Raw genomic sequence first — 144179 nt, 5'->3', positions numbered from 1 at the left:
CTGAGCTCAAAGTGCAAAAAGTAGTTTGCATTCAATTAACTCAGCAATGGAGAAAGTCAAGAGTGTTTAGTTGGGATCACAACCAAGGAAAATGGCTAAACCCTTGCCTCCATGTAACACAATTCAACCATTCTCCCATGTCTCCCCAGAAATTGCCATTTGCTGTTGTATAAAATTTCATACAACTTAAACATGCTAATATCCAACATCTCTGAAAGTTGCCATATAAAAATATTCACACTGAACTGTTCTCCCTCCCTTTTTTTGAAAAACAGTTGTTTGTTAATTGCATGAATATTATTATTTGGGCTTTTGGACTGCCTCCTCTTATGAGCTGGTGTGCGTGTCGTCATCTCTATCTCTCTTATGTGTGGGTGTGCGTATACAAGCTCACCTCCACTTTCAGGATATGTTTGCCTTTGTGCAAGAAGAGCTTGCAATCCTTTGCATGATTCATGGCTTCTAGCATCCCAAGCCCACAGATACTGAGGCCTGGATTTCCGAGGCTCTGTGATATGCTTCTCCTTGCAGATATGCAAATAATGCGGCAGCTTTGTCATACGCTGGTTAAATGCTTAGGATGTGACTAGAAGGCTTGTGGGTGGGGATAAAAGTTTTTCAGATATATGGTATATGTGTGTGTGTGTGTTTGTTTATTTTATATGGACAGAATGTGAAAAGATGTTTGGGAGTGAGTATCAAGGTTTATCAAATACATATGTATCTGTGCTTGTATGTTCTGCCACATGCAGAGGCTGAAAAGGTTACATGGGGGACTACACTAGCCACTTTGGCTTTGATAGCTGGTGGATTTTGGGAGTTATGATCCCAAAATTTTGGGATTTATGATCCCCACCAAATTTTACAATCTCTCTCTCATTCAGTCTCTCTCATAGAATCAGAGTTGGAAAGGACCCCAAGTGTCGTTCTGTACAACCCCTTGCAATGTAGAAAAACACAATTCAGCCACTCCCGACAGATGGTCATGCAGCCCCTGTTTAAAAACTGGACTCCAAGGAAGCATATTGCATTTAGCATAAGGACATTCATCCTCATGGTGAGGTGAAATGCCTTTTCCTGCAGTTTGAATCCATTGCTCCATGTCCTAGTCTCCAGAGCAGCAGAAAACAAGTTTGCCTCCTCTTCAATGTGACATCATTTCTTCTCTCTCTCTCTCTCTCTCTCTCTCTCTCCTTCTATATCTATATTCATAGAAATAAGCAGTTCATTTATCTTGCACTATGTTCATTTACCATCATAGCAAACATGATGCTCAGGATCACAAGGAAGTCATAGAAAGTTACTTCATTTGGAGCACTGTGTTTCTAGGGTTTGGTCATCTTTTGATCTCCCAGCATCCTTCCTAATGGGCTATGCTGGACATGAGGCTGGTGGGAAGAGTGACCCGACAACATATGGAAGGCTACAAGATTGCCTACACTGGCTGTAACAATAATAAAAGTGAATAACTTGGGTTAAGAGCTGGGAGTGGGCAGATTTAGGCTGACTTACATCTCTGTGTACAACACAGAGATGTAAGACAGCCCCACGTTGCATGATAGCTAAGAATGCACGGACAGCACTTGTGTAGGTGGGTAAGTTTAGGGTGTAGATGTCTACGTAGGTGTGTGTTTGCACTTCGGGACTTGTGAAGGCAAAAGATTTGGCTCTGAGTACACGGCAGAGATATGTGTGTAGGTCTGAGCATCTATGGGAGGGGGCTTTTTAGGGTGTGTGCGTCTGTTTGTTTAGAAGTGGCAGGAGTATCAATGTGTATGTGAAATAGTAGGCATTGTGTTTGGAACCAAAACACATTGCATGAATCCAACGTTGGATTACAGCTCCCAGGATCCCCCAACTAGTATAGCCAGGGAGCATGCAACACTTGGGAATTTGGCAGTTTGAAACATCCAAAATGTTTGGAAATGGGATGCAATATTATTTTCTTCTTGACTAGTTTTTGCAAAACAAAGCCTGGATGACAGATCCCAAAACCAATCTGTCCTGTCTTCTCTTTTTCACTTGGAACTTCTATGTGAATCCATAATTGGTCCCAAAAAATGAAATTATAATGTGATACATTTTTTAAAGGATTCAAATGGAGGGAATTGGCTGGAGACTCCCTGCTTGGTTGCTACTGCTATATATTTCTATTTTGCATATTTCTGTCTATGTCCATTCATCCTCAGTGAGGTTGTATATATTTGTAAAGCATGTTAAATGGATTTTGTCAGCATAACTTGTTTCCAACTTTTGGGAAATCCAGTGCAGATCTGGATCAAGTGGTTGATCACTTAGATTGGCAAGGATTTCCAACTCCCACTTTAACCAAAGGAGCAAGAAACTGATGGCTCAGCCACCCTAAATGTTACTGCTGAAATGAAGAAAGTGTGCAGCAATCCAGGATGTGGATTTTGGGGCACAGAAAAGCTGATGAGCTGCATTCACTTGAGTTAACAAACTCCTTGGCTCAAAATGCTGAAATTCTAAGGGTGATGGACTAAAAGGCAACTGTCGGTCCCCATTATACATGGAGTCAGTGGGGATTTGACAAGTCAATTGTTGCTTGACTTCCATTCATTCAATGTGTCTGCGAAAAATTGCTGAGCCTTTTTCTCTTCTCTAGTTGGGAGGACTAGCAAGGATATTTTGCCAGTTGAGCAAGAAGGACAAGTTGCCCCATACCTTCATTCCAGAAGCCGAAATCCCATCAATTCAGCCTTATTTCCTATGCCTGAGGGTGGGCAGGCAGTTTATAGGAGGTTAGACTGTCCTTGCTGATGCACTGCCACTGGGTTCTACTATTAAAACAACAGCAACAACTCAGATCCTGCAAGGTACATTCTCTCCCTAATCTAGTGCATCTATCCCTTCCAGGGTTTTCATTTCTGCCAATGTCAGAGAGACCTATTGGAAACAGGCAGTCAAGTTCCTATGTGCTTTGCATAGCCATTGTCCAATGCATATGGAAGCCTGATTTTTGTCTTCTTCTTCTTCTTCTTCTTCTTCTTCTTATTATTATTATTATTATTATTATTATTTCAATCTGTCAGCTGCAAAAAGCCAACCTATTAGGATCTGCATGCATTATTTGCCGATACATCACACAGTCCTAGACACTTGGGAAGTGTCCAGCGTGTGATCCAATACAACAGCCAGCAGAGTGATCTTGTTAGCTTTGTGCTAATCTTGTTGTGTTTCAAATAATAATAACGATAATGCACTTTGTTTATATTCTGCTCTATCTCCTCAAGGAGACTCAGAGCAGATTACAATATACACATATATAGGCAAATATATATTCAATGCCTTTTAAACAGTGAACAACAATGACATACAATACACAAACAAAGGCAAAGTTTTCCCTTTCCATCTCCGGCATCTGGAGGCAATACTCAACTCTGGACGTGGGAAAGTGCTCTCATTCCATTTTCCATGCCGAGGATCCTGTTGTCCGTAGTTGCCTCCGATCGTGTTGCTGGCATGGCTGCACAGGTGCCTATTACCTTCCCACTGAGGCGGTACCTATTGATCTACTCACATTGCATGTTTTCGAACTGCTAGGTTGGCAGAAGCTAGGGTTAACAGCGGGAGCTCACCCCGACCTAGGGCTTCAAACTGCCAATATTCCTATCAGCATTTTTTTCCCTGCAGATGGCAGTTTAACTCGGGTATACAACAATTCCTTTAAAAATGGGGGAGAGGCATGTTTTGCCCTTGTTTTCTTTGCCCACATTTCTCTGTGTTAATGCACAGCAATTGAGGCTCTGTTTGGAAAGGAAAAGCTATGGGGCATCTTCTTGTGGCATTTGGAGACAAAAAAAATGGATAGATCAGAGTTACTTTAGCTTTAGCACCTTAAACTTTCATTGAATTAGAATTAAACTCCACCTGTTATCCAGCCCAGCAAGATATGACAATGAGTTCTTTCTCAATCCCATTATTTCAGTGGTGTTCTATGACTTTGGGCTGTGGTAGCACAGCGGGTTAAACTGCTAGCTGCAGAGAAACTTGCTGATCAAAAGGTTGGCAGTTTAAAGCCACAGGTCATGGTGAGCTCCTGCTGTTAGCTCTCGCTTCTGCCAACCTAGCAGTTCAAAAACATGCAATGTGAGTAGATCAATACTCTTACCTTGGTGGAAAGTTAAAAGGTGCCCATGCAGCCATGTTGCCACTACGACCAGGAAGGTCTATGGACAACAGGCTCTTCGGTATGGAAAATGGAACAAGAGCACCTCCTCATGACCATAGTTGAGCATCGCCTCCAGAAGCCAGATATAGAAAGGGAAACATTTGCCTTTGTCTGTGTAGAGAATGTCATTGTTGTTCACTGTATAAAAGGCATTGAATGTGTGCCTATATATGTGTATACTGTAATCCGCTCTGAGTCCACTTGGGGAGACATGCTTGAAACATTCAAGCCAAGCCCCAGAGCATGTGTAGAGTACAATTCTCTAACTCGGTTCTCTATAAACCTGAGATTAGAGAGTTTGCATTAACAATATTAAATCTAGGGAAGGATTTGGACCTTGGAAAGCCCTCTATGAATAAACACCCACTGAATGCCATATTATTTGACATGGGCTCTGACTTTTTAAAAAGTTTCTCTTTCTTTTTGGAAGAGGGTAGACTTGGCCACCTTCCAGAAAAAGTCCTCTCAAGGTAGATTTTTCAATAAATTCATATAATACATATACTTTAAAAAGACGTAGAGTTTAGAGACGGCATTGTTTGGGCTTCAATGTTATTTTAGATAACAGTCCCTGGAATATCCCAGCCAGCATGGCCATGGGAGTTGTAGTCCATCCCCCTCCCCCCGCCCTGAGATTACTTGATCTGAAGCCCAGATGCCTTCAGTGTATATCTTATCCCTTTTATATACATTAGCTAATCACCTAACAATGCATATGCCATTAAATTCACTGCTTTCCTAGATAACTAATTTGAAGTTTCCTTAAACAAACACACGCCAATAAAGAACGTTTCCCAATCTTTTTTCTTATTATTTCCACTAAATTGCTCTTAAGAGCCATTTACACAGCTTTCTCTTATATCACTGTCATGTCTAGCTGTATTAATATGAGCAAACCAGAGCTTGGGAAAAATACATTTTTAAATACAACTCCCTGAATTATCCAGCCAGCATAGCCACTAGAGGATTCAGGGAATTATAACCACCACCACACCCAAATTTTAGGAAATCCATGTGATTTACTACTATGTCCCTTCCTTTGACCCCATCTTATATTTAAAAGAAATCTCCAAAGAGGAATGTGGGTAGAAAAACTCAGTAAAATTCCCAATCTATGGCTGGTGATGTTTCAGAATAAAGTCTCCTAAACATATTGGGCAGTATCTTTATTTAGTGCCTCTTTGTTGACTTTGGTCTGCTAATACATCTGACAACATTCAGGCTAAATGTGAGACATATTGCATGGGCCAACATTACTCATATGATACCCTCATGTCTATGGGTTCTGTAATTATAGTAAAATAATATATTTAGATGTACGGTGCAACAGTTCTACCTGCAGGACATTTGTGGAACTACAATGCAATCTCCAAATAATAAAGTTGTTCTGAGGAATTTTAGCCCTTCAAATATTGAGAACTGACTCCCAAAATTGCCTACCATTGGCAATTGGTTGCAGGTTCAAATCCGGGGAGAGCATGGATGAGCACCTTCTGTCAGCTCCAGCTCCCCATACGGGGACATGGGAGAAGTCTCCCACAAGGATGGTAAAGCATCAAAACATCCAGTTGTCCCCTGAGCAACGTCCTTTCAGATGGCCAATTCTCTCACATCAGAAGCAACTTGCAGTTTTTCAAGTCACTCCTCACATGGGAAAAAAAATCATATCGCATTTGTTGGTCCCCCCCCCCCCCCATTCAAGTAGTATCCAGGGCAAAATGTGCTGCAGGACGTCTTGCAAAAGCAATGTTTTTGCAGTTTAATAAACTTTTGCCATGTTTTTGTGATAGAACCAATTAGCAAATGACATTTATAACCCATGAACAAAAATAGTGTTTCATAGTGTTATTAAAACATTATAAGAGAAACTATAATTAAATTATAAATAAAATTTGAAGCAATTTAAACACAACTCATTTAGAAGAATAATAGTGATGGCTACAGACAGCACATTATTTATTTACATCATTTATTTACATCACTTTTATCCCAGTCATATCAGCCTGAAGGCAACTCAGGGCGGCGTACAAATCGGCACAATTATATGTCATATAAAAATACGTACATCGGTTAAAAGCAAATAATAATAATAATAATAATCATCATCATCATCATCATCACACTACAATACATTTAAAAACCATAAAATCAATAACAATAAAAATTATAAAAACTATGTCTTCTTCAAATTATCAACCGTTCTAAATGTTTTTTCTTTAAATTTCTTAAAGCAAACCTTGATTTTGCCATTTTATATAAGAGACACCATTTTACTATGCCATTGTATATAATGGGACTTGAGCATTCACAAATATTGGCATCCATGGCAGGTCCTGGAACCAAACTCCAGCAGATACCAAGGACCTGCTGCATTAAAAAAAAGAAAGTTGGTTCCTTTTCCCAGGGTGATATCAATCAATATATCAACCAGAGACAGAAGTTTCTTGTTGTGTTTTCAGTTGAGAACCTCCTTCACCACGAAACTACCCTGGTGTTTGTCTCTTGAACACCTTTGTCTAATGATCTCCAATCTTCTTGTTCAATGTGCTCCCTCATTGCTGATCCTAATCCTAGATCTTTTTGGGATCTGCACATATTATGTGCACTGCACATATATGTTGTTGTTGTTGTTCATTCGTTCAGTCGTCTCCGACTCTTCGTGACCTCATGGACCAGCCCACGCCAGAGCTCCCTGTCGGCCGTTACCACCCCCAGCTCCTTCAAGGTCAGTCCAGTCACTTCAAGGATGCCATCCATCCATCTTGCCCTTGGTCGGCCCCTCTTCCTTTTTCCTTCCACTTTCCCCAGCATAATGGTCTTCTCTAGGCTTTCCTGTCTCCTCATGATGTGGCCAAAGTACTTCAACTTTGTCTCTAGTATCTTTCCCTCCAGTGAGCAGTCGGGCTTTATTTCCTGGAGGATGGACTGGTTGGATCTTCTCGCAGTCCAAGGCACTCTCAGAACTTTCCTCCAACACCACAGCTCAAAAGCATCGATCTTCCTTCGCTCAGCCTTCCCTAAGGTCCAGCTCTCACATCCGTAGGTTACTACAGGGAATACCATGGCTTTGACTAGGCGGATCTTTGTTGCCAGTCTGATGTCTCTACTCTTTACTATTTTATCGAGACTGGACATTGCTCTCCTCCCAAGGAGTAAGCGTCTTCTGATTTCCTGGCCACAGTCTGCATCTGCAGTAATCTTTGCACCTAGAAATACAAAGTTTGTCACGGCCTCCACGGTTTCTCCCTCTATTTTCCAGTTGTCAATCATTCCTGTTGCCATAATATTGGTTTTTTTAATGTTTAGCTGCAACCCGGCTTTTGCGCTTTCTTCTTTCACCTTGATTAGAAGGCTCCTCAGTTCCTCCTCGCTTTCGGCCATCAGAGTGGTGTCATCTGCATATCTGAGGTTGTTAATGTTTCTTCCAGCAATTTTCACCCCAGCTTTGCATTCATCCAGCTCCGCACATCGCACGATGTGTTCTGCATACAAGTTAAAAAGGTTGGGTGAGAGGATGCAGCCTTGCCGGACGCCTTTCCCAATCTTGAACCAGTCTGTTGTTCCGTGGTCAGTTCTTACTGTTGCTACTTGGTCCTTGTACAGATTCCTCAGGAGAGAGACAAGGTGGCTTGGTATGCCCATCCCACTAAGAACTTGCCACAATTTATTATGATCCACACAGTCAAAGGCTTTAGAATAGTCAATGAAGCAGAAGTAGATGTTTTTCTGAAACTCCCTGCCTTTCTCCATTATCCAGCGGATATTGGCAATCTGGTCTCTCGTTCCTCTGCCTTTTCTAAACCCAGCTTGAACATCTGGCAGCTCTCGCTCCATGTATTGCTGGAGTCTTCCTTGCAGGATCTTGAGCATTACCTTACTGGCATGAGAAATAAGGGCCACTGTACGGAAGTTTGAGCACTCTTTCGCATTTCCCTTTTTTGGTATGGGGATATAAGTTGATTTTTTCCAGTCTGATGGCCATTCTTGTGTTTTCCATATTTGCTGGCAAATGGCATGCATCACCTTGACAGCATCATCTTTTAAGATTTTAAACAGTTCAGCTGGGATCCTGTCGTCTCCTGCTGCCTTGTTGTTAGCAATGCTTCTTAAGGCCCATTCAACCTCACTCCTCAGGATGTCTGGTTCTAATTCATTCACCACACCGTCAAAACTATCCTCGATATTATTATCCTTCCTATACAGATCTTCTGTATAGTCTCGCCACCTTCTCTTGATCTCTTCAGCTTCTGTTAGGTCCCTGCCATCTTTGTTTCTTATCATACCAATTTTTGCCTGAAATTTACCTCCAATGTTTCTAATTTTCTGGAAGAGGTCTCTTGTCTTTCCTATTCTGTTGTCTTCTTCCACTTCCATGCATTGCTTATTTAAAAATAGTTCCTTATCTCTTCTGGCTAACCTCTGGAATTGCGCATTTAACTGGGCATATCTCCCCTTATCACAGTTTCCTTTTGCTTTCCTCCTTTCTTGGGCTACTTCCAGTGTCTCAGCAGACAACCATTTTGCCTTCTTGGTTTTCTTTTTCTTTGGAACGTACTTTGTTGCCGCCTCCTGAACAATGTCGCGGACTTATATACCCAGGCACATATATACCCTGGGCTTTGTTGCTTCTCTTTCCTATTTAAGCTTTTCTTTGGTGGAACAGCAGTGCCATCTACTGGATATTGTAACCAAGCTAGATCATAGATGGCTCCTCTTTAGACCAGTAACACTGTGTCAGGTTATAGTCAGGTTAACAAATGTATAAACTAATGAAGGTTGGGCTTCGAAAGGCAGTGTGATTGTTATTTTAAGGTTGGCATAAAATGTTAATACATTTTGATATTATGTTTAATTGTTTTAGTATCATAGATTACAGTATGTAACACATTTTTGTTCCTGGATTATAAATGTCATTTCCTAATTGGTTCTATCATAAAATATGGAAAAAGTATATTAAACTTCACTATATTTTGCTATAGATTTTCAATATTTATTTTGTTTTGTTTGTTCCTTACAGTTCAAAGAGATAACCAGGTATATCAGTCTAACAACTGAGAAACCTTATTTGCCTTGCATAAATACTAGTGGATATTTACCACTAAGGAGAAGATTCGCTCGGATGAGTATTTAACTCTTCTCAGGAAGCAAACTGGGTGTACAGTTGTAAAGTATTTAAAAACACGAACAAGGTTTAAAAACTTGGCATTATACTAAATGTCATTTGACAAGTAGCTGGCCACTTGGAGTGCCTCTGGTGTTGCTATAAGAATGTCCTCCATTATGCATGTGGCAGGGCTCAGGTTTCATTTCAGTAGGTGGTCTGTAGTTTGCTCTTCTCCACACTCGCATGTCGCGGACTCCATTTTGTGGCCCCATTTCTTAAGGTTGGCTCTGCATCTCGTGGTGCCAGAGCGCAGTCTGTTCAGCGCCTTCCAAGTCACCCAGTCTTCTCTGTGGCCAAGGCATAGACATCCTGTGATAATGCTTTAATTGTTTTTAATTTTCCTCAGGTTTTGTATTGTTGCATTGTGTGTTGAGGCCTTGGCCTTTGTAAGCCGCATCGAGTCCTTCGGGAGATGCTAGTGGGGTACAAAAAAAGTTTAATAATAATAATAATAATAATAATGCGGTGTGTCTCATTACGAGCCACATCCAGTGTTTCAATGTGGTGAAATGTGTTCCACACTGGGCATACAAACCCAGCAGCGGAGTAGCAAAGTGCAAGGGCAGATGTCTTCACTGTGTCTGTGTCACTGTGTCTGGGGGACATGAGAGAAGCCTCCCCACAGGATTGCAACACATCCGGGCATCCCCTGGGCAACATCTTCATAGACGGCTGATTCTCTCACACCAGAAGTGACTTGCAGCATGCAACCAAACAAATTTTTCAATGACTATCTCATAGAGTCTCAACCAAATCAACATAGTTGGTGGCAGCCACAAAAACAGTTTCTGGAGTATTACAACTACTTTCAAAGTAAGTACTGCACAATTAAACAGGAAACAACACTTTCAAACCAGGAACAGATTTTTTTTCAAACGTTGTTACATAGCATAATAAGTATGATTTGCTGGTAATGATCCAACCAGAAGGAAACATCTGTAAAGCTCATTGGTCTCAGTAACAGACCTTTCAGTATAAGCTTAATTCCACCCAGTTAAATTAATGGGATTTGAAAGACTCTGACTGGGCCTTGCAGAGTGTTGTAATGTATGCACTACCTCTGGGAAATGTTTTTGCTTGGGTGATGAATGTGTTGGTCTTCAGATCTTACCAGTCATAGCCACGAAAAGTCAATAGCCAGGCAGAAAGTAACCCACAATTGAAAGGTTCCAAACTTCTATCCTTGGCATCTGTTTTTCCATCATCTTCATGTAGCATCATAGATTATTACAAGGGTTCAATGAAAAGTAATGCCTCCACCTTCGTAACTCCTCAACAGATGGCAGTACTGGTATGTGTCAGGTAGTGGCTTGTTCAGTAGACTCTCCTCTACAGTTCCATATTGAATGGTTGTGTTGCTAAAGTGCAAAATATGGAACCCTGCGCAGACGGTCGGTCAATGCAACTTAAGCAACGTGCAGTCATTGAATTCTTGACAGCAGAAGGTGTCACCCCAAAGGAGATTCATCAGAGAATGCAAGCTGTTTATGGTGATAGTGTTGATGTGAGTACTGGGCGTCGCTGGGCGAGTAAGTTTAACGATGTTGAGGTGAGACCTTCTGCTGTCAAGAATTCAATGACTGCACGTTGCTTAAGTCGCATTGACCGATCGTCTGCGCAGGGTACCATACTTTGCACTTTAACAACACAACTGTCAATGCTAAGGCTTCCCGCCAAAATGGAACTGTAGAGGAGAGTCTACTGAACAAGCCAGTTCCTGCCGCATACCAGTACTACCATCTGTTGAGGAGTTACGAAGGTGGTGGCATTACTTTTTATTCAACCCTCATATTAATCTCCCAGTGTTTGCCATTCTGCAACACTTTAGGAAATGAAAGTGGCAGTTCATCATTCTGGGGTATTCTGGGAAATATAACTGCTACCTCATCAATCTGGGGTGTTCTGGGAAATGATAAGTTGCAGCTCATCCATATGAATAATTCTGAGAAATGTAAAGTCTAGCTCACTCCTGTCATTGATTGGAGAATGACTGTCAGCAATTGCTAATGGATGAGCTTCCCTGGGAAGAATGAGGGTCTCACCCAAAGGGAACTTCCACCTCTGTGAAGTGGGGAAAGCAGACAAAAACAGGACAGAAGGATGACAACAACAGTGATGTGATGATTATTATTACATTTATACCCCACTTTTCTCTCTTAAATGATGTTATTTTATTTTTAAACTAAAATTATCCAGTCTATATATTCACTGGATCTGCTGGTTGGGGGATTCTAGGAGATGAAGAACAACACTAATAACCTTCAAGGTTTGCTGATCCAGTGCTATGCAGAAGTTTCCTTTTGATCCTCCAAGAAGGTCAAGAGGGCTAAAGCAAGAAAAGGAAGGCACAAACGTCCCATTGTGTGAAATGTCTTGCATGAATTCCCCCTGTATATTTATTTATTTAATCAATAAGTTACTTCATCTTCCATTTAGGATACAAACCACTATTTCTATTGGAATACATTCTGGTTTTTATTTTTCTATATTTTATACTGCTTTGCACAAGCCTATGTAGGAAAGTAACTAATGAAAACTGTAACTTAAGTTACATCTGCACTGTGGGAATTACTGCAGTTTGACACCACTTTAATGTCAATGGCTCAAGTTTATAGACCCCTTGGAGTTGTAGTTTTACAAGGTCTTTAGCCTTCTTTGCAAGTGTGCCAGTGCTTCATCAAACTAAAAAGGTTTCCCTTGACATTAAATCTAGTTGTGTCGGACTCCGGGGGGTGGTGCTCATCTCTATTTCTAAGCTGAAGAGCTGGAGTTGTCCGTAGACACCTCGTAGGTCATGTGGCCAGCATGACTGCATGAAGCGCCATTACCTTTCAGCTGAAGAGGTACCTACTGATCTATTCACATTTGCATGTTTTCAAACTGCTAGGTTGGCAGAAGCTGGGGCTAACAGCAGGAACTCACCCCATTCCCCGGATTCGAACTGCCACCCTTTTGGTCAGTAAGTTCAGAAGCTCAGGGGTGGGCTTTGATTGTTTGAGGAAGTTTCCATTCCTCAGTAGTCTACAGTGGTCCAGACCATACTGCTCAAAAAGGTAATCTTCAAATCCTGTAAACATAATCTTGTTTTCTTCTTCATAAAAGCCAAAAAAATCCTATCTGTTGCCCAATGGCTTCGTGTATGCATTTCTGCCATTTCTAAAACTTTTAAAATCAAAATTTTCTTTGTTGGTAAACAAATAGATTCTCAGCTTATGGCGTACAACAGCCTTGCTGCTGATATAATATAATGCATCACATGAAAGTTGAACTTATCAACAGTGAATTGCTCATTTGATAACCTCAGTAAAAATAACTCAGGTGTTGACATTTATATCAGAAACAGAAAATGAAGAGGAAGACCTCTTCTAGGTCTAAAATGGTCCAGAGAGTACCAATGCATGAAAGAAGAGTCCCAGTGCTTCCTTAGGGTGTTGGGGAGGAATTGTTTAAATAAGTATGTGTGTGGTGTGTGTGTATCTATATCCTGGTGTGGTTTGGGAGATGATGGACAATGGATGATGGAATGTGCAGTACCTTCACTCACATCCAGAGACAATTGCAAGCCACACCAATGACTGATCAAGGCCACACTTGGCACACAGAGCCTCCGTGACTGACTCTACATCCTAGTGTGGTTTGGCAGAGGATGGGCCATGGATGAAGGGACTTGCAGTACCTACACTCACTTACAGTACCTTCACTCATCCACTCTAAATCCTGATGCTTTTTAGAAGACTTGGGACCATGGATGATGGGAATTGCAGTGTCTTCACTCACTTCTTCAGATCGTTATGACCCACACCAATGACTGGTCAAGATCGAACTTGGCATACAGAGCCCCCATGACCCACTCTACATTCTGGTGTGGTTTGTGGGACAATAGACTATGGATGATGGGACGTGCAGTACCTTCACTCACTTCCTGAGACCACTGCAACCCACACCAATAACTGATCAAGACCAAACTTGGCACACAGAGCCCCCATGACCCACCCTACAGAGGAGGGTGGACCATGGATGATGGGACTTGCATATGGGAGTTGTAGTTCACCCATACCCAGTGAACCCAGATGACATTGGATCTAGACTATAACTGCAGCATAGACAAACAATGCCTATCTAAAATAACCTGGGCACCGCCGGATCCCCAAGCTAGTTGTGTGTGTGTATACATACATATATACATATATACATGTGTGTGCGTGTTTTAGTTCTTAATTATACTTATATCCCAATTTTCCATTGCTTCCCCCCCCCCCCCCCATAGCAACCATAGGAGGTAGGTCAGGCCAACTATGCAACTGTATTGTTCAATATCCTTTTCCCAAGCATCCATACCATGTGTACCTTTTCTTTTTTCAAATTATTCACCCTTTTGAAATGGAAATATCAGGTGGAGGTAAGTGTCAATTTAAGGGAATATATTTTGATTTAGTCAAGTGTCATTGGGAATTTCCTCCAAAATTTTGGTTAACATCTTCTAGTGGCCACTAGGTGGCAGTGTAACCTACAAAATGTCACAGAGCGAGGCCATCATTCTAACCTGCCTCCAAGGAACTGCTCCCACATAACTGTTGGCTTGTCTTCACAAACAAACAAAAATAGAAAACCATACTCTCTAGCAGATGCTTTGATCCTGATACATGACATCCATGAGTGCATTTACACTCATGGATGAATGCAGTTTGACACCACTTTAACTGCTATGGTTCAATGCTTTGGAATTTGGAGGGTTATAGTTTGGGAAGATACTAGCGTTCCTCAGCAAAGAAGGCTAAAGGACATTATAAAACTACAACGTTTATTATTCTATAGCATTGAACCATCGCAGTTAAAGGGGTGTCAAACTGCATTCACTCTACAGTGTAGATGCACCCCGTTATTATCCTTTTGCAATGGGTTCTTAAGGGCTTTAACTCATTTCAGAAAACCTTTCCTTTGATCTCAGAATTGTACAGAAAATCCTTTCTGATGGTATCACTTTGCTGTGTCATTTTAGGCCAAACTGAATGGTAGGAGATGAGCAATCCTGCTAGGAATTTAAATGGAATTTAAGGGGGGGGGGGGATGAAGAAGTTGACAAAGGCTTTTATGGTCAGAATCACTGGGTTGTTGTGAGTTTTCCGGGCTCCTGACATTTTGCCCACACCTATGGCAGGCATCATCATAGGTTGTGAGGAAGTCCTCTGAGGATGCCTGCCATAGATGTGGGCAAAACTTCAGGAGAGAATGCTTCTGGAACATAACCATACAGCCCAGAAAGCTAACAACATCCCAAAATGAAGAAGGTTGTATGTATGTGTATAACTGTGTATCAGTATTAGTGCATCTTCATTTAAAATATATTTATTCCCATGTACAATGGGAGGGAAAAACAAAAAAAAGTGGAGCATTCTCATAATGGAAAATCATGTGCTGAAAATCTTGCAAGCTAAGCAGGGTAAGCCCTGATTAGTACTTGTATGGGAGACTACCAATAAATACTGTACAAGGTTTTGTAGGTTATATTTCAGAGGAAGGAACCAGCAAAGTACCTCTATTTATTGCCTTCAAATAACACATGGGGTTCATGAAGTTTCCATAATTTGACATGCAACTTGAAGGCACACAGACACAGACATATAGAAATAATAAGAGATAGAGTTGTTTGTATTTGGCCCTGCCCACTTGGCTCATTTTTTGTTATTTATGCTATATTTTGTGTTTATTTTGTATTATTATCTTTTGATATATTTGATTGTATTTTATTTGATGTATTATTGTATGAGTGTATGTTTACATTCTTTTTTCCTTGTTGTAATTGTTGGGCTTCGCCTCATGTTAGCCGCCCTGAGTCCCCTTGGGGAGATGGTGGCGGGGTATAAATAAAGTTATTGTTATTATTATTATTATTATTATTATTATTTTACAGACACAAAAACACAGTATGCCACAACATACGAGATCTATATGCTGAACTTTATATCACAAAAAGATCTATATGCTGAACTTCATATCACAAAAATCACAACACTTACCAAGCGTCTAGGACTGTGTGATTTTTTTTGAATGATGTGTGCAGATCCAAGTAAGGTGGCCTTTTGCAGTTGACAGATCATGATTTTGTCAATGTTTATTGTTTCCAAATGCCGGCTGAGGTCTTTCGGATCACCACTGGGACCACCTCTACTGGTTTATGCCAGAGCCTTTGCAGTTCGATTTTGAGGTCCTGATAACGGCTGAGTTTTTCCTGTTGTTGTCAATGTGACTGTCACCTGGTATGGCCATGAGTCCCTTTGGGGAGATAGAGCAGAATATAAATATTATTATTATTATTATTATTATTATTATTCCAAACTTTTTCTTTTCCACAATCATGATGTCTGGCATATTGTGTTCCAAAACTTTGTTAGTCTGGATTCAAAAGTCCCACAGTATTTTTGCGTGTTCATTTTCTACTACCTTTGCAGGTTTATGATCCCACCAGTTCTTTACTACTGGCAGGTGGTACTTGTGACATAAGGTTCCAATGAATCCTATTATTATTATTATTATTATTATTATTATTATTATTATTATTATTGACCCAAAAGCACAGTATGTCACAGCAAATGAGATCTATATGCTGGATTTCATATCACAAAATCACAAGTTGAACACTTCCCAAGCATCTAGGACTGTGTGATGTATTTTCGAATGATCCAAGTAAGGTGGCCTTTTGCAGTTGACAGATTGTGATTTTGTTGATGTTTATTGTTTCCAAATGCTGGCTGAGATCTTTGGGCACGGCACCCAGTGTGCCGATGACCACTGGGACCACTTCTACTGGTTTATGCCAGAGCCTTTGCAATTCAATTTTGAGGTCTTGATAGCGGCTGAGTTTTTCCTGTTGTTTTTCTTCAATGTGACTGTCACCTGGTATGGCGACATCAATAATCCAGCCTTTTTTCTTTTCCACAATCGTGATGTCTGGCGTGTTGTGTTCCAAAACTGTGTCAGTCTGGATTCGAAAGTCCCACAGTATTATTATTATTATTATTATTATTATTATTATTATTATTTCCTTATCAGCCTTGAGAAACTCTCCCACAAAGGTTTCCAAGATGAACCAAATCATTCCTTGAAGGAATCTAATTCACTTTCTTCTTCCATCCAGAATAATTTTGGACATGCTGGATTTATAAACAAAACACTGAGGGGTTTTGGGAGCCTTAACATGGCAACTGACTTCACCAATGTAATCTGCTGAGCTGCCAACAGCTTAAACTGGAAGCTGTGCTGAGTAAAATAGCAACAGTAAACAGGTGCTGTTCTTGATTTGTTGCTCTTTCCAAGTGTTAAATGGATGTTTTATTGCAAACAGTAGCAGCTGTCTATTGCAGGGAATCTTGCTTCACTCCAGAAGAGGTCTGGATACTATCAGAAAAATAATTTCTGGCCCGAAAGCTGGCTATACTCTTCCTTAAAAGATGGTGAGTGAGTGGCTATGGTAGGTCCAAGGAAAAGAAACAGAAGCAAATAGGTAAAACTGGAGGAAATACAGCACCATAGGAGAGTCCAGCTATTGCATCTTAGCCAAGGTACCATTGTGGTGTAGTGGTTTGAGTATTGCATTAAGGCTAAGCAAGCTGGGTTGATTCCCAATTCAGCCAAAGAAACCTACTAGATGACCTTGGACAGATCACACTGTTTCAACCATAGAGGAAGGCAGTGGCAAACCTCCTCTGAGCAGTGGGTTGTTGCAAACTTTTTTGGGCTGTATGGCCATGTTCCAGAAGCATTCTCTCCTGACGTTTCGCCTGCATCTATGGCAGGCATCCTCAGAGAATGTGAGGTCTGTTGGAAACTAGGAAAATTGTGTTTTTATATCTGTGGAATGTCCAGGGGGGAGAAAGAACTCTTGTCTGTTGGAGGTAGATGTGAATGTTTCCATTTGCCATCTTGATTAGCATTTAATGGCCTAGCAGTTTCAAAGTGTGGCTTCTTACTGCCTGGGGGAACCTTTGTTGAGGATTCCCCAGTTGTAGTTTGAAGCTGTCCCTGATTGTTTCTTGTCTGGAGTTCCCCTGTTGTTCTTTATTTACTGTTATGATTTTAGAACTTTTTAATACTGGTAGCCAGATTTTGTTCATTTTCATGGTTTCTTCCTTTCTGTTGAAATTGTCCACATACTTGTGAATTTCAATGACTTCTCTATTTAGCCTCACATGGTTGTTCTTAGAGTGGTCCAGCATTTCTGTGTTCTCAAATAATATGCTGTGTCCAGGTTGGTTCATCAGGTGTTCTGAATAAATTTTGGCAAGAAGGACGTAAATAAGGAATGACTTGAAGGCATGAAACAACAACAAAAATGACATTCCAGACCCCTCTTTATCATAACTGCTGGATTGGACTCTACTTAGGCCCCTTCCACACAGCTGTACAAAATCCAAATTGGACTGGATTATCTGACAGTATGGACTCAGAAAACCCAGTTCAAAGCAAATATTGTGGATTATCTGCCTTGATATTCTGGGATATATGGCAGCGTGGAAGGGCCCATAGTCATGATTGTATTAATAGACCTATTGCTTCCAACTTACATTTCCAAATGAAACGTGCTTACCACCAAAGCTATCACTTCTGCTTTTTGTCATCAGCTCACATTCTTTTGACCTGGACTGAAATATCTACCTTCCTATATTTGCTCCCGCTTTTAACAGTCATGGTTTCAGCCTATCGAATCCCAGAAACTGTAGTTTCATGATGGGTTTGGAATTCTCTGCCAGAGACCTCTAACACCTCACCAAACTACAAATCCCTAGATTTTGTTTGATGAAGTTATGACAGTTAAAAGACTGCCAGAATACTGTAGTATAATTGAAGTTCTTCTCTTTACCTCCAACAGCAGTAGTAGTGAGAACTCACTCCTACATCCAGAAGTGACATTTCTTCAGTTTTGGAGAACTATGGATTCTAAAGGCTTCCTTGCTGTCTCTTAAGAGAAAGAAGTGAAACTGACAAGAGAAAGTAATGAAACTATTTGGTGGTTGCTGCTGCCAGACAGGATGTCAAACAAAGCTGCATCTGTTGAACTGTCCAGGACAAACCTGAGCTGGATCAGATGTCATAGAATCATAGAGTTGGAAGAGACATCATGGGCTATCTAGTCCAACTCCTTGCCAAGAAGGAGGAAAATTGCATTCAAAGCACCCCCGACAGATGGCCATCCAGCCTCTGTTTAAAAGCCTCCAAAGAAGGAGCCTCCACCACACTAAAGGGTGGAGAGTTCCACTGCTGAGCACTTCTCACCATTAGGAAGTTCTTCCTCATGTTCAGTGGAATCTCCTTTCCTGTAGTTTGAAGTCATTGTTCTGCGTCCTAGTCTCCAGGGCAGCAGAAAACAAGCTTGCTCCCTCATCCCTATGACTTCCCTCACATATTTATACATGGTGATTATGTCTCCTCTCAGCCTTCTCTTCTGGAAATTAAACATGTCCAACTCTTTGAGCCACACCTCATAGGGTGTGTTCTCCAGTCGCCCTCCTCTGGACACATTTCAGCTTGTCAACATCTCCCTTCAATTGTGGTGCGCAGAATTGGACACAGTATTCCAGATGTGGTGTAAACACAACTGGAATACTTATCTAGAGAACTTATCTTGTTCATAGCTTGAGAACTGCCTGTATATCTATTGGCCACAATAACTAAGTAACATTTCCATGTGAGACAAATAGGGGGAGGGATTGCCTTCATGCTACACTGATGGATTTCTCAAAGGAACCCTGCAGTGAGACCCAGATGTCTCCTTAGAGCTCTCTAATATCGGAGAACCACACACTGAGCCCTGGGATCCCTGTAGAATTTCTTAAGGAAAAGGCTTTACTTGCTGTCGTCACCCACTTCCAAATGATTCTGAAAGGTGGGTGGTAATGGCCTCCCTCCCAACCACTCCAACATCATCCAGCCGCATCCCTGGTGCCAGGGAGTATCATGTAGGAGGGATAGATCTTCATGCCAGGTGAGGAGGGGAGTCCTGCTTTTGCATCTAGCTGTCACGTTCTTGGAATTCCAGCTGTATGAGGGAGGGAGGTCTGGCTTGAGGGAAATGTTAGCTTTGTAAAAGAGGTGTGTTTCTAAAGTCGCTTTTGATAGCCTATGTTGGCACGTAATGTTTAACTAGAGCTGATGGCAAGCAGGAACGTTGGCTGTTGGCTGTCAAGGATGCCTCACACACCCCTTTTTCCTTTTGATTACAAGCAATACAGCAGTCTTCCACTAACAAAAGCTGCATGCTGGGGGTTCCCATGTCAGAGGAGCAGTGAATCCATTTTGGATTTTAGTCTGAAGGTCAAAAATGCTATCCAAGGTACTGAACTTGTTTGGGTAATAAGTGCATAGTACAGTGAATTTGTTGCTCTGTTGCATGAATAATAATAAAATAATAATAATAAAACTTTATTTATATACTGCTATATCTTCCAATGGGGACTCAAAGCAGTTTCCACGCATGCAATGACACAGTAGAAAAATACAGAGGATTCAAAACAAAAACACTAAATTATTAACACAAAAACCAAGATCAAACACTACGAGGGTTGAATGAAAAGTAATGCCTCCACCTTCGTTACTTGGGTTTGGATGAGAATAAATCAAATCAAACGCAGAAATAAATCAAACACAGAAATAATCCTTAGAATGTGCTCTTTAACTACCACTATTCACTTTCCACATAATCACCAGGCAATCGGATACATTTCTGCCCAAAGTAAACTAATTTTCTGAAGCTGTCACAGAAGAAGTTGACACTCTGTTTCCACAACCAGCATCTCACAGTTTTCTCATCCTGGGTATCCATCGTGCTGACAGCGGGAGCTCATGCTGCTCCCCGGATTCAAACCTGCAACCTTTGGTCAGCAAGTTCAACAGCTGAATGGTTTAACACACTGCGCCACCAAGGGCTCAACATGTGTGCATACCCTCTCATTTCACGGGCACCAGGGTGTAGTCAAGATGACAGAAGTTATTAATGTGGAAGTATATACTTCCCCCGGTGGTGCAGAGAGTTAAACTGCTGAGCTGCTGAACTTGCTGACCAAAAGGTCAGCTGGTCAAATCTAGGGAACAGGATGAGCTCCTACTGTTAGCCCCAGCTTCCGCCAACCTAGCAGTTCGAAAACATGCAAATGTGAGTAGATCAATAGGTACCACTTCTACAGGAAGGTAACGGCGCTCCATACAGTCATGCCAGCCACATGATCTTGGAGGCATCTACAGACAACACTGGCTCTTTGACTTAGAAATGGAGATGAGCACCAACCCCCAGAGTCGGACACAACTAGACCTCATGTCAAGAGGAAATCTTGACATTTTTATATACTTCAAAGGAAAGGCCACAGCAGTTTGACTTTGCCTAAATCTTCTGGAAAGGGCAAGATGCTGCTCCTTCCTCCCTTTCCCCTTCACAGTTTATTGGGCTCACACTGCATTCAGTTTGCAGCTGTAGAAAAAAAAGCAAAGGTCAAAGAAGAAAGATAAAAGTGGGACAGAGAAACAGGGATGTTTTAAAAGCAGCTGAAATAATGGGATGACAGAGGGTTAATTAGAATGTCCCAGGCAAATTGGAACAGTAAGAGGGCATACTTGAGCTACAAAACATGTGTATTTTCCACCCTAAAAAGACTCAGAATTTACTGCATTTATTTGATTCTAAAACATACCTCTCCCCCATACAAACATCACTAAAAACAGGGTGCATCTTAAAATCGTGGGTGATATATATATATATATATATATATATATATATAGAAAGAGAGATCTTTCTGTTACCTGTACTGATATTTGTGTTTGTCTTTCAAGCATTTAAATATTATTGTATTGTTATAAGTGTCTCAATTTAACTTACTACATAGAGAGCATTCAAGTCTTAGCAAGCCTTGTTGTTTGGTTTGTATTGTGATATGGCCTAAGGGCTAATCCAGGGGTCCCCAAACTAAGGCCCGGGGGCTGGATATGGCCCTCCAAGGTCATTTACCCAGCCCTCGCTCAGGGTCAACCTAAGTCTGAAGCAACTTGAAATCACACAACATGAACAACAACAACAACAACAACAACAACAATCCTATCTCATCAGCCAAAAGCAGGCCCACGCTTCCCATTGAAATACTAATAAGTTTATATTTGTTAAAATTGTTCTTCATTTTAATTATTTTATTGTTTTAAAGTGGGGTTTTTTTGCACTACAAATAAGATATGTGCAGTGTGCATAGGAATTCATTCATTCATTTATTTTTCAAATTATAATCCAGCCTTCCAACAGTTTGAGGGACAGTGACCTGGCGCTCTGTTTAAAAAGTTTGAGGACCCTTGGGCTAATCAATAAAATTGTTGTTGTTGTTGTTGTTGTTGTTCATTCATTCAGTTGTTTCCGACTCTCTGTGACTTCATGGACGAGTCCACGCCAGAGCTCCCTGTCGGTCGTCACCACCTCCAGCTCCTTCAAGGTCAATCCAGTCAAGGATGCCATCCATCCATCTTGCCCTTGGTCGGCTCCCCTTCCTTTTTCCTTCCTTTTCCCCCAGCATCATTGTCTTCTCTAAGCTTTCCTTTCTTCTCATAATGTGGCCAAAGTACTTCATCTTGGCCTCTACTATCCCTTCCCTCCAATGAGCAGTCAGGCTTTATATTCTGAAGTATGGACTGGTTGGATCTTCTCGCTGTCCAAGGCACTCTCAAAACTTTCCTCCAGCACCACAGGTCAAAAGCATCTATCTTCCTTCACTCAGCCTTCCCTATGGTCCAGCTCTCATATCCATAGGTGACTACAGGGAATACCATTGCTATTATTATTATTATTATTATTATTATTATTATTATTATTATTATTAAAATATTTGCTGCCTTGAGCCCCCATGTGGAAAAAGGTGGGGTATAAATAAAGTAAATAAACAAGTAAATAAATATTAAAATAGAAGAAATACAATATATTTTTATCCTGAATTTCCTCAAGGAAGCTTTCTGCACAAAAACTGGGGAACTTGGATTAGTCATTCACTCCTGAAGGGTATGTTGAAGTGTTAAAGTGTATTAGTGTACAGCTATTTGGGGCCGCTTACACAACCTCCTCCACCTTGCTTGTTCATAGATGTTCTGACTTGCCCACTTCCCCTGTTTTGCTCATGAGCAAAATTCTCCAAATATTATTGCATTCCTTTGTTCTTCCTTCCCAATAGTGTGTCTGTCCTCCGGGCATACTTTCTTCAGGATGAGGCTTGCCCATATACTTCCTTTGTCCTAGTTATGTCTCCCCAGAGAGGGAGGCAACTCTTTTATTTGGGGAGGAAGCTCAACAGGGCATGGGATTATGGTGTGTGTATTTGGTAAGAGGTGGGTTAGAAAAGAAGGGGGTGCATTGGTGATGAGTCATATTGGTTGTTCTGATCTTGCACCTTAAGCGAGGTGTGAGGAGCAGAATTTTTTCCCTCTCTGAAAACAAAAAGAGACCAATAAATCTTTTGACGTCTTCTGAACCAGGACTGAGCCCTGGGACTTGTGGAGTCAAGGAGATGGAATGTGTCACACTGAATGATGAAAAGAATTCCTTGAGTATGGTGCAAAGTGCTTTTCTCTTACCACTGAACAGCTGTAAACAGTTTGTACATGACTGTAGGGAGCAAGCGGCAAGCCTTGCAGATCATCTCAAGACCGAGCTAGTTCCACTCTAGAAAGTAGCTTCTGCCTTTAACAAAGCACAGAAAATAAACTTTTTAAAAACTTTTTTGGCTGTGTGATTTTGGGAGATATAGTAAAACAAGTACATTTCAAAGGTTTGGCTTTATTTTTAATAAGCTGCATGCAAGAGTGTGCATGCACCACTGGCAGGAATATATCTTCCACATCATCTCACAGATTCCTTTAAGGATATCCTTGCTCAATGGCATAGAATGTGTACAATTATATCATCATAGAATCAGAGCGTTGGAAGAGACCTCATGGGCCATCCAGTCCAACCCTCTGCCAAGAAGCAGGAAAATCTCATTCAAAGCACCCCCAACAGATGGCCACCCAGCCTCTGTTTAAAAGCCTCCAAAGAAGGAGCCTCCACCACACTCCGAGGCAGAGAGTTCCACTACTGAAGAGCAGTTCTTCCTAATGTTAAGTGGAATCTCCTTTCCTGTAGTTTGAAGCCATTTATAATTTTCATTTTTAAATAATTTTATTAATGAGATTTTTATGCACTGTTGATTATACTTATGTCATTGTATTTATACTTATGCATTGTTGTCTTCATATGGCACTTGGATTGCTTCTGAAAGCTGCCCCGAGTCCCTTTGGGGAGATGGTGGTGGGGTACAAATAAAATTATTATTGTTATTGTTATTGTTATTGCTATTGTTATTATTAATTGTTCCACATCCTAGTTTCCAGGCAGCAGAAAACATGCCTGCTCTCTCCTCTCTATGACTTCCTCTAACATATTTATACATGGCTATCATGTCTCCTCTCAGCCTTCTCTTCTGTAGGCTTGTTCTCCAGACCCTTGATCATTTTAGTCACCCTTCTCTGGACACATTCCAGCTTGTCAACATCTCCTTTAAATTGTGGTGCTCAGAATTGGACAATTATAAAACTGAAAAACACCTAGTTTAGTCCAAACCTCTACCACTACAGAAAATCAGTTCCTGCAGCATCCCTATCCCATGGTCATTTAACTTCTGCTAGAAAAAAATCCAACATTTCCATTTTTGAGAAAGCTAGATTAGATACAACAGGGAATGTATGTGGGGGCATGTGCCTTCAAGTCACCTGATGACTTATGGTCATACCGTTTTCTTAGGCAAAGCATACTTCTCAGTCATTTTCCCAGTTCCTTCAGCTGAAATATAGCCTAAGATATGACAGTGTCTTATCAGAAGAAATATAAATTTTCTAAAGACAGCAGATTCCATCTGATCTTGAAAGCTAAGTAGGGTCAGACCTAGGAAGGACTTGTGTGGGAGACCACCAACAAAGGTCAGGTGCTGTAGGCTATATTTCAGAGGAAAGAGTTATCAAAAATAATCTCTGAACATTCCTTGTTCAAGAAAGGTTTATGGAGTCACTAGAAGTCAATAGGCAATATGCACACATACACTCTCATTCAAGTACTAAAGAGGCCTGATTCTGCTTAGCTTCCAAGAACAGGTGGGATCTCATGCTTTTACGTTATTTAGGCCCCGTCACAGAGCTTGTTATCCTTTTATTAACACTTTTAAACCCCTGAAAGACAGTTTTCCAAAGCTGTAATTGAGAGCAGAGCTAGGGTGCAAAAGCATGCCTCCATTGCAGTGGTTCTTAACCTGTGGGTTCCCCAGATGTTTTGAGCTATAACTCCCAGAAATTCTTACAGTTGGTAAACTGGTTGGGATTTCTGGGAGGTGTAGGTGAAAACACCTGGGGACCCACAGGTTGAGAAGTACTGCTCCATTGGATCCTCCCTGGTTTAGTCAAAATTGGCAGTTTCCCCACATATTCTGGAAGACTAGCTAATCCTATGGAGCAGTGGAAGGCCTCCTAAAGTTTGGCACTAGATCTTGGCTCCAGAAACTTGCTGAAGGCAGACAAGTGTGCCTGAGTGCACATCTGCATGTTCTATCACTGGCCCTCTCATGCCTCTGATTTGCCTACTCATTCTTTTATTCCGTTGATTTCCTACTTGCAGAGAAAAACACACTTTGTGAAGGTATTGTAACTTCCAAAACCAAGGGATGCTCAAATCCTTTTATATATAATGGCATCGTAAAATCATTTACAGAATGAATTGGAGGGTTCAAACTGGGGATGGTGGAATCCATTGATGCAGAACATGTAAATACAGAAGGCTGATGGTCCCCATTGGCTTTCCACTTTGTATATAAACTGGCTCAGTCCAGCTATTTGAAACTGTGAAACATTCTGGTAGGTTCCTTTTGCACAGTGAGAGACACTTAAGCCTTACAGATTAAATAAATATTCCAGACTGATAAAGCTTAGAAGTGTGGGAGGCATTTGGGTGAGAAACATTTCTGGTTTAACTACAATCTGGAAAAGTTTAGCTGTTGCAAACAGAGCTTGGGTTCCCCATCATTCCTTGGAAATAGTAGAATTGTAGACTTCTAAACATTAGCAGCCAAGCATGCAGAATTTGGATATATATCTATGCATTTTGCCAGATGCATGGCAATGGTCATAACATGCCTCTTTGGTGGCAGGCTCTCTCTATGAGGACTAGCCTGGTTAGATAGCCAGAGGTTCATCCCAGAAAGCTACCCTAAAGCTGATGATTTGGGCTTTATCTACACTGGCTCCAAATCTCACATCATGGGAATTGTAGTCTTACAAGAGCTTCTTTGCCAAATAGCGGCAATGCAACACCAAAGTACAATTCCATAGCATTGAGCCATGAGTAGTATCAGACTGCAATAATTCTACAGTGTAGTAGATGAACCTTAAGGTAATCAGTATACAAGCTTGTTCCATAGCTTATGGAGGAATCCCTGTGTTTCTAAACTTGTACATGAATTACTGTAAGTCCTATCTCTCTGTGAATTCAACAGCATGTATCCTTCTATGGCTCTCAAGAGCTCTTATCTGGATGAGCATCCTTTGTATTCCTTTCTTACTTCCCCTGACTAATAAAGCTGCTTTTCTGAAATTCCTTTCCATCACATTTAGTCATTTTCAAAACTTAGGTCATCTTTTCCCATTGCCAGCTTGTCCCATGCTCTCCTTTCATCTGGGGAAGCTGCATAAACAACATCCAGATATATGGGTTCCATAAATATCCTGTAAATATACAGATGGGAGAGGATAAGAAACAGTCGCAGGAGCTGCTATGTTTCTACGCCAAAGGGATAACAAGACAGAAAGGATGTTTTTTTCCATCCTAAACAGTTCGGAATGACAATTAGTAAATGTCCAGTGATCGTTTATCACTGGGCACAGCTGCTTATGATTTATTGAGACCCGGAGGTAGGAATCACTTACGCACATACCCAACAGAAGCAAGCAAACCCCAGACCTGAAATCCATATGACTCTACCTATTCCTTTTCCAAACCAACATGGCAATTTTACATGTGGCCTGAACATACCAAGTAAAGAGAATGATTATGTATAACTAGCTTCTTGCTAACTATACTGGCTAATGTGTTTATGGTAGATACAAAGACAGATGCAGGCCAAGTAAGTCCTAATCAAGCTCATAGCCAAGGGGGCAGTTTAGGGGTTCAAACCACCGCCCAAATTTTTCCGATCAAAAAAATAAACCTGGTTTACTCATGAATTTTAACTAGTTAACCAAATCCCCATGTCAAGTATATGGGAAGCAAAAATTAGAGTCTTTCCAGAACTGCAAGCACTGTCTCAACCAAATTTTGATTATTCACACTATCATTACTGTGACGGCACGGGTGGCGCCACCTATGTATAGAACTGTTAGTTGCAAGATTTAAACTGTTGTATCATGCTTAATCCTGCCCCTTTTACCCTGTTTATGTATAGTTGTATGGATTGGTTACTTATAGCTGTCAATCAGTACTGTTTGGCTCCACCTCTTCCTGTAGGAGGGGAGTACTTCCTTTCTTTTTCATTCTGCCATCAGAGTTCCTACCATATGGACGTGAGTAAGAGACTTGACGCTAAAGAACCCTGATTTAAATAACCTCTTAGCACCAATTCTGAGGTTTTTTACCATTGGGACTCATGCTTTATGTCCAGATCGTTCTGGACAACATTGAGGAGACCCAAGCACCTTCAAACCGGTTTTTTTGGCATCAAAGGAAGATCCCGAGTCTTCAAAACATAGGCCATCTGAACTGGGGTTGTGGTTTGCTCTGGCATTCACAGCCATTGAGGAAAGAGGAAATTTGGTGAGGCTTCTCAACTTCAAACCCTTTAGACCCAGGACTAATTAAGACTGTAACATATATTTTCCTTCACCCCTCTAAAGTTTCCAGCTCATTGCTTTAAGAAATAACTCTTTGTGATCAATAAAACTTATTTTGAGTTATTTACAGCGTTTTGGGTTTTTGGGAGTTCCAGTTTCCTATAGGAGGGCAAGAAGCAATCCCTTGGGGGAAAGATGCCATATCCATCCCTCCTTCTTTAAGAAAAATAGCCCCCAAGCGCGACGGCACAATTACCTACCTTTCTACCAATTTACATTGCAAAAACAGCAATAGCTAACATAGTAGAAGCACCATAGTGGAAGCTGCCAAAATGTGGTAGCTGGCAGGCAAACCTAAGACACAGGATGGGACAGGACAGGGATTTGACCTGGATTGCAGGTGGAAACTGAGGAAACTATGGAAAGTGAGGTTTCTACCACTGGTTCATCTAATCCAAGCCTTTCCAAAGAAACTATGGAACAGGAGCAAAGAAAAGAAGCTCTGTCATTCTTAGACCCTGGACTTCATATGAACAAGACAGTTTCTGATTATCAGTTGAAAGTTCAATTACTGCAAAATCCATGGACTCCATTGCCAAGATAGGATATGTATTTCCTGTGGAGAAGAAGAGACATCTAAGATTTCAACCCAAATGGTTCAATGGATTCCCTTGGTTAGACTACTCATTTCATGTACAAGTTGCACTCTGCAAGTACTGTGTGGTGTTTGGAGGAGAAGTTGGGGGCAAAGGTGGTAATCAGTAGCTTGGTGCATTGGTTGCTAAACAATTTGTGCAATGGGAAAATGTAACAGAAGTCTTCAATAGACACCAAAAAAAAAAGTACCACCAGGACAACTTGTGCTTGGCTGAAACCTCTTGCTAATTCACAGTGGAAAACATCTTGATGTAACACATCATCACAATAAAGGAAATAAGAAGAAAACAGAAGAAAACAAAAAGAAACTTTTGCCAGTTGTGGAAAGTTTTATCCTGTGTGGCCAAAAAGAACTGACTTAAAGAGAGAGCAATGATTCAGGACATATTACCTGTGAAAAAGCTTTGCACAATGATGGTAATTGTTGAGATCGCCTACCAGATCATGAGACACTGACCTGAAAAGTCATCGGGGGGGGGGGGGGAGTTTCAACCCCTCCCAATTTTTTTTCCTGGCTACGGGACTGCTCCTAGCCATACACTCAACCAACTTCCCTTGCTCTGGGCAATAATTGAGAAATTATTTGTGTTGTCACTTATTCTTAGGTCAAGCCTGCTTTAAGTTGGAAATCTTGGTGAGGTGAAGTAGGGAGATGGTAGGGATGTAGCTCTCCACTAACTCTGGCAAATGTGAAAAGGTATGTGTAAACTACACTTTTTTGCAACCTATTCACAATCTGAAACTTATTCTGTGCAAAATTCACACAACATTATGTTGCATAGAAAACTCCATTATCTGCAGTGAAATATTGCTTCCTGCTCAGAAAACACTGGCTTTTTTTGGTACAAAACAAACAATTTTGCACAGAATAAGTCCTGAACTGTAAAACTATCTTCTAGCTAGTATTCTTCTCACCAAGCTTTGTCAACAGATGAATTACATGTGATCAAAAGCATTTTGAATATATTGAAATATTTTTCCATCTTAAGCTGAACTGCTTTTTTTCCAAAAAATTATGTAAAACACTGTTTCCCAAATGAGTGTCTTATAGGTGTGATAGACTATACAACTTGAATCAACACATCCGGAATAGGCACTGGTCATATGATCTGGGAGTGATGGCATAGGGGTCATAATGATTTCCAAACTGATTCCCCAAGCATTTTAGGCTTCAACTTCCAGGATTCCTGGACATTGGTTATTATGACTGAGGCTTTGAAGAGCTGAAGCCCAAAATACCTGGAGACTGAGCTTTGAAAATCATTGGTGTAGAAGAAACTCTCTTCATGACTGTTCTCAGAGTCATTGCCATGTGTCTAGAAACAATAGGGTGAGATTGGTGCCAAAACAAACAAACCCAACCCAGTCTGCATTTCCTGCTTTCCCTTCCTTTTGTTTTCACTACTTGATCCTTTTGTTGGGCTTTTAATCCCCATCTCCAGCCCCCAATGATCACCAACACATCACAGCAGAAGTAGGAAGAAGGATAAGCCAGGAAGCCTGAAAGGTTGCCACTGGCACTTTGATAGAAAACCACAGAGCTGCCTCCAGTTCCTAAGAAATAAGAGTGAGGCTTAAAGTCAATAGCAAAGTCTGCCAGGATATAGCCCGGAGTTGCTGTAATTTCCCTGATCATGGGACTTGTGTCTTAAAAAAACATGGCAGGTAAATAGTCAAGCTACCCAACAAATATGTTGGGAGATCCAGTTACAGTTCTCCCACAAATGTATTCTTTGATCAAAAAGTATATACATCAGTCCTTCATATTCACTCTGGTTTAGAGGCAGAAGACTTAGCAGAACACCCCTCTCAGAATCTCTAGGTCCTTCAGTGCAATTCTATGGTCAACTTGAATTGGAAGTTGATCACAGAATCACACTGGAGGATCTAGAGCAATGATTCTTAACCTGTGGGCCACAGACCACCAGTGGGCCATGAGGAAGAAAATCTAGTCCACGGGCCTCACTCCTCTTTTAAATTATTTTATTTATTTTATTTCCACTCCTTTTGCGCTGCCTTCTACTCCTTCCCTGTCGCTGACCATGGCATATGTTCTGTATCAGAAACTAGAGCTGATGTCGTCTATCCAATGCAATTTGCTGAATCAGCACCCCAAATCGAATCAAAAGTTGACCGAAAACTGATTTGTAGCCCTTTTGGTATTAATATTGGAGAGTGGTCCTAGTGAAAGTAGTCCCTGGTCAAAGTGGTCCCTGGTCAAAGTGGTCCCTGGTCAAAGTGGTCCCTGGTCAAAGTAGTCCCTGGTCAAAGTGGTCCCTGGTTAAGTGGTCCCTGGTCAAAGTGGTCCCTGGTCAAAGTGGTCCCTGGTCAAAGTGGTCCCTGGTCAAAGTGGTCCCTGGTCAAAGTGGTCCCTGGTCAAGTGGTCCCTGGTCAAAATGGTCCCTGGTCAAAGTGGTCCCTGGTCAAAGTGGTCCCTGGACAAAATGGTCCCTGGTCAAGTGGTCCCTGGTCAAAATGGTCCCTGGTCAAAGTGGTCCCTGGTCAAGTGGTCCCTGGACAAAATGGTCCCTGGTCAAGTGGTCCCTGGTCAAAATGGTCCCTGGTCAAAGTGGTCCCTGGACAAAGTGGTCCCTGGTCACAATAATCCCTGGTCAAAAAAAAAAAGGTTGGGAACCACTGATCTAGAGATTCCTAGAAAAACTACATCATTCAAATATACAAATAATCAAACCAGCAAAAGTTAACCTTGTAAATATGGAGTGTCAGCTGTATTTGACTTGCAAACTTTAACAATTTGCAGATATTGTCCACTTCAGCGGACAGCAGCTGTTTAGGATCTACCAACTCTATCCATGATAATGGAGACTAGACCAGGACCATCTGCATACTGTCTCATACTGTTGCTTCCACTCTTGTCCTTTAGGCCACATCTGAGCTGCTTTAAATATCTGTCTAAAGGTGTCTCATATCCCTGGCTATTTCTCCTAACTCTTTGCAGATTATCTAGAGTTCAACGGGTCAGGCACTGCTTGTTTTACTGCTGCCTGTTCCCTTTTAGGTATTTGTGGCCCTCCAGAAATTGCAGTTCTCATTAGCCCAAGTCAGTGTCCCCAATGATAAAGAATGATTGGAGTTCTAAAAGCTAGAGAACTATATATTGCCCTTTACTCGTGCAAGTTATCTCCCAAACTAATGAAAAAAGAAAATCTCTGTGTGTGTGTAGGAGTAACTTTGAAATGGAAAAAAGACAACCAAGGAAAGGGTTATGGTCCCCTCTCCCTCCTAGAGGGAGATACAGCCTGCTGAAGGCCACTTAGGTTCCAATAAAGGCTGATCAAACAAACAAAACACAACAAAACACACAAAAGAATCACAGAACTTTTAACATGTGGTTTCAGCCTAAGGGCTTACACGATGACAGCTGGGAACTGACAGTATTTACTTTTTTAAATTGCTCTAAAAGACAGTACTGGCTGTAATGTGTGCAATACAGTAATCATTTCCATTCGTTTAAAATGCTAATTCGAGAAAATCTGAAGGAGCGAGACTGTTTAGTATGCATCTTCCCCAGCCTCTTCTTGCTTGATACTGAATCATCCATAATGAAAGCTAAGACCAAAACAACAACACCTGGATGAACATTTTAATATCTGCACTGCATTTATCATTATATGATAACTAACACAAAAAATCTAGAAAAATAATTGAAATGATAAAGTTGTTAAGAGGTTTGAAACTGAAGCTTTGAATAAGAAAGCCCTTGCCTCTGCTGTTTTGCTTCTGTCATGACCTGGTTTGGTGACTTCAGAGGAAATGACTTCCCTTTATTCCCACCATGGCACCTGCATCTTGGGATAACAGTTAAGACCTAGGAATGGAAAATTATTCATTTTGTACTCAGGCTGAAAATTTTATCAGGTTGAAAATTGGGTTCTTGACAATCGGGAAATCTAGTAAGAATCTTGCACAGTTTTCTCTCAATATTGAATGTCCTCAAGTGTTGCCACTTTAATCCCTCTCTGTAGCTGGAACCTTGTTCCCACGCCTGATGGGCTGATAAGTTTATATGGAGATCGGTATAAGCTAGAGGACAGTAGCCACATGTGGTATAATTAAAACTGTATTCATGAGTTGACATTTAGGATCTTTTAAAAGCTCAGTTTGGATCTTTCTGCAGCCATTAAGAATAATAACTTTGACTGCTATTTTATATTTATTGTGTCACTGAGGGTACAGTTACAATGTATTTAAAACACAAAGTTAAAAACTTGGCATTATGATACATATCCTTTGATCAGTAGCTGGCCACTTGGAATGCCTCTGGTGTCACTGTGAGAAGGTCCTGCATTGTGCATATGGAAGGGCTCAGGTTGCATTGTAGTAGGTGGTCTGTGGTTTGCTTTTCTCCACACTTGCATGTCATGGACTCCACTTTGTGGTCCCATTTCTTAAGGTTGGCTCTGCATCTTGTGGTGCCTGAGCACAGTCTGTTCAGCACTTTCCAAGTCGCCCAGTCTTCTGTGTGTCCAGGAGGGAGTCTCTCATTCAGTATCAACCAGGGATTAAGGTTCCGAGTTTTAGCATACCACTTTTGGACTCTCGCTTGCTGAGATATTCCTGCAACTATCTCTGTAGATCTTAGAAAGCTATTTCTTTATTTAAGCTGTTGGAATGCTGGTTGATATCTGAAAAGGGGATAGGCCAGAGAAGTCACTTCCTTGGTCCTTTCGTTGTTGGTTGCTACTTCCCGGTGGATGTCAGGTGGTGCAATACCGGCTAAACAGTATAATTTCTCCAGTGGTGTGGTGCATACGCATCCTGTGATAATGTGGCATGTCTCATTAAGAGCCACATTCACTGTTTTCTTTTAAATATTCTTTATTGGTTTTTCATATTACACAATGAATTAAAAGAGAAATATTGACAGGGGTGAGGGGAAAACGGAGATAGGAAGTGAGGAGAATCAGGGTAGGGGGAGAGGTATGAGGGGTCATAGAGGGGAGGGGTATCGATAGGGGTATAGGAAAGCAGGGTAGTAGTTTAAAATGAGAGAAATGCAAGTTTAAAAGAAAAAGAAGAAAAAGAGTTTTTTCTCTTCCATGTTGACTTCCAAGATTCTTCGAGGTCGGTCTTTTCCTTTTCTTTCATTCTTTCCATACTTTTCGTCTTATCATGTTTCCCCTTAAGGGGACTCTTCTTTGGCTAGTTTAGTTTTCTCTATTTTGTTCTTAACATGTATTTAGAGAAAAAAGTTTGTTTATTTGTTTATTTTTGATATTGCTTATGTTTATTCAGTTCTCTTTCTTGACCCTCCTTTCTTTATTTCTTTACTTATTTATTTTCGTATTTTATTGTTTTAGAAATTCTTCAAGTATTGACCAATCAGTTCCTGTCTCCGCTATTCCTTTGTTCCTTTGTAACAGATAGCTTAATCTGTCCATATTCCTCACGTCGAACAATTTTTTTCTCCACTCCTCTATTTTGGGTGTTTCATTTTTTCTCCAAAGTTTGGCGTAGCAAATTCGCGCCGCTGTTGTTGCAAGAAATATCAATTTGTCCTTATTTTTTTTCCATATTTCCCTTTGTGATTCCCAACAGAAAAACTTCCGGTTTCAGGGGGATTTGAATCTTCAAAATTTTTTGTAGTATGGCATGAATTTCCTTCCAATATCCCTTCACTTTTTTACATTGTCACCACATGTGGTAGAATGTTCCATCTACTACACTGCATTTCCAACATTTTGGGTTCGAAATTTTATAGCATTTGTTTAATTTATATGGTGTCATATATCATCTAAAGAATAGTTTTGCCCAATTCTCCTGCATATCATATGCTTTTAAGTACTTTATTTTTTTCTTCCAAATTTTTCCCATTCCTCAAATCCTATTGTTCTGCCTATGTTTTTGGCCCATTTCACCATGCATTCTTTCACTCCCTCCTCCTCCGTACTCCATCTCAATAGTTCTTTATATATTTTGGAAATTTTCTTCTTTTCTGTATCCCAAATTTTATCCCATGTGTTCTCTTTTGCCTCGAATGCTACTTTTTTGTCCTTTCCAAAATATTCTTGTATCTGCCTATATTGTGTCATATTTGTGTACGTTGATTTTATTTCCATTAGGGGTTTCAAGTATATTTCTTTATTTTCCTCTTTTGTTAGTTCTTTGTAGTTTGGCCATTTAAACCAACCTAGTTCATTTCTTTGGCAGGACTCTATTGGTGATACCCACTTTGGTGTTTTGTTGTATATTCTTTTCTTATATTTGTTCCATGTTTTTATGATTGACGCTCTAAGGAAGTGGTTACCATTTTTTTTCTATTTTTGTTTTCTCGTACCAGATGTACACGTGCCAGCCTCTTCATAGGTCGAAACTTTCCAAATTTAATAATTTTTCCTTTTTCAGCTTTATCCAATCTATGGCCCATGTTAAAGCGCATGCTTCCGCGTATATTCCTAAATCCGGTAGAGCTAGCCCGCCTCTTTCTTTTTCATCTGTTAAGTTTTTGAAATTTATCCTGGGTTTTTTTTTTGAGCCAAATAATTTTTTTGATACCTTTGTTCCATTCTGCTATTCCTTTTTGGTTCCTAATTATTGGGAGGTTTTGGAATAAAAATAACATTCTCGGCAAAACATTCATTTTTATACATGATATTCTTCCCAAGAGCGATATCTTTAAGTGTTTCCAATTTTCTAAATCCTTTTTTATTTCTTTCCAGGTTTTCATATAATTATTTTCTAATAGTTGTGAGTTTTTTGGTGTGATAGTAATTCCTAAATACTTTATCTTAGATACTATTTTTATTTTCCATAGTTCTTTAATCTGTTCTATTTTTTTCTTGGTTATATTTTTGGTTATTGCTTCTGTCTTTTCTAAATTTAAGTTGAACCCTGCTACTTTTCCAAATTCATTAATCGTCTCCATCCATTTACTCAGATTTTTATTTGGTTCCTCAATAATACAGATGATGTCCGCAAATGCGTGGCATTTATATGAATGTCCATTTATCCTTGCCCCTTTCAATCCTTGCCCACATTCACTGTTTTAAGGTGGTGAGATGTATTCCAGAGTGGACATGCATATTCAGCAGCAGAGTACCAAAGCGCCTGTGTCTGGTTGTGATCCCCAGGTTGTGCTAGTTAGCTTTTGTATGATATTATTTCTAGCACCCACTTTTTGCTCGATATTCAAGCAGTGCTTCTTATGAGTCAGAGCATGGTCAAGAGCAGTGGTTCTCAACCTGCGGTCCCCAGATGTTTTTGGCCTACAACTCCCAGAAGTCCCAGCCAGTTTACCAGCTGTTAGGATTTCTGGGAGTTGAAGGCCAAAAACATCTGGGGACCTCAGGTTGAGAACCACTGGTCCAGAGTGACTCTCAAGTATTTTGGTGTGGCATTCCTTCCCTTTGACTGCTAAGAGCTGACCTGAGCACACATGGTACAGGGATCCTGCTGATGATAAGCAATCAATATGTTGACTGTAGGTGTCCATGGAATCCCATGTTCAACACCATTAAACCTTTAGTAGAAGGAAAATATTCATGTATTAAAGGCCTGGAGTGATGGGAGAGGTATTCTGCACATGTTCCATGGCCCTCTTATTGCAACACCTGCACTTTTCAATTTGGGATCACTATTTTTCTGACCCTCATTCTATGGGATTTGTACTATGAGAGAGTGCTGAGTTGAAGGAGTATGAGTGACGGGTCTCTGCTGATGATAAGCCCAGGCACGTCCTGTCCTGGGCAAGGCTTGGGCTACATCAGTGAAAGAAGGGAAGTGACTCATTCTGGTTCCAGGGCTGCGCGTTCTGGACATGCAATCGACTTTCCTTTTCAGGAGGAAATTTATTCACTGCCCGACATGAGAAGCAAGGTGGGGCACCAGCAGCAAAGTTGCAGGGGAGGGCCAGAGCAGGGAAGAGGAATGAGGTGGGGGGATCAGAGCGGATATTAAAAGAGATTGTTTGCCTTGGCTCATCCCAGCATGCCTGCCATGACAAGCATGCTGGGCTTTATGGAGCTCAGCAAGTAGTCTCCTTATGAACCTTGGCAAGAATCCAAAGGCCAAGGCTAGGAGACTCACTCTTTTTAAGCTCCTTGTTTTTACAGTTCAGGTATGGTTTCTTCCAACCCATCCACCCAAGACCGTTGCTTTTTTGAAAAAGGAAGGTGGGGGTGGAAATCACCTGTGATTATGGCCAGGGCACAGACAGCCAAAGTGCAATTATATAATTGCATAGTGATTATTATCTGCACTTCAAACTCAGGCATAGACAAGCAAGTCAACAAAAAAGCAAGCCTATTTTTGAACTGTACCACTTAATACTGCACAGTCTCTGCTCTCAGAAGTTGCCCTTTTATACCTTGGCTATACACAGCTTCTGGGGAGTATTCTGAATCTTTGTCCCCTATTCATGAATATTCTGCACATTGTATATCAAGACGCAATTGTCTAACTAGTTAGCTTCCATGGCAACAAATTGCAGGCCTATTAAGATTCTTTTATCAAGTGTAAATATTACCTCTTGGCAACCCACAGGGATAGGCCACCTCAAAAGAAATTTTACAGGGAATCCATTGAAAAAATATTTACAGCCTTAAATTAGCTCTCTACCTAGTTTGAAAGAGAAATGGTGGCCATCAGTAAAAGTGAAATCAAAGCTGAAGTTTCCTGGAGGAAACAAGGGATTGCCATCTGCAAAACAAAACAAAACAAAACAAAACAAAACAAAACAAAACAAGGTTCTGTTGTGTTTACCAGTGGTGTTGAAGAAAGACATTGGGTGAAGAGCATTTTTTTGCTCTCTGCCTTCAAGTGTTTCCTGAATTACAGTGACCCTAAGACCAGTGGTCAGCAAGAACTAAAATATGGTCTGCAGTCTCACCGTTACAACACAGTTGCAATAAGAGCAACTGGTCTTGTGAAACCCTCTTATAGTGCAGAGGCTTATTAAATATGGTTTTCTGTGGGCGAGAAGATGGTGACTACTGGATGGCATATGTTCTGTATCAGAAACTAGAGCTGAGGTGGTCTATCCAATGCAATTTTCAGAATCAGCATCCCAAATAGCAAAACTGAATCTAAAGTTCACCAAAACTGATTCGTAACCTTTTTAATACTAATGTTGGAGAGTGGTCCCAGGTCCAAGTGGTCCCTGGTGAAGTGGTCCAGGGTCAAATAATCCCTGGTCAGTAAAAGGTTGGGAACCACTGCCCTAAGGCAAACTGAGTGTGGGGTAATCATAGAATCATAGAATCAAAGAGTTGGAAGAGACCTCATGGGCCATCCAGTCCAACTCCCTGCCAAGAAGCAGGAATATTGCATTTAAATCACCCCTGACAGATGGCCATCCAGCCTCTGTTTAAAAGCTTCCAAAGAAGGAGCCTGATGGTCTGAGCATCGTAGTACAACCAGCTCTCTTGGCCACAAAAAGGACCCAAAGCTCGCCTTGGTCACAAAAACCCACCAGCTTTTGTATTTATCTCTAAACTGATCCTGGATGGAGGGACTCTTTCCTTAAATTTGACCTCTCCACCTGTACTTTGTTCTCTTTCATTTTACCTTCTGACTCCTTTTGAAAGAATGTCCAATGCCAGGAAAAGTTAGGACTAACCACCTAACCGTTACACACCCACAGAGCCAGGCAAATATTTAGAGAGCTAATCAGAGATAACGAAATTGCTTGGAGTCTCAAGGGCTCCCTATGGTTCTGCTTGGAAATGCTTGACCTCTTCTAGTTTAGGTTGGGTTGAGTTGTGCTATATTTGTTTCGAGAACATTCTTAAGAAACTATTATTGCTTCCTGTTGTCCAGAGCAATGGGGTGGGGTAGGGGTTAGGGTTTGACATAAGGGTCGATCTCTTACAAGAGAAAGGATGGGTTTTGAGAAATTAAGACAAACTCAAGGGTGTTCAAGATATTTTGTCAACTCCACCTACTTAAAGGAAGGTGTATAGTACCCAATGCTATCATGGAAATATTTGAGGTGTAAATCTGAAAGTCTGAACATCAATTTGGTCAAAATCATGCCATTGCTGTGCATTTTAAAGCAAACAATTAGAGAAATCCAAAGTGTGTGTTTAGGAGACAACTGAATAAAGTCTTACTATAGTATTTGGTTTGGCTTTGATTGGGACTTATTGCTCAAGTTCATTCTTTTCTTGCTTGTTTCGTATATATTCTTCTTCAATAATTTTTGCCACAGCAACCCAATTTTTGCCAATTTGATGACATTCTGTGATCCCTTGGCTATACATATCCCGGGCTTCATCTGAGAAATTTGGAAGATACGTACTTTGGGGCAGGTTTGTGCATTTCAGCTGAACCTTGATCCGTTTCTGCTGGCAGGATACTGATAGACCCAGCTGGATAGTCGCAGCCAGAAAATACAGCCAGATCCAGTCTATTGGCAACAATGGTGGGCTCTCCAGGCTCCCCTTCCTGTCATTTTAGGCAATGGCATCATTTGTCCTTATTATCTTCATTAAAACCTGGATAAAAAGCATCAGAGTTAAGATACCACTCTTTCTGCTATCCTTTCCCCTTCAATCTGCAGAGGACACATGGGTTTAAAGAAAGGGCTTAATGCGATCCTTTCCCTTTGGTCTGTATTTGGCCTGTTGAGGAGATCTGGATTTAATGCTTCATCAAAGCTGTTTCTACTCCGCAAGAGACAGGCGCTGGCCACTTGCTCTCTCCCGCACAGGCCACAGCTTTCCAAGGCATTTTAAATAGGCTTCCCACTTCTCAGGAAAGGAAGAGTGTCAACTATTCTATTCTACCCTGGGCTTCCTTTCTACCCTGGGCTTCCTTTAAAAAGCTCTCTCATAAAATCGTAGAGTTGGAAAAAACCTCATGGGCCATCCAGTCCAACTCCCTGCCAAGAAGCAGGAAAATCACATTCAATGCACCCCCGACACATTTTATTTATTTACAGTATTTATATTCCGCTCTTCTCACCCCGCAGGGGACTCAGAGTGGATTACAATGAACACATATATGGCAAACATTCAATGCCAATTTTGACATACAGTGTATACAGACATACACAGCGGCTATTTAACTTTTTTTTCCTGGCTGCCAGGGGAGCTGTCGCTTTCATCGTCCATCTGCGATACTGATGAAGTACTTCCGCATTCCCCACATGCTTTTTTCTGGAGTGCTTTGCTGGAGTCTTTTTTATGGCCTCATAAATTAGTTAATTTAGCCCCCCCACACAAGGTGGTACCTAATTTTCCTACTTGACACATGCAACTGTCTTTCGGGTTGCAAAGGTCGACAACAGGCTACACAATTGGTTGGAAGCCCACTCCAACCCGGGCTGACTTCGAACTCATGACCTTTTGGTCAGAGTGATCTTAATGCAGCTGACACTCAGCCAGCTGTGCCCATCCAGCCTTTGTTTAAAAACCTCCAAAGAAGGAGCGTCCACCATACTTCAGGGCAGAGAGTTCCACTGTTGAACAGCTCTCACAGTCAGGAAGTTCTTCCCAATGTTCAGATGGAATCTTCTTTCTTGTAGTTTGAAGCCATTGTTCCACGTCCTAGTCTCCAGGACAGCAGAAAATAAGCTTACTCCCTCCTCTATTTTCTCTTGATTTACATTGCAGGCCCTGCCTGGAGTGGTCCCTGCCTTTCCCTTCCTTTCTGCTTTGGATTTAATGATTTCTTAAAACTGTTTCTACTTTTTACTCTAGAGGAAGTAGTTTTCTGAGAATGAGGTTTTTCTTTTTGTTTGCTGAGATCACTATTATTAATTATTATTATTATCTTTTAATAATAATTATTATTTTCTGAAGGAAAGGAGGGGATGAGAAAAAAAAGCTAAAAGGGGGACTATCCAAGCCCCCAAACGTGCACATGCATCCCACCCACCTGTCCCGCATGTTCCCGAATCCCAGTCAGTTCCTCTAAATAAAAAGAATCAAGAAAAAAAGGAAAATCAAAAAGATTCAAGAGAGAGGCCAAACCAGAAGCTAAGCCAAAAAATACACTGAAGCCAGGATGCAACTGTGATGCCAAATAGGGAAGGAGGAGCCGTGATTGACTTCAACTTGTTCCCCCTTACGGATGGGAAAACTGGGCACTTGCAGTTACGGCCATCTGGCCAAGCCAAACAAGTAGGATTGGTCAAAGGGAACCAACCACTCCAAATCCGTGCACAAGTCTACTTTGGGGTTCATGCAGACATGCTAATCCCTCTTTCTTGTTTCTTGGTATCTCTAGATTCAGCTACAGTCCTTTTCAGACTTAATCACCCTTAGGCCCATTCTACACTGCTCTATATCCCAGGATCTGATCTGAGATTATCTGCTTTAAACTGGTGTATATGAGTCTCCACTGCCAGATAATCTGGGATCAGATTCTGGGATGTAAAGGGAGTCTGGAAGGGGACTTTGTTTGCTACAACAAGGAATGATTGCATTAGATTTGTCCAGTTTTGCTGTTTCTTAATGAATGTAATTGCCTTCTTCTGTGGGTTTTTTCTTTCGTTCTGTGGCTTTTAATGTTACATGATTATTTTTTAAATGTATTTCCCCCCTTGAGCACTTCCTCTTGCAAACCACACTAAGTGCATATTAGTAGAAGAATGAGGGAATTCACATGAAAACAGTAATACAAAAATCCTGTGCATACCATTTTAAGATTATCCACAGCCTTCCAGTCACAACCTCACTGTTTCTTTTCACATTCAACTTTTGAACCTTAAAATAATTTTTAGTTAGTCTCAATCTAGTTTTTACCCTGCTTTAGATTCTGAAAAATAAAGATTTCAGGATAGCTTGTTGATGGAAACCCACCAAAGGCTGCAGCAAAACGGAGATATTTTGTTAGCTCTGGGATTTGGCAGAAATGGTGAGGTTTATGAATTTACTTAAATGACCAAATAGCCTGAACAGGGTTAATCAGTGCAGAAAGATGTTAAAGTTACGGGAAGATGGTTCAAAGGAATCCAGGAAGTTTAAAGTGATTAAAGGAGCAGTTATAACCAAAGACCCTCGAAAAAGAGGAAATGAAGTCCTCCAAGAGATAAGACGGAAGGCCCTTCTACAGCCCTATACTCCCAGAATATCAAGGCAGAAAATCCCACATTACCTGCTTTGAACTGGGTTATCTGAGGCCACACTCAGATAATTTGGGATTTTCTGCCATGATATTCTGGGATATAGAGCTGTGTAGAAGGGATCTCAGGCGGCTGAGCTCATCTGAAATGACCATGCCAAATTGGGCCACCAAGACTCCTTTGTAGTTGAGCCCTCTCAAGAACTGTAATTTAGGAATGTACTAAATTATTGAGAAAGAGAAATGGAGACAACTATTATAGGTGAACCCAGCCAGGAATAACTATCTACATGCATTCTATCACATACAGTTTCACCTCTGCAGATTTAATTGTCCAAAGATTTTAACTAATATATTCTAATGATCTCCAGGTCTTCCAGCAAAACTCTAGATGTTGCCCATAAATTTGCACTAGAAGAGCAAGAAATTCCTCATAAGGTGATATCTCGGGTTATTATTATTTCGTGTCAGGAGCGAATTGAGAAACTTCTGGTGTGAGAGAATTGGCCGTTTGCAAGGATGTTGCCCAGGGGATGCCCAGATGTTTGTTTTTGATTGTTTTTTTAACCATCCTTGTGGGAGGATTCTCTCATGTCCCCACATGGGGAGCTGGAGCTGACAGAGGGAGCTCATCCATGCTCTCCCTGGATTGGACCCTTTGACCTGTTGGTCATCAGTCCAGCTGGAGGCTCTATCTCTCAGGTAAAACAAATAGTGCTTTTTATTCATAGTTCTTCCACTTTTATGGAGGTCCTGCACACCTAGTGGCTATGGTTTTGTAATGAGAATGGTACATTTCTAAAAAGAGCTATTTTCAGAGATGCTAGAGCAGGCATGGGCAAACTTCGGCCCTCCAGTAGGCTGTTAGGAATTGTGGGAGTTGAAGTCCAAAACACCTGGAGGGCTGAAGTTTGCCCATGCCTGTCTAGAGCCATTTCCTGATAGAGCCACATGCGCCATATGGATAAAAGATGTTCAGAAACATGCTAGAGGTATTTCTTTTCCACATGCACCATATCATCAATAGCAGTGAAAAAAATCCTTCTATATATTGCATATCCAAGATAGAGGACAGAGGCAGCTCAAGCCATTACGCAAAGTAAGCATTTGCAGTATAGTTGATCTTGGGGGGAAATAGACCTTGACATATGCGAGTTGTAGTTACTGGGATGTATAGTTCACCTACAATCAAAGAGCATTCTGAACTCAACCAATGATAGAATTGAACCAAATATGTCACACAGAACTCCCATGACGAACAGAAAATATATATCAGTGATTTGTTGGGGGGGGGGGGCAAAATATTGTTTGCTTACCGTTGGAAATTACCTAGGGCCACCTCTGATAGAGGATTACATGTTTCCATGGAAAAGAAAGAAAGATAACACGGGTGTATATAAAAATTTGCATGCTGTAGTCATCCAAACATGAAGGAAGCTGTTTAAAGTAATTGTTATCAGCAAGTCATTTGTAACTTATGATAAACTATCATGGGGTTTCCTTGGAAAAATTTCTTTAGAGAGGATAGATATGACTTTGCTTCACTTTGGGCCCTTCCACACAGCCCTATATCCCAGAATATCAAGGCAGAAAATCCCACAATATCTTCTTTGAACTGGGTTATCAGAGTCCACACTCAGATAATGTGGATTTCTGGGATATAGGATAGTCTGACATAGAGGGCTGTGTGGAAGGGCCCTGGGATAAACAGAAAACCTGGGATCAGATCCTGGGATATAGGACCTGTCTGGGGGCCTTTCCACACAGCTCTATATCCCAGAATATCAAGGCAGAAAATCCCACAATATCTGCTCTTAACTGGGTCAGATAATGTGGGATTTTCTGCATTGATATTCTGGGATACAGACTGTGTGGAAGGGCCCTCAGATAACCCAGTTCAAAGCAGATATTGTGGGGTTTTCTGCCTTAATATTCTGGGATATAGGGCTGTGTGGAAGGGCCCTACAAGGGCCCCCAGTGTCTTACACTTAAGAATCAATGCCGTTTGGTTCAATTTTAACAGCCAAGTCTCCATGCTATGGGATCATGGGAATTATAGTCTTACAAAGTCTTTAGTCTTCTTTGCCAAAGAGCCCTGGTGCTTCACCAAACTGTAAATCCCAAGATTCCAGAGCATTGAGTTATAGCAGTTAAAATGATGTCAAACTACATTCATTCTATTGTGTAGATGTACTCATAGTCATTCATTTTGAAGACAACTTCTCAAGTTCTGGGATGATAAGAGCAGTATCAATTCTGTGAATCCCCTAGCCAGTATGGTAAGTAGCTATTGTGGCTGGGGACTGTAGGTGATGTAGTAAAATAGTTCGTTTCCAAGGAGCAGCATGTCTGTCTATCTATCTATCTATCTATCTATCTATCTATCTATCATCTCAACTGAGTACAAAGTCATCCCACTCACATAGCTCTACTACGTATATCAAAGAGAAGTGTGGCTGAAAGTATCTTTGGCAAATGCCAATACATACCACCACACCCTGCCTGCTAATGCCAGGAATATCCTTTGGAACCCATTTGCAGGTACCTGGATGTGCTTTGCTTGGGGCTTCCTCGACACTAAAAGCAATTAATGCTTAATACGATCTTGATGTAGCGTTTTTTACGGAACTCACTTCTTTGCTTTCCTTTATTTTATTATTCATGAAGACTCTTTCAGAAGGTGTCAGCCACGCCTGAGCTGTGCACTACAAAATTTCAAAGCAGATGTACTTTCTGTCTGTTAAGAGGTTATATAGTGTCATCTGAATTAATGGGATGCTGACTCAGAACTTACTGGGTGTTGAAGTTTGGGTGTATCTGTTGTGCATTGACGTACTCATTTACCTTCTCAAAACATGTAACTGATGACTATGTTCTTGTTACATGGAGGAGCCACAGAATGATCGCAAATTTGTTAGGGCACTCAATTTTTTGGAGGATGGTCTAGAGAGCACTGCGATTCATTGTGTCGAATGCCTTTGCAAGGTCAATGAATGCCATGTATAGAGGTTGATTTTGTTCCCTGGATTTTTCTTGGAGCTGTCATGAAGTGAAGATCCATGATGACATGATGGCAACAGTCTTGGACAGCAATGGCTCCCAAAGTGACCCATTTAAGGTGGAATCAGGTGTCAAACAGGGATGTGTTATTGCCCCAATCTTATTTTCTATCTTCATCGCTATGATACTTCATCTTGTTGATGGGAAGCTTCGCACCGGAGTGGAAATCATCTATCAGACAGATGGCAAGCTATTTAATCTCAGCAGACTGAAAGGGTACAACATCTGTTATAGAACTCCAATATGCTGATGACAATGTCATCTGTGTGCATTCAGAAGAAGACCTACAAGCCATTCTAAACACCTTCGCAGAAGCATAGACACTGAGAACTGGGAAGCCCTGGCACTTGAGCGCTCTAGCTGGAGGTCGGCTGTGTCCCACAGTGCTATAGAATTTGAAGAGGCACGAATGGCGGGTGAAAGAGAGAAATGTGCGAAAAGGAAGGCGCTTCAAGCCAACCCCGACCGGGACCGCCTTCCACCTGGAAACCAATGCCCTCACTGTGGGAAAACATGCAGATCAAGAAAAGGGCTCCACAGTCACCTACGTAACCACTGCCAGTACGCTGATCTTGGAAGACAATCCCACTCAGACGAGAAAGGATCGCATAAGTAAGTATGAAGACTACCTATTTTTTGGTCTCTTCAGGGCATGATTTAAAAACAATATATTTTATGGGAGAGTAAATGTGAAATAATTGAAATAACACTTGTGAAGATCAGCTATATATTTTGTGCATTGGCATAATCTTTGTTCCTAACAGTCCAAAGAGATATCTAGATATAATAATAATAATAATAATAATAATAATAATAATAATAATAATCTTTATTTATATTCTGCCCTATCTCTACAGATAGCAGAGCGCAGCATTTTTCCTAATGAAGCAGAGAATGTTTGAGGACCGGGACATCTGTAGGGATACCAAGGTGCTTGTTTATAAAGCTATTGTCCTCCCAACCCTGCTATATGCCTGTGAAACGTGGACTGTCTACAGACATCACATGCAACTCCTGGAACGATTCCATCAGCGTTGCCTCCGGAAAATCCTGCAAATCTCTTGGGAAGACAGGTGGACAAATGTCAGCGTGCTGGAAGAAGCAAAGACCACCAGCACTGAAGCGATGGTCCTCTGCCATCAACTCCGCTGGACTAGCCACATTGTCCGAATGCCCAACCACCGTCTCCCAAAGCAGTTTCTCTACTCCGAACTCAAGAATGGAAAACGTTCTTGACAGGAACGGAACAGAAAATGTTCTTGTTGGTGGACAGGAAAAGAGATTTAAAGATGGGCTCAAAGCCAACCTTACGAATTCTGGCATAGACACTGAGAACTGGGAAGCATGGCCCTTGAACGCTCCAGCTGGAGGTCAGCTGTGACCGGCAGTGCTACAGAATTTGAAGAGACATGAATGGAGGGTGAAAGAGAGAAACGTGCCAAGAGGAAGGCGCGTCAAGCCAACCCTGACCGGGACCGCCTTCCACCTGGGTACCAATGCCCTCACTGCGGAAGAAGATGCAGATCAAGAATAGGGCTCCACAGTCACCTACAGACTCACAAGAATTCTGATCCTGGAAGAATATCCTACTCGGCCAACGAGGGATCGCCTAAGTAGGTAAGTAAGTAAGTAAGTAAGTAAGTAAGAATCTCTACAGAGGGAATCAGGGCAGATTTCAAACATAAAAGGCAAACATTCAGTGCCTGAACATATCAACAATACATCTATAGTAACGAAATTTGGCAACCCAACATATAAAATCAGTCTAACAACTAAGAAACCTAATTTGCCTTTCATGAATACTAGTGGATATTTACCACTAAGGAGAAGATTCACTTAAACGAGTATTTAACTCTTCTCAGGAAAATCATACTTTACAAAAGGGTTACAATTATTCCGAATAGTGTGAATGTCAATTAATCTTCAAAAGAGTCACGTTTCAAAAAGGCTATGGGTATTCTGTTTTTCCAAAGGTTATGATCTCTAAAACCTCATGCCTTTCCAAAAAAATTAACCTTCTATTTTGTGCTGTCCCATTCACATTTCAAGGAATGCCAGGTGTTCTAAACTGGATGCAGAGCCCAAGAAAGCTAGTACTTCAGATCTCACCTCCAAAAATCTCCAAGCCTTCACTGTAAAGAGTCTAGAAGTTGCATTCTTTAACTTTCTCCATCCTTAATTGGAATTCAAGGCTTTGTATTTCACTCCCTTCCAACTCCTCTTTGCTCTACTTAGAATCCTGAAATTATCAAGCAGACAATGTCGATAGGCAGCCATTAATGCATTCCATTCTTCATAAGAAGAGCTTGTAACATTACACAAGTCAATTTCCTGGGAACATTTTGTGGTTAAGAACATGAAAAAATGCAGACATTTACCCCTTTCTGGCAAGAAGTCAGGTTTTGGCCACCCAAATGTGTCCTGTCTATGTCCTGTCACAGACCCTGAAGCTGAAACAAATTGGTTCCCCGATATTCTGTTCTGTGAATTTTTAATGTTGGCTATTCTCCAAATATTTTCTCGTTGCTCAAATATTTGCTATCTGTGTTTGACCAGGCCATAGTGATATATGTTAAATGCCTTGCACATTCTCCGAGTTTGGAAAAAGCCATGTGTTGGGCCAACAAGTTCCAGAATCCATCCAATAAGTGTATGGTCAGTGATCCTGTTGTTTGTGGCATCCTGGAACTTGCATACTTTCCAACATTTCACAGATGAAAATCAAGATAGTTACTTTGATAATACAAAAACAGCAGTATTATCAAGGCAGCAAAAGTTATTAATGAAGAAGAAGTGAAAAGCTAGGACAGATTACAGCAGTTTGCTTTTGTCAAGTCTTCAGGGAAGGGCAACATTTTGCATCCTTCTTTGTTCTGCCCACTGCTGCGTTGATAGCGTGCAAGTTACTTTTGCACTTTCAACTCATTTTTCAATAATCAAAATAAGGTGAGGATAAAAGAGGAGCAAGAAACTAGGAGATTTTTTTAAAGTACACTAGAGTCTTGCTTATCCAATCTTCACTCATCCAGCATTCTGTATTATCCAACACAGTCTGCCTCCTGCCCGGATCCACAGTTGTTTCAACAAATTACGATGTTTTGGTGCTAAATTCGTAAATACAGTAATTACTAACATAATGGTACCATGTACTGAACTGCTTTTTCTGTCGATTTGTTGTAAAACATGGTGTTTTGGTGCTTAATTTGTAAAATCATAACACAATTTGACATGGCTTTTCCTTAATCCCTCCTTATTATCCAACATTTTTTGCTTATCCAACGTTCTGCCGGCCCATTTATGTTGGATAAACGAGACTCTACTGTAACTGAAAAAGAAGATTAGTGGGGATTGTTGATGTAAAGGTGTTACAGGCTGGATATTCCTTATTCAAAACAATGGAACCAGAAGTGTTTTGGATTTTGGAGATTTTTCAGTTTTTGGAATATCTGTATTTGCATCAATACACACACACATAATGAGATGTTTTGGAGAGGTAATTCACTTACTTGCTTACTTAGGTGATCCCTCGTTGGATGAGTAGGATAGTCTTCTAGGATCAGTATTCTTGTGGATCCGTAGGTGGCTGTGGAATTCTATTCTTGACCTGCATCTTCTTCCACAGTGAGGGCATTGGTAACAAGGTGGAAGGCGCTCTCGGTTGGGGTTGGCTTGACGCGCCTTCCTCTTGGCACGTTTCTCTCTTTCAGTCACCATTCGTGCCTCTTCAAATTCTGCAGCACTGCTGGTCACAGCTGACCTCCAGCTGGAGCGCTCAAGGGCCAGGGCTTCCCAGTTCTCAGTGTCTATGCCAGAGTTTTTAAGGTTGGCTTTGAGCCCATCTTTAAATCTCTTTTCCTGTCCACCAACATTCCATTTTCCGTTCTTGAGTTCGGAGTAGAGCAACTGCTTTGGGAGACAGTGGTCGGGCATCCAGACAATGTGACCAGTCCAGCGGAGTTGATGGCGGAGGGCCATCGCTTCAATGCTGGTGGTCTTTGCTTCTTCCAGCACGCTGACATTTATCCGCTTGTCTTCCCAAGAGATTTGCAGGATTTTCCGGAGGCAGAGCTGATGGAATCGTTCCAGGAGTTGCATGTGACGTCTGTAGACAGTCCACGTTTCGCAGGCATACAAAAGCGGGGACAATAGCTTTATAAATAAGCACCTTGGTATTCCTACGGATGTCCCGGTCCTCAAACACTCTCTGCTTCATTCGGAAAAATGCTGCACTTGCAGAACTCAGACGGTGTTGTATTTTGGTGTCGATGTTGAGTTTGGTGGAGAGATGGCTGCCAAGGAAGTGGAAATGGTCAACATTTTCTAATGTTACACCATTAAGCTGTATCTCTGGCATTGGTACCTAAGTTTAAACACAAGACTCATTTACATTTTATTTATATCTTATTCACATAGCCTGAAGGATACTTTGGACACTATTTCAAATCACTGGGCACATGAAACAAAGTTTGTGTGCACTGAGGCATCAAGGAAGCATCAGAAACAAAGGTGTCACCCATGTGAACAACTGTGGATTTTGTAATATTATGGATTCTGGAATTCTGAATAAAGCATGCTCAATCAGTATGTGTCAAGCCTGCATATCTTCAGGACCTGCTTGGCCACAAAGTTCATTGGGTGAATTTCAAGGCAGTTTGGAGGAAGAATTGTGTGTCTAAATGAACACCCAGTCTTGGCTTTTGAACACTGAATGGAAGCAAATGGACACATTCAATTGACTCAATGAACCAAGAACACAGATTCAGATCAGAAGCGACACTCCCTAAAGTTAGTGTACAATGGCTACAATCCAACATCCTCCTGATGTAGTATAAATCCAGCATTGCACTATAGTCCCATGCTCTAGTTCATGAGCTACAACTTTCACTATCCTATTTCTTTGTTCCTATTTACAATTAGCCATGTTTTACGACAGTTCTCACCATAGGTTATTGGGCGCTGTTTTAAGCTTGAATTATTGTTTTATATGCTATTGGTTTTGTCCTTTATTTTATTGTGTGTTTATTTTTATGTGTTGCTTTAGGTACATTGTGCCATATGTAAGCCGCCCCGAGTCCCTTCAGAGAGATGGAGGCGGGGTAAAAAAATAAAGTTGCTATTAGTTTTGTTATAAATCTTCACATGCAAAGGATATGTTAAGCCAGCACTATGCAGGCACCATGTAGAATCGCAACATTGTGCAGCACAGGTCAGTGATGGGTTGCCATTGTGAAATATGCAAATGCACCATGTTCTATGTGTAACTGCACTGTACATTTGCAGTCATAATGTTGCAGTATGTGCAATTCTGTGTCTGCCACAATAAACAAAATATATCTGTTGTGCTATGGTGCATCATTTGCACAGGTTACATATGTGTACTTCACAAATAGCCAACCAATGTTGGTAAATACTGTATATTTGCATGCTATATTTACACCTTCTTTATCACTTTCTTTTTATCACATTTTCTTCACCAGACACATTCTTCAAATAATTGAAACCTATTTTATCGATATCTAAGGCCTCTTCCACACAGCTAAATAAAATCCCACATTTTCTGCTTTGAATTGGAATATATGGCAGTATGGATTCAGATAACCCAGTTCAAAGCAGATATTGTGAGATTTTCTCCCTTGATATTCAAGGGGCCCTAAATCCACACAGCCCTATATCCCAGAATATCAAGGAAGAAAATCCCACACTATCTGCTTTGAACTGGGTTATCTGAGTTCACACTCAGATAATGTGGGATTTTCTGCCTTGATATTCTGGGATATAGGGCCCCTAAAGAGAGGAAAAGATTTTATATACAAGTTTGGAGATGTGACCTCTTTGGGGTATGCATTTGTTCAAGTAAAAACAAGCATAAACAATAGTTTAGAGTGATATGAGAAGTATTTAGTGATGTGGCTGTATAAAATCCACACTGACCTGGATTATATGGCAGTGTAGACTCTGATAATCCAGTTCAAAGCAGATATTGGACCTTTCAAGACAGGCCCTATATCCCAGGATCTGATCCCTAGTTTTCTGCATTAAACTGGATTATATGAGTCCCCACTGCCAGATAATCTGGAATAAAGAGAAAACCAGGGCTTGTCTGGAAGGGCTCTGGATCAGTTCCTAGGATTAAGGGGCAGTGTGGAAAGGCCCATTGTGAATTATCTGTCTGGGTTATATGGCTGTGTGGAAGGGCCCTATGTGTATGTATGTATTCTTTTCTTTGTATTTTTATGGCAAAATTCAATTAAACATATGGAAAAGATATAAAGGCAAAACATGGACTCCCTCATTTTAAACCAGATCAGTTATGAAAAGAAACTTGGTGCTTCTAGCTCCTTCTACACTGCCAGATAATCCAGATTATCAAAGCAGGTAATCCACAGTGGGCCCTTCCACACAGCTCTATATCTCAGGATATCAGGGCAGAAAAATCCCACATGACTCAGTGCCCTTCCACACAGCCCTATATCCCAGAATAATACCAAGGCAAGAAAATCCCAGATTATCTGGGTGTGGACACAAATCAAAGCAGATATTGAAGGATTTTTTTTTTTTTTGCCTTGATATTCTGGGATATAGGGCTGTGTGGAAGGGCCCTCGGATAACCCAGTTCAAAGCAGATATTGTGGGATTTTCTGCCTTAATATTCTGGGATATAGGGCTATGTGGAAAGGGCTCAGTATCTGCTATGAAGCGGATTATATGAGTCAGTCTACACTGCCACATAATCCAGTTCAAAGCAGATAATCTGAAGTTTATATGGCAGCGCAGAAGAGGCCTTTGAGTATGTGCAGAGTATATTCCCTCGTGTCCCTGAGCATGTGCAGTGTGCATTCCTTCATGTCCCTGAAATGTATATGGCAGTGTAGAAGGGGCCTTTGAGCATGTGCAGAGTGCATTCCCTCGTGTCCTGCAGCATGTGTAGAGTGCATTCTCTCCTGTCCCGGAGCATGTGCAGAATGCATTCCCTTGTGTCCTTCAGCATGTGTAGAGTGCATTCCCTCGTGTCCCTAAGCATGTGCAGAGTGTATTCCCTCATATCTCTGAGCATGTACAGTGTATTCCCTCGTGTCCCTGAGCATGTGCAGAGTGCATTCCCTCATGTCCCTGAGCATGTGCAGAGTGCATCCTCTCGTGTCCCTGAGCATGCGCAGAGTGCATTCTCTCCTGTCCCTGAAATGTATATGGTAGTGTGGATGGGGCTTTGAGCATGTGCAGAGTGCATCCCCTCATGTCCCTGAGCATGTGCAGAGTGGATTCCCTCGTGTCCCTGAAATGTATATGGTAGTGTGGATGGGGCTTTGAGCATGTGCAGAGTGCATTCCCTCGTGTCTCTGAGCATGTGCAGAGTGCATTTCCTCCTGTCCCTAAAATGTATATGGCAGTGGGGATGGGGTTTTGAGCATGTGCAGAATGTATTCCCTCGTGTTCCTGAAATGTATATGGCAGTGTGGATGGGGCTTTGAGCATGTGCAGAGTGCATTCCCTTATGTCCCTGAGCATGTGCAGAGTGCATTCCCTTATGTCCCTGAGCATGTGCAGAGTGCATTCCCTTATGTCCCTGAGCATGTGCAGAGTGCATTCCCTTATGTCCCTGAGAATGTGCAGAGTGCATTCCCTTATGTCCCTGAGCATGTGCAGAGAGCATTCCCACTCAGCAAGGGCACCGAAGCGTCTCCAGCACACCTGGGCTGTGATGAGGGATGGCTCTGGGCAGGGCTTGGGAGAGGAAGGCATTCCGAGGCCAACCAATTGTGGGCCTCTCGGTGGGGAATGGAAGTAGAACCGGTTCCTCTCTCCCTTGAGTCCCGGCTGTTGGGGTTTGTGTTTGCTCTCCGGGCAGGTGTCCAACCTGGCGGGGCCCCTTTAAGAAGCGACTGTTTCTCTTTTCCCCCGGAAGAAAAGTGGAGCCAGTGGCCAGGAGCGCCCGCTTCCATTCTGCGTTCAAAGGTGGAAAAGGAGGAGGAGGAGGTAACCCAGCGCGCCTCCCCTTTAAGGTCTCCATCGGGAGCGGAGGTTGGGGGATAGATAGGCTGGGAATCGGGGCATCCCTTGAAGCTACAGAGCGGGGAAAAGGCGCAAGGAAGGCAAAGCCCAGCCACTGCAAGCAAGGACCATCTCTCTCTATCTCCCTGAAGCAAGGATCCAACCTTCCCGAAGGCAGCAGACATGGCTCTCCCTGGCTGCCCGCCTTGCCGAACAAAAAGTCCTCTTTGTGGGCAGGAAATCCTGTTTTTTCTGGCGTCCACCTGGTGGGTCTCTCTCCTCTGCCTTCCCTGCGCTGCTTTCAACCTGGACACCAAATTCGTGGTCCTCAAGAAGGGCCAAACCCCGGAGAGCTTCTTCGGAATCTCGGTGGCTCTGCACCATCAGACCAAGCCGGAGAAGTACCTGTGAGTAGTACTGTTGTGAGCATCAGTGCATGCATTATACAACTGCTTGGAATCCTAGTTCTGGGTTGGTGTGAGTAAAGAGTGGCACTTTGGTTCATAGAGCCTGAATAACATCCAATATTCGTTTTGAACTGGGTTATATGGCAGTGTGGACTCAGATAACCCAGTTCAAAGCAGATACAGTGGGATTTTCTGCCTTAATATTCTGGGATATATGTCTGTCTGGAAGGGCTCTCTGTTTCAGTCTTTCTTCCTTTCTGAACCTGTAACTGATTCCCCAGAATTCAGGTATAACTTAGAGTGCATCTACACTGTAGAATTAATGCAGTTTGACACCGCTTTAACTGCCAGGACTCAATGCTATAGGATCCTGGGAGTTGTAGTTTGGGGACTAATTTAGGGGCCCTTCCGCCCAGCCCTATATCCCAGAATATCAAGGCAGAAAATCCCACAATATCTGTTTTGAACTGGATTATCTGAGTCTACACTCAGATAATGTGGGATTTTCTGACTTGATATTCCGGGATATAGGGCTGTGTGAAAGGGCCCCCTGAATATCAAGGCAGAAAATCCCACAATACCTGATTTGAACTGGATTATCTGATGCCCCTTCCACACAGCAAAATAAAATCCTACATTATCCACTTTGAACTGGGATATATGGCAGTGTGGACTCGGATAACCCTGTTCAAAGCAAATATTGTGGGATTTTCCACCTTGATATTCTGGGCTATAGGACTGAGTGGAAGGGCCCTGAGTACATACTCAGATAATGTGGGATTGTCTGTCTTGATATTCTGGGCTATAGGACTGAGTGGAAGGGTCCTGAGTCCACACTCTGATAATGTGGGATTGTTTCTTGATATTCTGGGCTATAGAACTGAGTGGAAGTGCCTTGAGTCCACACTCAGATAATGTGGGATTGTCTGTCTTGATATTCTGGGCTATAGAACTGAGTGGAAAGGTCCTGAGTCCACACTCAGATAATGTGGGATTGTCTATCTTGATATTCTGGGCTATAGGACTGAGTGGAAAGGTCCTGAGTCCACACTCAGATAATGTGGGATTGTCCGTCTTGATATTATGGGTTATAGGACTGAGTGGAAGGGTCCTGAGTCCACACTCAGATAATGTGGGATTGTCTGTCTTGATATTCTGGGCTATAGGACTGAGTGGAAGGGCCCTGAGTCCATACTCAGATAATGTGGGATTGTACATCTTGATATTCTGGGCTATAGGACTGAGTGGAAGAGCCCTGAGTCCACACTCAGATGTGGGATTGTCTGTCTTGATATTCTGGGCTATAGGACTGAGTGGAAGTGCCTTGAGTCCACACTCAGATAATGTGGGATTGTCTATCTTGATATTCTGGGCTATAGAACTGAGTGGAAAGGTCCTGAGTCCACACTCAGATAATGTGGGATTGTCTGTCTTGATATTCTGGGCTATAGGACTGAGTGGAAGTGCCTTGAGTCCACACTCAGATAATGTGGGATTGTCTGTCTTGATATTATGGGTTATAGGACTGAGTGGAAGAGTCCTGAGTCCACACTCAGATAATGTGGGATTGTCCGTCTTGATATTATGGGTTATAGACTGAGTGGAGGGCTCCTGAGTCCATACTCAGATAATGTGGGATTGTCTGTCTTGATATTCTGGGCTATAGGGCTGAGTGGAAGGGCCCACAGAACTCTAATTTACTGAAGGTGTATCAACACTGTGGAATGAATGGAGTTTGACACCACTGTTAACTGCCATGGCTCAATGCTGTGGCATTTAGGGAGTTGTGTTAATTGGCAGAGAAGGCTAAAGGCCTTGTAAAACTACAACTCCCATCATTCCATAGCGTCAAGCCATGGCAGTTAAAATGAAGCCAAGTTGCATTAATTCTACAGTGTAGATCAAGCAAATTGGTTCATCAAGTGTTTTGGACTTCAACTCCCATCATTCCTAACAGCCTCAGGCCCCTTCCTTTTCCCCCTCAGCCGCTTAAGCGGCTGAGGGGGAAAAGGAAAGGGCCTGAGGCTGTTAGGAATGATGGGAGTTGAAGTCCAAAAAACCAGGAGGGCCAAAGTTTGCCCATGCCCATCATTGAGAGTTGTGCAGTGGCCTTTACTCTTTTGAGTTACTAACCTTTACCTGTTGGTCAACCCCATTGAATTTGATGAAGTTGGATTTGATAATAAATATATATAGAATTGTTCTGTAAGCCCTTCTCTCCATGATCTGTGCGTGTGCGTGTGTTTAAAAATAAAGCCCTGAAGGCACAAGACAAAAAAGCAAGGCAAAGCCCTTAGTTCTTCGTTCATTTTCAAAATTCAGCCTGACAGGTCCTAGTCTGCTTTCAATTAAATGGCATGCTCTTGGTTTCTTTTTTTGGAAGCGGATCACAAGTTTGCATCTTAGTTTCTTACAGTTTAATGAGCAGCCTTTTTTCTCCCTTTAAGTGCATGCACGCAAAGTTTCTGATTTTCAAATTTGCAGCTGTCTGCGTCTGTTTACATTGCTTAATTTCAAATGTAGTAAAGATGTATTTCTATGTGATGGGGGTGAGATTGTGAAACCTGTCATAAACTGCTGGATTACGACTCCCAGAATGCCTCACCATTGGCTGTGCTGGGACCTACAATCCAACAGCATGTGGAGGACTCTATAACTTGCATGCATTGTGATTGGGCTTAATTGTGGAAATGGTTGTCCATCTATAAAGTACTTACTGTAGTGGGTTGCTGTAAGTTTTCCGAGCAGTATGTCCATATTCCAGAAGCATTCTCTCCTGATGTTTCACCCACATCTATGGCAGGCATCCTCAGAGGTTTTGAGGTCTGTTGGAAACTAGGTTTATATATCTGTGGAAGGCCCAGGGTAGGAGAAAGAACTCTTGTCTGTTTGAGGCAGGTGTGAATGTTGAATTGAATAGCCTTTCAGCTTCAAAGCCTAGCTTCTTCCTGCCTTGGGGAATCCTTTGTTGGGAGGCGATTAAAAAGTACTTAGTTGGTCATTTCTTCCACACATGTATGTAGCCCTGAGTCTTCCCTTTTTCTTTTCTAAAGAAGTTTAAATTACTAATAGTTACATTTATATTGTACCTTTCCTTCAGTGGCATATGCTGCTCTTTTCCTCCCTTCTTTATCGTCACAACAACCTTGCAAAGAGAGGTCAGTGACCTTTATGGCCAGTTATGAAGGAGTAATGCTGGTAGGATTTTCTGTGTTGGGTGTGAAAATCACCTGGCCAGCTCTTGGTAGAATTCACCTTGACATAGTTTGAGCGGAGTTGGAGTTTTTTCTGAATGTGTTTTTTGTGTCATTGGAGAAAAGACCAGAACTTGGAAGAGTTTCCTTATGTGTTCTACACTTCCCAGAAGTCAGTTGGTTATGCTAGTTGCCCTCTTGGTAGTCCTAGCCATTGATTTTATTGAGCCTTGTCTGATGGAGTTATAGTTGCAATTGCTTTTAGTTTTTTATTGTGTTCTAATATCATTTTTGTGTTTTATGATGTTTGTATAATTTTCTTCTTGGCATGTTTTTGGAATGTTATATGTTGGAAACTGATTCCCTTCGGGGAGATAGGGCGGTATACTTATACTTATTATTATTATTATTATTATTATTGGAGATTTAAGGAGTTGTAAAGGTTGCAGGTTCGATTCCGGGGAGCGGCGTGAGCTTCCACTGTCAGACCTAGCTTCTGCCAAACTAGCAGTTTGAAAACATGCAAATGTGAGTAAATCAATAGGTACCGCTCCGGCGGGAAGGTAACAGCGCTCCATGCAGTCATGCTGGCCACATGACCTTGGACGTGTCTACGGACAACGCTGGCTCTTCGGCCTAGAAATGGAGATGAGCACCACACCCCAGAGTCAGACATGACTAGACTTAATGTCAGGGGACAACCTTTACCTTAGTTGGTCAGGGATGTTGATGATCTGGATTTGAATCCTTATTCAGCAGTGAAAACCCACTTGGTGACCTTGGGCAAGTCACACTCTCTCAGCTTCAAAGGAAGCCAATGGCAGCCCCCTGAACAAATCTTGTCAAGAAAACCCTTTAGTAGCTTGAAGACGGACATCAACAAAATAAAAAAAATAAACTTTTTCCTAAGCAAAAGTAACTTTTTATAAAGTTGCCGCAGTCACCATGGTTTTCATTATCCCAAAAATGCTTCTGGAACAATGACAGTATTGGTTACTGAGTCCAGTAACAGTGAAGGGTGCTGGTTCCAATCCTATAGTTCTGGTACCAGGGTTCTGTAGTTTTTGTACCAAGCCTGCAGTGTAGCCTTTAAAATGATATCAATGCAAGTGAGACTTTGGGTACACATCCAGACTCTTCAAAAGAGGGCAAGAACAAGGGCAAGCATTTTAAGCAAACCTGTCATCGCAAAACCAAACAACGAGTTTTGTTATTTTGTAAACTTCTTTTCATTCACACAGTAATTTCTAGCTTGCTTATTAGTATATTGACGTCATTATTGCAGCTCCATTCCACTTTCTGTAAAGTTCTGGTGCAAATAGCTGATGTCCAGAGTGGTCAACTGGGGAAATGCCTTGGTGTGCTTTATCTTCCCAGCTCTGTGGTTTGCAAGGAAGCCCTAAAGATATATTGGGCCCTCATAAAAACATGAAAGATAGTTGCCTCTATGTCCCTTACTTGTTTTCAGTCCTTGGTGCTCAATATAAATCAAATTGATGCAATAGTGCTGGGTTTGTGGGCCAGTGTCTGTCTCTAAGATCTGTGGACCCATTCAAACTACTAAAAAGCAGATCGCTCCCCTAGAAGTTTAGTTCTGGATTTGAAAAAAAAAAGATATATTTACTGTTAATTAAGGCAGGGAAGTCCTACGACCTATTGAAAAGTCGAATGACTACTCATGGAAATTTCAGAGAGGCAATGTCCCCTTATGTGGGTGGAAGAAGAGTGGTCCAGGTAGACAAAGTGAGTCAATGGCCACTCAATATATCTGTGGCATGGGCTGTTCAAAATAGCTCCTCTCTCTGGGTTTGCTACTCTGATTCTTCTACTTTCCAGATGTGTTAGAGACATCATTTCCATCTAGTATACTGAAGATGCAAGCGTTAAACATAAATAGTTATTGTCCTTTTCAATACTGTCATAATTGCTGTCTTTCTTGATAGAAATCTCCATGGACAGCAGCAGGAGACCTGTATTGGTTTCTTGGGGGTGATTATGTGCCAGTCCGAATGAATTATTCCTGTAATTTCAGAATGCCACCATTAAAGGTCAATGGCTGCAACATACGTGGAAAAATAGTTTAGCATAGCATTTATTAATGGACCTTTGCCATATTTCAGGAAGCTTTTGGTGTGCAGTTTTCTTGTAGGGACTCTCTTAGGCCAATGTCCTTAGGCTGGCTGTGTGTCCTATTTTACAGATAATAGGTTTCTCTTTGAAGGGTTATAGGAAATCAATCGATTAGAAAGGTGTTCCAATCTACAGTTGAATTAAAAGTTAAATAACTGTGAGAATGGAGAGCCACTGATATTTTTCATGAACATTTAGATCACTGGTTCTCAACCTTCCTAATGCTGCAACCCCTTAATACTGTTCCTTATGCTGTGGTGACCCCAACCATAAAATTATTTTCATTGCTACTTCATAACTGTGATTTTGCTACTGTTATAAATCGTAATGTAAATATCTGATATGCAGGATGTATTTTCATTCACTGAACCAAATTTGGCACAAATATTTGATACCCAAATTTGAATATTGGTGGGGTGGGGGAGAGGTTGATTTATTTTGTCATTTGGGAGTTCAAGTTCCTGGGATTTATAGTTAACCTACAATCAAAGAGCATTCTGAACTCGACCAACAATGGAATTGTACCAAACTTGGCACGCAGAGCTCCCATGACCAACAGAAAATACTGGAAGTGTTTGGTGAGCATTGACCTTGAGTTTGGGAGTTGTAGTTCACCTACATCCATACATACTCAAACAATGATGGATCTGGACCAAACTTGGCATGAATATTCAATATGCCCAATTGTGAATACTGGTGAAGTTTGGGGAAAATAGACCTTGACATTTGGGAGTTGTAGTTGCTGGGATTTATAGTTCACATAAAATCAAAGAGCATTCTGAACTCCACCAATGATAGAATTGGGCCAAACTTCCCACACAGAACCCCCATGACAAACAGAAAATACTGTGTTTTCTGATGGTCTTTGGCAACCCCCCAGCCCAGGTTGAGAAACGCTGGTTTAGATCCTGGACTGCAGGCTGAACAGCCTTTCCTTAACAGTCATTATGTTGAGATTTCTTGTATTTCTGGGTTTGTTCACACTGCACAATTTCAGCACTATGATTTCATTTTAGCTGTATTGTATGAAATCCTGGAGTAACTCTAGTGCCTCACCAAACTAAAAATCTCAAACTTCCATAGGATTTTGCCATGGTAGTTAAAAGTGTAATCATAGCACTAAAATTGTGTCTTGTGGATGGGATTATATTAGGAAGAGGGAAATTTATTCAGTGTGTGTCTCTGGGCCCTTCCAGACAAGCTTTATATCCCAGGATCTGATGGCAAGTTTTCTGTTTATCCCAGATTATCTGGCAGTGGGGACTCGTATAATCCAGCAGAAAATCTGAGATCAGATCCTGGGATATAGGGCCTGTCTGGAAGGGCCCTCCTTTGGGAGAGATAAAGTGGGGAATAATAATAATAATAATAATAATAATAATAATAATAATAATATTGTAATGACAGTCATGGGAGCCCCTGGTGGTGCAGTGGGTTGAACCGGTGAACTGCTGAACTTGCTGATCAGATGATCGCAGGTTTGAATCTGGGGAGCAGCATGAGCTCCCACTATTAGCCCCAGCTTCTGCCAACCCAGCAGTTCGAAAACATGCAAATGTGAGTAGATCAATAGGTACCGTTCCGGCAGGAAGGTAATTGCGCTCCATTCAGTTATGCTGGCCACATGACCTTGGAGGTGTCTATGGACAATGCTGGCTCTTCGGCTTAGAAATGGAAATGAACACCAAATCCCAAAGTCAAACATGACTGGACTTAATGTCAGGGGAAAACCTTTACCTAAAATGACAGTCATGGCCTATCATTTATCCACCAACCATCCAGATTTGGCAGGGACAGTCCTGCTTAATCTTCTCTTGCCACTTCTTAGCTACTTTTAAAATGTCCCAGTTTCATTCTCCTCCTCCCACTTCCCCCTTTAGTCCTCAATATGCTTCCATTGCTGCAAATGGACTTCACAGGTAGGAGGAGGAAAGATCGGTCAGAGTCTTGTCTTGCCCAGGAAGTTCACACAAAAGCAAACTGCGGCAGCCTCTCCTCGTTTGTGTGTGCTTCCTCATTAATACCTTTCGCAACTGCATTCTGGTGTTGCTAAGCTACAGATATCCCTGTTTTGGTTTGTGAAATGTTGTGATACCTCCGAACAGAGCTACCTCGCCATGTTGCTTTGTGATTTTTAAGCTTGCCTGTTGCCTGCTGTTCTGGAGAACTGCAGTTGGGATTGCCATATTTGGAGTTGCAGAAAAAAACATACCTCCAGGGCATATTAATCCTGCCTGCATTGTCTTCTTTCTTGTGGCCTTCCTCAGAGCATGAAGCAAGCCGTCTTTGCTTTATCCCTCCAGGGTTTGTTCTAACAAGCACATGCCTAGTCTTGCAGAGGCTTCCCTGGAGTGTGGCGCATGTCTTCTATGACTCCTGCTGCTTCTCTGTGTGCCATGAAGAATCATATGGGTGATATATGGTGGGACTTAGCTGGTAGCTTAGAACTACTGGGGAACAGTTGCAAAGCAAATGGACCACCCAGTCTTTCCAGACTTAACCCTCTTCTTGCCAACTTCCTAAAGTTTCTGCCTGGTTCCCATTGTGGGCAATGTGCGTGCCAGCTGGGTCTGTGCTCAGTGTGGATGGCCAGCTCTAAGACCGCTGCTTTCCCCCAGTTAAGGTTTAAATCTTCCAGTTGTATTTACATTGTGACAATGTCATCTCTCCATTTGCTGATGAGGCTACTTTTCATTACAGCTACTTGTGGGTTATGTGGCATATTGTTGCTGTTAGGCGATCCCTCATTGCTCGAGGATGATTGTCTTCCAGATGTGGTGTCTTGGTGGTGGGTCTGTAGGTGGCTGTGGAGCCCTATTATTGATCCAAATCTTCTCCCGCTGTGAGGACATCGGTTTCTAGGTGGAAGGCGGTCCTGGTCAGAGTTAGCTTGCCGCACCTTCCTCTTGACACATTTCTCTCTTTCACCCTCCATTCATGTCTCTTTGAATTCTGCAGCACTGCTGGTCATAGCTGACCTCCAGTTAGAGCGCTCAAAGGCCGGGGCTTTCGAGTTCTCAGTGTCTATGCCACAGTTTTTAAGGTTGACTTTAAGCCCATCTTTAAGTCTCTTTTCCTGTCCACCAACAATCTGTTTCCCATTCTTAAGTTCGGAGTAGAGTAGCTGCTTTGGGAAATGGTGATCGGGCATTCGGACAACGTGACCAATCCAGCGGAGTTGATGGCGGAGGAGCATTGTTTCAATGCTGGTGGTCTTTGCTTCTTCCAGCACACTGACGTTTGTCTTCCCAAGAGATTTGCAGGATTTTTCAGAAGCAGCACTGATGGAATTGTTCCAGGAGTGGTGTGATGTCTGTAGACAGTCCACGTTTTGCAGGCGTATAGCATGGTTGGGAGGACAATAGCTTTATAAACAAGCACCTTGGCATCCCTGTGGATGTCCCAGTCCTCAAACACATATTGTGGCATATTGTGAGGAGTCGCACATTGCTACCTTTCCTACTATATGATTATTTCTTGAACATATGTGATAGAATGGATGCTTCTAGCTTAATTTCACACCTATAGGAGCAAAACAAAAGGACCGCAAATGATGGGAGTTATAGGCTGAGAACAACTGGATGGCCAGAGCTGCCCTGACATAGGCTTTGATTTACTATATCACCTGCACTTAGTAAAAATGAGGGCCCCTTCCATGCAGCTGTATAAGGTCCACATTGAACTGGATTATATGGCAGTATGGATTCAGATAATCCAGTTCAAAGCAGATATTATGAATTATCTGCTTTGATATTCCAGGCTGTGTGGAAGTGCCTTACACCTGTTCTCCAAAAGTATGGAAAGAATCTGGGACAAACTCAGAGGCTGATCTTGGAAAAGTTTTTGGACTATAGCTCCCTGTACTCCCTATCCAGATGCTGGTTGGAGAATTCTGGGAGCTGTAGTCCAAAAAACATTTTTAGATGAGGTCCTTGAGTGGCAGGCTTTTTCAGTTTCAATGGTTTATTTTTAAACACATCCATCATTTGGATGTTTTAATCCGGCATGACCCCCAAAGAGTGCTATTTATGCTGGCTTTGGCTTTTACTTTTAGGCCTGATTGGGATTTGTTAATAGGAACACTCAGAGATACACTGAAAGCTCATCCTCAGGGTTTGAGGTATGACTTTTCTCATGAACCTGTGAACATTCTTGCAGTGCTTTGCTGGATTGGCGAAAATCCTTCTGTGCTTTACAAAAGACCTTTTCAATTCACTGGTTTTTTTCCTCTCGATTAACTAACTCTGGGTTTCTTTGCCCAAGCCTCTGTTCCTATGGAGACGTGTATTATGTTGTTTAAGAGGCAATCTTTCTCTCCAACCTCCTTCTTTTTTTTTACTTAACCTTGGTATAAATCAAGGTTAACTACGCTCAAGTTAAGTGCACTAAAGGGATCATCTTCTAGACTGTGTTCCAGCTGACGGGATGTCTGTCTGTGTGCCTTGTGTGTTTAACTGGGGCAGCTCGATTGGCTCCTCCGCCTTTAATAGCTCCCTGGGGCCTTCCTCTACATTTAAGAGCTCTCAGCCAGGTGGAAATTTAGTAAGCAAGGCTCTCGATCTATCCCTTTCTCTTTTGGTGTGGAGATCAAACTGATAGTGACAAGCCTGACTTTGAGAAAGACACAGCAGCCCTGCCAAGAACAAAAATGGCAACCCTGAATTGATTTGGCAGCCAGCATGGGGATTTCTTCCGAATATGCCTCATCCAAATGAATTCTGTAGTAGTTTAATTGTGCAAAGTGCTTTGGTTCATCTTCGTTTAGTGACTATGCTCTGATTTTGCTGATATTGCAGAGGTTGTATTGATGAAGGCTTTCATGGCCAGAATCACTGGGCTGTTGTGAGTTTTCCAGGCCATATGGCCATGTTCCAGGAGCATTCTCTCCTGTCGTTTCGCCTGCATCTATGGCAGGCATCCTCAGAGATTGTGAGATCTGTTGGAAACTAGGTAAGTGAGGTTTATATATCTGTGGAATGTCCAGGGTGGGAGAAAGAACTCTTGTCTGTTTAAGGTAAGTGTGAATGTAGCAATTGGCCACCTTGATTAACAACAAAAGGAAGTTCAACAGGGACAAATGCAAGATACGAGCGGCAGCCAGATTACTCACCGGAGCGTCATACAGGGAGCACCCCCCCCCCCCGCTGTGTCAGTTCCACTGGCTGCCGGTTCAGTTCCGAGCACAATTCAAGGTGCTGGTTTTGACCTACAAAACCCTGTACAGTTCCAGTCCAGTGTATCTGTCCGAACATATCTCCCTCTACGTCCCACCCCGGAGTCTGAGATCATCTGGGGAGGCCCTGCTCTTGACCCCACCGCTATCACAAGTGAGGTTGGTGGGGACGAGGAGCAGGGCCTTCTCGGTGGTGGCCCCTCACCTGTGGAACTCACTCCCGGGAGAAATTAGGGCATCAACATCCCTCCTCTCCTTCAGGAGGAAAGTAAAGACATGGTTGTGGGACCAGGCCTTTGGGCAATCTGACAACTAGATAAGGACAATTAAACGACTAGGACTGACAGGACTGACAATGTGGAATTGGAAATTGGACTATGAGATAGCGAACGCTGACCGTCTATGAGGAGTAATTAGGTTTGTATCATTTTATTGGTTTTATTGGTTTTAGGGCTGTAATGCAGGAATTGTTGTTTAACTGTTTCAACTGTTTAATTGATGTTATTTTGTTTTACTACTGTTATGCGATGTTGGCATCGAATTGTGCCTTTGTAAGCCACCCTGAGCCCCCTTCGGGGTGAGAAGGGTGGGGTAGAAGAAACCAAAATAAATAAATAAATAAATAAGATACTCCACTTAGGCAGAAAAAACAAAATGCAAAGATACACATTGGGGGACGCCTGGCTTGAGAGCAGTATGTGTGAAAAAGATCTTGGAGTCCTTGTGGACAACAAATTAAACATGAGCCAACAATGTGATGTGGCGGCAAAAAAAGCCAATGGGATTTTGGCCTGCATCAATAGGAGCATAGTGTCTAGATCTAGGGAAGTCATGCTAGCCCTCTATTCTGCTTTGGTTAGACCACACCTGGAATATTGTGTCCAATTCTGGGCACCACAATTCAAGAGAGATATTAACAAGCTGGAATGTGTCCAAAGGAGGGCGACTAAAATGATCAAGGATCTGGAGAACAAGCCCTATGAAGAGTGGCTTAAGGAGCTGAGCATGTTTAGCCTCAAGAAGAGAAGATTGAGAGGCGATATGATAGCCATGTATAAATATGTGAGAGGAAGCCACAGGGAGGAGGGAGCAAGCTTGTTTTCTGCTTCCCTGGAGACCAGGACGCGGAACAATGGCTTCAAACTACAAGAGAGGAGATTCCATCTGAACATGAGGAAGAATTTCCTGACTGTGAGAGCCATTCAGCAGTGGAACTCTCTGCCCCGGCGTGTGGTGGAGGCTCCTTCTTAGGAAGCTTTAAAACAGAGGCTGGATGGCCATCTGTCAGGGGTGATTTGAATGCAATATTCCTGCTTCTTGGCAGGGGGTTGGACTGGATGGCCCATGAGGTCTCTTCCAACTCTTTGATTCTATGATTCTATGATTAGCATTGAATGGCCTAGCAGTTTTCAAGGTCTGGCTTCATACTACCTGGGGGAATCCTTTCTTGGGAGGTAATTTCCTCATTTCCTCACAACCTCTGAGGATGCCTGCCATAGATTCATTCCTCCAGGCAGGAAGCAGCCAGGCTTTGAAACTGCAGTGCCATTAAATGCTCATCAAGGTAGCCAAAGTAGACAAGAGTCACCCTGGATATTCCACAGGTATATAAACCTCACTTGCCTAGTTTCCCACAGACCTCACAACCTCTGAGGATGTCTTGCCATAGATGTGGATGAAATGTCAGGAGAGAATGCTTCTGGAACATGGACATACAGTCCAGAAAACACACAACAACCCATTGCAGAGATTTTTGTGTATGCTGGAGATAGGGGGAGAGGACATGGAAAGATGCTTTATGCTGAATCAAACCACTGGTTAGGGTTCCATGGGTGTATCTACACTGCAGAATTGGCACCATTTTAACTGCCATGGCTTAAATCTATGAAATCATTTTATTTATTTATTTATTTGCTTTACTTGTATACTGCAGTTTCTCAGCCCAACAGGCGACTCAACGTGGTTTACAACAAGGATAAAAAACAATCAACGATATACAATTTAAAACCATAAAAGCATAATATACAATATTGAACAACCATAGACAACACAATACATCTCATAACTGGAATCGTGATCCAATCCGTCGTCCAAATTTCCATGGAGGTTGTAGTTTTATAAGTTCTTTAGCCTTTTCTGCCAAGTTGTGTTAGTGAGCCATGGCAGTGAAAGTAGAGTCAAGCTGCGTACATTTTGCAATATCAATGCACTCCATCACCAGCACTCACTCCTGACATCACAGGGGATTATCTATAGGTCTCAATTTTTGACCTTAAATTTCAAAAACAATCCTGATCTCGTAACCCTATGGGTACTCCATCTTGCTCCATATTGTCTTGCTTCATATCATGCCCCAACTTTTCTAATCATGACTGATGGCTGAGGATGATAGGAGATGTATTGTAAACAGCAGATTGATGGATCCGGGTGGGAGGCAGACTACGCTGGAAAATACGGAATGTTGGATGAGTGAAGGTTGGATAAGCGAAACTCTACGGTAGCTGTATTTGCAGATATGTACATAATGACATGAGAGCCCTTGGCGGTGCAACAGGTTAAACCGCTGAGCTGCTGAACTTACTGACCAAAGGGTCAGAGGTTCGAATCCGTGGAGCCGGGTGAGCTCCCACTGTTAGCCCCAGCTTCTGCCAACCTAGCAGTTTGAAAACATGCAAATGTGAGTAGATCAATAGGTGCCATTTTGGCAGGAAGGTAACAGCCCTCCATAGTCACGCTGGCCACATGATCTTGGAGGTGTCTACATACAATGCCGGCTCTTTGGAGATGAGCACCATCCCCCAGTCGGACACAACTAGACTTAATGTCAGGGTAAAACTGGATATGCCTCCACATATCCAGTTTAGAGCAGAAAATGTGCAATCAGGTCTTAGGATATAGGGCCTGTCTGGAAGGGCCCTGGGTGTACTGTTCTTGGAAGCTAAGCAGGGTCAGTCGTAGCTAGTACTTGGATGTGAGACTGCCAATGAGTATCAGGTGCTGTAGGCACTCTTTTAGAGGAAGAGTCTGGCAAAACCATATCCAAGTATTACTTGACTAGGAAAGCCCTATGAAGTTCATAAGGCTAAAATAAATTGAAAGGCAACTTGATGGTGTATAGACACATATAGGAGAGAGATTCTAGGATTAAGTTTAGGCTCCAGCTAAATTTTCACGTTGTCCCTTTCTTGGCACAAATTATGATGAATGCCAACACCTGGAAAGCAGGGAAATCTCACCCTTCCTGACATGCTGCTTACCATTCACAGCATCTCCCAGTCTTTAAGCATGCACAAACACTCACGCAAATGGAGCGTATTGCACTGCAGCTGCCTCCTTCCTTCTTTCCCCCTTTGCCTACCAGGAGGCTGCTCTTCAGGAAAAAAAGATCATCCCAAAAACCTCATCAAGAGAGCTTTGCAAATGAATCCCTGGAATGTCTCCACAGAGGCTTTTCAAGCTGTGCAGCTGCTGCCATCAGAAATCCACTCCAGGGCACAAGATATCCTTGTTAAATGGGTAAGAGAGACAGACAGAGAGGGACCCTCCAGCTGTCTCAGAAATGTAAGCGTCTGTTCTTTTTCTCTTGCCTTCCCCGTATGTAGTCTACCCAGTGGTTTTGGCATCATGATGATGGTACAGCTTTTCTTTTCAATTCAAAGCAGAAATCCAGACGTGCAACCAGAGTATCTGTGCTTTAAAAATCAGGCAGGCAATGGGGCAGGTGATTTAAAAAAGAGACACTAGGAAAAACTAAAACATGGGAAGTTACTTGAATAAACTACATTTCCCAGAATCCCTCTGATGGAATGAACTATACAACTCTTCTAACATGGCCATACCAGTAATTTTTCCAAGCTTTCTGTATTTTTAAGTTGAATATTAAGGATATAAATTTATTCATTACAAAGGACTCTAGGAATCATAGGCCAGGATCTTGTTGATGCATGATACCAATGGTTGTAGTTTATCCAGGGTTATAAATTGGTGGTAAGCAGAGGCAAACAAAGACAATGTCCATCTGTACTTCCTTTCATTCACACCTTCAGCCTATTGTATCATTCCATCACTGTCTGCACTGATGATGCTGATGTTGTGCACCAAAACAAATTCCATCCCTATTGTCTATGTGGATACTCTAATGCAGTGGTTCTCGACCTTCCTAATGCTGTGACTCCTTAATACAGTTCTTCATGTTGTGGTGACCCCCAACTATCCAATTATTATCGTTGCTACTTCATTACTGTGATTTTGCTACTGTTATGAATCATAATGTAAATATCTGATATGCAGGATGCATTTTAATTCACTGGAGCAAATTTGGCACAAATACCCAATACGCCCAAATTTGAATACTGCTGGGGTTGGAAGGGGATTGATTTTGTCATTTGGGAGTTGTAGTTGCTGGGATTTATAGTTCACCTATTATTAAAGAGCATTCCGAATGCCACCAACAAATGATATTGAACCAACTAGGCACACAGAATTCCCATGACCAACAGAGAATACTGGAAGGGTTTGGTGGGCACTGACCTTGAGTTTGGGAGTTGTAGTTCACCTATATCCAGTGATTACTGTGGACTCAAACAATGATGGATCTAGACCAAACTTGGTACGAACACTCAATATGCTCAAATGTGAACACTGATGGAGTTTGGGGAAAACAGACCTTGACATTTGGGAGTTGTAGTTGCTGGGATTTATAGATCACCTACAATCAAAGAGCAATCTGAACACTACTAACGACAGAATTGGGCCAAACTTCTCACACAGAAACCCCACGACCAACAGAAAATATTGTGTTTTCGGATGGTCTTTAGTGACCCCTTTGACACCCCCTCACAATCTCCCCAGGGGTCTCGCCCCCCAGGTTGAGAAAAGCTGCTCTAATGGTAATGGAGAGGTACATTACAGACACTTGGGGACACAACTCATGTTTATTCAGTTTACTCATGCTCCAGGAGCCCCTGGTAATGCACCAATGTGTTAAACCCTTGTGCCAGCAGGACTGCTGATCTAAAGGTCAGCGGTTTGAATCTGGGGAGCAGGGTGAGCTCCAGCTTCCCATGCAAGGACTTGAGAGAAGTCTCCCACAGGATTCCTCCCCTGGGCAACATTCTTGCAGACAGCCAATTCTCTGACACCAGAAGTGACTTGCAGTTTCTCAAGTCGCTTCTGACACACACAAAAATCTCATGTCCCAACTAAAAGAACCACAGGACATGGGCAATTCATGTCAGACTTCCAAAAACTACACTGTAGCAGGTAGTAGGATTGTCAGTTCAGAATTACCATAAGTCTTGAAGTTTCCGTGTCACAGAATAAAATCTGGGAATGGTTCCTGATGAGATCATTAGGCACTATGCACTCAGTACCAACCACAGTTGCTCACTGCTTGTCATTCAAATACACATGGAGAGAAAATATGTTCCTGTTTGGAAATAAAAAAATCTAGAAATCTTCGCTGAAAGAATTGTTCTCTAATAAAAGTGAAATGAGAGGATTATATTATTTTCCCACTTGCTTAGGGGTGATTGGATAAGTGATATTTAATCTAACCAAACTAAAAAGTAAGTCCTGGTGCTACAGTGGTGAGAAGGAAAGGAGATCACCAATATAATATAATATGACCCCTGTCTATGACCACTGAAAACTAAAGACTCAGGGCTAGGCTCCAGTAATCTTATTGGCAAGTTGTGGTTGCCATCCACATCTCATGGTCAAGCCATTCTAGACCTCCAGAAAACACAATTCACTGGCACACCTTGATTTAGTCTCTCATCAAACTAATGTCTTATTAGCATTTGAAAGTGGGTGGATCCTTGTGAACCCAATGTAATTTATATTGGTATCCATATACCAAGATTCCCCACAGTTCCAAATCTGGAGCTCCTGTCACTCACCTCACCTTCTTGCCCCTCCAGATCCCTAACTGGATCTAGTACTAGTACCTAAAAATGATCCCTAGGTGCGATTTTCAATGAATTCACTGTGGTAATTGTGACCAGACTCTTTCTCAAAACTTAACAGGAACAGCCAGACCCAGTTGTAAAAAAGAACAAGTAGACGTTTATTCATACACAATTAGATGACACATTAACTCCTGAACTATTCAATCATTCACAGATTCCTAAATCCATATTCAGGTCTTCCCCAACTGTCTGCCCTATCTCTGTTGCTGTGTCGCCTTCACTGTGTGTCATCTGTCCTCTTATCTTTCAGAATTCTCTCCATTGCTAGACCATATTTCCTCTTTATGATAAAAAAGCCTCAATTTTGTACATATTAAGCATCCCTTATCCTGAAATAAAAAATACTCCAAAATCCACAAACTCTGTTTCATGAACATAATGATTTAAATGTTGTATGTTGTATGTTTTTACTTCCAGGCTAGGTCTATGAGATATATGTTAAACCTAAATGAATTTCATGTTTAGATTTGGGCCCCATCTTGCACATATGTCATTTTAGAGCAGAAAATATCCAGGGAAAACCCTGGTTTGTAGCAAATTAACTAGATATTCTGCGCCTTCTTGGAAGGTGCAGGATAAACCCACTACTTCTGGTGTCTGGACTACATATTGTGCATTAGATTATGTGAATTCTTGTCCCTGAAAGCCAATAAACAAAATAAATAAATCATAATACCTAATAAAAGGTAAAGGTTTCCTTTTCCCTGACATTAAGTCTAGTCATGTCTGACTCTGGAAGGTGGTGCTCATCTCAGTTTCTTAGCTGAAGAGCTGGCGTTGTCCGTAGACACCTCCAAGGTCATGTGACCAGCATGACTACATGCTATTTGTATTTCCAAGCATTTCTATTCTTAATGTATGTGTTCTGCCAGCAGCAGTGGTCTCTAGGAGACAACATGGACTTGGGACTTCTTGAAAGATGCCCTCTATAGTCTTGAGATAACAACCAAGGATAAAGTTCAAAAGGCAACCCAGTCTGTTTGAGACTTGTAACCCTGGGTCTGCCCTTTCCTGCCTTCCACAAGTGCTCTTTGACCTTTGAAAAGAGATTAAGTTGCGGAAGCCATGCACATTTTTTAAAAAGTGGCTTTTCAAAAGCAGCCTGGAAATCTTCTCCATTCTTCCCAACTGCTGTGTGACACACACAAGTGTGTTCATTAGGTTTGGGGGCAGGGGGTTCATCTTGTGAAATACTCCGCCTTTAATCCCAGCTTCTATCTGGAGTAGATTTCAGGTTGCCCTTTTGCACAGATTCCAGAAGATTTCCACTTCTGTGTGCAACGGGACAGTGAAAGGTTCTAGTCCTTGTCGCTCAGACTTGAGTCCTAAAAATAAGATACGCTGGGTATTAGCCCCACATATTTCTTCTGCATCCTCCCCTTCAAGACACAACTATCCCTTTGCAGGATATCTGAACATTACCAAACCCAGAACATCATCTCTGTCAACTGACTGGATGAATGAGCCACAAATTCTAGCACAATACTGCCTTCTAGTCTGTGCCTACCTGGGCAGTTGGCACGATATCGGCATTGCAATGACATGATGGGCAGTATTGTTTCACTGTGGCTGTAGCCTGCAATTTGTCTGCTCTGAACAATAACATCTATTTTGCTTTGTTCTACAATAGACATTTTTAAAAGCTCACATTCTTCTATTTCAGCTCAGATTAAATGTTTACCTAATCCTGCTCTTTCTTTGGAGGTGGCTCAAGAAATCTTGCTAGTGTATTATTTACTTATTTCCTATATTTATACTTTCTCAACCCCGAGGGGGGACTCAGGGCGGCCTCACAACAAGCACCATACAGTACCATCACCATCAGAAAACATTTCAATAAATACATTAAAACGTTAAAACAGTTAATTAAAATAATTGATTAGACACACCAGTTAAAAATCAATCCAAGTCTGGGTCAATTCATTGTCCTAGGTTGCCTGAGTCCTCTTTCCACTTGCTGCCAGTCACTAGTTGAACGCCTGGTCTCATAACCACATCTTAAGCTTCCTTCTGAAAGACAGGAGGGAGGTGGCCAGTCTGATGTCCCTGAGGAGGGAGTTCCACAGATGGGGGGCCACTGCTGAGAAGGCCCTGTCCCTCGTCCCCACCAATCGCGTTTGCGATGGTGGTGGGATCGAGAGCAGGGCCTCTCCAGATTATCTTAAACTTCATGATGGTTCATAAAAGGTGATACGTTCAGACAGGTAATCTAGGCCAGAACCATTTAGAGCTTTAAAGTTGAGGCAAAGTACAAAACAGTACTTTAACTCCATCCCTAATAGCAATGCCAACTGGGTTGGCAGCTGTATTTTCATAATTGCCAACTGGATAATGGAGATTCTGGGAGCTATTAGTCCAGAAAAAGTGACATTTCAAAGCTCTGTGCAGGAGTCCTACCTCGAAGCAGAAGGTCAGAATTGATCCCCAAAACCCATGTTCGCTCAACTTGTGGAAACAGTGCTAATCAAAATGGTGGTCTATTGACAAGTGCTAGTCTATGAGGCATCAGTCGTTGTTCCTTGGAGGGTTTCCTGAAAATAAAACAAAAGCTGTAGCCAATGAGAACAAATACAGTACCCATCTCTTATACATTGGCAGAAAACAATTGATATTTGTCCATATCAGATAAGTCAAGGAGTATTGGTTTCCAATATGTTGCACGTTGCAGGTGCTTAAAGAGAGGGAGAAGAGTATCATTTCTAAAAAGATGAATCTTAAATGTGTTTCTGGATTTCTTAATGTGTTTCTGAGAATATGATCCACTGTAGCTTCAAAGTCTAGACTGTTAACTGGAACATGAAGGTTTAATGACACAGGAATGGGACACAGTGGCGTCTGGCTTGATTAGGAACTCCTTGTACATTTGTGGCTCGTATCGCAGCCCCAATTGTGCTTTCTAAAAAGAACGTAACCTACCCAGCTCTATCAAGAAGCCATTTGAGCTGCCCCTTCTGAAATTTACAGAGTGTTTCAGCATGAAAGGGTTTTCTTTTTCTTTTTGCATCTTAGGTTTCTTGGATAGAGACCCAGATCAAAGAAAGAAGAAGCTCTTGAAAAAGCTAGGGAAATAGCTACATCCAATAGGAACAGAAATGGCTATACTTTCATGGGAAAAGCTGGAATGCCTTTTTTTCTATAGCTGCTGGGAATTTTTAGAAAGCAACCATCAAAAAGGACGCATCCCCCACCCCTCCTTTCTTAAGCAGGAGAGATGCAATTAAGCATTTGGAATTGCAAGGATGCTAAAAGATGGAGTTTTCTGGCCATGAAGTTTCTGTTCCCACAAACAAGATATATGAACCCTGCTGTGGAAAAAAAAGGTTTAAATTAACAGGTCCTTATCCATAACTCTTTTTCATTTTTACATGGTCTCTTACTGCTTTTTGGGAATGGACAAAGTGGAACAGTGGGGCCACATGGGTACTTCTCTCACCCTAAATTGCCTTTTTTTCTATGCCCACCATATGGAGAAGAGGAAAGATTTCATCTTCTGTAAGCTTTTAAAGGTTAAGGTTTCCCCTGACATTAAGTCTAGTTGCATCCGACTCTGGGGAGTGGTGCTCATCTCAATTTCTACTCCAAAGAACCAGAATTGTCTATAGACACCTCCAAGATCATGCGGCCGGCATGACTGTATGGAGCGCCGTTACCTTCCCGCAGAAGTCGTACCAATTGATCTATTCACATTTGCATGTTTTCAAACTGCTAGGTTGGCAGAAGCTGGGCCTAGCAGTGGGAGCTCACCCCACTCCCCGGATTCGAACTGCCAACTTTTTGACAGCAAGTTCAGCAGCTCAGTGGTTTAACCCGCTGCACCAGGAGTGGCAAAATACAACAAAATTCACAAGAGTGCTGATACCCTTTTTGGACCAATTCCGAAGCATAAAATACACCTTGCAAGCTTTGAATTAGCCCCTTCATCAGGCAAAAACATTAAAAATCATAAAAAAATGGCAGTTTACATTTTTAATAGAATATGCTACCCAGACACTTTCCAAAATTAGAATTAAACTTCTGGTCGTTTTCACCATTGGGAAGAGAATTGGTTCCTGGGACCACAGCAGTTGGCTCTGAAATTGGCTCTGAAATTATCTTGTTAAATAAGTCCATAAAGGTTGTTAACAGTGGTATAGTGGTATATGTTTCAAGTTCAGGCCTTTCCAGATTCTAAAATCAGAGGAAAAGTTACATTGAAGCATCAGAAAGCAAAGGTGTGACTATCTCAGCCACCCATATGGACAATTTTGGATTTGAAATGCAGCTGTCCCTCCACATTGTGGTTCTTGCAGATTTGATTATTCATGGATTTAATTAAATATGTTCTCATTAGGAATCTCGAGGTTCTCCAATCTGACCCCAGGGTCAATTTCCTTCAGTCATTCATATGAACGTAGAGATTCCTACAGAGATCACCTGTCTAGGGATCTCTAGATTCAATGTAATTCTTTGTCGTGCTGAAAGACCTAGACATGTTTCTAATGTAGAAATGTTTTCCTAGGTTAAAAGAATTGTAATGCCTTTTTTCATCCCCCCCCCCCCCCCCACACACACACACACTTTCATAAGGATCCATTGCTCCAACCTCTCCCTAGCGAATGCAAAGGGTTGACTGTATTTCAGATTTCAAATTCTGGATAAGGAATGTTCATCCCCTTTAGACTGTTTTGGAGCTATCCAAGGTGCTGGAATCTATCCGTATTTAAAATTTGGACTGCCTGACTGACATGGGATAGGAGCCACCACTTTCCTAAGAGTCCAGCACTGGTGTTCTGCATGTCTTCTTTTATCTCTGTCATGTTATTAATTACTGATTGTGCTTTGCATTGCCTCTGGATCTCCTTCTCCAGTTGGCTTAATGGCGCTCTTGGATTTTTTGTTTGTTTGTTTTGCAGAGGAATCAAGCAGAGTTAAGAATTGTGTCTCTATCTTACATACAGCAGTAATGAAAACAGAGGAGGTTTATATGTTTATACATATGGTAGTGTCTTCCACTTCTCTTATTTGTAATCTCAGTCCTGCCTCTGAATGGTTTATTGACATATTGTGTCTGTTTCATGTCAGTTTTAGACTAGTCCTTTCCTGAAATAAACAGATATTGTCTGGTTGTGCAAAAGGGACATTGCCCAGGTCATAAATCTTGTGGATTTCTTTTAAGGCTCAGTATTAGATTTGGGATTCTTCCATTTGTAGCATCTGGGCTTTAGTTGTCTTTTTGCAATATGTGTCTTGCTTATCTGGGATAACTTCCAGAGGTGGGCTTGCAAAAGTACGTAGACCTGGCAAGGCTTACCCTTAGCGATCCTGACAGCTTGTTGGGATATGTTTAGACTGTGGGAACAAACTCTAGAAAAGGAAGGCATCCTTTTATTTCAGGTAAAATTACTTCCTATTCACTTGGAATCATTACTTATTTTGTTCCCATATGGCAATGAAAAATAAATCATTTTCTTGCTGTGAACTTTTGCATGTTTTTCATTATTGATTTTGTGAACATTTCCATCAGTGTTTTTTTAATAGAATTTGTTTATTGTAGATGTACAGTGATTCACTGGGGTTAGAGGAGCCAAATCCCTGCAAAGGTGGAAAATGGGAATAGAAAAAACATTTTTTTAAAACCTGTAAGAACATCTTTCTAGGAATTCTGCAACACCAAGGTGGCTCAAGGAGGCCTCACACTCTGCCAAATGAATGAGACATATAATGAACCTTTGTGCTATTGTTTGTGAATGTTAGCATGTAATGGAAGAGAGCCTTCCAGCTTCCTCGTTCCCTAAGGAACATAATAAATCAGACACTGGAAACCTTTCCTTGAAGTCACACCTACTTAACAATGGCTGACCTTCTAGTTGGTTAATCCCAACTAGGATATGCATCTGTGATCCTTCAAATCACTTGTCTTGTGACAATCCCAAGGCTCAATGGAGCCAATTTGTGGGTAAATCACATTGGTTTAATGAACTGGTTCTCAACCTGTGGGTCCCCAGATGTTTTGGCCTTCAACTTCCAGAAATCCTAACAGCTGGTGAACTTGCTGGGATTTCTGTTGTAGGAAAAAACACCTGGAGACCCATGGTTGAGAACCACTGGAATGAGTATATTCTAAAATCAGGACAACCCCAGAATTTTAGCCAAGAAGTCAGTGTCAGGTTTGCTCATTTTTGCACACCTCCATATGTTTCGCCCCATTTCCAGATTTGTTTGCAAATTTATTTTTGCCCAAGCTTGGCATGTTTTTCTTTGAAAATGTGCATTTTGGTGCACCATTTTTCAAGCATATACATTTTCCAGATTATTTTGTGGTGGATCACATGAAAATGCATCAGTTTTTGTACAATATGTTCCCGGTGTATGCTTCATAATGGTTGGTGACTCACAGGGATCTATGTGTGTCATCGCCATCTATGATTTTGACTACAATCACCTCCAAATAATCATGCTTTTAAATTTGAGAGTGGCTTGGACTCCACAAAATCAGGGGTTTGGGTTTCACGTGCATCTTGCTAGCTATATTTTTTCCTCTCCTGCTGTAAACCATTTGTTTGACTGGTCTGTGTTTATGTCTGTATTTTATTATGGGATTTTTAATTAGGGTTAGATCTTTTTACTACTTATAACTACCCCCCCAAAAAAAACATATTTAATACAATCTCTGCTAATTAGTTATGGACTTTTCTTGGGGTCATGGGTGTTGAGGTTGTCACATTGACTTTCTGCACCTCAAAAATTTACTGCTATGCTGCTGCCAAGGCAATTCAGCCAGCTATGTCATACACCAAAACTGGCAATATACAGTACTTATAAAACTGCAGGCAAGGGATCTTTTTCTAGCACTTCTTTAAACAAAAGGGATGTTGTTCTCTTGGCTTTTAAATCAGTGCAGAACAGTCTCTGTCGGATAAAGTAAATATTCAAACATGTGTAGTTTATTTTTTTATTGTGTCAGAAGCAAATTGAGAATACAGTTATAATGTATTTAAAAAACCACAAGCAAATTTAAAAACTTGGCATTATGCTAAATTTCCTTTGACCAAAAGTTGGCCACTTGGAATGCCTCTGGTGTTGCTGTAAGAAGGTCCTCCATTGTATATGTGGCAGGGGTTATACTGCATTGTAATAAGTGGTTTGTGGTTTGCTCGTCTCCACACTCGCATGTCGCAGACTCCACTTTGTCACCCCATTTCTTAAGATTGTCTCTGCACCTTGTGGTGCCAGAACACAGCTTGTTCAGTGCCTTCCAAGTTGCCCAGTCTTCTGTGTGCCCAGGAGGGAGTTTCCCATCCAGTATCAGTCACTAATTGAGGTTCTGGATTTTAGCCTGCCACTTTTGGGCTCTCACTTGATCAGGTGTTCCTGCGAACATCTCTGTAGATCTTAGGAAGCTGTTTCATGATTTAGGTTGTTGGCATGCTGGCTGATATCCTAACAGGGTATGGGCTGGGGATGTCAATGCCTTGGACCTTTTATTGCTGTGTAGGTTACTTTGTCTAGATTATAGTTCAGTGGTGGTTAGTGGTTTCAGTAGCAGTGGAGCCATGCATATGCTTGGGTTTAATATGAACTTCAAAAGAGTTGCCCAAAGCATGTGTGCATGTGCCTTCAATTTGCCTATGAACTTATGGCAACCTCATGAATTTCATAGAGAAGGAATACTCAGGTATGTTTTTGACATTTCCTTCCTCTGAAATATACCCTATAGCACCTGGTGTTTGTTAGTTGTCATCCATCCAAGTACTAATCAGAGCTAACCCTGCTCTTCTTTCAAGATCAGATGGGATCTGTTACCTTTAGGGCACATAGCCTCAAGGCCTACAGGCCAAATCTGCCCCACCATGCTATTTTATGTGGTCCTCCAGATGCTACTGACAAGGGACATCATTAGACATGACTAGAGCTGATGGGAGTTGCATTGCAATAACATTTGGAAAATTGTAGTTTTTTCAGTTTTGTCAGGATAGTGGGGTTTGCATTTGGATACAAACCCCACTATCCTTGTAGATATGATGCCTGACTTTAAAATGTCCTTTAACCTTCCCCTCAACTCAGAACCACGAGTGGGTTGCAATTCCCATTATCCTCAGTCTGCATGGCTGTTGGGAGTTATCATTCAATAACATCTAGGGACACAAGGTGGATAAAAACGAAAGAGCATTGACTGCTATGTCAAAAAATATAGTTGGCCTTCTGTATCCACGGATTCACTGTCCATGGTTTCAATGACCCTTTGAAGGCAATCATAAGGCTGATGTGGCCCTTGAAGAAAATTAGTTTGGCACACCTGCTTTAGGGTATTTAGGCCCTCTATCCAGAATAGGACTCAACAATTGGGAGAATTCCTTTCAAGTTTGAATTATATTCACTACTACACTGACATGAAAGTTCCCCAGCTTCCCAAATCCTTACCGTGAAGATTCAGAAAGTTGTCCAAAGCAGTACGTTTCCCGGTTCTGATGAATGCAATGTACGGTAATAGGAGATGAGTCTTCCAATGGACATAGCTTAGAAAGTTTTACTCACAAAATAATCCTCAGGAGAATAGGAGTATTGTAAGCCTGTCGCTCTTTTCTGCTGTGAGACTGTGGTCAGTATGACTCTGTAGCCATTCAGATCTTCATGAAAGGGAAATGGAACCAATTTTATGCCAAGTGACACATTTACAGTAATGTCTTATTGATTTTTCCCACTCTGCTTTGAGTTAAGAATTTGGCATTTCTTGGCCCACGAAAGATCCAATAATGAGTACTGCAGTGAAAAATATTTCATAGTACTTACCAAGATCAGAACTTGAAAGAGCGGCCACAATATTTTAGACAAAAATAATGGCATTCCACATATTCATTGCCTAAGAAACCCTATGAAATTCATGTTGTCACAATAAACCAGCAGGTGACTTGTAGGCCCACAAACACAAAGACGTTTTCTTGTCTTCAAGAAGAAAGAATGTTGCAATATAGTAAGACAATTGATAAAAAAAGCATGTGGTCAAATATGGTGAGGTTTTTTTTGTTTTTTTTTTTGTTTTTTTGCATTTGGTGATATAATCATAGAATCATAAAATTGGAAGAGAACTCATGGGCCATCCAGTCCAACCCCTTGCCAAGAAGCAGGAAAATCTCATTCACAGCACCCCTGACAGATGGGCATCCAGCCTCTGCTTAAAAGCCTCCAAAGAAGGATCCTCCAACACACTCTGGGGAGGGAGTTCCACTGATGAGCAGCTCTCACAATCAGCAAGTTTTTCCTAAGGTTCAGGTGGAATCTCCTTTCCTGTAGTTTGAAGCCATTGTTCCACGTCCTAGTCTCCAGGGCAACAGAAAACAAGCTTGCTCCCTCCTCCCTATGACTTCCCCTCACATATTTATACATGGCTATCATGCCACTTCTCAGCCTTCTCTTATGCAGGCTAAACATGCCCAGCTCTTTAAGCCGCTCCTCATAGAGCTTGTTCTCCAGACCCTTGATCATTTTAGTCGCCCTCCTCTGGACACATTCTACTTGTCAACATCTCCCTTTCATTATGGTGCCCAGAATTGGCCACAGTGTGATTCCAGGTGTGGTCTGAGAAAGGCAGAATAAAGGGGTAGCATGACTTCCCTGGATCTAGACACTATACTTCTATTTATTCAGGCCAAAATCCCATTGGCTTTTTTAGCCACCACATGACATTGTTGATTCATGTTCACTTTCCTGTCACTGAGGACTCCCAAGATATTTTGTAACATTTCATTTACTCAGAAAATAGTGATTTTCCCCCTTGAGGTTTGTGTAAATTTACAGCTTTCTGCACAGGAATATTGTGGACCTTTTAAAATGGGAAAAAAATCATTTTGTGTGAATATTTTTTTTCACAAAGAAATCCTGAAATGTAAAAAACAATAATCAAAAAGATTTTCAAAATTCTCAGACACTTGCCCAATGGGGACAAAACGTTTAATGTTGTTTGTGTGTATATATTCGTATTGTGAGAACAAAATACACAAAGATTAACATTCCTGCTCCTGAAATCTGGCCTGGACATCCATTCCACATGTTCCCTTAGTGCCTCTTGGTGCTTTCGTTTAATTCCCAGCTCCCATTCTTCCACTTTGTGCCTGGTTCCAACCAGTGCTGTTTAGCTTATTTATATGTTCGTTTTCTGCTCTGGAATGCACCCAGAACAGCTCGCAATAAACATTGCACTGAAACTATCACACTTGAAAATAATTCAGATTAACAACTCATAACAAAACATCAAACAAATGGAAATAAACAAAGATGTCAGTTCAATAAACTAGTATAAATTAAGATTGCAACAAAAAAAAAACCCCATGTTAGACTCAACTCACTTTTTTTATGCTCCCACAACAGTTCTATAAATAAAACCCAGCCATTTTTAAAAATGAATTTTAAACTCATGTCCTGCATTTTAATCTCATCTCTGTGTATTTAATATGTAGTTTATATAAATACGTTTTAATATGAATCTTTTATAGAACCACATTTTAATATGTGTGTTTATAGAAGTTTTGCAATGTTTATGTGTTTTGACTGTGCTGTGACCCACCTCGAGCCACAAGGAGAGGTGGGTAAGAAATATAATAATAATAATAATAATAATAATAATAATAATAATAATGTTAGACTGAGACTGAGAAACTGATCCAAGATTACTCAATGATCTCCATGGCTTATCAGTTAGTGCTAGTAATCAAATGTCAGTGTACTGGAAGAAGCAAAGAGCACCAGCATTGAAGCGATGCTCCTATGCCATCAACTCCGCTGGACTGGCCACGTTGTCCAAATGCCTGATCACTGTCTCCCAAAGCAGTTACTATACTCCCAACTCACAAATGGAAAACAGAATGTTGGTGAATGGGAAAGGAGATTTAAAGATGGGCTTAAAGCTAACCTTAAAAACTGTGACATAGACACTGAGAACTGGGAATCCCTGGCCCTAACTGGAGATCAGCTGTGACCAGCAGTGCTGTGGAATTCAAAGAGGAACAAATAGAGGGCAAAAGGGAGAAACGTGCCAAGAGGAAGGCACATCAAGCCAACCCTGATAGGACCACTTTCCACCTGAAAATCAATGTGGAAGAACATGCAGGTCAAGAATAGGCCTCCACAGTCACCTACGTATCCACTGCCAAGACACTGCACTTGGAAGGCCATCATAGTTGAACAACAAGGGATCTCCTAAGTAAGTAATTAAGTGATAATCAAATGTAGAAACAAGGTCACTATTTCTAAAAAACAAATAGAAGTCTGTGCCTTAATTAATTTTATAGTCATTCTGAGATCTAGGGCATGTTTATATTAGCAGCTTAATCTGGGGCCGGGCCGAAGCAATAAGTTATAACCAAAGCACCACACAGGATTCACTCCAGTCTTTGGGACTGCCATCATGGTTGATCTGGGTTCAGTCTGGCAGCCACATGGACTGAGATTAATTCTATGTGTCACTGCGTTGTTGTCCACACTGGTTAGCCAAACTAACACCACATTGGCTTTGCTGGCTTGCTCTCTGTTTTTACTGCTTCTGGAGTATCCCAAGAGCTCTGTGTGGAAACCCTTTCTGAGAAATACTAGACTTTTCCCAGACTTTTGGAGCAAAGTTGAATTACAGCCCCCAAAAAGACAGATCCTCACTGGAAGTATCTAAATGCCCTCTGAACCCCCAGCACCAGCTTTGGAGTGAATCTGGCATTTTTGTCAGCATAGACACAGCCATAAGACTTGGAAGAGATTTCAGTTCTAGTGCAGATTGAGCATGGGAAAATAATTTGGTGACCCTAGGCTTGTCACTTGACCAACCTTGCAGGTTTATTGTGAGGATAATGTGCTGTGGAGGAGAGGAGGCAAGTGCTGAGGGGAAGAGCCATGTACTTTCATGGAAGCGTGGGAGATAAACATAAGAAATAAACTTTAAGTATTTGCAGCAGCTTAGTTCAAATACAGTTTGGAATCTTAGGACTCTTCCATACAGCTCTATATCCCTGAATATCAAGGCAGAAAATCCCATAATATCTGCTTTGAACTGGGTTATTCGAGTCCATACTCAGGTAATATGGGATTTTTTGCCTCAATATTCTGGGATATAGGCCTGTGTGGAAGGGCCCTTAGGGAGTAGTGAAGGAGGGGTTCTTACCAACATGTTTGATCAAAGGTTACCAGATACTCTAGTACAGATTAAGCATACAGCTGAAGTGGTGCCCAAGCTTTGGTCATCTCCATGTTTTGAGATTCAGCCCACAGAATTCTTGACCATTGGGCACGTTTGCTAGGGCTTCTGGGAATTGGAGCCCCAAACACCCAGAGAAACAAAGATGGACCTTGCAGATCTACAGTGTAGAATTAAGGTAATTCGACAGCACTTTAACTGGCATGGCCTAGTTCAGTGCAATCATGGGAGTTGGAGGTTTGAGGGCTAGCCTTCTCTGACAAACTCCCAAGATTCCATAATGTTGATAATTAAAGTGATAGCAAAGTTCAATTTAAATGTACCCTAGGATACAACAGGGTGGGGTGGTCTACAATCACTTTCTCCTAGGATTGAGCATTGGACTATGGTAGGGGGTCGGGACCCCTGAGGGAGGTCATGGGGGCATTTCAGAAAGGTTGCCAAAGACCATCAGAAAACACATATTTCTGATGGTCTTAGGAACTCCTTTGGTAGAGAAGGCTAAAGATTTCTCTGCCTGTCCTTCTCTTCCTTTTTGGTGTTGGTGAACTACAACTTCCAGAATTAAAAAACAGCCTCCCAACCCCACCAGTATTAAGTGTTGGCCATGTAGGTAGTGTGCCAAGTTTGGTACATATCTATTGTGGGCTGGGTTCAGAGTGCTCTTTGATTGTAGTTGAACTATAAATCCCAGCAACTACAACTCCTAAGTGGCAAAATCACACACACCCCAAAAAAATCCTAACAGTATTCAGATTTGGGCATATTGGGCATTTGTGCCGAATTTGGTCAAGTAAATGAAAATACATCCTGCAGATCAGATATTTACATGATGATTCACAACAGTAGCAAAATTACAGTTATGAAGTAGCAAAGAAAATAATGTTATGGTTGGGGTCAACACAACATGAGGAACTGTATTAAGGGGTCACGGCATTAGGAAGGTTGAGAAACACTACTCTACAGCAAGTATTTCGTTGTAGCTGTACCACATGGGCAAAGAAGCTGTTAAGAGACGGGGGCCATTTCTCCATTGCTGAATACTTGAAAGCTGAACCCCTCCTCTGTCTCCCACAAACACCTAGTCTCCTAAAATGTCCAATCCCAAGGTAGATTGGACTGTTATGGTCTCTTATGTTATCCAAGGCAAAATAGCAATTCCGGCTAGTGATAATGTGCTTAAGGATCCCAATTTGGAAATATTTTGTGGCAGCATAGAAGACTGGGGGGGGGGGGGCAGATTCTGTCCCAAATTGCAACCATTGTACCTTATCAGATTGGGAGCTTTATCTTTTACTCCCTATCTTTTTCAATCCCTGGCTATTTTGCTTCAGGTTGAACTGTGTGTGGTCCAGCTGAGTAAGAAGAAGAAAAACTATAAAGACGCAGAGCTCCCTGGAAAGTAGCTAATATGGCACAACTCCAGCCTGCTGGTGGCATCATCCCAGCACTTTTACTTTTGCCAGGAACTTGAGGTGAAAGAGAATGATAACTCAGCTTCTTTGGCCTAGAACAGTTGCCTTGGGATATACAGGGCCAGCTTTACCTTGAAGCAGGGTGAAGCAGCTGTATTAGGACACAGGTTGGGGATGATGGGTGTCATGGAATGAATAGAGCTTTGTGAACCTCACAAGGAGCAAATGCATATCTTGTCCAATTTCCCTATCATGCAGAGAAAGCATTCTTGAAAAATGTCAGTCCAACCTCCGCTTAGAGACTTCCAAAACTGGAGAGTCCACCACACCAGCCTTTGAACGAATCTGTTCCACTGTTGAACAACTCATAGGCTGAATCTACATTGACCTATATCCCAGGATTTGACCCAATATTATCTGCTTTGAACTGGATTATATGAGTTCAAACTGCCAGATCATCTGGGATTAGATCCTGGGATATACAGCAGTGTAGATCCAGCCTGAGTTTAAAAGTTCTTCCTAATGTATAGGTGAAATTTCTTTCCACCATTGGGTTGTGTTCTAGTCTCTGGAGCAGCAAAAGACAAGCTTGCTCCTGCTTTTACATGGCTTCCCTTTATAGAGGGCTATCATGTCACCTCCTGGTCTTGTCTTCTCCAAGCTGAACATTTGCTGATGCACTAGAACTCTCTGGGGCTGGATCTACACTGCCCTATATCTCAGGACCATAAGGAAGACTGAGCAAAGGAAGATATGCACTTTTGAACTGTGGTGCTGGATAAAAATTCTGGGAGTGCCTTGGACCGTGAGAATATCAAACCAGTCCATACTCCACGAAACAATGCCCAACTGCTCACTGAAGGAAAGGATATTAGAGGAAAAGATGAAGTAGCTTGGCCACATAATGAGAAGACAGGAAAACTTGGAGAGGATAACATTAGGGAAAATGGAAGGAAAAAGGAAGAGGTGCCAAGCAAGAGCAAGATAGGTGGAGGTTATCCTTGAAATGATTGGCTTAACCTTGAAGGAGCTGGGGGTGGTGACAACCAACAGGGAGCTCTGGCGTGGGCTGGTCCATGAGGTTACGAAGAGTCAGAAGTGACTGAATGAATAAAAAACAACAATATCCCAGAATCTGATCCCAGATTATCTGAAGTGTAGACTGTCACTTCAAAGCAGATAACCTGGGATCAGATCCTGGGATCAGATCCTGGGATATAGATAAAGGTAAAGGTTTTCCCCTGACATTAAGTCCAGTTGTGTCTGACTCTGAGGGTTGGTGGTCATCTCCATTTCTAAGCTGAAGAGCCTTCGTTGTCCGTAGACATCTCCAAGATCATGTGGCCGGCATGACTGCATGGAGCACCGTTACCTTTCTGCTGGAGCGGTACATATTGATCTCACATTTGCATGTTTTCGAACTGCTAGGGTAACAGAAGCTAGGGCTGACAACGGGAGCTCACATCACTCCCCCAGATTCAATTCTGAGACCTTTCAGTCAACAAGTTCAGCAGCTCAGCAGTTTAACCCACTGCGCCACTGGGGGCTCCTGGGTTATAGGGCAGTGTAGATCTGGCCTGGCTAAGAAGTCTAAATTCCCATCCATAAACTACAAACTTCAGCATCCCACAGGATGCAGGCATGGCAAGTGGAGTGGAATATCACTTTATCATTGTTCTTTCTGTTTCCCTTCCCTGCCTCGAGCAGGTGTTCTACATTCAGAACAGATTCCCTGATGATCCATCTCTGAACCTATGGTTTTGTGGGAAATGACGTTTGCTCAGAGACTGACTCTCTGAGACCTCAATTGACACAGCTTCCTTGTTGTGTTTACACTTGGCTTTGGCAGCAACATTGTGTTGTGCCAGTGTTGGCGCCAGGGAGGAGATGCCCAGGGGGTGAGGAGGGATTGCATACACTTACTTTCTTGATACTCATGGAGTATTTTTGTTACATTAAGAAATTAAGAGATCTTGCTTGTTAACTAGGTGCATTCCTTGTCCAGGGCTGACCCTATCATTAGAGAGAGGTGGCTGCCTCAGGTAGCAGATTTTAGGTGTAATTAAAAGACAGCATATTAGTTGTTTGTTTTTATAGTAATGCTAAAATAGTGTGGTGTAGTGGCTTGAGCCTTGGAATATGACTCTTGAGACCAGAGTTTGAATTCCCATTTGTCCATGAAACCCACTTGCTGACTTTGGCAAGTCACGGTCTTTCAGCCTCAGATGAAGTGAATGGCAAACCTCTTCTGAACAAATCTTCCCAATGATACCTTGTGATAGGGTTGCCACAGGGTCACCATAGGTTGGAAAGAGTTGATGGCACATACCAAAAACAGTTGCCAGAGAGTTAGAGCCATGTGCGTGTATGTGTTTTCTTTGTGTGTCAAAGTAACATCACTGCCAGATAATGTGGGATAAGTAGATAATCTGGGATCAGAGCTTGGGATATAAGACTGTAGATCCAGCCTCTGAGGGCCCTTCCACACAGCCCTATATCCCAGAATATCAAGGCAGAAAATCCCAAATTTCTGAGTGTGGACACAGATAACCCAGTTCAAAGCAGATATTGTGGGATTTTCTGCCTTGATATTCTGGGATATAGGGCTGTGTGAAAGGGCCCTGAGATCACACAATAAACTGTTTGGCTGTATGGGGGTTTGAACCCAGTTCTTGCAACTGAAAATGCGATATTTTTGTCCAAAATCCAGTATCAGCATGGTAGTTGTACATTTTTAAACTGCAGGCTCATGTCATAACACAGAAAGTCCAAAATTGCTGCCAACCATGTTGCTTTATGCTGTTTTTTAAAAAAAGAAATAAGTTTTTATGCTTACCCAGAGTAGATGGGTTTTTCATTACTGAAGGCCAATCTACTCCACAAAACTTTGGGTGACACATTTTGACAATTTATAGCAAACCTTGTTATTGCCAGGAAAATCCATATTCTCTCTCTGATTGCAGTTGAAAACAGAGGATAGTGCAATGTGTATGGCAGAATATACTTTGAACTGTTTCAGTTTTACAGGGACAATTCCAGGCTGGATCTACACTACCATATAATCCAGTTTATTACAATCGGATAATCCAGATTATCTTCTTTGAACTGGATTATGTGAGTCTACACAATCCAGTTCAAAGCAGATAATCTGCATTTTATATGGCAGTGTAGAAGGGGTCTCAATTAATCCTTAGTTGTCCCACTTTTTCATCTCCTTTAAAAATGTCCTGATTCCTTTCTCTTCCTCCCCCTTTGTCCCCATCTTCAGTTGCTGCAAACTAAGATCAAAGTATAGCAGTAGTTTGTACTCATTTAAGAAAGGAAAAGAGGGCGTAATCTTGTCTCTCCTAGTAGGCTCAGGTTGGATCTGCACTGCCATATAAAATCCAGATTATCTGTTATGTACTGGATTATATGGCAATGCAGACTCATATAATCAAGTTCAAAGCAGATTTTATATACCCATATACCCAAGGTCACATAAAAATATATCCAGCAGAAAGGGTTCACAAGTGGAAAATATTTAAGATGCTCTTTTTTACACTACTTCTCCATACAGAGAAGTTGCTAGTGTATTACTTCCTCCCACCTTGCAATTGGTCTTTGAAAACCTCACACATCCCCAAACACTTCCCATCAGTACCATTGCACCTGCTTCTGCCTTTACACTCTCTTATCTCTGCATACTTCCCAGAGGAGGTCAACATTTTTGGCTGTCTCCCAAAGAGATGCATTCAGACCCCCGGGACAAAACTGAAACCTTTCACAAGCCGAGGCATTGAGTAAGATTACCATCTTGCGTGCTGGAATTTGAATTCCACAGCATCGGAGAAGGGGTGGGTGGGAAACAAAGGCATTCTCAGTCTCCTGACAGTTTTCCGTCGGGCTACGCAGGATGGTGCAGTTACTTTTGCAACTACATTTCCCAGAAGTCCACATTTAGCTTGGCCTGTTTGGAACAGAGGCCAAAAAGATTGCAGAGGAAATTTCCCAGCCGGTTGTTGTTGTTCATTTGTTCAGTCCTTTCCGACTCTTTGTGACCTCGTGGACCAGCCCACGCCAGAGCTCCCTGTCGGCTGTCATCACCCCCAGCTCCTTTAAGGTCAATCCAGTCACTTCAAGGATCCCATCCATCCATCTTGCCTTTGGTCCATTTTGCCTTTGGTCAGGAAAATATTTCATTGTATGGTTTTTCAATTTGCTGCTTCCTTCTCAAATACCTTTGGAAAAAATGGAATCCCTCCCCTTGTAAAAAAGAAAAAAAAGAAAGAAAAGCTCCCCCCAAATTTAAAATTATAGTATTGGCACCCTTTCTAGATTGACCGTCACAAAGCTATTTTAGGAACATAAAATACATGATGTATAACTTTATTTAGCATATTTAATGTAGACGATGCTGCTGGATAATAATTTTAATAGGACAACACCGGCCATCATATGTTTAAAAATGTTTTTAATGGTTTATATATGCTTTTATAATGTTGAGTTATATGTTTTTAACTTTTTTTTTAATGTATGGCATCAAATGTGCTACTTCCGTGAGCCACCTTGAGTCGCCGTAAGGCTGAGAAAGGCGGGCTACAAATGCCATAAAGAAAGAAAGAATAGTAAAGGAGCTGTTTAAATTTTATTTTTGTTAAAATGGATTAGAATATCCTTAACTATAAGGAATATCTAATCTAAAAGGGACCTCTTTGATTTTCCCAGTTTATAAGGACCAGGCAAAAAAATCACGTAATAGAAACAGAAGAAACGATCAATACAAATGAAACTGAAAATTATTTTATCTCCTTTAGTTCTCCATAGTGGCAAGCAGACATGAATTGCTCATTCCCATAGAAAGACCTAATTAAATGAAACTAGGAATTACTGGTATTATGATGTGATATACTGTATATCAAGTAATAACCTTTGCATAATTTGTGTGTTTCTGTAGACAGGGATCGCAAAAAAATCAGGTACAGGGTTCCATGTACATTTTGCCACAAGTGACAGCCTCCAAAGCCACTGTCCAAGGGAGGAGTCTACAAGAACAGACAACTGAGGCCCCTTCTACACTGCCATATAAAACCCACATTATCTTCTTTGAACTGGATTATATGTCAGTGTAGACTTAAATAATCCAGTTCAAAGCAGATAATGTGGGTTATTTGCTTTGATAATCTGGATTATATGGCAGCGTAGAAGGGGTCTGAGTTAATCCATATAAAGAACCTACTCCTAGGAAAGTCCCAGAATTGGGACTTTTATGAAACCAATGGATCCTAATAGCCTGTTTAAGACCAAAACACTACAGGAGAGTCTGCATTACGAAAAGAGAGAGCTCACAGTTTGTTTGTTTATTTATTTATTTACAGTATTTATATTCCCCCTTTTCACCCCTCAGGGGACTCAGGGCAGATTTAAAAGCACATATAAATGGAAAAAAATTCAATGCCATTAGACATACAACACATATAGACAGACATAGAGGCAATTCAACATGCTCGATTCCGGCCACAGGGGGAGCTGCCGCTTCACCGTTCTCTTGTGACACCAAATCCTTGATGGAGTACTTTCTCATTCTTACGCACGCTGCAGGAAGGTTTTATAATGTCATAAATTAGTTAAATTATCCTCCCCATATAAAGCGGTACCTAAATTTCCTACTTGACAAATGCAACTGTCCTTCGGACTGCATAGGTCAACAGCAAGCTAGACTATTAATGGTTGGGAGCTCACTCTGACCAGGGCTAGCTTCAAACTCATGACCTCTCAGTCAGTAGTGATGTAATGCAGTTGGATACTAACTAGTTGTGCCACAGCTGTGCCACAGCGCCAGCAACAATATATTGTTGCTGGCACTGTGGCTGATACTCAGACCCTTGGAGCTCTGGCTGCGCCTTGCTATTGTCAATGTGAACCCTCTGTTTAGGGATGCAAGGTTATTTCCCCTTTTCCACACACTGAGTGTTTCTTTACAATCACTGGTTCAGGGTGTGTGGGTGGATTTGCATGTGTAGGGTCCTCCGGAAGGTCAGTTGGGAAGTTAGCAGGGAGACACCTGTCCTTTATGTCCATCATCCTGTTTGTAGCAGAGGAAAAGTGCATGGCATCCCCTCGTTGCAGATGCAAGGAGAGATGTTACCCCATTCAGGAAGCTGGCCACATTAATGTCAGCTGAAAATAATTCTAGCAATGCATTCGGATGACTGCCTCAAGCTGCTGCCTGGAAGCTGGATGGCTGCACAGTTCTGGATGAAGTTGACATTTGAGACTGTAATTGCTCTGCTTTGATCTGCTCCCCCTTCTCCTCATCCTTTTTTCTTGCATTTTGCAAGACACGCAAGGCCTACACAAAAGCTACATTTTGGACACAGCCGAGAACCTCCCCTCATCTCTCTCTTCCTTCCTTGCCCCTCCCACCAAAAAAAATTAGGGTGGGTTGATACTGTTCCATTCTGGCACTTGTTCGGAGCTATTGTGTTTTGTTCCAATGACTTCCTTGTCATGCCAGTTGGACTTCCTTGAGTCTCGCTTGCTGCAAGATTGATTGAGAGTAGAGAGAGTTGGGCTTTCTGGAACATGGAAGGTACTTAGAAGGGCAGAATCCAAAGGGGTTTTCTAGTCCATCCATCCGATAGTAAAGGAGGGATATCTAGCCATCCTATAAGGCTAGTTTCAGGTTGGAAAGGTCTCCTGGAAAGAGAATGGAGCCTTCTCCTTCAAGGTTTATCTCTTCCTCATACTATTTCTATTCCAGCCTCTATTGTGAGATCTCAGGGTCCCGTACAATTTAATAAAGTTTAAAACAATTCCAGTTAAAATCAACAGAAAAATGTAAACAGGATAACAGAATAATTTAAACAGGATAAAAGCATATTGAATTAATCATTAGGTTAGAAACAGCTAAAAGGGCCAGAACAGTTAAAAGCTATCTACACAGATACTTTATACAAAATGCATTTAATGTTCCATAAGTCTGGGTTTAACTTTCGTAAGCTTGATTATTTGCAGAGTTGATTAATATGTCTCCTTAGGAATCTTTAGGGCCTTCCAAAGTTGACCCCAGAGTTGTACTATAGCAGAGGCTCCCAACCCTTTTTTTGGCCAGGGACCACATGACCAGGGACCACTCTCCAACATTAGTATCAAAAGGGATGCAAAACAGTCTTTGATCAACTTTAGATTCGGTTTGGTTATTTGGGGTACTGATTCAGAAAATTGCATTGGATAGACCACATCAGTTCTAGTTTCTGATACAGAACATTTGCCATCTAGTAGTTGCCACCTGCTCGCCCACAGAAAGCCATATTTAATAATCTAGAGCTGATGTGGTCTATCCAATCAATTTTCTGAATCAGCACCCCAAATAACCCCAGGAATAGACCTAAAAATGAAGACACCAATGACCCCCTGCTTCCAGGTGCCACATGGAACGGCTCCACTCAGGAAGAGGGATGAAGAGGAGAAGCCGCAGTCAGGAGGCTTGTTGTCGTGCCTTTTGTGGGTAGTCAGCCTCTCCCCTCCCAACATCCTCATTATCTCGGCACTATAAGAGGGTTTCACGAGACCACTCACTCTTGTTGCAACAGGATAGTAACGCTGAGGCCACGGACCATATTTTAGTTCTTGGGGACCACTGGTGGTCCATGGACCACAGGTTGGGAACCACTGTACTATAAGAAGTAGAGTTTCATAGAGAGACCATTTCTATAGGAATTTCTAATTTATCCTATGGTATTGTGTAGTCAACATCTTGTGAATGTTGACCAGAGGATCATTCCAGAAGACCTAGATCATTGGTTCTCAACCTGTGGGTCCCCAGATGTCTTGCCTTCAATTCTCAGAAATCAGCTAGTAAACTGGCTGAGATTCCTGGAAGTTGTAGGCCAAAACACCTGGAGACCCACAGGTTGAGAACCACTGACCTAGAGATTCCTAGAGAAGTATTTTCTCAGAGCAAAAGAAGAATGTATTTTTAATCCCATTTTCATGGAGAATAAACTTGGAAGAATGATAGTTAAAGCAACGAGGAAATTGGAACCCTAAAAGCAAATCTTTGAGAAAAGGAACCTGTGAATCAGCCATCTAAGACAAATGTTTGCCTCAGAGTTCCCCAGCATCCTAGAAATTAACACTTTTATTAAGACCTGACCTTTGTGAACCATAGCATCTTTCAGCAGGTGCATGTAAAATTATACAGAATTTACAGCCCTGAATCTGCAAGACCTGAGTAGGGTGACTTGAAGGTCTCCTATTCATAGGGTTATCATAAGTCAAAGTTGACTTGAATGCAGTTAACAACAAATGCCCTATGTGTACACGCAGTTGCGGGTAGAAACGAGATGCAAAAAAGGACTGCAGAGAGTGACAGTTTGAGACCGAGTCTCTCTCTAGTTCTTTCTCGGCTTCAACCGCAAGGCTATTCTAAGGCTGGAATGAGTGACACCTCAATGTCTCACCCCTGCTCTGTAGAGGAAGGGAGTGACCACAATGTGACAAAGGGCATTTCCTATCTGTCACTTCCCAAGCTACTGACAACCACAATGGAAGGAGAACAGTTTGTCTTAGTGTATTTGTTGTCATCTGTGGACTGAAGTACTTCCCCCAACTATTCCAGGGAGGGTCTCTAGCTGGTGGGGTGTAAAGTAGATGCTTTGTATGGGGAGAAGTCCAAGTTCACCATCTGCAGATCAGTTCCTTTACAGGCTTACCTTCCTCATGGCCTAGTTTGACAAATCTGGAAAGCTTTCATCTCTTACTGTATTCTTTTTGCCTGTGTAGTCCAGGCTTAATGTAGTTATTCAAGGCAGAACAAACTAATCAAATAACATTTTATCCCCATTATTATTATTATTATTATTATTATTATTATTTAACATATACCTTTTAGATCAGGGTAAATTGTAATGTGGATAGGGAAATATGATGTATATATTCAGTTTTATCATACTTATTTAATGTATTATTATAAATGTCTTATTTAATTTCCTACATAGAGTTTTATTACGTTGTATCAAACATTGTTGTTTGGTTCGGTATGGTGATATGACCTAAGGGCTAATCAATAAAATGTATTTATTATTACTATTTATATACATTTTAGACAACATCAAGCAACAATCAGACAGTACAGAAACAGAGAGAGTAACAAATATACAAATAGGATGATGCAGTACTGCTTTATACATGTTTGCACAAATATACATGTTTGCACAACTCACAGATGACAAATGGTTAAAGAAAAATACATTGAAACACTATAAATGCTGTACCTATAACACTAAGTTAAATAAACAGGATTGAAATGTTACTTGCAAATAGCCTTCTCTTTTTTAAAAATAATAATTCTAAGTTTGACTTTAAATACAGTATTGTTTTTATATATAATCCAAATTCTACATATTTTCCCATCTCAAAGGATCACTCAGCGCCATCCTTTTAGGAATATATACATGCAAATAAGTATAGTTTTACATAACATAAATCTATTACTACTGTACTTAGTACAGCAGTTGTAGGATTACTCTCTCTCGGTTAGTTTTCCTTGAAATTCAATTATAAAATGATAAGCCAACACATAAATGAATCTCATCAGTTCAATAGGTATATTCCAGTTGGGCTTAGTAACAGAATTCAGGCTAGTGTTTTCAAATTGCCAGTTAGCTCACCCTAGCTCACCTCATTACTGTTTAATTATCTTTATGCATTCAATATTGGACCAAAAAAATCCAAACAAACCCAAAAGCATGAGAATCTGCACAACCTTTGTATTTGCTATAAACTTGGCATAGTCTAAGTGCAGCATTGTGCTGTTGGATAAACTAGAATCACATAACATATTTATAAAAAGCTGAGCATGTATTTTGATAGGTTTGCAATAGGATGATGCAGTACTGCTTTATCAACAGTCCATTTAGATTGTGGGTTTGTCATTGTATAACACAATAGTTCTAAGTCTTTTTTTTTGAACAGGGACCACTTTGACCTGGGACCACCCTCCAACATTAGTACCGAAAGGGTTACAAATCAGATTTTGGTCAACTTTATATTTGGTTTGTTTATTTAGGGTGCCAATTCAGAAAATTGCATTGAATAGACCACATCAGTTCTACTTTCTGATACAGAACATATGCCATCCAGCAGTCGCCACCTGCTTGCCCACAGAAAACCATATTTTATAATCTGATCTGGTAGTAGTAATCTTTCATGGGTAGTCAGCCTCTCCCCTTCTGACATCCCCATTGCCATGGCACTATAAGAGGGTTTCGCGAGACCAGTCGCTCTTGTTGCCGCGTTGTTTTGAGGAAACAGGGAGGCCATGGTTAGGCCATGGACCATATTGTTGTTCTTGTGGACCACTGGCGGTCCACAGGCTGGGAACTACTGGTACAGCAAGGCCTCCGTGCCCTCCCATATCTCTTGCCATGGCACTATAAAATGGTTTTGCAAGACAGTCGCTCTTGTTGCCGCGTTGTTTTGAGGAAACAGTGAGGCCATGGTGAGGCCATGGACCATATTGTTGTTCTTGTGGACCACTGGCGGTCCACAGGTTGGGAACTACTGGTACAGCAAGACCTCCGTGACCTTCCATATCTCTTGCCATGGCACTATAAGAGGGTTTCGCGAGACTAGTCGCTCTTGTTGAAGCCATGGACCATATTGTTCTTGTGGACTACTGACGGTCCACGGACCACAGGTTGGGAACTACTGGTACAGCAAGACCTCCGTGCCCTCCCATATCTGTTGCCTGAAGTGTTTACCTCAATCTGCCAAACAGTAGGGTCAGCCCTAGAATGAGTCATACCTCCCATAGGCATAAGTACACAACTAGGCAGGATGTAGCAGTCCGTATTACTAAGAACTAGTAGAAAGGAAGGAACGTTATCATTTAGACATTTACTTTTAGGCCTTTGATGAAGTCAAAACATGTAAGAAGTGCCACCTCACTCTTCCTTTCTACATCTGCTGCTTGTAATAAGGCTGCCTGGATGCAACATCCCCGTGAAAAGCCTCTTTCTCCCATGACTTAGGTGCCGTCTATCCAAGCGATAAAATATTTTCCGCACCACTCATTCAGCTCAGGCAGGAAGGCTGGTATAGGGTCATCCGTGAGTCACTGAATCAGGATCTTCATGCCAAGGTCTCTTGGCAGAGTTTGCAAGGATAATGCCATAATCAGGAACGTTGGAGTAGCAGAATAGCATTCGCTGTTACTTTTTGAACCATAATGCATATTACTCATTGTTTTATGAATCATGCATTACTAATGTTACCTTTAGTTCTCTTACCTTTTGTTCTCTTTGCAGCAATTGCCTTGAATCCCCCTTCCCCCCATACACCCCACCCCAAGATGAGAAGTCTGACAATCTTCAACATATCTCATTTGCTTTGGGAAAATATGCATTGAGAGGAAACTGCCTTTTAAGTTTGATTATGCCAGAGGTTTAAAAAGCTGGACATTCAACAGAAGAATAATCAATCATGCATAGAATCAATTTTAATGGAATTCTAAATGGATTTTATGAAATGAAGCTAATAAGGAGCCAATAGAGTTTTATGAGATAGGAGAAATTGTTATAACAGATGAGACTGACAAGTGTGGAGTGCCTCCATGCTAGGACTCCTTCCACTCTACACAGTTACAGCACTATGATTGCACTTCTGCTGCTATGGTTCTAGTCAATGGAATATTGGGATTGACAGTTTAGGGAGGGAGCCCTAGAATTCTTAGCCAGGGAACTCTTAAGTGTCTAATCAAACTACAAGTCCCAAGAGGGAACCAAAGTGCTATAGTTGTTTTACAGTGAAAGGGCTTCAGATTCCAGACACTCCCATTCATTTCTTGCTTGCCCCACACACTTGTACTCCCTCCTCCTCTAACAATTTCTTGTCCTTATGTAAACCTCATCCCACACTCCCTGACTTCTGCTCTATTGTTATTTGGGTTGCTTAAGAATTGCAGAATTGTGATTATTATTAGAATCGTGATTAGTACTTTAGGATTTCTTGGAAGCCCTTGTTTTTGTTCTCAAAGCTAATGATGTCCTTAATGATTTGGGAGTTCTGAATGTTTGTCTACCATAATCTCAGCTGGATAAGTCTTTTGGTCTTATTTCTGTACAAACAGGCTGTTTCATGACTTTTGCTCTTCATATTTTCTTCTGCTATGCTACCTGTCACTATGAAATGTTCTCTTGGCGCACTTCTGTTTGTTTCTGTCGAACACAACAATGCTGAAAAAATACAGCTGTGTTTTTAGAATGCAACAGAACACATATCCCAGCTGCTATTGTACCATGGCTGAAGCGGAAGCAGCTAGTACATAGAGAAGCAAACAGTTTGATGGACTAGTTTCAGGGTCGGGTCTACTTTTAAGGAGAGGCATGAGATCAGTGGTGTCAAACATGTGGCCTTCCAAGTGTTTTGGACTTCAGCTATCATAATTCCTGGCCATTGGACAAGCTGGCTACGGCTTCTGGGAGTTGAAGGCCCAAACATCTGGAGGGCCACAAGTTTGACACCTCTGCATTCGATGATGGGGACCAGTGGTGGTAGTTACCTAGCTATTCCTCTTAAATCTTCTGGATATTCTCCTCTCTTGGAAGACAGCACTATATGCCATGGTCATATTCTTCTCTGAACTGGTGGTTCCCAACCTTTGGTCCTCCAGTTGTTTTGGACTTGCTGTTAGAAATTGTGGGAGCTAAAACCCAAAACACCTGGAGGGCTATAGGTTTGACACCATTGCTCTAACCAACTACCCACCAAGGTAAGGGAAGAAGAGCAGTAGAACTAAAGACTAAAGTTGAAACTTTTTGCGGTATAATGGTAACTCCATCAGCTATCCCTGATGTTGTTCTAGAGTTCATGGCACATAGCAATCAGATTACAGGTTGAATTTCTCTTATCTAAAATATTGGGACCAGGACTATTTTGCAGTTTTTTATTTTGAAATATGTATATTTATCTATATGCACATAATGGGACACCTTTGAGATGAGACCCAAGTCTAAACACTTTTATATTCATTGTATACACCTAGGTTGAATTTTATACACAATGTTTGTAAGCAAAGTCCAAAAAAATGTGTGGACATTGAACCACCAGAAACCAAACATGCCACTATCCCAGCCCTCCGCATGGATGATTTTGGAATGTTTCAGAATTCCAGATAAGAGAGGTTCAATCTGTAAAAAGTGCAGCGGGCCTTTGGTATCTTCTGGGGTTTGGTTCCAGAGCCCCCTGTTGATGTTTTATGTTTGATGTTTTTACGTATAGTGTTTTAATGGTATAATTAATATTTATGTTATTGATTTTAGTTAATGTTATAGATTGCTTTTGTATGTATATTAGCGGCGTTGAATTTTGCCATGTTGTACACTGCTCTGATTCCCCCTCGGGGTGAGAGAGCAGTATAGAAATGCAGTAAATAAATAAATAAATAAATACCAAAATAGATTGATACTCAAGTCTCACCATATACAATAGTATAGTAAAATAGGGTCATTCATATAAAACGGAACCCCAGGTCTCGGCGGTGGCCAGGAGAGCTTTAGCACAATTAAAACTTCTGCACCAGCTGAGCCCATTGGGAAGTCTGACTTGGCCACGGTGGTCTATGCTCTGGTTACATCCCAAATAGACTACTGCAATGTTCTCTACGTGGGGCTGCCTTTGAAAACCTTTTGGAAGCTTCAGTTAGTCCAACAGTCGGCAGCCAGGTTGTTAACTAGAGCGGCATACAGGGAGCGTACTACTCCTTTGTTGCGTCAGCTCCACTGGCTGCCGATTAGCTTCCAGGCACAATTCAAAGTGCTGGTTTTAACCTTTAAAGCCCTGAACAGTTCTGGCCCAGATTACTTGTCCGAACATATCTCCTGCTATGAATCATCGCGAAGCTTAAGATTGTCAGGAGAGGCCCTGCTCTCGATCCCACTACTCTCACAAATGCAGTTGGTGGGGACGAGAGACAGGGCCTTCTCGGCAGTGGCCCCCTGTCTGTGGAACTCCCTCCCTAAGGACATCAGGTTGGCCACCTCCCTCCTGTCCTTTAGAAGACAACTGAAGACCTGGCTCTGGGGCCAGGCATTTGACTAGATGATAGTGACAATAGGAAAAGGAACTTTGGGTTTGTGATATTGGATTCCCCGGCTTGATTTTTGGTTTTACTGGCATGCTAATATTATTGTTAAATGAATTTATTGGTTGATTTGTACAATGTTTTAAAATGTTTTTACTGTTTTAACTGTTATTCTTATGATGTACATATTGTAAATATCGCTGATGCCTATGTGAGGCCGCCTTGAGTCCCCCTTGTGGGAAGAAGGGCGGGATAGAAGCGTATGAAATAAATAAATGAATGAATACTCAAACAAGTTATAGAGAGATCAAGAGGGTCTGTGAAATGGCAGGAGGCTACAGCAGGCCATGCCTCTACATATCTGTATAGTGCTCAGCATGTAGCAAAATCAAGATTTCTTTTTAAATATATTTTCAAGCCATGATGGTTGAATTTATGGGTGTAGAACACATGTTTATTATGGAGGGGCCACTATAGATCAAAAAAGAAAACAAGCATGAGTCAACTAACCCAAACCATGATTACTGCAAACCAATAGTTGAGCAACATCTCTTCTAACCATACTTGCTTCTCATCAGTGATTCTAGCAAATGGAGAGTTTATGCAATTTCTACAGATTTCTAAAAAACTTCCAGACCTTAATGACAGCGATGATCACTTCACTTCCAAAATGGTCAAGTAATCAGGACCATCAAGACTTTATTTGAGCTTCCTGAATAACTTCCAATGACAAATACCCTGATTTAAAACCATCTTTGCATTTCCTGAATCTTATATATTTTCCCCTTTCTGGGATCCCTATCTCTAACAGCATGTCTTTTCCTTTCTGTTCAGGCTGCTAAGTGGAGCTCCCCGAGATGTGGCCTCAAAGATGGACAATAGCACGCGGATGGGTGCCATGTATGCTTGCCCTCTGACCGCATCTACTGACGACTGTGAACGGGTGGACATTAAGGTGTTAAGTACGTGACAGTGTGCGAAGGAGAGCTTCCCTTGAGCATGATGCAGTTCAAGGACCATAGATGTAGGATAAAGCTTGTAGCATGTCTAGAATCAGTTAGATTCCAAAGAACACGGCATTTTCCAGTGGTGTAGCTGTGTTAATCTCTTGAAGTAAAAATTACATTGACTTATCTTTCACATTAAACTAGAGCATCATTTTATGGCATGTGTTTACTGGGACTACAGCAATGGTTCTCAAATATTGGTCCTTCATATGTTTTGGACCAGCTGTCAGAGGTTCCAGTCAGCAGGGCCAGTGACTTAAACATTCTGGGACCAGAAGCATTGAGCAACTGGAGGACCAAAGTGTGAGAAATGATGGACTATAGAACATTTAATCAGATATGTAGAATGATATCCTGAATGAACATAGGTATAACAGGGGGAAATGTAAGCTGTGGAGACAGAGAGGCAAATTGTGAAAAATTGGCAAGGTTATAGTTATATTAAAGTTTAAATATATGTGAAGTTCTTAAGTACAGATACCAGAAAAGTCCCAATTCTGGGTATTGTTTGCAGAAATACTATGGGATCCCCCCTCCCCTGCCCACATATACACCACCACCACATATATATAGGGGATGTTTTCCCATATTTTGCATGGATATGTGACACTGCAAATAATACCAAATTAAGTCTTGCAACCCAAGAACAATTTTCTTTTTGTGAATGAAATGATAATATTTATTTTATTTATTTACATTATTTCTATCCCGCCCATTTCAGCCCGAAGGCGACTCAGGGCGGTAATATTCCCTTATCACTTACTGGATTTCTGCTTGGTATCCAGATTAACCTCACCAGAAATATTCCCTATAATTCTCCTCATATCTAAAAATGGTAAAGGTTTCCCCTTGAGTCTAGTCATGTCTGGCTGTGGGGGGTGGGCAAAGAGTCGGCATTTTCCATAGACGCCTCCTAGGTCATGTGGCCTGCATGAATGTATGTAGCGCCATTACCTTCCTACCTACCAGAGTGGTACCTATTGATCTACTCACATTTGCATGTTTTCAAAGTGCTAGGTTGACAGAAGCTGGGGCTAACCGCGAGAGCTCACCCCTCTCCCTGGATTCAAACCACTGACCTTTTGATCAGCAAGCTCAGCAGTTCAACCTGCTGCACCACCAGAGGCTCTCCTAGCATTTATTGCACTGTAATTCATTGTAAACAAGAATAATTCAAATCCCATGTTTCCCTTCTGCATCGTTCTCTGATGGAGGACATTTGTTGTATCCTCTAGGCATGAGAAAGAACGTGGAAATCTAAAACTGAAATGGGGGACAGTGATGGAGCACAAGTTCTTTTCCCCTGCCATAAAAAATGATTGTGAAAGGATAGTGGAGATTATTCTTAATAGCTTTTTCCCTGTCTTCTTCCCCTCCATGTTTCTTTCAGGTGAACCCCAAAAAAATATTGTTGAAGATATGTGGCTGGGGGTGGAAGTAGCAAGCCAGAGAACGTCTTCTGGAAGAGTAATGGTGAGTAGGATGCTTGTGAGTAAGTAAGGACCTTAAACTCTCTGTCCCTGAAAACTCCTCTTAGGAGGAGAAGCATCATCTTGGCAGAATGGGTGTTGTACACGGGTTTGCCGCTGCCTGTAAAATTGTACGGTGGCTGACACCATGTTGTAATACCACTTATCCAGATAAATTACAATTTGAGAACAGGTTTAAAATTAATTCACTATTACTAGGACCTTAAAATTTTTAAAACAACCATTATAAAAGCATTCTATTAACCATTAAATTTTAACAGTATAATTTTAAGAAACAATTAACTTGCATTGTTACTTTAGTTCATTACTAGCCCTTTTTAATAGGGTTTGATAAGATTTTTATCTAACAATTTAATGAATGGATAAAAGAATTGACAGGAGAATTTTCCATTTTAATGTTAATGAGCTTGTTTTTCTTTAATGATGTAAAATCAACACATTAGCAACAGCATTAAAATTTCTAGACTCTGGAATTAAGTCCTGTAATTGAAAGCTTCATGTACCCTCAAAGCACTAAGAATAAGTTTGCCAGGCTTAAAATTGTAGATAGTTCATATCCCTTTAAAGGTTAGTATAAAGAAGAATTTCAGAAGGCATTTCAAACTACAAAAAAATGCATTCTACCTGAACATTTTGTTGATGACAATAAAAACAAAGAACAGGAGACCTCTTCCACAAGATCCGAGAAATCAAGACAAAATATTGACCCAAAATGGAGGTGCTAAACAACCACTAGAGGAAATATTACGTGAGCGATTAGAAATGAAATGGAGAGGAAAACAATGCTTAGAAGAATGATAGAAAAGAATTGAAAGAAAGTCAGATTCATTTGAAGAAGAATCATATGAAGATTAACCTCCAGTTTTACAAAGTAAATTGAAAACTGTACTTAGAGCATTTGGAAGAAATAAATCACCAGGAACAGACTGCATATCAATAGAGCTGCTTCAGTCTACAGAGATAGCATATTGTTGTAACTAAAATAAGTCAATAGATAGGGACAACAAAACAATGGTCCACAAGGGTTGTTGTAGGTTTTTTCGGGCTATATGGCCATGTTCTAGAGGCATTTTCTCCTGACGTTTCACCTGCATCTATGGCAAGCATCCTCAGAGGTAGTGAGGTCTATTGGAACTAGAAAAGTGGGTTTATATATCTGTGGAAGGACCAGGGTGGGGTAAAGAACTCTTTTCTGTTGGAACTAGGTGTGAATGTTTCAACTGACCGCCTTGATTAGCATTTGGTGGCCTGGCAGTGCCTGGGGCAGTCTTTTGTTGAGAGGTGATTAGATGTGCCTGATTGTTTCCCCTCTGCTGTTTTGCTGTTGTAATTTTAGAGTTTTTAAAATACTGGTAGCCAGATTTTGTTCATTGTCGAAAGCCTTTGACAATGGTCCACAAGGTAGAAACACCCATTATACATTCCAGTTCCACAAAAGGGGACAACAGGAAGTGAAGTGGTCTCTGGAACCAAACAATCAGAAGAACTTTTGTTTCTGTTGCTGTTCAACAATGTATTACAATGCCTCAAAATGTGGTAGGCTCTCTGTAATGATTCTTATCTCGTAGGCCGAAGTAGGAGCCTGAGATATCTGTAGTTAGGCCTCAATTTTGGGAGTGTAAGCATAGGAAGCAGACATCTTGGGAGTGCAAGAGGAGAAGAGGGGAGGAGCTGGAACTCTCTTTGGATTGGTTAGGACTGAGAGGGAAAAGTGTCAACTTGACAGAAAGGAGGAGAGAGGTTTTGGGAACAGAGAAGAGAGGTAGATTTTTGGCGAGCTGAGATTTTTCTGTCAGAGAGCATTTGTGACAGGCGATTCTGCGTTATTTGGCCAGGAGGGTCAAAGTAGACGCCTGGGTGCTTGTGCGGGTTTTTACACAAGTGGGTTTGCTCTCTGGGTTAGGGTATATTAGCTTACAGAGGACTCTGCTTAGAGTGTAGCTAATTGCTCTAGGAACCTGGTTAGGTTAGTCTGGGGAACTCACCGCTACTGGGTTTATTGTAGAATGAGGAGTTTGACTCATATCTAAGCCAAGTAATCTGTTTGAAGTAACTATTAAGATTATTGTACCTCAGTAACCCATTAAGCTTGTGTGCCTCATTGAAGAAGATAGTTGTTTGTTCTTATCAATAAATCTGTTATCTATTTCAACTTTTAAAGAAGCCTCAGTATTGATTCATTCCTGTGGGAATAATTCTAGCTGTTTTAACATCTTTACTTCACAGTCATCTCAGGGAGCTAAAGGAGAGCTGGTGGGCAGGAAGAAGATTACCTCAGGGAACCATTTTTTAATATTCCCAAATTATTAAAGTGGCAGCAACTCTACCAGAGTATACACGTTACCTCAACATACATCTAAATGCTCCGTGCCAGAATCATATTGGTGTCCAGTTGGGGGATTAGTAATCAAGATCCTTTATACTGATTTTGTTATACTCTCCATCTTGGAAGAGCTTTAAAGTGAAGTGAGATAATTAGCTTTCAGGTGTGCTTTACTTGTTTATTTCTGTAAGGTAGAGGTTAGACTAGATCAGTGGTTCTCAACCTGTGGGACCCAGTTATTTTGGCCTACAACTCCCAGAAATCCCAGCCAGTTTACCAGTTGGTAGGATTTCTGGGAGTTGAAGGCCAAAACATCTGGTGACCCACAGGTTGAGAACCACTGGACTTAAGGGTTCATGTGGAACCATCCACCTCTTAGATTTTTTGATTCTAGGTATTACTTGTCTTGCTGAAATCTCCTTTAATGGTACAGTTTTAAATCTGGCCACCTTAAGTGAAAAGACTCTGGGGTTGTGTCCTGAAGATGCTGTACTAAATTAAGACTTATATACTACAAAAAGAACACAACTGAACCTGTGAGTTCTAGTTGGTAACAAAATGTGAGATGGCAGGTAGATTAGGAAAGGAGACAGAACAGAAGAGAGAATTTCCTATGAAAGTAGTACTCAGCTCAAAAGGAATACTGCAGTTGGCATCTATCAAGCATGAGAGTCATCGGTGTCACTGGCACTTGCATTTTGTTTTCCAAGGCGCCTACACGTCTGGCTTCCATTGCCCAGAGCTATTTCTTGAATTTCAGCTAATTCCACTAAAGATGTTTTTGAAGTACTGGAAGGTGCTGATATGGCAGAGAACCAAAATAGCAACTGGGAGAGATCCAGAGAGGAGAAGACTCTTGGGTGGAAGATAGATGTGGAGGAAGATGTGTGTGTGTTTGTTCTTATTTTTTTATAATTTTGAATGGCATACGCAATGAAGTTGTGGCTGATGATTAATGTATCATGCTCAATGAATCTATACTGTAGAATTAATGCAGTTTGAAAACACTTTATCAACTATGATTAAATTCTATGGAAACATGAAATTTCTAGTTTTACAAGGTCTTAAGCCTCACCAAATTCCTGGCATTCCATAACATTGACCCATGGCGGTTAGAGTGGTATTCAGACTACATTAATTCGATCACAGGTTTGGGCCTTGATATCTCTGCAGCTTGGATGATACTGACCTGGCATTTTTTTAGGAGGGAAAATTATGCTGGGGAAAGTGGAAGGTAAAAGGAAGAGGGGCCGAACAAGGGCAAGATGGATGGCATCCTTGAAGTGACTGGACTGACCTTGAAGGAGCTGGGGGTGGTGATGGCCGACAGGGAGCTCTGGCATGGGCTGGTCCATCAGGTTACGAAGAGTCGGAGATGACTGAATGAATGAACAACAACATGGTGATAGAGAAGGATGAACAAGAAAGTGAATAGTCTTTTAGCAGCACAGTTTAGAAGACTATTAGATGGTCATAGGTGAACACCTCAGCAAGCGAGAGTCCAAAAGTGGCAGGCTCAAACCCAGCACTTCAACCAATGGCTGATACCAAATGAGAGACTCCCTCCTGGGCATACAGAAGACTGGGCAACTTGGAAGGCATTGAACAGACTGCGCTCTGGCACCACGAGATGCAGAGCCAACCTTCAGAAATGGGGCTACAAAGTAGAATCCTCGACATGCGGGTGTGGAGAAGAGCAAACCACTGACCACCTGCTGCAATGCAACCTGAGCCCAGCCACATGCACAATGGAGGACCTTCTTGCAGCAACACCGGAAACACTCCAAGTGGCCAGATACTGGTCAAAGGACATTTAACCAGCTACCAAACTCACAAGTTGTGTATTTTTCTGTTTGTTTGCTTTGTTCTGTTAGAAATGTAATATAATGGACTGGTTGCTCTGACACGACAAAAAAAAATAGGTGGCTGTACCGTCTTGCAACACTTATCAAGAGGGAGTAGATTTCTTACAGTGCAGTCCATTTGTAGTTTGGTGAGGCACCTGCATTTGATAGTGATGCTTTTCTTTTTTGAGATTTTATGGCGTTGCATTCACCACTGACACAAATAGTAAATACTGCGAGTATGTGTATTTTGTATCATATAAGGCCTTCCTAAGATTGGGAAAATGAATGATTGATCAGATATATTTAAACCACAGCTCTTTTGGCATAGGCGTGAGAAAAGTAGCATTTGTGGGGCCGTACATTCTCCATCTCTGCCTTAGATTCAGAACCATTTTCAGAGTCAGGGCGGAGCCCATGAATAATTTTTTCTTTGGGTTGCTGTGAGTTTTTTCGGATTGTATGGCCATGTTTCAGTAGCATTAGCTACTGACTTTTCGCCTGCATCTGTGGGAAGCATTCTTAGAGGTTTGTTCAGACAATGAGGCAAGTGGGGTGTTTGTCTATCTGTGGAATACACTCCATTGGCCTCATTTGCAACAGATTTCTGAACAAACCTTTTAGGATGCTTGCCACAGATGCAGGCGAAATGTCAGGAGAGCATGCTACTGGAACATGGCCATACAACCCAAAAGATTCACAGCAATCAAGTCATTCTGGCTATGAAAGCCTTTGACAACACATTTTTTTCTTTCATTACATTTCCACTGTATCAATGTACTATGGACAAGGGCTACAATAAAAGAAGTTATCTCTTCCAGAGATACTAGGAATGCACACTCCGTTTGAGTATCAACTAAAGTTTTTTGGGTTGTTTCTTCCAGGCTTGTGCTCATCGATATACCAGGATTTTATGGGCTGGCAATGAAGACCAGAGGCGCATGGTGGGGAAATGTTACATCCGTGGCAATGACCTGGGCCTTCAGGAAGAAGACGAGTGGCAGGCGTTCCACAATGAGATGTGCAATGCCAACGCAGACCTGGAGTCAACTGGAATGTGCCAGATGGGCATCAGTGGTGGCTTTACCCACGACAGTGTTTATTTTGGAGCTCCTGGTGCTTACAATTGGCAAGGTTTGTGTCACAGTTGCTCCCAAATCTCCTGCACTTTAGCCTTTCATTGTGTATAGCCTCAATTGGTTTTATTGTGTAATTTATTCAGCTGGGGAGGATTAATACAAAGTCATTCATTTGCAGATAATTCCGCAAGTTTATATATTCTTATAAGTGTGTGTGTGTGTGTATGCACAAGTTTATACTTTCTTATAAGTGTGTGTGTATATATATACCCAAGTTTATATATTCTTATAAGTGTGTGTGTGTGTATAAACATTAGATGCTATTGCATTTTGGTGACAGTACAATCAAGCCCCCCCCCCCCCCCCCGGTGGCACAGTGGGTTAAAGCACTGAGCTGCTGAGCTTGTTGACCAAAAGGTCGCAGGTTCGATTTCAGGGAGCTGCGTGAGCTTCCGCTTTCAGGCCTAGCTTCAGGCCAACCTAGCAGTTCGAAAACATGCAAATGTGAGTAGATCAATAGGTACTGCTCCGGTGGGAAGGTAACGGCGCTCCATGCGGTCATGCTGGCCACATGACCTTAGAGGTGTCTATGGACAACGCTGGCTTTTCCGCTTGGAAATGGAGATGAGCACCACACCCCAGAGTCAGACATGACTGGACTTAATGTCAGGGTACAACCTTTACCTTTACCTACAATCAAATGGAAAGGTATTAAATCACAATTACAAAACCATGACTTCCAGTCCATTCTCAAGACTTAAACAGTTGATATAATGAATTGTTGTTATGTGCCATCATGTGATTTCTGCCTTGATATGACTCTTTTTTGAGGTTTTATGGGGGCAGAGAGTGTGAGCTGCTCAAGGTCAAACAGTGGGTTTCCATAGCCAGAGTCCAACATTCAACTCACTACACTGTTTATATTATTTTTATATTTGCATTTAAATTTAAATAAATTTAAATGCAAATAAAAATTCATTTAAATATAAATTCATTTAAACTTAAATACAATAGAGTATCTCTTATTCAACATAAATGGGCCAGCAGGACGTTGGAAAAGCGAAAATGTTGGATAATACAGAGGGATTTTTTAAAAGCCTATAAAACGACAAATTACGTTATGATTTTACAAATTCTGCACCAAGACATCATGTTTTATGACAAGTTGACAGAAAAAGCAGTTCAATACATGGTAACATGTAGTTATTACTGTTTTTACGAATTTAGCACCAAAACATTGCAATGTATGTAACAAAATGAAGTTTAACAGTGACAAATGCAAGATACTCCACTTTGGCAGGAAAAATGAAATGCAAAGATACAGAATGGGGGACAATGCCTGGCTCGAGAGCAATATGTGTGAAAAGATCTTGGAGTCCTCGTGGACAACAAGTTAAACATGACCCAACAATGTGATGTGGCGGCAAAAAGGCCAATGGGATTTTGGCCTGCATTAATAGGAGCATAGTGTCTAGATCTAGGGAAGTAATACTACCCCTCTATTCTGCCTTGGTTAGACCACACCTGGAATATTGTGTCCAATTCTGGGCACCACAATTCAAGAGAGATATTGACAAGCTGGAATGTGTCCAGAGGAGGGCGACTAAAATGATCAAGGGTCTGGAGAACAAGCCCTATAAGGAGCGGCTTAAGAAGCTGGGCATGTTTAGCCTGAAGAAGAGAAGCCATGTATAAATATGTGAAAGGAAGCCACAGGGAGGAGGGAGCAAGCTTGTTTTCTGCTTCCTTGGAGACTTGGACGTGGAACAATGGCTTCAAACTACAAGAGAGGAGATTCCATCTGAACATGAGGAAGAACTTCCCAACTGTGAGAGCCGTTCAGCAGTGGAACTCTCTGCCCCGGATTGTGGTGGAGGCTCCTTCTTTGGAAGCTTTTAAACAGAGGCTGGATGGCCATCTGTCAGGGGTGATTTGAATGCAATATTCCTGCTTCTTGGCAGGGGGTTGGACTGGATGGCCCATGAGGTCTCTTCCAGCTCTTTGATTCTATAATTCTATGATTTAAACAGCTGTGGATCCAGGCAGGAGGAAGACTGCATTGGATAATACAGAACATTGGATGAGCGAAGGTTGGATAAGCAAGACGGTAGTGTTGGATTCAGGAGATTTTGAAAAAAAATCATGTGAAGAAGTATCAAATTAGCAAATTGTTCCTGAAACATGAGTTCCAGTTGACTGCCTAGATCAGGCATGGGCAAACTTCAGCCCTCCAGGTGTTTTGGACTTCAATTCCTAATAGTCAGTAGGCTGTTAGGAATTGTGGGAGTTGAAGTCTAAAACACCTAGAGGGCTGACGTTTGCCCATGCCTGATCTAGATGTAATTTAACATGTAAATATGGCAACTACAAATAGGACCGTTGGTTTTATTTTAAACTTCAAGTAGAAGACTCTCCAAGCAGAAAACTCTAATCTGATGGCCTTTCGGATGTGGGCTTGTCTTCAGATGCTGGATACAGGAAGTTGTGTCTAACAAGAGTAGCGTATCATCAGGAATCTGTGCCTGTAACTGCTTAAAGTGCTGTTTTATTGCCTCTGTCTGATGCAGGGACTGATTATGTGCTGCAAGGTGAGAGCTGGGAACGAAAGGATTATTCCTATCCTGATGAGAAGAAAGGCCACAGCTATATCGGTATGTGTAAACAAATCTCACTGTCTAATGCTAGCAACATTGAGTTCTCTGTTTTTTCTCTGCTCTTCAATAGGAAAAACATTTTACTATGCTTAATATCTCGTTTTAGCAATTGCTTAGTAATCCCAGATATAATAGCTTAAACAGAATAAGAATATTTGCCAGGGGCAAACAGCAGTCAAGAGAGGACTCATATTCTTTCCCCATTGATGCTTCCCTTATTTCCAGGATACACAACTGAGGCCAGCACTGCTGTACTGCACAAATACAACAACACTTTCATCGCAGGAGCCCCCCGCTATAATCATACTGGAGCTGTCTTTCTCATGCTAACTGACAACAGCACAACCCTTGAGGAGAAGCTGGTGCTCTTTGGAGAGCAAGTGGGTTCCTATTTCGGCAGTTCCATTGCTCTGGCTGACCTCAACAATGATGGGTGAGTTGATTTAACAAAGGAGTTGGAGAAGCATCTAAACTTCTTAGTTTGTCCAATCATGGCCACCCCTATTCTTTGAAATCTCATAGAATCATACAGGTGATCCCAGGGGCTATCGAGTCCAATCTCTGCTCAGTGTAAGATCGGCAAAACCATTCCCAGCAAACAATTGTCTATTTTGAAGCTATCCAGATGTCCAGAGAAAGAGGGCTTAAGCACCCTAAAGGCACCGGATGACATTGATGTTGTAAGTTAAACAGGGTTAGCTCTGAGTAGTACTTGGAGGAGGGACTATCAATGAATTCCAAATGCTGTCTGCTGTATTTGAGAAAGAACTGGTAAAGCCACCTGTCAGTATTCTTTGCCTAAGAAAACCCTATGAAATTCATGAGCTCACCATAAGTCAATAGAGGATTTGAAGGCACATACACACACATGCACCCCCCCCCCCCCCAGAAAAGAGTCTCCACAACCTCTTTAGGTGATTGTTTCTATTGTAAAACTGCAATAATGAGGAGGAGGAGGAGGAGGAGGTCCCAGACATTTGGGGAGTGTCCAACATGTGATCCAATACAACAGTCTGCATGGTACTCTTGTTTGCTGTGTACTAATCTTGTTGTGTTTAGAATAATAATAATTTATATTCCATCCTCTCTCCCCAAGGGGACTCATGAAGTTCCTTCTAATATTCAATTAACTGTACTCTCCAAGAACTCCAAACCATTAGCCTCATGGAATGGAAAAGGCACTGTCTTGGTTGGTTTGTTTGTTGTTATTTTTTGCCTTAGACAGCAAAATGTCTTGGGCCACCCTATGCCTAAGATATATGAGCTAGCCTCATTTCTCTTTTTTGTTATCGGTAGGTGGAAGGATTTGATCATTGGAGCACCTTACTACTTCGATCGGAAAGAAGAGAAGGGTGGGGCTGTCTATGTGTACATGAACCTTGGTGGAACTTTCCACAGCAGTGCAAATCTCACCCTGAATGGGCCCAGCAATTCCTCATTTGGTCTTGCTGTGGCCAGCATTGGAGATGTTGACAAAGATGATTTCCAAGGTTAGCCTGCTATTTTCTTAACTTGGCCTTGTGCTTTTCTGTTAACAGTGGTGCTCTTGATGGAAGTTGGAAATTCTCAGAAGAATGCTGTCATGATCTGAGGTGGACTAGTTAGTTACTGGTGTGGCCTAGTAAAGTTTGAGAATCATGGCTCCTGAAGACCACCTAGACCATGCATGGACAAATTATGGCCCTCCAGGTGTTTTGGCCTCAGGTTCTTTCCTTTCCCCTCTCAGCTGCTTAAGAGGCTGAGGGGGGAAAGGAAAGGGCCTGAAGCTGTGAGGAATTGAGAGAGATGAAGTCCAAAACACTTGGAGGGGCAAAGTTTGCCCATGCCTGACCTAGACTGTAGTGTGACTTCTTACCTATTGCCCAAAGTGTACCTTATCCCCCAAACAAGATGAAAAGTGAGCATAGAGAAAATTGATATGTACTAATAAAAAGCCAATCAGATGTCGTACTTTCCTTCCTTAGTAACCCAGATGTTTGAGATTTCAATTCGTAGAACCCTTGACCTTTGGTCATGGTGGCTGAGTCTTCTGTATGTCCATATCCAAAGCATCTGGAGGAGCAAAAGTTGAGGACCACTGTTTTTAAGTGTTTTTAAGATTTCTGGGATTTGAATATGATGACTTGTGATTTGGAATGTTAGAGAAAATAATTTATAAACATACTTTGGTAATAATGCTGGCAACACACATTTTGATGCCTTAGATGTTAGTCTCATTTCTGGGTATATTTGACCTGTTGATTCCAAAAAGTCACTGGTTTTCCCCAAACAACTCTGGGTTTTGAGATACAGAATACATGCTATCTACTTGCCCATAGAAAATAATAATAATCATATCTAAGAAACTTGAGCAAATGTGGTCTATCCATTGCAATTTTCTGAATCAGTGTCTCAAATAAGCATAGAAACAGGCCAAAAACCAAGACACACACACACACACACACATATATATATATGTGTGTGTGTGTGTGTGTGTGTGTGTATATGTGTGTGTGTGTGTGTGTGTGTTGGGCTGTGTAATACATTGTTTCAGATACTTCCATCTAATCCTTTCCTTCTCCCCCCATTTCTCCCACAGATATAGCCATTGGGGCTCCATTTGAAGGGTCAGGGAAAGTATATATCTACCACAGCAGTGTGGGAGGGCTTATTGATAATCCCCGGCAGGTAAATATATCTTGCTTTCTCCTCTCTAGCATCGTAACACTTCCTTCTCAAATACTGAAGAAAATATGATGTCACCCAGCATAGTATCAGATATGGGAGCTTTTCTTCAGCTAAGGAATAGCCAAAACTTTGAAACACCCAATTGCCACAGATAGGGTCCACATTCCAGCAGTGGTTGTGGCCAGAGCCAGAAATGGGTGAACGTGTACATGAAACAGTACAGAAGTCATCAAGGGACATCCAGACATCCTATCCATAATTCAAAGTGGAACTAGCAAAGAGATGTAACTAAGAGATAATCCGGAGGTCCTGAATGAGAAAGCTTGAGGTCTACGCTTGTCAATAGGTTAGGGCAGTTGTTCTCAACCTGTGGGTCCCCAGGTGTTTTGGCCTACAACTCCCAGAAATCCTAGCCAGTTTATCAGCTGTTAAGATTTCTGGGAGTTGAAGACCAAAACATCTGGGGACCCACAGGTTGCGAACCACTGGGCAGGGGTTCCCACGTCTTTCTTCACAGTCATAACAGTGCCTTCAATCACCATAAATTCAGAAAGACAGACCAAAGGCATTTTCTTTCAAAGGCAAAGGGCAAGATCTCTACCACAAGAGCCATATGGACCAGCAGTTGAATTTTATTCCAGGACTAGTGATGGGTTCACCAGTAGTTAGATGGGCAAGCTGCAACCCAACAAAGGATAGGAGCCAGCATCTTACTCAGGAATAGTTTTTGCAGTTATGTCACAACAGATGTTGTTGTTTTGTCCCAAAATCTGATGCCTGTGACAGGCACCCTATTACACTATGTAATACAATTTGTGTTCCTGTGTTATCAATGTCATTTCCTAATTGGTTCTATCATAAAAACATGGAAAAAGTTTATTAAACTGCAAAAAACTTTGTTTTGTGGGACATCCTACAGCACATTTTGCTATAGCTTTTCAATGAATATCCCATAGAGTCTCAACCAATTTGAGATAGTTAGTGGCAGCCACAAAAACAAAGTTTCTGGAGTATAACAACACTTCCGAAGTAAGCACCACACAATTAAATACAAAATAACACTTTCAAACCAGGAACATTTTTTCCCAATTTTCTTACATAATGTTATAATTCATGGTTGGGTTGACCTTAGACCAGACATGGGCAAACTTCAGCCCTCTAGATGTTTTGGACTCCAACTCCCACAATTCCTAACAGCCAGCAGCCTGTTAGGAATTGTGGAAGTTGAAATCCAAAACACTTGGAGGGCTGAAGTTTGCCCTTGCCTGCCTTAGACTTTGTGAGCTGGGTGTCAGAAGAGCTAGGCCTCACCTGAAAATTGCAATTCTTTTAGGTTCAACATTCATATATGAAATCAAACTAGGTGATGTTCCCCTGTAGACAACAAGCAGAAAGTTTCAGGTTCAATCATTGGTATTTCCAAGTAAGGCTGAAAAGGACATATTAAGATGTGTCTCCCGTTTCCTCTGCTGATTTCACTGGATGCTCCCTAGTTTCTGCTTCCATGGTCTAGACAGCAACCTGAAGCCTTCACAATGCTTCTGAGTACATATTGTGTTACTTAGACCAATAACCATTCTTGCTAGGACTAATGGAAATTGTAGTCCAAAGCATCTTGTTTTCTCCTAGTTAATTTTCCCTAGTGCAGCCCAATGACACCAGTGGCAGTCCTCCTTACCGTTCCACCTGCATGCTCTACCACCCTCTTCCCTGGATATTCCTATCTCAGATTGCAAGTCCACCATTCACCAAACAAACTTCTCTCTCCCTTTTGCGTTTATTCTTATTCTACTCTCATTTGGTCTTTCTCTGCAGATCATTAGTGGGAAAGATTTTGTTCCTAGCATCCCAACTTTTGGCTACTCCTTCAGTGGTGGAATGGATGTTGATGGGAACTCCTACCCTGATCTGTTGGTGGGAACCCTGTCAGAAAATCTCCTGTTGCTCAGGTGAGATGAGATGTTGATGTTGGCATGAAAAAAGTGTCATGTGCAGTCTCATAGGGTTGTCTTCTTACCTCCTAACTAATTTAGGACCAGAACTCATAATGTTCCTTTTCCAATGAAGTTAGTAACTATTAGAATTCCTAATGGTGGAAACATGTGGCTCTATATCACTCCGGTGTTTATTTTGAACTTTAAGGGAGAAGACTAAGGCCCCTTCTACACTGCCCTATATCCCAGCATCTGATCCCAGATTAGCTGCTTTGAACTGGATTATATGAGTCTACACTGCCAGATAATCTAGGATAAACGCATAATCTGGGTTTAGATTCTGGGATATAGAGACAGTATGGAAAGGGCCTTTATCTTCTCTCTTAAAGTTCAGAATAAACACTGGAGTGAATTCACTGCCTCACTGACAGTTTCCACCACTAGGAATTCTAATAGTTACTAACTTCATTGAAAAAGGAACTCATAAGGGTTCTGGTCCTGTCTGTCCGAACGTACCTTCCCCAATGAACAATCTCAGAGATTAAGATCATTTGAGGAAGTCCAGTTCTCAGTCCCACCTTCTTTGCAAGAGTGGCTGATGGGATGAGAGACAGGGCCTTCTCAGTGGTGGCCCCTCGGCTGTGGAACTCCCTTCTGGGTGATATAAGATCAGCCCTCTCCCTCCTAGTCTTCAGAAAGAGAGTAAAGACTTGGCTCTGAGAGCAAGCTTTTGAAAACCAATGCAGTGGAATAATTTTAATGTGGAATAATCTGCAATTGACTACGGAATGGCCTTAGACTCTGCTCCATGGATGGTGTGTTTTTAACATTGGAATGTATTTTATTATGTTTAATATATCAATTTTAATCCAATTTATTTTAAGTCAATATTGTTTGTTGTGAGGCACTATGTGAGTGCCACTTGTAAGCTGCCTTGAGTCCCCCTTGGGGTAGAGAAAGGTGGGATATAGATAAGGTAAATAAATACATAAAAGAGCTTTCCAGAGTACTAGGCCTATTTTGAGGAAATAATTCAGTACCTTGAAAAGCTCCCTTGAACCACTCCAAGACAGTCTGTTCCACTGTTGAACAGTTCATACTGTAGAGAAGTCTCTCCTAACGTTTAGATGCAATCATTTTTCTTGATGGTTCATCTTGTAACCTCTGAGAAGTAGAAAACATGCTAGTCCATTGTATACATAATGTTCAGAGTCAAACTTAAAGGGGGCTTCTCTGTCCCACTACTTGCTGACATCACTGTATCACTGCCCTGATGCCATATCTCTGTGCAAATGTCCACTAAAGTGGAAGTCATAAGTTACTACGGGTACCCCTCCAGAAGCAGGGAGTTGCAGTTCTTAAAAAGAAACTAGTTTCTTCCCTTTCTCCTCAAAATAACTAAACTCAAATAGGTTTGCTTGGTTTTTTAAAATCTAAATGCTACAACCCTCTGGTCTATGGTAGAAATGAAGTGAAAATAAATATTTATTGCCTACCCTTTACCCTTTACCAGATGTGTGTGTGTAGAGAGAGAGTGATAATACTTTCAGTGTCACTAGGAATTCACATCAGAAACCAACTGAGAGCAAACATAGCTTCTTCAAGACTGATGTTATCTGTTGTTTTCATGGTATCTAAGTCAGCAATCTTGCTGCTACATTTTGCACTGACTAGTTTCCGGTGGTGCAGTGGGTTAAAGCACTGAGCTGCTGAACTTGCTGACTGAAAGGTTGCATGTTTGAATCCGGGGAACGGGGTGAGCTCCCGCTGTTAGCCCCAGCTTCTGCCAACCTAGCAGTTCGAAAACATGCAAATGTGAGTAAAGCAATAGATAGCACTCCAGTGGGAAGGTAATGGTGCTCCATGCAGCCATGCTGGCCACATGACCTTGCAGGTGACTACAGACAATGCCAGCTCTTTTGCTTAGGAATGGAGATGAGCACCAACCCCCAGAGTTGGACACGACGACTTAATGTCAGGGGAAAACGTTTACCTTTACCTTAGTTTCAGAGTCCCATATAGAGTGCACTACGGTAATATAATCAGGAGATAATTAGTGTATGAACTACTGCATTTGAGTTACTTACCTTTTCTACTTTTCCTCAGAGCCCGTCCAGTGATCAACATTGTGAGCAAGACTTTTACAGTTACTCCAAACCCTCTGGACCCAGCCAAATGCACAGAAGACTCCTGGTAATGGGTTTCTTCAACATCTTCTTGTATCTGGATTATTAATTCTCTCCTTCTCCTTTCCACATCCCTATGGATGCCAGGAGATGCTGGAAGGCATGTGTCAGCACAGATGGGATGGACACATTTGACTATATTTAGCCTACAGAAAGGAAGGTGAAAGGGAAATGCTTTGCCAACTTTCAATGTATGTAAGAGGAAGTCGGAAAGAAATGGGAAGAACTATTGTTTACCCTCCTCACCGGGTGCAGGAGGAGTAATAGTGTTTACACAAGACAGGGAGAGATTAAGATTAAATGTAAATGAAAACAAAACCACATTTGGCAATGGAAAGAGAAAGGCAGTGCATGAGTATGAGCCAGCTGCAGCGAGAAGGGAAAGGAAAGGCACCTTCCTTGATGGAGTTTAAAAGTAAAGCACAGATGGTTCTGGGAAAAGCTTCTGGTACAGGACATCCTGCCCAGAGCAAGGAAGCAAACCTGTGTTAGTTTATTTTCGGTGTTACATAGTGGCTTCCATATTAGTAGGATGAGCTTTTAAGGAAATATCCAAGGCAATGGGGTTCAGCACTCTGGATAGTTCCTTTAAATTTAATACTAAAACCCAGGACAGATTTTCCCATCAATTATTATTATTTATTTACAGTATTTATATTCCACCCTTCTCACCATGCAGGGGACTCGGGGCGGATTACAATGTACATATACATGGCAAACATTCAATGCCATAGACACACAAAATTCATAGACAGAGGCAATTTAACTTTTCATGAGGATATTCTGGCCGCCAAGGGAGCTGTTGCTTCACTGTTTATTTGTGACATGGATGAAGTACTTCCTCATCCTTTGCAGGCTTGCTTGAGATTTTTATGGCCTCGTTAAATTAGACTCCCTGTGTAGGCAGTACCTACATTTCTTACTTGACAGATGCAACTGTCTTTCAGGCTGCAAAGGTCGACAGCAAGCTACACAAATTGGTCAGACACTCACTCCAACCCGGGCTGGCTTCAAACTCATGACGTTTTGGTCAATAGTGATCTTAATGCAGCTGACTCCCAGCCAGCTGCGCCACTAACCCAGTGTTTCTCACCTGAAGCTCAAGACCCCTGGGGGGGGGGGGTCACAAGGGGATGTCAGAGGAGTCACCAAAGACCATTAGGAAACACAATATTTTGTTGGTCATGGGGGGTTCTGTGTGGGAATTTGGCCCAATTCTGTCGTTGGCAGAGTTCAGAATGCTTATTGATTGTAGGTGAACTATAAATCCCAGCAACTACAACTCCCAAATGTCAAGGTCTATTTTCCTCAAACTCCACCAGTGTTCACATTTGGGCATATTGAGTATGTGTGCCAAGTTTGGTCCAGATCCATCATTGTTTGAATCCACAGTGCTCTCTGGATGTAGGTGAACTACAACTCCAAAATCCAAGGTGAATGTCCACCAAACCCTTCCAGTATTTTTGGTTGGTCATTGGAGTTCTGTGTGCTAAGTTTGGTTCAATTCCATCATTGGTGGAGTTCAGAATGCTCTTTGATTGTATATGAACTATTAATCCCAGCAAGTACAGCTGCCAAATGACAAAATCGACATCCCCCCACCAGTATTCAAATTTGGGCGTATCGGGTATTTTTGCCAAATTTGGTCTGGTGAATGAAAATACATCCTGCATATCAGATATTTACATTACAATTTAACAGTAGCAAAATCACAGTTTTGAAGCAGCAATAAAAATAATGTTATGGTTGGGAGTCACCACAACATGAGGAACTGTATTAAGGGGTTGTGGCATTAGGAAGGTTGAGAACCACTGATAGCCTGCCCTATATGCCAGGATCTGATCCCAGATTAACTGCTTTGAACTGGATTATTATTATTTTTTGTCGTGTCAGGAGTGACTTGAGAAACTGCAAGTCGCTTCTGGTGTGAGAGAATTGGCCATCTGCAAGGACGTTGCCCAGGGGACGCCCGGATGATTGGATGTTTTTTATCATCCTTGTGGGAGGCTTCTCTCATGTCCCTGCATGAGGAGCTGGAGCTGATAGAGGGAGCTCATCTGCCTCTCCCTGGATTCAAACCTGCGACCTGTTGCAGTCCTGCCGGCACAGGGGTTTAACCCACTGCGCCACCGGGGGTGACTCCACACTGCCAGATAATCTGGGATAAGCAGATAATCTGGGATCAGATCCTGGGATATAGAGCAGTGTAGATCCAACCTCAGTTACTCACCCCTATGGCATTTTCTAAAATTCTTGTGAATGAGGAACACAACAGATTACCTTTTCAATGTGCAAAGCGACCCCAAGCTGTCTCTACATGCTTAGCATTTGTCGACTAGCTCTTTGAGGTTGATGTGTCTTTGAAGTAGGTTTACTCCCCTGTGTCTTTGTTCAGAAAGTTGGTGCCTAGATACTGTTCTGTCTTGTTTGTGCTTGGAGACATCTACTCCGTCTGTGGGTTCCATTCCATGTGGTTGTACACCTCACATTTCTGTTCCTCTCTCTTTCCTTTCCCTTCCCCATCTCCTCACCACCAGTATCAAGGTGCAGTTCTGCTTCTCCTATTCCCAGAGTGCCGGAGACCCCAAATACAAGGAGACCATCAGTGAGTAGAACTGGGAACAGTTCATCCGTTTTTTAAAAAGAGAGGTTCAGGAGGTTGGCCACTCGCAGTAGCCAATTGACTCTATAATCTTATATATGTGTGTGCACCAGGGGAGTGGGTATTTTCTGCACTCTGAATATCCTCAGAGTCAGTATCACCCTGTTTATGTCTGTTATTGTCATGGATTCAGATTGAGCCTAAAGGCTTGGTCCCACAGCCAGGTCTTCACCATCCTTCTGAAGGATCTAATATTGCCAGGAAGGGAGTTCCATTGACTATTGGCTAACTTGCTAAGAACTGAAGTCCAGCAATATATGGAAGGCCGCAGAGTTTGGCAATATATATATATGGAATATATATTGCCAAACTCTGTGGTTTAAGCCTTTGAAATATTTCAAAGACTTGCCTATTTTTCATCATCACCGTAGAACTAAATTGGAATTGAGCCTTAGCAGAGGTTTTATGTTCAGAACCCAGCAGCTTAGTTGGCGAGGGATTCTGGGAGTTATCGTCCAAAAGAGTATCCCTTCACATTTTACCTGTTCGACCTTAGTCAACCTCTGGTGGCGCAATGAGTTAAACCCTTGTACTAGCAGAACTGCTGACTGAAAGGTCGGCAGTTTGAATCCGGTGACTGGGGTGAGCTCCCTGCTGTCAGCTCTAGCTTCTTATGTGGGACATGAGAAAAGCCTCCAATAGCCTCCAAACATCCAGGAATCCCCAGGGCAATATCCCTGCAGTTGGCCAATTCTCTCACACCAGAAGCGACTCGGAGTTTCTCAAGTCGCTCCTGACACACACACAAAAAAAACCTTAGTCAAGCCTTTACCTGTATTCTCCAATTTCTTTCTCTTTGTCTCACTTTAGAATTGAATTATGTCATAAAAGCTGACCAGGATCGTCGGCGGGTTTACTTTGCTAAGACACAGTCTCCAGTCTACAAAGGACAGTTTTCCATGCCAAATGAGAAATGCCAAACCCTGAAGGTCCTCCTACGGGTAAGAAGTAGGCTGTGCAGATTTATTATTTATCGTGTCAGGAGCAAGCCAAACAATTGTATTGCATTTTTTAACAAACAAACAAACAAAACACAAAGTTTGCAAGCTTGGTAGTTGATTAAATGTCCTTTGACCAGTAGCTGGCCACTTGGAGTGCCTCTAGTGTTACTATAAGAAGGTCCTCCATTGTGCATGTCACAGGGCTTGGGTTGCATCACAGCAGATGGTCTGTAGTTTGCTCTTCTCCACACTCGCATGTCATGGATTCCACTTTGTAGCCCCATTTCTTAAGGTTGGCTCTGCATCTCGTGGTGCTAGAGTGCAGTCTGTTCAGTGCCTTCCAAGTTGCCCAGTCTTCTGTGTGCCCAGGAGGGAGTCTCTCATTTGGTATCAGCCATTGATTGAGGTTCTGGGTTTGAGCCTGCCACTTTTGGACTCTTGCTTGCTGAGGTGTTCCAGTGAGTGTCTCTGTAGATCTTAGAAAACGATTCCTTGATTTAAGTCATTGAGGTGCTGGCTGATACCCAAATAGGTGATGAGCTGGAGATGTCATTGCCTTGGTCCTTTCACTATTGGCTGCTACTCCCTGGTGGATGTCAGGTGGTGCAGTACCGGCTAAACAGTATAATTTCTCCAGTGGTGTAGGGCGCAGACACCCCGTGATAATGCGGCATGTCTCATTAAGAGCCACATCCACTGTTTTAACGTGTTGAGATGTATTCCAGAGTGGGCATGCATATTCAGCAGCAGAGTACCAAAGCGACATGACAGATGTCTTCGCTGTGTTTGGTTGTGAGCCCTAGGTTGTGCTGGTTAGCTTTTGTATGATATTATTTCTAGCACCCACTTTTTTGCACGATATTCAAGCAGTGCTTCTTATATGTCAGAGCACGGTCCAGAGTGACTCCCAGGTATTTGGGTGTGCTGCAATGCTCCAGTGGTATTCCTTCCCAAGTAATCCTCAGAGCTCGGGATGCTTGTCTGTTCTTAAGGTGAAAAGCACATGTCTGTGTTTTAGATGGATTAGGGATCAGCTGGTTTTCCCTGTAATAGGCAGTAAGAGCATCTAGAGCAGTGGTTCTCAACCTGGGGTCCCCAGATGTTTTTGGCCTTCAATTCCCAGAAATCCTAACAGCTGGTAAACTGGCTGGGATTTCTGGGAGTTGTAGGCCAAAAACATCTGGGGACCCCAGGTTGAGAACCACTGATCTAGAGCTTCAGAGAGCTTCTGTTCAACTATCTCAAAGCTCCCTGCTTGAGCAGTAATGGCACGATCATCAACAGATGACAAAATTAGATAAGTGAAAGGGAACCCAAAGATCACCTAGTCTGGCCTATGTGCATCTTCTCCCAGCACATCCTCATTTTATCCACTCTAGGCAATGTTTTCCAGAACTTTGTACCTTGATTTTTTGAGTGACGACAAGTCCCAGAATTTGCATGGCTGGTGGGATTATGGGAGCTGTTGTTCAATAAAGTTACATTCTGACACTATAGTGCTGGTTTATTCTTACCACTTCCTGTCATATACTCTCACCTATTCTGCAGGATGACGTGCGAGACAAGCTACACCCAATTGCATTCTCCATGAACTATTCTCTTGCTGAGAAATCGAGGAAATTCAGGTTGGGCCCAGAGTCTCTTGATGCATTTCCTGTCTTGAATGAGGATCAGCCCCGTGAAAATCACACTGAGGTTTGTGCTGTGCAAAAATGAAACGAATCTCTTTCGTATTTACTATTGCGTCTCATTTGTCTCTGTCACACCTCACAGTTTAGCATTTGGGAATGAATTTAACTGCCATGGCTCCATCAAGTGGCATTCTGGAATTTGTATTTATTTATTTATTTATTTATTTATTTACTGTGCTAGCCTTCCCCTGCCACACGTTGCTGTGGCCCAATCTGGTGATCTGAAAAATAAAGTAAAGAGAAAGTGTTGATTTCTAATACATGTAATTTCTTTATGCTTGTGGGTAAACGGTATTTCTTGCTGTTTCTTTGTCAGTGTTGATGTAGAGATTATTTGGTTTGCCTACTCTGTAGCATGCAACATGCAAATTGTCCTTCTTTAGGGGTTCCTTTTAAATCTATGATATTATATCTCTGTGTGTGTGAATCATATCTATCTATCTATATCTATGGTTGGATGGCTCTTTGTCAGGAGGGTTTTGATTACGTTTTCTTGCCCTGGTGAAGGGAGTTGGACTGGATGGCCTTAAGTATTTTCTGTTGGTCATGGGGATTCTGTCTGGGAAGTTTGCCCCAATTCCATTGTTTGTGGGGGTGTTCAGAATGCTCTTTGATTGTAGGTGAACTATAAATCCCAGTAACTACAACTCCCAAATGTCAAGGTCTATTTCCTCCAAACTCCATTTGTGCACATATTTGGGCATATGGAATATTCGTGCCAGGTTTGGTCCAGATCCATCATTGTTGAAGTCCACAGTGCTCTCTAGATGTAGGTGAACTACAACTCCCAAACTCACGGTCAATGCCTACCAAACCCTTCCAGTATTTTCTGTTGGGCATGGCAGTCCTGTGTGCCACATTTGGTTCAATTCCATCTTTGGTGGAGTTCAGAATGCTCTTTGTAGGTGAACTATAAATCCCATCACCTACAACTCCCAAATGAAAAAAAATCAATTTTTGGAGTGATGGACACGCCTTGAGCTTCATGCATGAGAAGGAATTTGAAGCTAGTTGTCCCAAGTCCCTGTCTGACACCTGATTCACTGTTTCTGTTCTCCTGATTTGATAAATCTGTTTTCAGATCCAGTTCCAGAAAGAATGTGGAACTGACAACAAATGCAACAGTAACCTGCAGGTCCAGGCTGTTTATTTGAATGACCAGAACCAGATGCTGCCCAGGTAAGACACTGCCACCTGCTGGTGAAAAAGAAAAGTAGGACACAATTCCTCTCAATCCCTACTCTGTTATAGTGTGATTATGCCACTTTAATTGCTGTCACAACATCCTTTGGAACTCTGAGATTTTAATTTAGGGAGGACCACTTAGAATTTTCCCCCAGATAGCTTTTGGCCTCACTAAACTACAAACTGCAGAATTCCTTAGAAAATGGCTACTGCAGTAAAAGTGGAACATATGGCACTATCACAATGGTGCAGCACATTAAACCGCTGAGGTGCTGAACTTGTTGACTGAAAGGTTGTCAGTTCAAATCCAGGGAGTGGAGTGAGCTCACGCTGTTAAGCCCAGCTTCTGTCAACCTAGCATGCAAATGTGAGTAGATCAATAGGTACCGCTCCAGTGGGAAGGTAATGGTGCTCTATGCAGTCACGCTGGCCACATGGCCATGGAGGTGTCTATGGACAATGCCAGCTCTTCAGCTTAGAAATGGAGATGAGCACCACCTTCCAGAGTCGGACTCAACTAGACCTAATGTCAGGGAGAAACCATTACTTTTACCTATTATAATGTAATAATAATAATAATAATAATAATAATAATAATAATAATATAAACTGTAGAAGAAGAGAAACTGGCAGATTATGTGAAAGGCAGTCAAGAAGCAACACTGAGGGAAGTCAATAGCAGTAAACTGCTTAAAGTGCAAAAGACAAAGAGGGAATACCGTAAAAACACAATCCAGAGCAGAAGAGAAAACTGGTGAAAGAAGGCACTCCATGGACAGTTCCTGGGGAAAAATGAGAGCCAAATTGATAAAGAAAAAACATGGCTATGGCTCACAAATGGAACTTTGAAAAAGGAGATGGAGGGCCTGATTCTGGCAGCCCAAGAACAAGCCATTTGAACCAATGCCATCAAAGCCTGACCTCACGATCGTGTTAAAAAACAAAGTATGGATTGTCAATGTTGCAATCCCAGGTGACAGCAGGATTAACAGAAACAACTGTAAAAGCTGACATGATATGAGGATTTAAAGATCGAACTGCAAAGACTCTGGCACAAACCAGTAAAGGTGGTCCCAGTGGTGATCGGCACACTGGGTGCAGTGCCTAAAGACCTTGGCCTGCACTTCAACACAATCTGCCAGCTGCAGAAGGCCACCTTACTGGGATCTGCATGCATTATTCGCCAATACATCACACAGTTCTAGACACAAGTTTCTGACATGTGATCCAATACAACAGCCAGCAGAGTGTCTGCTGTGGATGCATCTTGTTGTGTTTCAAATAATAAACTTTATTTATACCCCACCAACATCTCCCCACAGGGACTCAAGGCAGCTAACATGAGGCCAAGCCCAACAATTACAATAAAACAAAATAAAATACATACAGCAGGTAATAACTGAAATAAAATACAATAAGAAATAATACAATAGGGTAATACAATACAATAGGGCATACAATAGGGCATGAAATAAAATAAAAAAGTTAAAAACAAAGAGTTGTGATAGGGTCCTAGGTTGTGGGCCATAACTAGTGAAAATGTCAGGGCTTGGCCTAAAACTATGTGACAATAATCAGGAATTGAGGATATGTGATAAAATTGAGAAACGTTGTTTGCTTATCTGACCTTAAACATGACAGTAAATCATCATCATCGTCATCATCATCATCATCATCATCATCATCATCATCATTTAATTACTTATTAATCGCCCTCCATCCAAGATGCTCTAGGCGATTTACAAGCTAAAATTGTAAAGGATAAAAATACATACATACAGATATTGATAAAATTAACAAAGATCAAAAGCTCTAGTAAAAAGCCAGGTCTTAAGTGCTAGGGTAAAAGGCCCTAACTCAGGAATGGCTCTCATATAGGGCAGCAAGGAATTCCACAAGGCAGGGGCAGAAATAGAAAAAGCTCTGCGTCTGGTCCTTTCCAGGTGCACTTCTCTAGGACCCGGTATATAAAGTAAGTCACGTTGGGATGGTCGTTGCGACCTCCGATGATGGGAGAATGAGAGACGGTCCCTAAGGTACGATGGACCCTGGCCGTAAAGAATTTTAAAGGTCAGAACTAACATCTTATAGAGGCCACGGTACTCAGTTGGAAGCCAATGTAAATGTTGCAGCACTAGTGTTATATGGCATTTCATGGGCGTTCTTGTGAGTAACCTGGCTGCTGCATTCTGAACAATACGTGCAATTTTTCTTCAATTGTGCAATTTTTCCTGCAACAGGCGGAATGGTATGCAGGTATTACAATATAGCCGAGATGTCAAGAAACTGAACTTGAATATCACTGTCACCAATCAGCCAACGACACCTACCAATGGAGAGGATGCTCACCAAGCCCTCCTCAACATCACTTTCCCGCCCTCTTTGCTGCCTTCTTCTGTTCGACCGGTGAGAGATGGCTCCTCTTGTATAATATCTCTATTACCTCTTTCCAACTCAGTGATCGATGACTTGTCAAAAGCCACAGAGAAATAAACAACTACATGCCAATAATGCCATTCTTATTGTTTTGATGGCAGAGTTGGCTGTCACAATTGATGACCACCAAAGAGAGTCTTTCCCTTGGAAGTGTTTAAATCTTAGTGTGAGTTACAGAGATAGAGGGTGTAACTCAGCTTTGCTTGTGGAGGGTTTGAACTTTGGTGTCTTCTGATAGAAAGTAACAACTGGCAGGTGCTAGAACAGACTGGTTGAAACCCTGAAGAGCAAGCAGTTCTGGGCACAGTGAATATAAAGTGGATATATAAGGCACTAGCTTCTGTGAATTACATGGATTCAGCATCACCATTAGAGCTGGAAAAATTTGAACTTGAATTGCGACTCCCAACATGGTCATCCAAACTGGAGAGAAATCTGGCCACTATAATCGGAATGTAACTTTAAATTCCACTTTCTGAGTGTTGCACAGTTTGCAGTATGATACACAGGATGATTTTGCTGTACTTTAGAGAAATAAAGCCCATCTCACCAGACTGACTTTGTCTTTTTCTTTCATCAGACTGGAGCCTGCACGTTTAATGGGGGAGTGTTGTGTCAACTAGGCAACCCCTTCAAAAAGAACCAGCAGGTGAGTTTTTTCTGGGTCGGAATGCACTTGAAAGGCTGTTCTCCAAATCTTGCCCTTATCCATAGAATCATAGAGTCGGAGGAGACCTCATGGGCCATCCAGTCCAACCCCTTGCCAAGAAGCAGGAAAATTGCATTCAAAGCACCGCCGACAGATGGTCATCCAGACTCTGCTTAAAAGCCTCCAAAGAAGGAGCTTCCACCACACTCTGAGGCAGAGAGTTCCACTGCTGAACAGCTCTCACAGGAAGTTCTTCCTAATGTTCAGGTGGAATCTCCTTTCCTGTAGTTTGAAGCTGTTGTTCCATGTCCTAGTCTCCAGGGCAACAGAAAACAAGCTTACTCCCTCCTCCCTATGACTTCCCCTCACATATTTATACATGGCCATCATGTCTCTTCTCAGCCTTCTCTTCTTTAGCCTAAACATGCTCAGCTCTTTAAGCTGCTCCTCATAGGGTTTGTTCTCCAGACCCTTGATCATTTTAGTCACCCTCCTCTGGACACATTCCAGCTTGTCAACACCTCCCTTCAATTGTGGTGCCCAGAACTGGACACAGTGTGATTCCAGGTGTGGTTTAAGTAAGGCAGAATAGAAGGTAGCATGACTTCCCTGGATCTAGACACTATACTCCTATTTACACAGGCCAAAATCCCATTGACCTTTTTAGCTGCCACATGACATTGTTGGCTCATGTTAAATTTGTTGCCCATGAGGACTACAAGATGTTTTTCACACATACAGCTGTCGAGCCACTTGAAGTATTAGTTGCTTGATGTTTTTCGTGTGGAATGTTGAATTAGTACTTTATATATAATTTCAATCTGACAAGCTGAAAATGACACTAATTCTTTATTTCTTGTCAATATTTTTTGCAAGGGAAACATTTTGTCTTTCAATTGAGAAGGAATTTGTCTTATCACATTTTTTAAAAATAAAAACCAGTCTAATATTCTCCTTGAACCTTTGCTCTCTTGTTGTTGTTGAGTGCCTTCAAGTTGTGTCTGACATATGTTTGCCCTGCCCACGATCACAAGTGGGATTTCATGGCTTAGTGGGTAATCAAATCCTGATCTTTCAGAGTCCTAGTCCAAGAGCCAAACCATTACGTTGGTTGAGTAGTATTAAGCTTCAAAAGGCATGATGCAATTTGAGTCTGGCTTAGGAATGGGCATCATTGTCAGCAAAGTATTCTTGGTAACCAAGTTTTTCCTCTCTTCTAGGCAGAGCTAATTATTACATTTGAAGTTATTTGGATTTCATTGTACACCCAGGATGTTATCATACAAGTGGAGCCTTCCACGTGAGTCTTGTTCCAATGGTCTCTTACATTATCCCAATGATGCAGGATGAAGGGCAAGCATCTTTGTGGCTCGCTTGTTGTTTTAGCAACCTAAGAAAATAGCTTGGTAGGCCAAACCCGATGGTTGCATCATCATTATTATTATTTTTATTTTTATTTCTGACAGGTTAAGCCAGCAAAAAGATCTCACTACAATATCAGCTGTCCTCTTGGTGGACTACACTATTGATGCATCCCTGAGAATGTACGTATCTACTGAAAAGCTGAATATGGGTTAAAAAAATCAAAGAATTGTAGGAATAGGGTTTTCATAGCTATGCAAGATGAAATGCAAACACATGATGTAGCTAGTGCTGACGTGCCTTTTTTTTCTAATAGGAACACCAATCTTTATTTTCAAAATGCACCTGTAAGGTCTTTCAGCTATTGCCGGATGCAAAGTACTAATGAATCACTGGATTTATTGCCTGCAAAACTGATTAAAGTTTATATGCAAGCTAAAGCGCAGAAATGGAATACAGTAATACAATACAATAGTACACTTATACCTCTACATTTATGCGTTAAGCACTTGCAGATTTAATTATTTGTGAGTGCTGTATTTGCAGCCAACTCCACTGCTGCCCTCCCTGCGATAAGCTTCTGTAGCATTTTCTAGGTTCTCCAGGACCTAAACATGCCTAGACAAGTGTTCTGTAAGGTTAAAGAAAGTGGTTTGTATTTATGGGCACAGTTTTTTCACTTTCACGGGGACCTTGAAATACCAGAACTGGAGCTCACACAAAAAAACTACTCTTGCTTCCCTGTATTGTTATAAGTACTATAAGATAAAGGTAAATGTTTCCCCTTGACGTGAAGTCTAGTTGTGTCCAACTCTGGGGGGTGGTATTCATCTCAATTTCTAAGCCAAAGAGCCAGCGTTGTCCGTAGACACCTCTTAAGTCATGTGGCCAGCATGACTGCACAGAGCACCCTTACCTTCCCACCGGAGTGATACCTATTGATCTACTCACATTTGCATGCTTTCAAACTATTAGTTTGGCAGAAGCTGGGGCTAACAGCGGGAGGTCACCCCGCTTCCCGGATTCAAACCACTGACCTTTTGGTCAGCAAATTCAGGAGCTCAGTGGTTTAAACCTCTGCGCCACCAGGGGCTATAGCTATTGTAAAATCACAGAAAATTAGAAATTACGTCGCTGGTCTACTGTTCATCTATCAGTAGATCCCAGTGTAAATTTTGCCTGACACACTTTCCTCTTACTTTCCACACTCTCAAAAATATATAACCCTACACTTTCCTGTAGTGAACACAACCTGGCACCTTGTTAGTGTCTCCACACTTCTGAACTCTGTTTTGTCTATGACAGTGTCAACCCATGGCTCCAGTCACATTTTAGTGGGACAGTCATGGGTGAATCAGCCATGAAGCATGAAGAAGACGTTGGCAGTCCCATCAGATTTGATTTCCAGGTACGAGTGGAGCTTGGAAAGCTAATTTTATATGTTGATATTTATTATTTAAATACATATGTCATTCTAAGGTTTCGCTTCTTCTACCACAAAATAATTTCCCCCCTTTAAAAAAAAACAGTTGTTTTTTTAAAAGTTAAAAACATTGAAACTTTTGTCAACTTTCTCTGCAAAATGTTACTACTTCAAAGTTGCTTTAGTGGGTATCTTGGCATTTTTCTAGTTTGCATCCTCAAGTAGAAATAACGGAAGCTGTTACTGCTTGAATGTATTCTTTTATATCCTTGATTTTTCAAGGCATTGTTGAATCTTGAACTTTGTTTATTTGCCATGATTGCTGGAATGGGAAGTAACACCATACAATGAAAATGTTGGTATTAGCATTGAAATTCTTCTGACGCTAATCTATATATATCATTAAGTTTCATTTTATCTTTGCATTTATATTTTTAAAAATCAGAAGCAGCTTTAGAAGATTTTAGGGCCCTTCCACACAGCAGATAATCCTTGCTTTGATATCTGCTTTGAACTGGATTATCTGAGTCCACACTGCCATATAATCCAGTTCAATGTGGATTTTATACAGCTGTATGGAAGGGGGCAGAGTCTTGATCAGAAGACTAGTGGGGAAGAATGATTAATAATAATAATAATAATAATAATAACAACAACAACAACAACAACAGCAACAGCAACACTTTATTTATAAACCACCCTCTCTCCCCAAGGGGACTCAGGGCTGTTTACATGCAAAAAAGGCAAACATTCAATGCCCTACACGAATACAAACATCTTAAAAATACTACAAGATAATACAAAATAATAGCCATAAACCTATAACAAAAGAAAACTTAACATCAAAATGGAAAACAAAATACAAATAGTCAAATAAACTTAATTATACTGATAACGTAATTAACACTAACTCCAAACCTAGCCCTAACCTCCCTACTATTTTAATAATAATAATAATAATAATAATAATAATAATAATAATAATAATATTTTTCAATTCCATAGCCCTTGCAAGCAAAAATGTTATGGATAGCATAAAGAAAAAAGGAAGTTCAAGGGAAAGATCCATGAAAGTGCATGTCACTTCCAATAATTAATTCTTATTGGAAAAGTTGGGTTTGCAATATGCAAAGGATCTTTTCGGGGACTGTGCGATGTGACTTAATGTACCTTATTTCTCAATTACAATGAAATACACTTTTATTTTTGGAGACAGTGTCTGACAGGTTTAAAAACCATATATCCTCTTTGGGGAATATGGGATGCTCTTTGCTGCTCCTTATCAGACAAGAAGATCTATTATGCCTGCTCTGTCAGAGGCCAAAATGGGCCTTGGAAAATGTCATTTTGCTTTTGTCTTCTAGGTGACCACAAAGGGTGAATCTTTGGGTTCCTTGGGAACAATCATGTTAGGCTTTGAATGGCCTTATGAAGTCAGCAATGAGAAATGGCTCTTGTACCCCACCGATATCATGGTGAAAGGAAATGAACAGTGGTTCTGTGAACCCCCTGGGCAGGTCATCAACCACCTCAACCTGAGCCTCAATGTCCATGTGAGTCTGGATTTTAGCCCCTCCCACCCCACCATATTTCCTTTATTGTTCCCCCCACCAACCTACGTATTCATTTAGAAGTCTAGAATGATCCTTAACTTACCCCCAAGTTGTATTAAAATCAAAAATTTTGGCTCCCAAACATACCCTCAACTGGTGTATGTATGATACTTACTTATATTTTAGACAAGCTATCACTGCTTTTGGAGCTCCCAGTGGTGCAATGGGGTAACTGTTGAGCTGCTGAACTTGCTGACCAAAAGGTCACAGGTTCAAATCCAGAGAGTGGGGTGAGCTCCTGCTGTTAGCCCCGGTTCCTGCCAACCTAGCAGTTCTAAAACATGCAAATGTATGTAGATCAATAGGTACCGCTCTGGCGGGAAGGTAACAGAGCTCCATGCAGTCATGCCAGCCACATGACCTTGGAGGCGTCTACGGACAATGCTGATTCTTCAACTTAGAAATGGAGATGAGCACCAACCCCTAGAGTCAGACATGACTGGACTTAATGTCAGGGGAAAACCTTTACCTTTACCTATCACTGCTTTAGTCATGTGCTACTCCTAATCTATCATCACATTATCTTCCTCTGGGCAAAAATGGGCTTCAATCTGCTAGAGATAGAGGGTGTGTGTATGGGCAAGCAACAGCTTGCCTTCTGATCTGACCAAGTGTGAAACAGGTATGACCCGGAATGTATGCCACACCAGATGTAGAACCAATGAAAGTGTTTTGTCAGTGGACGTCTGTAAAGTAGTACCAGAATTCCATATAGCATCTGTTAACAGACACACAAAAGAAAATATGGCAAGCTGATTGCACTGGTGTCCTCTAATATTTGGGTCATATGGGACATCTTCCTACTTATGTACTAATTTGCCAACATATGAACTTGTATTAGAGCTTGGAAAACAAATACTTGGCTCTTGGACTCCTCCAGCCAACATTTTTGTGATATTCCAATTGCAACACTTGCGTATTCTATAAATTATGTAGTATCCTGGTTCAATTTGTCCCAAGGACAATTAGAGAGAAAAATCTCACATATCATTTGACGTTTCTTTGCCAGGTTCTTGAGTGTGCATGATTCAGAGCTTGGCATAGTCCCTTTATGGACCACCATTCTCAGAAGCCCCCCTCCCTCTTCACACAGCTTGCCCAGTGACCCTTGAATGGGGAATCCTGGGAGTTATAGTTTAAAAGGGATTTTTCCAAGCTGTGGCTTAAATTCAGAAAAGTGACAAGATCTTTCCCTTTCCAGCAACATAATCATAGCAGCATCTTAAGAAGGAAGAAGCGTGACCTGGAGGCTTCTTCCAAAAGTGAAGTGCCCATCACACTGGCAGCAGCAAAGAAAGCCAAGTCAGAAACATCACTGGTGAGCATCCAAAGCCCTCCTCCCCAAATTGAACAAACTTCTTCACTGCTCTCCACCTTATGCTCTCGTTTCTAACATTCGTCCTTTGTCTCCAGAGCTGCTCCAAAGGAACCTCTCGCTGCATTTGGTTTGAGTGCCCCCTCAAGGACATCGGAGCTGTGACGGACGTGACTGTCCGAGCAAGGGTCTGGAATAGCACCTTCATAGAGGTAAGCCCTATCCCTGCCTCTTACTCTTTTGACTAAGGGCAGTGCAGCTGTTAGAACATCAAAGCAGAACAAGGGACACCCAGATTGAAATACCCACAAAAGACACCCACTGGGAACTGTCACAACCTTTCAGTCTAATCTCACTCATATGGTTGTTGTCAGACTAAATTGGGGACCAAAATGCCATGTATGGCATCCTGGACCTTTGAACATAGAATGAAATAGAAACATCGACATAATGTTGGGGGTGGTGGTACATTGATTATAATGAAGAAAAGTAGATGTGCGACTGTGAGCAGACTTTTTCTCCCCTAACCCCATGTGTGTATGTGTGTATGCATGTGTGTGTGTGTGTTCTTTTTTTGCAGGAAGTTTCAGGGCATCTAGATGTTCATTATTTCTTTCCTGGTTGAAAGAACAGCTTCCAGTTGTGAAACCAAATATGTTTTATAGACCAGGAAGTTGCAACTCCTGGTGTTTGAGTTATTGTTGGACTGCAGTTTTTATTAGCTCTTAATCAGTATAGCCCATGGACAGTAAAAGTTACAGCCCTTCGATATCTGGAAAAGTATAGTTTGCCTACCAGGTGTAGATATTTTAATTCCTAAAATTTCAAAGAAAACAAAATATATGTAGGCATCCTGGAATGGTTTCTTTTTTGTTGCCTTCATTATTTATGTCACTTTTTTGTCTCTGAGGATTATTATCTCAGATTTTGAAGTTTGTCACAGCAGTGACAAAACACTGGCTCCATAGTTCAGTGGACAACCCCATCCTTTGTGTGCAGAAAGATCCAGTTTCAGTCCTTCATTTATTCAATAAGAGAGTCCAATGGCAGAGATAGAAAAAGTTTCCAACCTGAAACCCTGGATGCCATTGCAAGTTAGAAAAGGTTCAGAGTATTTACTATGAAGACTATACATCCCAAAGTCCTATACATGTGCAAATAATAACCTTTCTAGACTCTAAGGCCCTTCCACACTGCCCTATATCCTGGAATATCAAGGCAGAAAATCCCACATTATCTGAGTGTGGATTCAGATAGCCCAGTTCAAAGCAGATATTGTGGGATTTTCTGACATGATATTCTGGGATATAGGGCTGTGTGGGAGGGCCCTAAGTCACTGTAGCTACAGTCCTGGCATATATAGACCATGACTGCCATCAGTCATTATCTATATTAGTAATTTAAACATTTCCAGGAATTGTATGGTTTCTCACGCAGCTACATATATTGAACATTCAATAGAGGGAATGCACTTGGGGAAACAAACATTAGTAATGCTCCTTTTAACATGTTCATCCTTTTCTGTCCATCCCCTGGAAATGTAGGATTATCATGACTTTGACCGGGTGAAGGTGATGGGGCAAGCCACACTGTTTCTCAGGACAAATGTATCTACCATCAACATGAAAAATGACACAGTGTGGGTGAGTACAACTGGATTCCTATGGCACAGCTGCTCCTGAAAGTCACCAAATCAAGCCCCTGCCAGCTGCAACGAAGTATCACCCTGTAAAATCATGGCTCTTATATGTAGTTTGGCAAGGCACTAGCATTGTTTGGCAGAGAAGGCCAAAAATCTTGTAAAAAAACAGCTCCCGTGATTCCATAACATTGGGCAGTGGCAGTTAAAGTGGTGTCAAACTGCATTAATTCCAGATACACCCAAAGAGAAACAGTTCTCTTAAGTGGCAGGTGCTGACCTATTCGCCTAGTTGACCTCTGTGTATAGATGCCAGTGCTGACCTATTAGCCTAGTTGACCTCTGTGTATAGAATGAGAGAGAATATCTGGGTTGCTGTAAGTTTTTCGGGCTGCATGGCCATGTTCCAGAAGCATTCTCTCCTGACATTTCGCTTGCATATATGGCAGGCATCCTCAGAGATTGTGACCTCACAACCTCTGAGGATGCCTGCCATATATGCAAGCGAAACATCAGGAGAGAATGCTTCTGGAACATGGCCATGCAGCCCAAAAAAACTTAGAGCAATCCAGTGATTCTGGTCATGAAAGCCTTCGACAACACAGAGAGGATATCGTTTAATGTTCCATCTTGGGCGATACATAATTATTTTTTAGTCTTCCAGATTCTCCCTTTTGAATATCTATTTTGTTGATTGGGTGAAACCAACATTTTAACTCAAGGAACCAATGTGATGCAGTGATTCAAACATTGGACAATGACTTTAGAGACAAGGGTTTGAACATCCGCTTAGCCAGGAAACCCACTGAGTGCCCTTGGGAAAGTCACACCCTCAGCCTCAGAGGAAAGCAATGGCAAACCCCTTCTGAACAAATCTTGCAAAAAATATTCTCTGATAGGTTCAGAGCTGCCATAGGTTGGAAATGAGTTGAAATTACACCATCACCACCACAACAACATTTTGGCTTTCTGTTGTCCACCTCACTGGCCTACATCTGGCATGCTGATGCATATTGATGACATAATTTGCCTACATCCGTGTATAAGGCCCCATGTGATTGTAGGACATGAGCAGGAGGGAGGCACAAGCAGGAATATTAATCCACTTGCCTTTCTCTGCTATTGTCCTTCGTAATCCATGCATTTACCAAAGATATGGAGAGGCTGAATGAAAAGCACCTATCTTTCAGCCTCATGATTTTTCCAATCACCAACCAGTATCTACAGCATGGAAACAATAGTTCTGCTCTGCTTTTCATCACTCCTATAAATTTCCTCAAGACTTTTAATGAAGCACTCTGCAAACGTAGGAACGATGGCATACACATGCCAGGTATTAGTATCATTAACATTCTGGACTATATCCCATCTTACCTATATGTGCAGAGCTCAGAAATAATGGGTTTTTTGGACCACAACTCCCTGAAGCTTCTGGGAATTGCAGTTCAAAATAGTAAGCCTTTCAACTCTAAAATTAGTATTAAAAACTCTAAAATCAGTATTAGAAACTATAAAATCAGAATTAAAAACTTTAAAATCGGGACAGTAAATATAGAGGAGCACTAAAAAAACAGGAATCTCTTGACATGAAACGATAAGGGCTAGTTAACGCCTCTCAACAAAGGATTCCCCCAGGCAGGAAGTAGCCAGGCTTTGAAGCTATGAGGTCATAAAATGCTAATCAAGGCAGCCAATTACAACATTTACACTAGCCTCAAGCAGACAAGAATTCTTTCTCTAACCTTGGACATTCCACAGATAGATAAACCCAACTTGCCTAGTTTCCAACAGACCTCACAACCTCTGAGGATGCCTGCCATAAATATGGGCAAAGAGTCAGGAGAGAATGCATCTGAACATGGCCATACAGCCCAGAACACGTACAGCAATCCAGTAATTCCAGCCATGAAAGCCTTCGACAACATAGATATCATCTTTTTTGATCCAATCAAAACAGCCATGTCCCTGAATTTGGAAAACTTTGCTTGAAAGCCCAAAGCTTTGTGAGGCTTAGATGCCTCTCAATTAGAGGGTCACCATGAGTTGAAGCTTATTCATTGGCAAATAACAATAATAACAAACGTGTTGTATAATTCAGACAATGCTGGGCTGCTGCTTCCATGCTGTTTTATATTTAAACAGTTATGTTTAGCTTCCTCTTCCTCTTATCTTTCCTCCCTAATGGCACGCTTTCTTCTTGTTTATGTTCCCACCCTTTAGTACACTGTGAACATTGACTCTGAGTTGAGTGAAGAACAGCCGGCTGAACTTGAACTATGGTTGGTGTTGGTTGCTGTTGCAGCTGGACTTCTGCTTTTGGGACTCATTGTCTTACTGCTGTGGAAGGTGAGAAGAAGATGGTTTGTGTCTTAAAGCAACAACAAACAAACAAATAAAACCAGCAGGGGAAGGCGAGGACAAGCAGCTCCATCTTTTTGCCTCTTTGTCTTGTCTATTTAGAAAAACTGTGCTTAGGAATGTTCTGGACAGAAACTCCCATAATCCCCAGTTTAGGCAGAATAAGATGAACTTTAAAAAAGAATTTAATAATTGTTGCTGCTGATCTTTACAGCAAACATATGAAAAGGAAAAATAAACAAAGCTGTTGCCTGTGGCAAGTCTGGATGTCAGAGCAGATTTTCAGGGCTGACATACATCTCTTGATCAGTCAGAGGGTGGATTGATCTCAGCTCAGTACAAAATGTTCATGTATTAAGGCTAGAGCAACCTGGCCAGACCGGCTTGCAATGCAGGAAGTGTCACCTTACATTATTGAGATTTATTTAGTGTGACGTAATATCTGCTCTGAGTTAGGACATGTTTTTGGCGTTAAGCATGTCATTCTGGAGCACAGCCAATGGAGCCTCCACATGCTTCTCTTGCCTCATGGAAAACCTGGTTGGGCTGCTAGGAAATGGTATTTAGACTCGAATTAACACAAGCATCAGGTGAATCTTTGGAAAATTAATATGTGGCCATTCCATTCCCCCTTCATCCTATTTGTATTGGTCTCAGAAGTTAGAGGGAAAGCTTTTTCTTTCATTACAATCCCAGAATTCCCCCATCATTATGGGCACTGGCTATATTGGCTGGAAGATTCTGAGGGTGGTGACTTAAAGAACTAACTTTTGTTAGGGAAAGCTACCCAAAAATAGCAGAGCATCCAAAATACAAACATGATTCTATTATTTATTTATCGTGTCAGGAGTGAACCAAACAGTTGTATTGTATTTTTTAAAAAAACACAAAGTTTGCAAACTTGGCATTCTATTAAATGTCCTTTGACCAGTAGCTGACCGCTTGGAGTGCCTCTGGAGTTGCTATAAGAAGGTCCTCCATTGTGCATGTCGCATGGCTCAGGTTGCATTGTAGTAAGTGGTCTGTGGTTTGCTCTTCTCCACATGTCATGGATTCTACTTTGTAGCCCCATTTCATAAGGTTGGCTCTGCATCTCGTGGTACCAGAGCGCAGTCTGTTCAGCCCCTTCCAATTGCCCAGTTTTCTGTGTGCCCAGGAGGGAGTCTCTCATTTGGTATCAGCCATTGATTGAGGTTCTGGGTTTGAGCCTGCCACTTTTGGACTCTCATTTGCTGAGGTGTTCCTGCGAGTGTCTCTGTAGGTCTTAGAAAACTATTTCTTGATTTAAGCCGTCGACGTGCTGGCTGATATCCAAACAAGGGATGGGCCAGAGATGTCACTGCCATGGTCCTTTCACTATTGGTTGCTACTTCCTGGCGGATGTCAGGTGATGCAATACCGGCTAAACAGTGTAATTTCTGTAATTTCTCCGGTGGTGTAGGGCGCAGACATATTTCTTATCTCATTAAGAGCCACATCCACTGTTTTAGCATGGTAAGATGTGTTCCATACTGGGCATGCATACTCAGCAGCAGCGTAGCAAAGCGCAAGGCCAGATGTCTTCACTGTATCTGTATCTGGATACATATAGTTGAGCATTCAGCTCACAGCGAGTAGAATGTGAAGTGCCATTGGTTGTGGCTGCAGAAGAATTCAGAGCTTAGGCAGGCAAAGATGGAGAGTGCTATCTTTATAAAATCACAAAAGTTTTATTTACATTAAAAATAACTACATTTCTTAATATTAAAGAACTTGGTCTGAGCTACTCTGTACTCCATCTCTTCTAGGGTTTATAGAGAGGGGAGAACACCAAGTACTACATCTCTCTTGACACACAAGCATAGAGAGATCTGAAAACATACAGTATACACTAAGATGGAAAAGCAGAAGTCTGCATGCATTAGAAAAGTATCCATTCTACATAACCAATTGGAATGAGAGCAGAAAGAGAGAGAAGAGAGCAAATTCATTCAGGAGAAAAGGGGGAAGGGATTCCCTCAGCTCCCAGAAATCCCAGAAATCCCAGCCAGTTTACCAGCTGTTAGCATTTCTGGGAGCCAAAACATCTGGGGATCCACAGGTTGAGAACCACTGCTCTAAAGCTAACTAACTACTCCTTATTGAGGACTGGAGTCTTGGGCAGTGTGGAGTTGAATTCCAACAACTTTTCCAAACTTGTGTCCAAACTACAAAATATACACTTCCTATCCTTAGAAACAATTATAACAAGTACCTTTGTAAAGCTATTCCAAAGTTTTTAAAGCAATCATGGCAAGAATAGAACTTGGCAAAAGTTATTTTTGGACTAAATTGGGCACACTGTTTCAGGGATTCTGGGAGTTGTGGCCCCAAAGTAGAATTTTTCAAACTCTGGGTTGAAGAGCACCTTCAAAATATGTTTGTTATCTTGCCTTCTTCCATATCTTTGCTACAACTGTGTTCCAGTCAGAGGCAGCTCTTCCATTAAGTACAGCGAAGCATTTGCCTCTGGCTGGAAACGTTTGATGTTGTGAAGGGTTATTTAATATGCACTTATTCTATTGCCAGAGATAAGTTCTTGTGGGATTATTCTACATAGCATCTTCCAGAAATACCTAGTGAGATATAGCCAGGATGGGTTGGAAATTGTATCTTATTATTTGCAGTGATGATTTCTTTTTCTATGAAAATGGAAAAACAGCTTATGCCAGAAGGCATGAAATACACATAATCAGTACCAGCAACCCTACAAATAATTCATTCAGTCCCAGTTGGCATGTTGCAAGCTGCAATGTATAGAACCAAGTTAAGCATGAAATCAGTAGCAGAGGTGCTCTCCAGACATGGACATTTGCACTGAAATCTGGTCAGTTTGTCCTGCCTGCCCTGCACACCCCATCACACTGTTTCCTTGCTTGTTGACCCTAACGTTTGACCCCTGCTTCCTCATAGTGTGGCTTCTTCCGGAGGGCAAGCACACGAGCCATGTACGAGGCCAAGGGCCAGAAAGCCATGATGAAGATCCAGCCATCGGAAACTAAGCGGCTGACTGACAGCTACTAGTTCCTGTCTCGGGGTGGACATTGCCTACCCCTTTGCCCTGTATCTTGGTAAATCTGCATGGATGGGTGGTTGGGGCAAGACCTGTCTTTTTCACTGTCAATTCTCACCTTCTCTTGCTCCTTCCCCAAAGTCCCTGGCTTGGAGAGCTCTAGTCCAGTGTTGAGGCAGGGAAAATAGTGTCCTAATTTTCATGACAAGAGGTTCTAAGTGGCTTAGAACCTCTTAGTTGGCTGGGTTCATACCTAGCCCAATTTTGTCTATTCTGACTCACAATGGGTGTCACATAAAGAGAGGTCTTCCCCATCTCCTCATACCTGATCTCTTTAATTAGAGATGCCCTGTACAGAACTTGAACTATTGCCTCACTTTCTACATACAGATCATGTCCTCTGAGTATGATCTTCTGGCAAATACTTGAATCTTCTCGTCTGGCTGAATTAGGACATCTGCATTCATTCTTATGCTAAAAATGTGTCAATTACCTTTGAAACAATCAAAACATTCAAAGGAAGAGGCTTTTTGTTTTTGTGGAAGAGAAAGATGTAAAGAAAAACTCTAGGTAGCATAGTACCACATACTTATTTCAAGATGAGAAGGAACCATGTTTAGTTGTTATGGTTTGTTGTGTTGGATCACACTGCTAGCTTTTCCAACACAAGGTCCACTGGCCATATTCCCAGAAGGATTCTCATACACTAGTTAGTCCTGGACCAGGTACCTTTATCCTCAAGCTCTGCCACCATAAAATATGTGTTTCACACAACACATTAAATGCTCTCCACCAGGTTTTGGCCCTCTCGGTTTCACCTGTTTTGTGTTACTAACTCAAAAGTTTTCTTTTTCCTAGACTTTAATAACCAGCTGTTTCTTTGGTGGCTTCCAAGATGACACTTAATTCTGTGTGATCAAAATCTTTCACTTTCTAATCTCATTCTTCCCCTGAAATTTCTGGGTCCAAATGACCATTCTGATGTGGCATTGAAATGGCAGAACCAGCAGAGATGGGCCAAAGTGGGCATACTCCCCATTCTCAGTAATGTCTTAATATAAGGGTGGGCAATGATGTTTGTGTGGGTATTTGGATAAAGATAGGCCCGTTCCACACAGCTGAATAAAATCCCAGATTATCTGCTTTGAACTGGAATATATGGCAGTGTGGACTCAGAAAACTCAGATTAAAGCAGGTATTGTGGGATTTTCTGCCTTGATGTTCTGGGTTATATGGCTGCGAGGAAGGGCCCATAGAGATGAGAATGTTGAAGAAAACATCATTTCCAGCTACTGATTATTTTATACAATCATCAATTGCATTGTCCAGATTTTTTTTTAAGGACATTTTTATGATATCAGTTTTACGTCATTAAGAATTTTTCTGGTAAGTAATATTAACAGCCTTGCTAAAATACCAGTGACTGGAAGAAGATTTTTTTTCTTTCCTCGCTTTAATATACTGCACTATGGCACTTAATAGTACTCTAACACTATAACACTCCTTTCGTTAAGTGGTATTTCCTATTAAAGCATGCCAGGAAAGTACTTTTGCGCTACTCAGCAGATAAATTTAAAAATAGTGCTGACTGCAATGGGCATATTTAATCTTTGCTGAGTGGCGAAAGGTTTACTCCATGCTAAATCACTTCCCATGTTGAGATTATGCCTCCATAAGAAGAGAGAAGGGGGCATACACATATCACTGCCCTTCCCTTCTGAGAAATGTTTTACTTTCTCCAATAAGGCTTTTATTTAGATTTTTTTTTGTCCCTGAAGCCCTATGGGAGCCACTTCATTATTTTAAAAGGTATGTTATAAATAACTAGTTCCTACCAACCTCTGTCTTGTGTCTCAACCTGGCATTGAGCCTTATTTCAATGTGAGGGTGGGATTGAAGCAAGAACTATTTTTTTTTCTCCTGAAACTCCTATGGGGTTCAATGCCAAAAGCTGGCTGAGATTTTTAAACTATCTTATTTATTTTTTAATGCTCGTTTTCAGCCTTTTTTTTTCAAATCAAAGCACACTTTTGGAAGAGAGGGTTAAAGGCATTGTGCCACTCCAAGCTGTGTTTTGGGGGCAGGGGGGTGGGGGGCGGATTTTTTCCCATTTGAGGGGGGGGGGAATCTTTCTCATTTTTTTTAACTTGAGGGGAGTACAGAGTCTTTATTGTATTTCTGTTCTGTTTTTCCCAACCCCTAGGTGGACTCAAAGCGGTTTCCATCATAATAAATGGCAAAGATTCAGTGCCTCACAATAATATAAAACAATACATTACAACTAAAACAATAACATAACCATAAATTTAAACAGTTAAAAATGATGCAAACTGTCAAACAGAGCCGTAAAATGTTAAACATTTAGCTATTGCATCAATCCTGTGAATTCCTTTAGTTGCTTAAGTATTGCCATCATTTGTCAATTACCTTCTTGCCTAGCTAGGTTTTCAGCTGTTTCCTGAACATCAGGAGGGAGGGAGCCACTCTAATCTCACTGGGGAGAGAGCTCCACAGCCAAGGGGCCACCACCGAGAGGGCCCTGTCTCTCGTGCCCACCAATCAGACCTGCGAAGGTGGTGGGACTGAGAGCAGGACCTCCCCGGCTGAGCTTCATGCTCTAACTGGCTCATAAAGGGAGGTGTGTTCAGACAGGTAAACTTTGAGTCTCATAAATAGATTTTGGGAGGTATTTATGGTTGCAGTTATCCTTATCCTGACAGCCTTTCAACCACCACAGGAGAATGGTCAGATACATTGGCCCTCTTTGCTATCGTCTTTCTTCTCCAGAAAACTAAAACCTCTCCTTCTCCTTTTTCTTGCCTACTCTTGGATATTCTTCTCGCTCGGATACTCAGGGTTGTTTGCATATGTTTTCCTTCCTCCTGTAACCTCTCTTTTTCCCTCTCTCCATTTCAGTGCAACTTCTTTAAGCGAACCCGCTACTATCGAATCATGCCCAAATACCACGCTATTCGGATCCGGCAGGAGGACCGTTACCAGCCGGCTGGTGGGTTCCTGCCTCAGAAGCACAAGAAGCAATGGGTGACGAATTGGCAAGAGTCGGGGCGATACTACTGATGCCTGCTGCCTGCAATCCTCTCCCTGTTCCAGGCTGCTTGGCTTCCTTTTGTAAATAGTGCCGGACCAACAAAGAAACTGTTATTTAAACCTAAGCTATATGACCTAGGTCAGTGATGATGACCCAAAACTTTCTGCAGACCTAGTGATCTTAGGAAAAAAATAACCCTTTTGGAATGGACCTGCTAGGCATTTGTGAAACACGAGGCACAAAGGGGCAGACATTTTATTTGCACTGATGGATTCCTTTTTAACTACCACTCGCTACCAGGGAATTACATTTCTTTGTGAAAATGGGGCAGGTATGAAAATCAGCGTAGCTTTGCACTGGATATATATATATGCAAATACACAACAGTGCCTAGGTGCTTGTGTTAGCAACACAAACGTGAAGACCTGTCTTTTGGGCTGTAGTTTCTTGGATGCAATTGTGTATTTGTGAGATTATTTTTATAGGTATTATTTATTACATCAATGCCCCCTTTTCTTCTAGAGAGCTCAGAGAAACTATTAGATAGCAGCTTACCAAACCAAACCTGCTTAGCAGTAGAATTGTGTCATGTGCCTTCAAGCTATTCTCTGGGCTTTGCAGTAGAATTGTGTCATGTGCCTTCAAGCCATTCTCTGAGCTTTCTGAAAAGCCTTGCTGTTCACGGGAACACTTAGGAAAGCTGTCTGCTAATGTCAACAGATAGGAACAGAGGGGGCGATCTTACACTGAATCAAACTATTTAGCTTAGTATTGTCTCAACTGAGTGGGTTTATGGCAAGGGTCTGCCTTTCCCAGACCTACCTGGAGATGCTGGGCATTGAACCTGGGACCATTTGCACATCTGATCTGTACTCCCGCTTACCCCTATCCCCTCAGTACAACAATTCCTCAAAGCCTCTATAACATATCCACTAGTGTCAAATCATGCTTTTTTGCACCTTTAGCCGACTCACATGCACCAAATTGTTCAAAATTGTACACTAAGCCAAATGCCTTAGATGTTTGTGCTAGATCCCATTTTATATGAATACGAGGGTTGAATGAAAAGTAATGCCTCCACCTTCGTTACTTGGGTTTGGATGGGAATATTTTAATAAATCAAACGCAGAAATAATCCTTAGAATGTGCTCTTTAACTACCACTATTCACTTGCCAACATAAGGTGGCGCAGTGGGTTAAACCCCTGTGCTGGCAGGACTGAAGACTGACAGATCGCAGGTTCGAATCCGAGGAGAGGCGGATGAGCTCCCTCTATCAGCTCCAGCTCCTCATGCGGGGACATGAGAGAAGCCTCCCACAAGGATTATAAAAACATCAAATCATCCAGGTGTTCCTTGGGCAACGTCCTTCCAGACAGCCAATTCTCTCACACCAGGAGTCACTCCTGACACAACAAAACAAACAAACAAAAAAACAGACAATTGGATACATTTCTACCAACGATGAACAAGTTTTCAGAAGCCGTCACGGAAGAAGTCAACACTCTGTTTCCACAACCCATCATGCACAGATCTTCCGATAGCCAAGCAAAGCAATAATGTGACCCACACGTTCTTGTGAAATGCTGATTATGCTTGAAATTTCTCTCTGAGTGATATGATAATCGTCCTGAATCTAGCTGTCAACCTTTTGCTTGTGAAACCCGGTGGTTGCTGTCACAGGACGTCCAACTCTTTTGTTTGTCATGCAAGTCAGATGTTCCCACCTCAACATCTTTAAACTTTCTCGCCCAAAGATGCACAGTACTCACAGCAACACAATCACAATAAACAGCTTGCATTCTCTGATGAATCTCCTTTGTGGTGACACCTTCTGCTATCAAGAATTCAATGACTGCACATTGTTTAAGTCGTATTGACCGATTGTCTGCGCAGGGTACCATACTTCACACTTTACTAACACAACCATTCAGTGCTAAGGCTTCCCGCCAAAATGGAACTGTAGAGGAGAGTCTACTGAAGAAGCCAGTACCTGCTGCATACCAGTACTGACATCTGTTGAGTTACGGAGGGGGAGGCATTACTTTTCATTCAACCCTCGATTTGTACCCGTGTAAATATCTGTGAATGTAAGTTGTGTCAGGTCACTTGCTAAAAGTGTAATACTGCTTTTCCCAAACAGCCTTCTTTATAATGCACAGTTCCCCTATTTTTGACTTCATGGTTCCTCTGCTCAGCCATTAATTTCTACATTCTTCTTTTGTCTCTTGCTTCAAATTAACACCTTGTCTTCATCCTCACTTCTGCTTTGTTACAAACTACTAATCATCACCTTGAGGCAAAATATTCCTATTTTTACTGTAATTATTCCTCCCTCAACCTCATACTGCTATACAGTTCACACTGGATTTATTGCTATTGGAGCTTCTGCTCTGCTCAACACTACTGATCCTGTTTCATCACTGTTTCCAGAACTTCCTTCATCATTTGTTGGTTGGAGGAGGTAGTGTTACCACTACTGTAGTACTCTATTGAAGGAGTGCAGAAAAAAATCTTCTAAGCTTGAAATGTAGGGCAGGGATAGAATTTTTTGTAATGTAAATATCTATCTTATCTGAAATAATGAGGAGCTGTCTCTCACCTGTAAGGTGCTGAGGCAATGGTGAAATGGAGCCAAGGTTTTAATGCAAGGATGTTTTGACAACCAATCCTGATACCTCTGCTTTTCTATTCTTTCCCTAGTTTAGATGTAAACGTTGCAGTAGCTTTTTCAAAGAGGGATGGATTTCAGGATGTGAACTATTCCTGTTGCAATCCAAAATATTTGGTGGTTTGGTCTTGAAAGGATTCTTTGTGGCTTTATAAACGATATGTGCCTGGAAAATGGAAACAAATAGAACAAATTTGTTGATATACAGTATATCTATAGAGGTGCCCAAATACTTAAACTCTCCTGGGTGGTGGGTGATATGTAGTGGTGGTAGGAGACGTTAGGTTAGATCAGGCATGGGCAAACTTCGGCCCTCCAGGTATTTTGGACTTCAACTTCCACAATTCCTAACAGCCTACCGGCTGTTAGGAATTGTGGGAGTTGAAGTCCAAAACACCTGGAGGGCCAAAGTTTGCCCATGCCTGGGTTAGATGCAGTCCAGCTTTGAAGATGCTTTGGACAAAGTGGATTAGGCTGGTCCTCTTATCCACTGATGGAATCCTGGTGCCGGCGATGCTTTAAGAATAATGGACAAATGGGCCTAGCTATTGTTACAATGTCTTGTTGTGCCCCAGAACAGTGCTAGGTCAGAACAATTCTAATACACGGAATAGCAGCTGGAGCCAGGTGCTGGGGGCTGCTACAAATACCAGGTAATTTCTTTTGGGGAAGGGAAACAACAACCTAGTGTTGACATCAACGTGAAACTTAGTGCTGGGGCACTAAGGTCCTGGCATTGGCTTAAGAATGTCTAGCAGTAGTAATGCAACTCTTGGGTGTTAGGAGAAAAGTCCAAGAGTTTACATTTAGGGAATGTAATGAGCTAAAGAGAGTCAGCATGGTGTAGTGGTAGATGATGAGTATCAGACTATGAGAACAAGTTTCAGTTCTCTGCTCGGCCATTGAGTGACCTTGAGTGGGTTACACACTCTCAGCCTCAGAAAATCCTCAGAATTCTAACTTTTAGGTTAGAATTGCCATAAGTCAGAAATGACTTGAAGGCATACAACAGCAACAACAGTGGGGTAGATACCAGCCCCAGAATATGTTTATGGTATAACTTCTGACAACATGGTCTTGGCTGCATACACTGTCAAATGACACCACTTTAATTGCCATTGTCCAGTTCTATGGAATCATGTGTGTTGAAGTTTTACAAGGTCTTGAACTTTCTTTGTCCAAGGGTGCTAGTGCCGAACTACCATAGCACTGAGGTATGTCAGTTAAAAGTAGTGTCAATCTGCATTAATTCAATTTGGTTAGGTGATCCCTCATAGCCCGAGGATGATGGTCCTCCAAGTGTAGTGTCTTGGCAGTTGGGCCCGTAGGTGGCTGTGGAGCTGCATTCTTGATCCGCATGTTCTCCTGCAGTGAGAACATCGGTTTCCAGGTGGAAGGCGGTCCCGGTCAGGGTTGGCTTGATGTGTTTTCCTCTTGGCACAACAGTGTAGATGCAGCCCTTGTCTCCCAGGTAAGCCATAGCAGCTGTGCACCATACATTGGAATGGGGGCGGGAGTGTGTGTGTGTGTGTGGGGGGGGGGGAGGTCTTAATGCCTGACAACTCTCCTTTCAGAAATTAAGTGCCTACAAAAGGAGGAAAAGATTGGAAGGACAAAAGTAACTCTTACTTCAATGGAAATTGAAATAGCCAAGAAAGAGCAAAGCATGCCTCCCTAATCACCTGTTCATTTCTTGGCTGCCATGTCAAAGTTGGGCTGAAATGCAGGAGCGTGGTCTGGACTGGGCATGTACAGTTGTAAAGTGGGCAGTGCCAGTCTTTCAAAGGAGAGCATTGCTTTCCATATCTTGAATGTTTAGAAGGATATGTAAAAAAATACAGTTCATTTTTGAAACTGCAGTCACTCATGTGTGATTCAAAAGAACTTAAAAGTGACAATGAGCAGATTTCCAGTTTGAAAATACATTTCTATATCCAGACTGTTGACTTGTTGTCTGGATTTCTTGTGTGCACTTAAACCTGTCACAATCACTCTTTCAAAGGAGTGATCGCTAATAATGTAAACTGCAATACTGGTTCCATATTGAGTTGAAATTTGGGCCTAATTGGTCTATTTAAACTATTCCTCAAAAGCAGAACAAACTGCAGACCTCACAACCTCTGAAGATGCCTGCCATAGATGCAGGCAAAACATCAGGAGCGAATGCTTCTGGAACATGGCCATACAGCCCAGAAAACACACAACAACCCAGTGATTTTGGCCACGGAAGCCTTCAACAATACATTAAACTGCTGATATATCACAGTCCAACAAGCAAGTGCTCTGTTAACTCATATCTGCCTCCTGCTGCTCCCATCGCATATCCCAATTGTATATTAAATTATTAAGAATGTACCTATCTTTATCTAGGTGTACATAAATAAATAATATATATATATATATATATTTGTTCTTCAATGGAATTTGTCACTGTTTATGGTACTGGAGCTTTTAAATCATTGTGCCTTGGTTGTAAATAAGCTTGAGTGGTTATTTTATGAATAAAAAAAG

The 144179-nt window shown here is 41.7% G+C and overlaps 1 protein-coding gene across 1 annotated transcript; it reads left to right on the top strand.

Annotated features, from left to right (window-relative positions):
• Window positions 1-51690: 51690 nt before the first annotated feature.
• ITGA3 (integrin subunit alpha 3) lies at window positions 51691-138954 on the top strand. The gene is made up of 26 exons (XM_060780824.2): window positions 51691-52357; window positions 97295-97422; window positions 98858-98940; window positions 104009-104258; window positions 106771-106854; window positions 107083-107290; window positions 108154-108347; window positions 109436-109524; window positions 111340-111473; window positions 113565-113651; window positions 116182-116249; window positions 117117-117247; window positions 118796-118942; window positions 120020-120117; window positions 122364-122529; window positions 123140-123208; window positions 124429-124508; window positions 124675-124752; window positions 125876-125978; window positions 127358-127546; window positions 128808-128924; window positions 129020-129133; window positions 130466-130564; window positions 132781-132906; window positions 135850-136007; window positions 138866-138954. The coding sequence occupies exons 1-25, from the start codon at window positions 52134-52136 to the stop codon at window positions 135958-135960; spliced, it is 3177 nt and encodes a 1058-aa protein (XP_060636807.2). The 5' UTR covers window positions 51691-52133; the 3' UTR covers window positions 135961-136007; window positions 138866-138954.
• Window positions 138955-144179: the final 5225 nt, after the last annotated feature.

The sequence above is a fragment of the Anolis sagrei genome, chromosome 6 (genome assembly GCF_037176765.1).
Source record: "Anolis sagrei isolate rAnoSag1 chromosome 6, rAnoSag1.mat, whole genome shotgun sequence".
Lineage (NCBI taxonomy): Eukaryota > Metazoa > Chordata > Lepidosauria > Squamata > Dactyloidae > Anolis > Anolis sagrei.
The sequence above is the reverse complement of the archived record's forward strand: the minus strand, read 5'-3'. Positions and strand labels throughout refer to the sequence as shown.

Excerpts from the sequence above, each read along its gene's own strand:
- ITGA3 (XM_060780824.2), top strand. The coding sequence starts at position 52,134 with ATGGCTCTCCCTGGCTGCCCGCCTTGCCGAACAAAAAGTCCTCTTTGT. Across the intron at positions 122,530-123,139 it reads TGCCTTCTTCTGTTCGACCG|ACTGGAGCCTGCACGTTTAA; the intron begins GTGAGAGATGGC and ends TTCTTTCATCAG. Across the intron at positions 124,509-124,674 it reads ATACAAGTGGAGCCTTCCAC|GTTAAGCCAGCAAAAAGATC; the intron begins GTGAGTCTTGTT and ends TATTTCTGACAG.